This window comes from Chiloscyllium plagiosum, unplaced genomic scaffold, assembly GCF_037043375.1.
Source record: "Chiloscyllium plagiosum isolate Xiang-an unplaced genomic scaffold, Cpla_swu_hap1 HiC_scaffold_49, whole genome shotgun sequence".
Classification (NCBI taxonomy): Eukaryota; Metazoa; Chordata; class Chondrichthyes; order Orectolobiformes; family Hemiscylliidae; genus Chiloscyllium; species Chiloscyllium plagiosum.
The window spans coordinates 12357263-12483144 of NW_028270187.1; the positions used below are offsets into that span (position 1 = coordinate 12357263).

At 43.5% G+C, this 125882-nt stretch overlaps 3 protein-coding genes and 2 long non-coding RNA genes across 14 annotated transcripts; 3 read left to right on the forward strand and 2 right to left on the reverse strand.

The window, feature by feature from the left end:
* The first annotated feature begins 15166 nt into the window (after positions 1 to 15166).
* On the forward strand, positions 15167 to 16492 carry LOC148135588 (histone H2B 1.2-like). The gene has a single exon (XM_087984901.1). The coding sequence runs from the start codon at positions 15191 to 15193 to the stop codon at positions 15566 to 15568; it is 378 nt and encodes a 125-aa protein (XP_087841027.1). The 5' UTR covers positions 15167 to 15190; the 3' UTR covers positions 15569 to 16492.
* Positions 16493 to 16662: 170 nt separating this feature from the next.
* LOC148135589 (histone H2A-like) lies at positions 16663 to 17625 on the forward strand. The gene has a single exon (XM_087984802.1). The coding sequence runs from the start codon at positions 16663 to 16665 to the stop codon at positions 17101 to 17103; it is 441 nt and encodes a 146-aa protein (XP_087840928.1). The 3' UTR covers positions 17104 to 17625.
* Positions 17626 to 23631: 6006 nt separating this feature from the next.
* Positions 23632 to 45430, forward strand: LOC148135590 (uncharacterized). 6 transcript variants are annotated; one of them, XR_015755258.1, is made up of 6 exons: positions 23632 to 23789; positions 24387 to 24468; positions 26614 to 26695; positions 33910 to 34011; positions 42578 to 42659; positions 44578 to 45430. XR_015755258.1 is itself a non-coding variant. In XM_087984876.1 (6 exons), the coding sequence occupies exons 3-6, from the start codon at positions 26625 to 26627 to the stop codon at positions 39215 to 39217; spliced, it is 363 nt and encodes a 120-aa protein (XP_087841002.1). In that variant the 5' UTR covers positions 23632 to 23789; positions 24387 to 24468; positions 26614 to 26624; the 3' UTR covers positions 39218 to 39854. The 6 variants fall into 6 exon arrangements, 1 of the variants encoding a protein (XP_087841002.1); XR_015755257.1 differs by having other exon boundaries at positions 33936 to 34011; XR_015755259.1 differs by lacking the exons at positions 42578 to 42659; positions 44578 to 45430 and adding exons at positions 37751 to 37863; positions 39141 to 39854 and having other exon boundaries at positions 33936 to 34011.
* LOC122544646 (uncharacterized) lies at positions 27636 to 85416 on the reverse strand. 4 transcript variants are annotated; one of them, XR_015755265.1, is made up of 7 exons: positions 82762 to 83177; positions 77705 to 77797; positions 65811 to 68715; positions 63789 to 63957; positions 40858 to 40939; positions 29350 to 29478; positions 27636 to 27768 (listed from the first exon to the last, which is right to left on the reverse strand). It is a non-coding gene; the product is annotated as an uncharacterized LOC122544646 (long non-coding RNA). The 4 variants fall into 4 exon arrangements; XR_015755264.1 differs by lacking the exon at positions 27636 to 27768 and adding an exon at positions 29008 to 29079 and having other exon boundaries at positions 82762 to 83176; XR_015755263.1 differs by lacking the exons at positions 27636 to 27768; positions 29350 to 29478; positions 40858 to 40939 and adding an exon at positions 85245 to 85416 and having other exon boundaries at positions 63343 to 63957; positions 82762 to 82880.
* An 11556-nt stretch (positions 85417 to 96972) lies between these two features.
* On the reverse strand, positions 96973 to 116271 carry LOC148135591 (uncharacterized). 2 transcript variants are annotated; one of them, XR_015754993.1, is made up of 3 exons: positions 116110 to 116271; positions 106886 to 106967; positions 96973 to 97993 (listed from the first exon to the last, which is right to left on the reverse strand). It is a non-coding gene; the product is annotated as an uncharacterized LOC148135591 (long non-coding RNA). The 2 variants fall into 2 exon arrangements; XR_015754994.1 differs by having other exon boundaries at positions 106886 to 106993.
* Between the last annotated feature and the right edge of the window lie 9611 nt (positions 116272 to 125882).

A 125882-nucleotide genomic window follows, 5' to 3' on the forward strand; every position in this document is an offset into this window, starting at 1 on the left:
AACATTAGATTAGATTAGATTAGATTACATTACATTACAGCGTGGAAACAGGCCCTTCGGCCCAACAAGTCCACACCGAACCGCCGAAGCGCAACCTACCCATGCCCCTACATTTAGCCCTTACCTAACACTACGGGCAATTTAGCATGGCCAATTCACCTGACCTGCACATCTTTGGACTGTGGGAGGAAACCGGAGCACCCGGAGGAAACCCACGCAGACACGGGGAGAATGTGCAAACTCCACACAGTCAGTCGCCTGAGGCGGGAATTGAACCTGGATCTCAGGCGCTGTGAGGCAGCAGTGCTAACCACTGTGCCACCGTGCCACCCACATTATAACTATCCTTTTATCCGCCACTTGGTGTGGAAGTTAAATCCATACTTGAACCACTTGCCATGAAAATGTTGCCCATCATTTTGTTTTTAAAAATGTTTTTCCTCTCACCTGAAAAATAAGTCCACTGATCTTGAAGTCCCCCACCCTTGGGGAAAGACACCTGCCATTCACCTCATCTATGCACATCATGATTTCATAAACCTCCATACCCCTCAAACTTCTGTGGTCCAGTTAAAATAGTCCCAGCCAATCTAGGTTCTCTTTATAACTCAATCGTTCCATTCCTAATGACATACTAATTTATCGTTTCAGAACCTTCTCCAGTATAACAATTTCCTTCCCATAACAGGGCAACCAGAACTGGACACAATACACCAGAACAAGCTTCACCAGTGTCCTGTACAACTACAGCATGGTGTTCAAACTCCAACACTCAATGGTGTGAGCAATGAAGGCAAGTGTTCTAAACACCTTCTCAAACACCCTGTTGACCTGTGACACAAACTCTGAAGAATTATATACTGAACCCGTAGGTCTCGCTGCTGTACAAAACTACCAATCTTACAGACCTCTATCATGACCCGTCCACCATCAACCTTCTCTGTTGTTCAGGAAACAACCCAAACTTCCTTCCAACGCTTCCAGAGATTTGTTTTTGTTGATCTTCCCAATCAGATGAATACCAGCATGAACACTGACCAAGACATGATGATGTAGGATCAGCAGCTCACAGATTCACATTCAGCATTCAATAGATTTGACCTGATCTCTGCATATTCGAAATTTCTTGCAGGTCTGTCCTCATCGTGCCCTCAGCTCGACTTCCCATCACCTCCTTTGGAATGAAATATTTCCAGACCATTACCCAACTGAGTCCCAATCCCACTCGTGACAACAATTTGCTGCTGTTTGTGTGCAAAAATCCCTGGCAACAAGGTCACTGAGCCAAGGTCCCAAGAAATGACCTCCTGGAATTGTCCGGAATCTGGTTCAGAACTTCTATGTTTCATTGAATCATAAACTTCTACTGTATGGAAGGAGGCCATTCGTGTCTGTGCCAGCTCCTGAATGAGCTACCCAGGTAGTCCCACTCTCCAGCCCTATCTCTGTCGCCCTCTAACGTCATCCCTTTCAAATTTATATCCAGCTCTCTTTTCGAACCTCCTATGGAATCTGCCTCCTAACCCAATAGGTTTCTCCTCATCTCACTTTCTCACTGACCATCTTAAAATTCTTTCCAGCCAGTTACTAATAAACCAATGAATGGGAAACAATAACTTGCTTTCCCATCCGAATTGTTCAAATTTTCAACACCTCAATAAAGTCACCAATTTATCTTCTCTGCTCGAAAGAGAATAAGCTCAATCTCCTGAACCTTGCCCTGTACCTAAAATCCCTCATCGTTGGTATCATTCTCGTACATCTCCTTCACAGTGTCTTGCAGGGTCTGAACAGTCTTCCTTAAATAAGGTGTCCAGAACAGAATGAAACCAGCCTGAGTAATGGAGTGCCAACTCCCTTTGTCAAATGTATTTCTAAATTCAGCTTCTGTTGCCTGTGACGGTAAGGTGTTATACACTTACAAAGAAATACCCAACAGAGCAAAGGTTTATCTCCAACATGATCTACTATTCTCCATTCAATACTTGTGCTGTCACCGGAATTAATTTCTTTTCTGCCCTCTGCTTTTTGTTGGGTTAGCTCATTTGGCTGGATGTCTGTTTTGAAATGTGGAGAAAGATTGACAGAGTGGGTTTAAATCTCTCACTGTCTGAGGTTACCATGAAGGACTATCCTTCTCCATCTCTTTGCCTCATATGAGGCATGCTAACCCTCAGGTTAAACCACCGCCTATCAGTCATCACTCTCTCATCTCTCTCTCTCTCTCTCTCTCTGACACTCCAGCTGAGGTCCACCAGTGTCTTGTACAAATTCAACATCACCTCCTTGTTCTTGGTCTCTATGTCCCTATTACTAAAGCCGAGGATGCTGTGTATTTTATTAACTGCTCTCCCCCTGTTATGCCACCTTGACTGATCTGTGGACGTATACCCCCAGGTTCCCTCTGCTCCTGCACCCGCTTTAGTCCTCGGGGTGAGGGGAGTGATCACACAGATTTACAACCCCTTCCTCATTTGAAATAATTCATTCCTCCTTATCTCTGTTTTCAATCTGCCCAGCCCCTTATCCTGAACCGATAAACTCTCGTTCTAAATTCTCCCACATGAGCAAACATCCTCTCTTCATCTCCTTTGTCAATACCCCCTTTAGCATCTTATAGCCCTCAGTTAGTTTTCCTCTCTTCCAAACTCCAGAGAAACTGCTCAATCTTTCATCTAAGGCAAACCCTTCATCGCTGGAAATGACTGGGTGAATCTCTTCTGAACTGTCTCTGTCCTCAAGTAAAGAGATCAAAATTGTACCAGTCTGTTCTCATACGACTAACCTTTCACCTTGGCAACCAATTCAGTGATCTCCTTTGAACTCCCTCCAACTCAACTACATCCCTCCTCAAGGAAGGGGACCAAAACTGTCTGCAGTACTCCGGATGTGGAAACCCCAATCCCTTGTACAGTTGCAGCAACAATTACCTAATTCCATACTCCATTCCTTTTTGCACTAAAAGCCTTCCTTGTGACCTGCTGTAGCCTGTACACTACTTTAAGATTCATGCACACGGACATCCTGATCCCTTTGCACTGACATTTTGAACTTTGTCTCCTATTGAAATGATAACTTGCCTTTTTCAATTCTTCCAACTGCAATGGATAACCTCACCACTGATGGGACTGACCAACGCTCAGTTCAGTGTCTAATGGAAATTGAGAGCGTGTCCTCGATTTGAACTGTTGTGCTTTAGATTTGCAAACGAGTCAGACACCACGATCCATTTGCTCCAATTTGTCTAATAAATGTACAATTGCTGGGTTTGGACCCCAGAGTGATTTTTCAGCCCATTCGGACGGTGTTTGAATGCTGTTACAAGTTGCTAACCACCTCACTAACTTACTTGTGCCGCTGGGAACAGCTGGAAGAATCAGCTGGAGAAAATGAGAGAGAAAGAATATGTTTTGACTGTAAATATTCAGCTTCAGCTGCTAGCAAATGAATCTGGATTCCTTGACTGATGCACAATCAACAATTATTCAAATTTTAATCTTTAGTTTATAATTAGATTAGATTAGATTACTTACATGATTAGATTACTTATAGTGTGGAAACAGGCCCTTCGGCCCAACAAGTCCACACCGACCCGCCGAAGCGTAACCCACCCGTACCCCTAGACCCACCCCTTACCTAACACTACGGGCAATTTAGCATGGCCAATTCACCTGACCTGCACATCTTTGGACTGTAGGAGGAAACCGGAGCACCCGGAGGAAACCCACGCAGACACGGGGAGAACGTGCAAACTCCACACAGTCAGTCGCCTGAGGCGGGAATTGAACCCGGGTCTTTGGCGCTGTGAGGCAGCAGTGCTAACCACTGTGCCACCATGCCGCCCAATTGTGCTGACCATTCCTCTGAACACAACACATTACTTTGTATGTCTCCCCAAGTAATTTCATCTGCCACTTGTTCAGCCTGCCCATATTCTCACAAAGTATGTTCCCACACTTTTTTTTCAATTCACTGGTGGGTTGCGGAAATCACTGGCTTGGCTGTCAATTTATTATCCATCCCTCATTGGCCCCTTGAGGAGGAGGTAGTGAGCTGCCTTCTTGAACCACTGCAGTTCCTGTGCTATAGGTAGACCCAAGATACCATTAGAGAGGGAATTCTAGGGTATTGACCAAGCAACACTAAATGAACAGCAGATATATTTCCAAGTTGGGATGGTGAGTGGCTCAGGGGCAAACTTGCAGAAGGTGGTATTCTCATGTACCTGCTGTCCTTGAACTTCTAGATGGAAGTGGTTGTGGGTTTGGATGGTGCTGCCTAAGGAACTTTGGTGAATTTCTGCAGTGCATCTCACAGATGGTATACACTGCTACTGAGCATGGGTGGAGAGAGTGGATGTTTGTGGATGTGGTGCAAATCAAGCAGGGGCTGTGTTGTCTCTGGATGGTGTTCAGCTTCTCAAGTGTTGTGTACAAGGTGCACTGCAGAAGTGAGTGAGTGTTTATGTGCGTGCACATGAATGTGTGTGTGTGTGTGTCAGTCAATGAGAATGTCTGTGTTTCTCTTTCACACACATGCACACCTTCATACTCTCACTCAAACGCACTCGCACTCATGCTCTTTCATACACACATCCTCATACACTGTCTGTGAGCAATATTAGTTGAAACCCACGTTGAGTCTCAACTGGAAACGATCACCAGTGTTACCTGCTGGAGTGTCTCACCCACATTGTTTCCTGTTCCGGAGTTTAATGGGAAGCAACATGATAAGAGAAAGGATCAGAAACAGTGGGACAATGAGTACTGCTATCTCAACGCTGTGTTCCTGTGCTGGATTCAGAGAGGGATTTCCTGTCAATAACATCGTTGCTTCAGCAAACACTAATCCCAGTGTTTCCGTTCCCTGTTGCCCTTACCCCCTGCCAACACCCGTCCATTTGGAGGGAAACCCCTGTATCTGTGAAATTTACTCCATATCCTCACCATTGCAGTGACATCACTGTTTCTGGGCAGCCTGTCTCATTAACAACATCCCACCAATCCAACCTAGACGATTCAATACTAAACTCACAAGATCACTCTGCACTCACATCTCTCGAAATTGTCGAATAGAAATTACTGTCCCTCATTTGCACAGCCTACATATATCGAGGCGAAACTTCCCTTTGTCCTCCACCTGTCAGCAGCAATTGGGCCATTCACAGAGAAACATCGAAAATATGATCGTGAGGAGGCCTTTTGGCCCCTCCAGCCTGCTCCGCCCATTCAATGAGATCATGGCTGATTACCCAACTTGATCCTGTATCCCCCTGCGCTATCCCTTAAGCCCCTAAGAACTCTATCAACTCCTTCCTGAATAACATGCAGTATTCTGGCCCTGACTGCTTTCTGTGGCAGAGAATTCCACAGGCTCTCCACTCTCTGCATGAAGAAATTTCTCCCCATCTCAGTCCTGCCCAGTTTCCTTTAGACTGTGACCCCCTCGTTCTGGACTCTCTACCCGGTCACTGGGAACACCCTTCCTGTGTTCACTCTGTCTCGTCCTTGTTCAAATTGAGAGGTTTCTATGGGATTTCTCCTTAATTCTTCCAAACTCCAGTGAATATCATCATAACCAATCCAGTCTCTCTCCATCCGTCAGACCTGCCATCCCAGGAATCACCCATGGAAACCTTTGCTGTACATCCTCATAACTGCGCACACAGTTTGGGATCCAGGGTGTGGTCTAATTGTAGCCCACCACCCCTGTTCCTGGACTTCAATCCTCTTGCTATGAAGGCCTCCCTTATCTGAGAAAGGATGTTACTCTCTCTCTCTCTCTCTCTCTCTCTCCCCCGCCCCATCCCACATAGCTGCTGCCATACATTCTGGGTTTTTCCAGCACTTTGTGTTTATAACCTGTAACATTAACTCTCTCTCTCTCTCTCTCTCTCTCCACAGATGCTGCAGACCTGCTGAGTTTCTGAAGCAAGTTTTTAAAGAGTGTTTATGTCATGTTTTCAGCCGGACCCCAGTGAAGAACGAGTACTGATCACGGATGAAGAATGGATTACCTGGCACTGTGTGGTCGGAATTACAGGTCACATTAAGTATTGTTCCTCTGGGACTCCTGTTGATCACAAGAGACTGGTATCGGCCTTGATGCTGGGACTGGAAAAATTCAGTGGCCAGCTCTGTCCTGTCCTGAGCTAGAGTTGTAATTCCCACTGGCATTGTTTAAGGCTTTCTGTTGAAAGTAGGGTCCAGTACCTCCGCTCATTACACACTCTGGAACGAGACAACTCCCAATCAGAACCTCCGTTTTAGTGGCTCTGGGGGTGAGGAAAACCCCAGCAACAGGAACTGGAACAAAATAAGACAAAGAGAAAATAAAAGATTGGATGTTGAAATTGTCTTTTTTTTCATGGATGTTATCATCGATGACAAGATGATAATTGGTGGAAAGAAGACATAAAACATGCGAGATTTCACAACATTGCAAAGTCTCCCTGTGTTGTTAAATCTACACTTCGAAAGATTTGTGTAAACTATGGATGGCCAAATGGTACATCAGGGAGAAAGTGAGGGCTGCAGATGCTGGAGATCAGAGCTGAAAATGTGTTGCTGGAAAAGCGCAGCTGGTCAGGCAGCATCCAAGGAACAGGAGAATCGACGTTTCGGGCATAAGCCCTTCTTCAGGAAGCTTCTTCGGGCTTATGCCCGAAACGTCGATTCTCCTGCTCCTTGGATGCTGCCTGACCTGCTGCGCTTTTCCAGCAACACATTTCCAGCTCTGATCTCCAGCATCTGCAGCCCTCACTTTCTCCTCGAAAATTTTAACCTATTGCGAATCCTCTTACAAGGATGCCTTCCTTGAAGAAGCTCTCTTCCTCCCTCTACAAGTTCCTGAAGAAGGGCTTATGCCTGAAACGTCGATTCTCCTGTTCCTTGGATGCTGCCTGACCTGCTGCGCTTTTCCAGCAACACATTTTCAGCAAATGGTACATCATCCAACCATTGCCTCTTCATGCTCAATTGTGTTACCATCACTGTCCCCACCACGCTGCACAATCAACATCCTTGGGGGTTACTGTCACTGCCCACACCCCAGCCTACTATCAACATACTGGGGGCTATCGACACTGTCCCCACCCCCATTATCAACATCCTAAGGGTTACTGTCACTCTTCCCACTCCCATCCCTCTATCAATATCCTGGGGGTTACCATCACTGGCCAACCCCACCCGAGTTATGAACATCTTTGATATTAAAGTTCAGCCTCCTCCAGCTCGTATTGTCTCAGCTTCTACCTTTCTCTGATGGATTGCTTAACAAGGAATTGTAGAGTCAGAGATCGACAGCACAGAAACGGGACCTTCGGCCGACTGAAACTATGTCAGTCAAAAGCAGCCAACTCTCTATTCTCTAATACCATTTTCCCAGTCATAGGGTCACACAGCATGGAAATAGGCCTGTCGGCCCAACACGTCCATGCTGACCAGGTCTCACTCACGAAAATAGTCCCATTTGTTTGCATTTGGCCCATATCTGTCGAAATCTTTCCAAATCTCTTTTAGAGGTTGTTATTGTACCCACTTCCACCACTTCCTCTGGCAGCTTATTCCAAATATAAGGCTCTGGTCAGACCATATTTGGAACATTGTGAACAGTTTTGAGCCCCCTATCTAAGGAAGGATGTGCTGAACTTGGAAGGGGTCCAGAGGGGGTTTACAAGAAAGATCCCAGGGATGAAGAACTTGTTATATGAGGAGACATTGAGGATTCTGCTTCTTAATTAGAAGGGTGAGGGATAATCTGTTTGAAAGTTACAGCATATTGAGAGGCCTAGATAGAGTGGACATGAAGAAGATGATTCTATGAGTAGGAGAGATGAGGACCCAAAGGCACAGCTTCAGAGTGAAGGGATGTCCCTTTAGAACTTGAAAATGTTCAGCAAACTTGTACAAGGATGTTGGCAGGGTTGGAGAATTTGGGATCTATAGAGAGGTTGAATTGGCTGGGGCTGTTTCCCCTGGAGCATCAGAGGCTGAGGGGTGACCTTATAGAAGTTTATAAAATCTTGAGGGGCATGGAATTATAAACAGACAAAGTCTTTTCTCTGGGGTGGGGGAGTCCAGAACTAGAGGGCATAAGTTTCGGGTGACAGGGGAAAGATATAAAAGAGACCTTAAGGGGCAACCTTTTCACTCAGAGGGTGGTATGTGTATGGAATAAGCTGCCAGAGGAAGTGGTGGAAGCTAGTACAATTGCAATACTTAAAAGGGTATCCGAATGGGTAAATGAATTGGAAGAGTTTGGAGGGATATGGGCCGGGTGTTGGCAGGTGGGACCAGATTGGGTTGTGATATCTGATCGGCACAGACGAGTTGGACTGACGGGTCTATTGCCATGCTGTACATTTCTATGACTCTATAACAGCTACTCTGTGCTCGTGGTAAGTATGTAACTGTCAGGCAGGCAGGAAGTTGTTGAGTGCAGGAGCCATGGTTTACTGAGGAAGTTAAATCGCTTGTCAAGAGGAAGAAGTATGCTTATGTTATGATGAGATGGGAAGGCTCAGTTAGGGCAAATTGAAAGTTACAAGGTAGCCAGGAAAGACCGAAAGAGAGATAAGATGATTGAGGAGGGGGCATGAGAAATTGGTGGATAGGATCAGGAAAAGCCCTAAAGCCTTCTATAGGTATACAAGGGATAAAAGAATGACTTGAGTAAGATTAGTGTCAATCAAGGACAGTAGTGGGAAGTTGTGCGTGGAGTCAGAGGAGATAGAAGTAGCGCTAAATAAATATTTTTCATCAGTATTCACACTGGAAAAAGACAACGTTGTCAAGGAGAATACTGAGAAACAGGCTACGAGACTAGTTGGGATTGATGTTTCCAAGAAGGTGTTAGATATTCTGGAAAGTGTGAAAATAGCTAAATCCCCTGAGCCAGGTGGGATTCATCCCAAAATTCTCTTGGAAGCCATGGAGGAGACTGCAGAGACCTTGGCTTTTATCTTTGTCATCATTGTCTACAGGAATGGTAGGGGTAAACTGGAACTAGCAAATGGTGTTACCTTGTACAAGAAGAGGAGTAGAAACAACCCTGGTAATTATAGACAAGATATCTCTCGTCTTCCTCAAGGCAAATGTTTGATGAACTATGAAAATGTAATATTTTGTCTGTACGAAGCCAAGTGTGACAAGCAACAGGTATGCTACTGCTGTCAGTGGAGAACATCATTTCCGTAATTATACTGCCTTCGTTGCAATACAGAAAAGGAAGGAATCAGGATGTAGTTTGTCAAGGAGTACGTGGAATCGGATCGTTACTGTTTAAAACAGTGCAGAATGAAAGAAAAAGCCAAAATTGGTAGGTTTGTCAAGCTCCTCATTATTTTTTCCCCAACAAGAGTTGATAGTTCAATAAATTGAATTTGATAATTTAAATATGCTGCACTGAATGGTGGAAATAGAAGTCTTTTTTGCTTTCCCCCTCCTTACCATAGAGCAACATAAGAGGCTTGCACCAGATCCTGTCCAAATTGGTAAATAAAATAGAATTGGCCAATTCTCTTTCCTGTACAAGGAACACTGTGATCAGTCAACTGCAATGCAGTTGATGTGTTCACTTACTTGCAAATGGGTTCAGTTAATACTGATTATTAATTCATTGGTAAAATATATCACTATGCAAAAATTGATAGCATCCTGAAAACCAGACCTTGATATGCCCATTGTTCCTGGTTAGACTCTGCACTATAGGGGTTATCTAAAGTCCATTGACTTTCTCTCCTTGATTCTAAAGAAAAACACAGATGCTTTTCTGCTGCAATGAGTTCGATGTTCACCTGTCCATGGACCCTATAGGCACTAAAATTAAAGAACCTAGGCTGTGGATGTTATCCAACTTCATGAACCGTCCCAGAGATTGTATATCTATTAAACACATTCACTTTTACTGACAGGAGCTGACTCCAGTGGCAATGGATAATACCTCATTCATGTCAAGTAGCAGAAGTTTGACAATGAAGTACACTTGCAATTACTAAAAGTGACGTGTTTCAATCTAGATGACACTGAACCACTGTAAAACACATTAACCGAGAATAAGGAGCACATTGATATCTAGTATCATAGAGTGAATGAATCCCATTCTCACTCTCAGCTTTGTGCTGATGAAAACACATCTTATTCACACTCACATTCTGGTTGAGGGCCTGAGTAATGCAGAAGCATTTCCATGCATGAACAAAATATGGAATACTGATTTATGAAATGTTAAACCCATTAGCAAGGTTTGAGAAGATTTGTAGCTCAGGTTGAGGTTCTGGGTGTAAGTTTGCTCGCTGGAAGGTACATTTCCAGGTGTTTCATCAGCCTACTAGGTAACATCTTCAGTGGGCCTCCAGGAGAAGCACTGCTCCTGATTCCTGCTTTCTATTTATATGTTTGGGTTTCTTTGGGCTGGTGTTGTCATTTCCTGTGGTGATGTCATTTCCTGTTCTTTTTCTCAGGGGGTGGTAGGTGGGGTCTAACTCAATGTGTTTGTTGATAGAGTTTCGATTGGAATGCCATGCTTCTAGGTGTTTTCTTGTGTGTCTCTTTTTGGCTTGTCCTTGGATGGATGTGTTGTCCCTGTCGAAGTGGTGTCCTTCCTTATCTGTATGTACAGATACTCATGACAGAGGGTAATGTCGTTTTGTGGCTATTTGCCGTTCATGTATCCTAGTTTTTTGCCTGTTTGCCCAATGTAGTGCCGATTACAGTCCTTGCATGGTATTTTGTAAATGACATTAGTTTTGCTTGTTGTCTGTATAGGGTCTTTCAAATTCATTAGCTGCTGTTTTAGTATGTTGGTGAGTTTGTGGGCAGGGGTCTGAGTAATCTGGCAGTTATTTCTGAGATGTCTTTGATGTAGGGGAGAGTGGCTAGGGTTTTTGGATGTGTTTTGTCTTCTTGTTTGGGTTTGTTGCTGAGAAATCGGCAGTGCTTCACCTGGAGGCCCACTGAAAATGTCCAGCAGCAACTGAAAAGAGTTGATAAAGTTCAGAATCCCAATAGTTAATGGAAACTAGTATGGAGAACAGGTGAAGAACTGAATGTCCCAGTCTGGACACAATGGGCTGAATGGCTGTACCAATTCTGTGACTCTGTCATAAGTCATAAAATGCAGAAGAGATTAAGTCCCAATTACAACCCCCTAAAAGCTACTATCACAGAATGAATCACAGTCACATGTTCATAAAAGAATAACTGTCAGGCAAACAGTGATGAATACACTCACATTCACATTACAGAGCCTGACAGGGAAGGATTCTTAACTAAACGTTCACAAAGCAAAACTGACAGTGACTGTTAAAAACTAAATTCTCACATTCACATAGCAGAAACTGACAGGCTTGTATTGACAATTACCCAAGCACATTCACCATGCAGGTTTCCCCAGGAGGCTAAGTAAATCCAGCATGTCCATAAAGACACTTGCATTTTTATGGATGCACCATAGTTAGCATCCTATTTGGATGTGTCACAGCGTGATAGGGCTACTGTTCTGCCCTAGAACGCAAGAAACTACAGAAAGTTGTGAATACAGCCCAGTCTATCACTGAAACCAGCCTTCCATCCAAAGGCTCCATTTACACTTCCCCATCTCAGGAAAGCAACCAACAACATCAAAGACCCATCCGACCCTGGTAATACTCTCCTCCACCTGGTCTGTCAGGTAGAAAATATAGATTTTTGAACACACTTTCCAACAGATTCAAGAAAAGGTTTTATGCTGTTATCAGAATTTTTAATGAACCTCCCAAATTTTAATGTTAATCTCGCTCTCTCTGCAATGGCTCTGCAGCTTTTACACTGTATTCCAAATTCTGTTCTGTTACCCTGATGGACTCTGTAGGATATGATCTGTCTGTAAAGCACACAAAACAATACTTTTCATTGGATCTCGGTACATGTAATAACATGTAATAACATGGTGGGCGGCACGGTGGCACAGTGGTTAGCACTGCTGCTTCACAGCGCCAGAGACCCGGGTTCAATTCTCGACTCAGGCTCTGACTGTGTGGAGTTTGCACGTTCTCCCCGTGTCTGCGTAGGTTTCCTCCGGGTGCTCCGGTTTCCTCCCACAGTCCAGCTAAATTGTCCATAGTGTTAGGTAAGGGGTAAATGTAGGGGTATGGGTGGGTTGCGCTTTGGCGGGTCGGTGTGGACTTGTTGGGCCGAAGGGCTTGTTTCCACACTGTAAGTAATCTAAATACTTCATGTTTGAGAAGAAGACCTTGCATCTATTGTTTTTGGAGAAATTTTAAGAACAAAAATTACAGACTGTTTAGATGAAGCTTATTATTGCAGCCATTCACTTGGTAAATTACATATATGGCGGGATGACAGAACCTCATTGCCAAGGTGTCGCCACGACTTTGATGAAAAAAGATGGAAGCATTTCTTTGCAGGAAAAAGTGGACTGCCACAGTGAGTGTTTGCATGCTTCCAGTCAATGAAATGTAAATGTATTGTTTACTAATAGTGTAAAATATTTTTTTAAAATTAGGCCATCTCTGTATATTGATGGATTATTTTTAAGAGGGATGGAAGGTTTGATGATATTGTGGCTTTAAGATGTTTATTATGTCCTTTCTTTCTTGTTGAAGAGAGGTTTTATGGCAGAAGTGTCGAGAAGTCTACCAGAGCAGCGAGAGTAAACAGTTTAAGGCTTTTTTATAGTTGGAACAATAGAGGCAGCCTGAGTTAGTGTGGTCAAGCTGTCACAGAACAACATTTTTAGTTTTGGCTTTCAGCAAAACTGTTGGCATCCTGAAGACGGGAAAGCTAGTTGTCCCCTCTCGGTTACAGTCAGAAGCTGCAGATTCTCCTTCTGCTACTGGAGTTGGATGCTTGACTATCTATTTTATTGAATTTGTCTTTTGCCAAGAATGTTTGTGGGATATTACTGCATTGGAACAGGTAATTCGGAAGAGTTAGTGTATCCATTATTCTTTTAAGTAATCCAACAAAGTTAAGATTTTCCAATTCCTTCTTTATTGTGTTGTATGTTAACTACTGTGGACAGGACAATGTACACCTTTTTAAAGCCACACAATCATTCTAACTGATAACTGCCCTCATATTCACATAATAGAAACAGATTGGTACAGATCAATGACTACATTGCCATATCCACGCCAGAGAAACAGTCAGGAACAGATTAAGCCAAATTCAGGAATTTACAAAGCAGAAGCGGACTGACACAGATGGATAAGCAAACTCTTATATTCACAAACCAGAAAACATCAGGTGAAGGTTAATGACCATATTTACAACACAGAAACTGACAAGTTGAAACTGATAAAAGCATTCACACAGACACATAGCAGAAACTGATAGGGGAGACTGATAATTACACAGACATATTCATTGAGCAGAAACTGACAGGTGCAGATTGATTATGCTAGTCAAACATTAACATAGCAGAAACAAACAGCAAAACTCTCATTTGCATGGCAGAAACTGTCAGGGACCAATTAGTAAATTCACAGAGCAAGTCACATTCACAGAGCAAACGCTGACAGGGACAGATTGATAACTACAATTACACATTCTTACAGCAGAGACCTTGAGGATAGACTGATAATTACACAAACAAAATGACTGTGGAAGGACAGAGGTACAGATTGATGACTAGGCTGCAATATTCGCACATCACAACCTCTGAGGAATAGTTTAAATAAACTGATATATTCACAAAGCAGAAGCTGACAGGAACAGGTTGATAACTACATTGACATATTCCCAACACAGAAACTGACATGGTAGTACTGATAAAAGCACTCCTACATTTTCATAGCAGAGACTGATATGGGTAGACTGATAATTACAGACAAATTAAATGAGCATAGAGTCATAGAGATGTACAGCAAACATTCTCATAGGAAAGACTGATAGGCACTGCAGTAGTAATGACTTACACATTCTCACAACAGCGACCTTTTGGGATTGAGCGATAATTGTACGAATGTAATCACTGACAGTTACAGGCTGTTTACTACAGTCACACGTTGAGATAGCAGAAACTGACAAGGACAGATTGTGAGAGAGTAATAATCATTCACCTCCTGAAAGCTCACATGGGCAGATCAAAAACTGCATTCCCGTTTTACACAGCCACTAACGAGAGGTAAACTAACTCTTAACCAACCTGAAATTCTGAACAAAATATCATTCACCGTGTAATCAGAGAATAATAGTGATAAAACAAATAAGATGAGATTGTAACAATTAAAATTCGCACAAGTACCATGTTCAAAATAATCCTTAAATAGCAGTGACCAGTTCAGAATGAGAACAAATGACTTGTGACCAAATAAAATTCAGAGAAAATCCACATAGCAAAGTTTATAATGAAAAAAAATCCTGCTAGAAACTGAAATGCACTGAATAATATCTATTCTAATGTAGTGCAAAGTAAGATTTCAGAAACTGAAATTTTGGCTGGAGACTGCTGACATTGATTGAGGAGCTGAACAGACAGAGAGTAAAATTCATGTTGCCAGCAGAAAGCAAAAGGCACAGGTCACAGTACGTCAGTTCCCTTTAGTCGTTGAGGTAATCAAATTAGAACTGGCAATGATACACACGCTGGCAGCTATTCTGAGTAATGTATGAATACTTTGGCTGATACCCATTGGAGATTTGAAGAAGAATTGGCGAATAGATAAGTGAGGGAGTTTACAGAGTAGATGATGGTAGGATGTCCTTGATTTTCAGAGAGTGTGGAGCAAGAAACACAAGCAAAAGAGAACATTCCTTAACTCCCATTTTCCTCCAACACAATGCAATTGTCAAGTAGTTCCATAATTTCCAGGAGTAAAACACGCACCCTGTCAGATTGCAGGCATTTTCTCACTTGACAACAAATGTGATGCAATTTAAAATGGAAGAGAAAAGAAAACCATTATCTAAAGATGCAGAATGCCTTACAATTAGAATCTCACATTTTAGAGTGAGCTCGAATTTGATCCCTTCACAAAATTTTGGTTTAAGTTTCCGATAATATTGTGGATCTGTCAGGATGAGTCCCAAATTAACCAATCAGAGTGAATTTACCATGCCTATACAATAGCCAATCAGTAACCAGGCTTTCCCCCATCCCTCATTAGCATTGATGACGCCGTCAGTCTATAAAGAGCGAGCTCCGGGCCCGTTTTCCCTTATTCTTGTGTCTAACAGTGAACGGCGCTATGGCTGAGGAAAAGAAGGGTCAAGTTGCCAAGAAGGGCGCGAAGAAAGTGGTGAAGAGGGCGCCAGCAAAGGGCGGCAAGAAGAGGAGGCGGTCCAGGAAAGAAAGTTACGCCATCTACATCTACAAAGTAATGAAGCAGGTTCACCCCGACACCGGCATCTCCTCCAAGGCCATGAGCATCATGAACTCGTTCGTCGGCGATATTTTTGAGCGCATCGCGGGGGAGGCTTCCCGCCTGGCCCATTACAACAAGCGCAGCACCATCAGCTCCCGGGAGATCCAGACCGCCGTGCGGCTGCTGCTGCCCGGGGAGCTGGCCAAGCACGCCGTGTCGGAGGGTACAAAGGCGGTGACCAAGTACACCAGCTCCAAGTGAAGGACCGCATTGCTCTGAAACAAACACATCCACAACCCAAAGGCTCTTTTAAGAGCCACCCACAACTTCCCAGAGACAGCTGAATCATTGTTTTTTAAATTAATATAACTACGAGATTTGTGTATTATGAACTTTCTGTCAAGTATTGAGCGATCGATGACCCGGTCCGCGCCTTATTCTCGGATACGTTGATGTATATCTTATAGCCCCTGCCTGGGGAGAGAGATCATGTTAAACGTCACTGTCATTTTTCAGCTGATTGTATGTATCCTTGTTACTCTGTTATGCGATCAGTTCTGGAGCTACAAACCCCGGTGGGGCATGAACCCTGAGTTTCATCCCCATCAAACCAAGTGTCCCCAGCGCCCACCGGCAAGCAAAAAAAAAGTTTCCCTCTGAGTCCGATTTTACTTTATTTATTTTTAATTTCCAAATCTCCGCACGGTTATTTTCCGGATGCAGAGCTTGGAAAATGCACCGAAATAAAACTAGAACAGCTGCAGAAGTGGCAGAGGGAATGTGGAGCTTTTAGCGATCTATGATCCTGTCCAGCAAGGAGGGCAACTTGACAATATTCTCGAACGATCGTGTTCACTATTAATGCGCTTACTCGGGAGGACGTAATCTCATGTTGTACCAGTATATCGGGGTGCTGTTGAAATGTGAAGTAAATGATTAGTTGCAGAGTGCAGGGTTTGGCGCCTTTTGTTTTGGGGTCCGCTTATGTTTCACGTTTGGAAAATCCCAATTCAAGATCAGAAATGGGCAGGTTCTAGTAGGCTAGGGAATGAGGTCGAGAGTTAATGTAAAGGGCCCACTTTTCATGTAGAAGTAAATTATCTCGAGTATTCGTGCATTCTTCTGTGTTTAAACTGCCTACTTTTCGGTATATATTGGCGGGCTTTTCAAATTGTAAAAAAAGCGGTTGATGATTTGGCGCCGGTACTTTCCGCCCTCCTCCCCGTGCCCTCTCCGGATTGGGGAATGAGGCAGATATCTGATTGGGAATTGAAACAACATTAGGCGGGGCTGGACAATGGGACCAATCAGAAACGGCCGTCCCACCATTCCTCCCGAAGGTATAAGAGGCCGCAATGTGGGCGGAGTGCAGCATTCTCTGTGAAAGTGATTGTGAGTTTGTGACCATGTCCGGAAGAGGAAAGGGCGGTGGGAAAGCTCGCGCCAAGGCGAAGTCTCGTTCGTCCCGGGCTGGCCTGCAGTTCCCGGTGGGCCGTGTTCACAGGCTTTTGAGAAAGGGTAACTATGCTGAGCGTGTGGGTGCCGGAGCGCCGGTCTATCTGGCTGCGGTGCTGGAGTATCTGACGGCTGAGATCCTGGAGCTGGCCGGCAACGCGGCCCGGGACAACAAGAAGACCCGCATCATCCCCAGGCACCTGCAGCTGGCCGTGCGCAACGACGAGGAGCTCAACAAGCTGCTGGGAGGGGTGACCATCGCTCAGGGCGGGGTGCTGCCTAATATCCAGGCCGTGCTGCTGCCCAAGAAAACCGCCGCTGCTGGATCTGCTAAAAAGTGAAGAGACCATCCTTAAATCTGACAACCCAAAGGCTCTTTTAAGAGCCACTCACAGCATTTGTGAAAGGAGCTAAACACACATCTGTCGGATTGAATTACCTTCATTTAATTGGTATTGGTGTCAGTCCCTCCCTTATTCGATACTGTACTGTCACTGTGTATGATCTAAAATGAAACCTTTCCTCATGGCCGTTCACCGTTTAGCAACAGGAGCGTGAAAAGTTTATCATGGACTATTGATACAACGTTATCTTAACAGTGCTCGGAGTACATTATTTTATTGCTTGTAGATGTCTGTGGTCTCGTCTCTTTAATTATCGTCTTATTCTCGCATGAGTTCCAGTGTAGGGTCCTTTCCCTGGCCGTAGACAGGGATGATAATGGAGGCAACAGTCACTTTTCAGCTTTTTCGAGTTGGTCAAGTTGCTGTTTAATACGGGACCATTTCGGGAGCTACCCGCCCCCGTGGGGTATGACCCTGATTTTGATTTCTGTCAAACAAAAGAAGTGAGTCAACATTAGAGTGGTGCTGGAAAAGCACAGCAGGTCAGGCAGCATCCGAGGAGCAGGAAAATCGAGATTTTGGGCAAAAGCCCTTCATCAGGAAAGGTTTTTGCCCGAAACATCGATTTTCCTGCTTCTCGGATGCTGCCTGAACTGCTGTACTTTTCAAGCACCACTCTGATCTCCAGCATCTGTAATACCCACCTCTGCCAAACAGAAGTGCCCTATCTTTGAATTCCACAGATAGATTCATTTTACAGTTAAATTTCCATACACCAAGGGTGTTGTTTGACTGCACAGTGTGCTGAATTAGACTTTCTGCTGTCGTTTAGAAGCTTTCAAAATGAACTGAGATCAAACCAGGACAATTGCCTCACTACAAGGGTCAGTCAAATAGCACAGAAACAGATCCTTCTGTCCAACCAGTCCATACCCAATATAATCTCAAACTAGATGAGTCCCACTTGCCTGTTCTTGGCCCATAACCCTCCAAAATCACAACAATGATATACTTATCCAAATGTCTTATCAACATTGTGACTGTGTCCATATGCATCACCCTCTTTCGAAGTTAATTCCACACAATCTATGATTTGGAGATGCCAGTGTTGGACTGGGGTGTACAAAGTTAAAAATCACACAACACCAGGTTATAGTCCAACAGGTTTAATTGGAAGCACACTAGCTTAGTGTGCTTCCAATTAAACCTGTTGGATTATAATTTGGTGTTGTGATTTTTAACTTTCCACACAATCTATACTGTTTAAAAAAAATCTTACTTTTAAAATATTTTTCCTTTTACCTTAACAATGTGTCTCATAGTCTTACAGTCTCTTACCATAGAAAAAGATACCTACCATTCCCTTTACCTTTAGCCCCCATGATTGTCAAAACTCTATCACTCATCAAGATTTTAGGCTCTAGAGAACAGAAGTCCCAGCCTATTCTTACAATGGAATCTTCCATTCCCATCAATATCCGAGCAAATCTTTTCTGAACCTTTTCCAGCTCAGTAGCATACTTTTGATAACAGGGTGACCAGAACTTGATATGGTAATCCAGAAGAGGACTCATCAACATCCTTAACAACCTCAATACAACCTTACAACTCCTGTACTCCAAGGTCTGAGCAATGAAGGCAAGCATGCTAGATGTTTTTTTCACCACATTGTCTACATGTGAAGCAAACTTCAAAAATATGCAGCTGGCCAACTAGGTCTCTCTGTTCAGCAGCACTACCCAAGGCCCTACTTGTAATTGTATAAGTCCTACCCTTTGTTTTGTAAATATGCAATGCCTCAATAACTCCATCTGCCATTCCTCACGTCATTGACTGATTTAATCAAGATTTGTTTCTAATCTGAGATAGAATTCACTGTCCACTATCCCACCAATTTTGATGACATCTGGAAAATTACTAACCACACCTTCTGTATTCTCATCTAAATCATTTACATAAAAAACAAACAAAAGTGGACCCAGCACCGATTGGGGTGGAACATCATTGGTAACTTGCATCCAGTCTAATAAGCAACTGTTCACCTCCTCTCCATCTCCTGCTGTTATGCCAATTTTATATTCAATTGGCACACTCAACCTGAATCCCATGTAATCTAACCTTGCTATTTAGTCTACTATGCAGAAACTTGTAAAAGGCTTTACCAAACTTCAAGTCAATAATGTTTACCAATGTGCCCTCAATCTTCTCGGATACTCCCTCAACAATCTCAATCAACTTTGGGAAACATAATTTCCTTCTACAAAACAATCCTGACAATTCCTAATTATTCCTTGCCCTCTCCTACCACTCCTCACCAAACCGTACATTTGAATCCTATCTTTCGGAATTACCTCTAATAATGTACCCATCACACAAGTCAGACTCATGGGTCTATACTTCCCAGGCTTCTCCTTACATCCCTTCTTAAAGTAATGGCAAAATATTACCCAATATCCGATCATCCAGCATCTCACCATAGTTACAGATGATACAAATATTTCTGCAAGGGGCACCACAATATCCTCCTTAACTTCCCACAATGTCCTGGGATACACGAGATCAGGTGTCTGAGATTATCCAACTTTGTGTTCAAAGACCTCCAGCATTTCCTCTTCTGTAACGTGAACTCTTTTCAAAACATCAATATTCATTTTCCTGAGTTTGCCTTCTTCCCAGTAAAAAACTGATGTGAAAATTCATTTTCTGCCTCTCGCATCTTCTGAAATTCAAACAGAACTGCAGAGGTGAACTGGATCTGCTGGTAACAAAATGGCCCATGTCTGCTCCCACAAAATGGCTGACAAATGTCTACCCTTAGTACATTGTCATGAATGGCTGTGAGTAATCTATTTTGTCCAGGGCAAATGAGGGTACTTCTGAAAACTTACTAACTTTCGCACATAGGCATAAACGTTTTGGTTCCATGTATCTATGCTGGAAGTCTTTGAAAACAGACCTAAACCTAACTAACCAGAACAGAAAGCATTCTTACAAATCTTATAGCAACTAAATGTCTTTGGTATTTTTAACACACATAATTAGAACAATGGGAAATATGAGAAGAAAAACAGAATTTCATAAAGGAAGTACATGAGATACAATGAATAACAGAACTCAAACTGACTCACAGATAAAGCCAACCCGAGAGGCCTGAAGGAGTCTCGCAATTAACTTTGGAATGTGAATGAGGAGGACACATAGAAAGATGGCAAGGATGAGTGATTAAAGTGTCTGTTCAATGCCATGAGGTCATGGGAAGCTGAGGCCTGTTAAAGGAATGCCTGTCATTGATTCGGTGTTTTATAAGATTGGGATTCCGAAATATGAGGGAGGATCAAAGTGACCACGTTGTATGCGATTGTTATCAGCAAATTTATGAAAGTACTGCTTTATGTTATAAATTCAGAGTGTGTCATGATCTCTCTTTCAGGGCTGGTCTCTGGAGAGAATCCTTTGTCCCTGCTTTAACTGGGTTTTGCATGAATAAACCTCCATTTGCCTGAGTTCTGCCTGCCTCCTGAGTTTGCATTCCTTTTCAGGGGAAAAGGCTCCAACAACAACATCAACTACCTCTTTGATCTTTAAGGTATCCTACTCTCTTTCTCTCCTTCATGGTTAACTTGCTTTGAATGAACTTGTAGAATTTCTTTGAATTATGCTTAACCTTATCTGCCAAGACTATCTCATATCCCCCTCTTTGATTTCCTAATCTCCCTCTCAAGAATGCCCTTACTATTTGCATACTGTTCATGAGATGCATTTCACCCCAGTTGTCTATGTCTAATATATGATTTATTTGTACTTGCAAATAAAACATTGACTTTGCTGCTCCTCTGATGCTGTGCTTTTCCAGTTTCATTTTTATCAACTCTGACTGTGCTTACTACAAACCTTACATTTATCCATGTTATATTGCTTTTGCCCATTGACTTCTCCTCAACACAATCACAATGCATCTTCTTTCACAGCTCACCATAGGGCAGCACGTTCGCTCAGTGGTTAGCACTGGTGCCTCACAGCACCAGGGTCCGAGGTTCAATCCCATCCTTGGGCAACTGTCTGTGCTCTGGGTTCCTCCCATGTTCCAAAGATGTGCAGGTCAGGTGCATTGGACATGGTAAATTGCCCATAGTGCATTAGTCAGAGGGAAACTGATCTGGATGGGTTACTCTTCAGAGGGTCAGTGTGGACTGGTTGGGCTGAACTCCAGCTGATTTACAAGCTGAGAACATAGAACATTATGACACAGGAACAGGCATTTCGAATCCATGCTGACTTTGTTTGGACCCAATCTTTTTTTTTCGCAGACACTCTGCAAGTTTTTTTTTCTTGCAAGCTGAGTGGCCTATAATACCCAGAGTATCTCTAACTTGCTTTTCAAATAGATTGGTTACATTAGCTAACCCACAATCTGTGGAAATATTGCAATGTCTCTGGTATCTTGGAACATGACCATTTACTATTTCTGTGACCACTATGTTAAGTACTCTGGGATGTGAATGACCAGACCCTGCTGTTTCTCAGCTTCAATAATATCCATTGTCCCAACACAATTTTCCAAACAATACTGATTTGTTTCAGTTTTTCCCTCTCACTGAACTCTTTGTTCCCCAAACTTCCTGGTGCATCATCAGTGTCATCCTTTGTGATCAGAGAACAACAGTTACGTATTTGGGTGAATAGCCATTTTTGCTCCAGATTATGGATTGCCTCTTTTTGATCGTAAGTGACCCATCTTTGTGTTCACCAACCCATGTTTTCTTCCATTTCCTCATTACACATTTATCAATACTTTAACAGTTAGTTTCTTTTTCAAAACTGCAATCTTACTCCTGTCCTCATTTTCTCTTTCTTAATCAATGCCCCTTATCGCATCGTTTGCTGAATTTTAAATTGTGGCAAAAGTGAGGACTGCAGATGGTGGAGATCTGAGTCAAGATTAGAGTGGTGCTGGAAAAGCACAGCAGGTCAGGCAGCATCTGAGAAACAGGAAAATCAACGTTTTGGGCAAAAGCCCTTCATCAGGAATGAGGCTGGGAGCCTCCATGGTGGAGAGATAAATGGGAGCGAGGTGGGGCTGGGGAGAAGGTAGCTAAGAGTGTAATAGGTGGACGGAGGTGGGGATGAAGGTGATAAGTCAGAGAAGAGGGTGGAGCGGATAGATGTGAAGGAAGATTGGCAGGTAGGACAGGTCATGAGGATGCTGCTGTCAGGTTGGAACTGGTGTAAGGTGGGGGGAGGGGAATGAGGAAGCATGTGAAGTCTACAAAGTTGATTTTAACCTTACTGCGAATCCTATTGTAAGGATGCCTACCTTGAAGAAGTTCTCCTCCTTTCTCCACAAAGATCTCAGTGAGTTCCTCTCACTGCAACCCCCAGGTCATCTCCTCTACCCTGAATTCTGAACTATTCCCAGGCTTTAGGTCTGTCTGTTTATTTTCTTCCCAATTTGTATGCCTGTTCTTGGCATCAAATAATATCTCACAGAACCCTAAAGTTTTGTTAAGTTTACAAATGTAATACTAAAGTTTTGTAAATTGTAAACCTTTCCAAAATCAGGGCAACCTCCATCTGAAAAGTTAAATGCAGTTGATGTAGGGAGACATCAGCTTGACAGAGGGCAAGTTTGTCTCTGAGCCACACACCATAATAACTTGGAAATATATCCCCTTTCCTTCACTGTCGCTGGATCAAGGTGCTGGAATTCCCTTTTCATGGCATTGTGGGCAAGACATGGACAAAGGCTGTTCCAGAAGGTGGATCACTCCCACCTTCTCAAAGGGGAATAAATGCTAGGCTTAGCCAGCGACGTCCACATCCCCAGAGTGAATAAGCAAAAGCATACAATACATCACAAGGTTTCTGTCTGCAGCGTACCTCACACTGACATCTGTTGTCCACTATACACTCAATGGAGGCCCAGAGACGTTATTGCACACCCCTGCTCCAGGTCTGATTTTTGCACACGCCTCCTGAACCAGAAACAGGGACTAACACTGTGATGCAAGACTCTCTCCAACAGTTACATTCTGCCTTAGTAAGAGTGTTCCACTTATTTCATTTGTGTTACTATTTTCCAGTTATGTTACTTTCTTAAAGGAATTAACATTTGTGGATGAGGGTCAGCAGGATTACATACCACAGTTAACATAAGATCGGACGTGATGTTATCAAATGGGGGAAGCACAGGGGATGGGCCGAGTGGCCGCCAGTTTCTCCGCCCCCTGATCAGATTGTGAGAGAGCCGGAGGGAGGAGTTATTAACATGACCCGGGAATGAGCTCCATTAGAGCTTCATAAAGGGACAATGTCCCAGCTTGAAACCTTCTCTGCCCTTTCCCCCACAGCCCCAATTCCTTTGGTCAAACTGGGAGAGAAGGGAATTGGGGAAATGACCAATTGGTGTTTGTTTCTGTGAAGCATTGGGAAAAGCAACGCATGCGCAATGTAGTCCCTCCGCCAATGCTGATTGATCCTGCCGAGAGGAGCGCATGCGTGAGGCCCTCCCCCAGCGCTGCCATTGAGGAGCATTTACTCAGTGAGTGCAAGAGGTTTGTTTGAAACAGACCGCAATGGAGAGATCAGCGCCCAGGGAAGCGAGGGAACAGCAGGTTCCTTCCAGCAGCTCATCGGGATGGGAGCCTGGGATACAGAGGGGGCTCCGAGACCGGGATTGATTCGGGGTGAGTTCAGGGAGAACCGGGGGCTGTTTGTAAGAGGCCGAGTGGAGCAGGAACTGGTCCCGGAACTTGGAGTGAGCGGGCTGGGGGGACGAGAGAGGCCTTTCTCGGGCTGTGTGTGGGCCTGCTGTGGGAGGCAGAACGGGAAGAAGCTGCTGTGGGACATTCTTGGGGTTTACAATCCTCTGAACTCTGTTGAGATATCATTGTTTTTTGAGATTGTGCAGTCAATATCAGAATCGCAGACCGACCATAGGAATGGGATACTCCTGTAAAAGGAGTGGGTCTTGGGAAAAAAAGATATAGCACCGTTTATTCTCTCTCCAACAGGTAGTTTATTGGGAGTTGCATATTGAACTGTGTGAGCATTCCGGTGGTGAGTAGTCCCATTCACGGAGTTGGGCAGTTGTTGCTCAGTTTCTCCATCTCACTCAATTGGTATTGAAACATATGAAAAACAAACACAATCTCCAGACAGAGGTTCAGCGCAACAATGGAATCAGATCCGTGGTTCTGGTTAAGTTGCTGGCTTATCCTAATGAATATGCAATGGGACTAGCTTCACATTGATTAACGGGTGGTGTCTCTCTCTTCCTCCAGACAAATACCTGAGAGACTAAGACACTGTGATACTTCCTCGGTTCAAAGGGAAGTGTGACCAGCTGCCTCGAGCAAACAGCAGGTATGTAGCCCATTGACATTTACACCAGTTTTGAAGATAGATAAACTGAATCCTCATCCAAAGTAGACACTCAGGAACAGCATTAAAATCTGCATTTTAATAACATTTTTTACAATGTAGATAAACAAATAGATCATTCTGTTACATAGTCTCAACAACCATCCATGAGGTAGCTACTAAGTACAGAGATGGAGGGAAACTGCTCATCAACGGTTTCTCTCTCTCCATTCTCAGTGCATGTCACCCCATTTCCAATAAGTGTCATTATTCACAGCCATCAAGTCACAGAGATGTACAGCACGGAAAAAGACCCTTCGGTCCAAATTGTCCATGCCAGTCAGATATTCCAAACTAAATTTAGTCCCATTTGCCAGCACATGGCCCATATCCCTCTAAACCCTTCCTATTCACATACCCATTCAGGTGCCTTTTAAATATTGTAATTGTACCAGCCTCCACCACTTATCCATGCCATTCATGATTTTATGAGCCTCGATAAAGGTCCCTCTCCAGGGAAAACAGCTCCAGCCTATTCAGCCTCTACCGCTAACTCAAAACCTCCAACCCAGATGAAGCACATTTACATGGAGTTTATCTGTGACTGAGAAGGACAGCATTAATCTTTTACTGAATAGTCATCACAGACAGAGATGACAATTAAATAATGTGATTTCCAAACAATGTCTGCAAAAGTATGAGTTTTTCTTACACCTAAATGACCTCCTAGTGGTCGCCCATGCGCTACTCACAACACCTCCCTTCTATAACCAACTGGCAATACAACTTCATACAGTTCTGCCCATTTCTCATCAGCCTGAATGTGTGATGGTCTCCATTTCCTCATTAAGACATCATTATTAAGATAATAATATGCAGGGATATATTCAGATTCTTTTTCTGTGTTGGCTTTTTGGTACAATTGCTTTAAATTTTCATCTTTCTTCTGTAACTTGGTTAATTTATCTCAGCTAAAGATGTCTGCTTTGTTATCTATCTCTTCCCGGTTTGTCTCAACCATCTGATCAAACAAGGTCTCTGCTAATTTCACTTCAACTTTCTTATCAGTACTCTTTGATCTCTCCTGCTTCAGCTGGTGACTTTGTCACCACACAGTCAGGAAAATTCCCAGGATATATGTCCAGCAATAATTCAGTTGCCTGAGTTTTCACTGGCTTTTCAACCACAGTAGGCAGCACTCCTACCAGTGAATCAACAATATCATTAGCAAGGACACATTGTATTCCCGGAGCTGAGAGTTTGTCCAATACTCCTACCACAACTTCTCCACTCTTCACTGGAAACTGAGTGACAGAGCAGGGAAATGGCTTTGATCATCCAGCTCACTCCAGCCCCAACTGTATCTGGCACTGAACTTTTTCTCCCCAAAGCTGACTGTTCCTGTCCAGAGGAGCGCATGCGTGAGGCCCTCCCCCAGCGCTGCCATTGAGGAGCATTTACTTAGTGAGTGTAAGAGGTTTGTTTGAAACAGCAGGCTCCTTCCAGCAGCACATCGGGATGTGAGCCTGGGATACAGAGGGGGCTCTGACACTGGGCTTGATTCGGGGTGAGTTTAGGGAGAACCGGGGGCTGTTTGTAAGAGGCCGAGCGGAGCAGGAACTGGGCCCAGAACTTGGAGTGAGCGGGCTGGGGGGAAAAGAGAGACCTTTCTCGGGCTGTGTGTGGGCCTGCTGAGGGGGGCAGAGCGGGAAGAAGCTGCTGTGGGACATTCTTGTGGTTTTTAATCCCCTAAACACTGATGGGAAGTCTTTGTTTGGCTTCTATTTCCTGCTGTTTGTTGCGAATAGACATTGAAATGTTGGGAAGTAAAGGGCAGTGATCTAAATGTGATAAAAGTGCCCGTTGTTCTTCCTTCAACAGTTAGTGTTTTTTTTGGGAGCTGAATATTGAACCGTGCAATCATTCTATTTTTGGAGCTGTGCATATGTTGGTTAGTTTTCTTTCATCTGAGTAAATTGTTTCAGAATTTTGCAAACAGGAAAAGACTGGGAGGAGCTCAGTGTTGCTTTGTAACCAGACCTTGCTCTGTTTAAAAACAGAAGTATCATTGTCATGATCTGAATGTTGCATTGATCGGTTGATGTCTTTCTACTCAGAAATGATGATATCTCTCTTTTCTTCCTCCAGGCAAATGTTTGATGGACCAAGATAATGTAATATTTCCTCAGTACAAAGCCAAGTGTGACCAGCTGCTTCTACCAACCAGCAGGTATGTTACAGTTGTCAGATTGGAGAACATCCTTTCCACAGTCACAGAATGGATTGAGTCAGATACATATTGAGCTCAATTTCCAGAAGGATGCATTCAATCCAAGAGTCAGACACTGACGAAATATTTTTTTAAAATTTCTCTTTATACTCCATGTACAACAGCTCAGTTCCACTAACTTCCATTATGCATAGCGAGTTATCATTTGCAACCTCAGAGGGTTAGACTGTATCCTCATATGAAATATACATTCAGGAATTACATTAATCCACATGTAGTAAAGGCAATTTTAAAGTTGCAATCAAGGTGAACAAACAAGTCATGCTGTTAGATTGTTACAACAAGGATATATGAAGAAGATATTGGGTGCAGATGCAGAAGGAAACTTTGATATTTTCAGTAACTGAGAAAGTCAAAATTACATTTTTGATAAATCATTGTCCTGGAAAAGACACAACAATTAAACTATGTAAATTCCAAATGAATCTCTGGGCCAAAGACTGATGTTGAGAGAGTGCTCATAGAGTGTGTACACATGCACAACCACCATCTCCATCCCACCCCAATCTGCGTGCTTGCGCGCATACACCATTCTATCTCACACAAAGCTACTGACTGATTTACAATAGTTGCAAATTGGTACACCATCCTGAAATACACATTACAACATCTAACAGTGATGAAGATCCATATACACCGCAACTAGCAGAAAATATTTCATCAAACTGATTTCTACTCTCAGATCTCAAGTCAAAGAGATTGACAGCACAGAATATGTCTGTTCAAATTATTAAGTCTGCACTGATCAAAAACTGTCTATAACAATACAGTTGATTGAAAGGGATTAGAATTGTTAACTCAATGAGTATTCCATTTCCATAGATTTATTCATGGCAGCAGAGAAGTTGTCATCCCCATCTGTGTCACAACGCCATCCTCCATTTCACCATTTTGTCGGAGTTTTTTTTCAGTCCAGGAAGAAAGTTTTTCTTATTATTCTGTGTGTCTTTCAAAATTTGTTTCAAAAAATCTATGAAGAACCCTGCATTCATCTTGACTATCTCTTCATTAAACTACAAAATAAAATCAAAGAATCCGGATATAGTTTGGTCAAGGACTCAATGGAATCAGATCATTACTATTTAAAGCAGTGCAGAAAGAAAGAGAAAGCTAAAGTTGATAGGTTTGTCAAGCTGCTCCTTTCTTTTAACCAACAAGAGTTGATTGTTCAATAAGTTGAATTTGACTGTTTAAATATTCTTCACTACCAATTGAAAATAAAAGAACTTTTGTTTCCTCCCCCCCCTCCCCCCACCAGAGAGCAACACAAGAATACTGCTAATGGTTTGCACCAGATCCTGCCCAGATTGGTAAATAAAATAGAATTGGCCAATTCTCTTTTCTGCACAAGGAGCATTGTCTTCAGTCAGCTGCGATGCAGTTGAAGTGTTCACTTAGTTGCAAATTGATTCTGTTAATACACCATTAATTCATTGGTTAAAGTATGTCACAATGCAAAAATTGATAGCATCCTGAAAACCAGACCTTGATATCTCCATTGTTCCTGGTTAGACTCTGCACTATAGGACTTAAAAAATTCTCTTGCTTTTCTCCCCTTGCTTTTCTGCTGTAATGTGTTGCATGTTCACCTGTCCATGGACTTTACGGGCTCTAGAACTAAAGAATGTAGGCTGTGGACATTATTTAACTACATGTAGGAGGCCAAAGATTAGCATATATAGAAACACATCCACTTTCGCTGATGGGAGCTGATTCCAGTGGCAATGGATACAACCTCATTCATGTCAAGTAGCAGAAGTTTAAACAATTAATTGTGCTTGCAGTTACTAAAAGTGACATGTTTCAACTTAGACGACACTGAACCACTGTGAAATACAATAACCAAGATTAAGGACCACATTGGTATCAAGTATCAGAGGTTGATCGATTGAATTCAGTTCTCACTCTTGGCCTGGTGCTGATACAAAGACACTTTATCTACACTCACATTCTGGTTGAGGGCCTGAGTAATGCAGAAACATTTCTATACATTTTAATGAATGAAACACTGATTTATAAGGAATTAAACCTTCCTCAGTGTATCAGATCATGACATGCAGAACTGGAAACATGAGGAGATAGACAGACAGAAACTGTCAGTGTGGTATAGGCCAGTACCGCTCCTTCAAAGTGATTCAGATTGGCAGCACAACAGAAAACTCACTCTCTCAGACAGTTAATGGAGAAAGGGAAAAAAGAATGAAATTTAGGCCCAGGTATTTCCAAATATGCACAGTTATAAATTGACTCACCAAACCATTGATCGCTTCAGTTAGTGTTAGATATTACATTTTACAGTGTCCAGCAGCAACTGATAAAGACTCCTACTTACACACAATGTTTTAAAAAAAAAGTCTGAAAACAATAACATTCAGATTCATGGCAAAAGTAAACATTGAACCAACATTAATCCCTCGCTTACAAAGTGTTAGTGAATATTGATCAAGTTTATCCAACACTCAGACCAAACAAATACAACTCATGCTGTAAGGAGAAAGAGATTTCCACCAGATGCTGTTGCATACAAAACCAAACTGGCACTATAGTTATTCAATGGCAGAATACTGCAGAACTAATCTCACGTTAGCATTTACCTTGAGATACTGGCAGTGAGTGGATGAAGTTCAGACGCCCAACAGTGAGTTGAAATTAGTATGGAGAACAGATGAACAACAGCCCAGTGCAGACACAATGGGCTGACTAGCTGTATCAATTCTGTGACTCTGTCATAAATCACAAAATGCAGAAGAGTTTAAGGCCCAATCACAACACCTTTAAAAACTACTATCACAGAATGAATCTCAGTCACAGAGAATTATTTTTCCTAAATTCATTCATGGGATGAGGGCATCACTGGTTAGGCCAGTATTTATTGCCCATCCCTAACTGCTCAGGGGGTAGTTATGAGTCAACCACATTACTGTGGGTCTGGAGACACAAGGATGGCAGTTTCCTTACAGGACATTAGTGAACCAGATGGGTTTTCCTGAAAATCAACCATAGGTTCCTGGTGATGATTGGACTCTCGGAATATTATTGGCTGCCAGAGATTTAAGCAACTTTCATACATAAAAGAGTTGAAAGTAGTTGGTACTGATTGAGTACTTGACTCTCTCAGTCACACAGCAGAAACTGTCAAGTGTAGATCAATTCCAAAACACTCCTACGGGCATAACAGAAACTGACAGGTGTAATTGATAGCTGCTCTCTCATATTCATTCTGCAGAAACTGAAAGGGAGAGAATGATACATAAATATACACGCGCACACACACACACAGGCAACTAAACTAACACATTCACTGAGCAAACACTGGCAGCTACAGTCTGGTTAATGCATTTGCACATTTATAAATAAGATGCTGACAGATACAGATTCATAACTCCATCCTGAGATACCCAGAGCAGAATATAACAGGGACAGATTGGTCAATCGTACACATGTGCACATGGCAGGACATTTCAGAGGAAGACTGATAACTACATTCTCATCACCAAAACTTATTGGAACAGATTATTAACACTCTCTGTTTCAAATTGCATAAATTGACATGTACAGTTTGATAATGACACTCATGTTTACAGCACAGAAACTGACAGGTAGAAATTAATAACAAAAATTGCTGGAAAATCCACAGGTTTGGCAGCTTTGGTGGCGGGAAATCAGACTTAACATTTGAGGTCTAGTGACCCCTCCTCAGAACTGATTGTGTGCATTTTCCTAGCTACCATTTGGTCTTCTCTATGCTGGGGAAACTTGAGAGTAGATTTGGGTGTCCACTGTGCAGAACACTTACATTCTGTCCAGAAAAAATGTCCCTGAGCTTCTAGTAGCGTGCCACTTCAACACACCACCCTGTACCCTGGCCAACATCTGTGTCTCAGGCTTGCTGCAGTGCTCCAGCAAAGTTCATTGCAACCTGGAAGAACAGCACCTCATTTTCTGCTTGAGAACTCACAGTCTTTTGGACTCAATATTGAATTCTACAACTTTAGAACTAGAGCTCTCCCATATCATTACCCAAAACCTCACTCACCACGCAGTGTTATCACAGGGTCTTCTATTGTACACCAAAACTCGCTAACAATCTCTATTAATAGCTATTACCATCCTCGTCTGACTGTGATCCACTAGTTTGTCTGTCCAAATGTTCTTCCCTCTCTTTGGATTCTATATCCATCCACCATTTACTCCCTTACCCTTCAACACACCCTATCTTCTGCAGAAAATCTAATATTTTCCTGGCTACCATCTCTTCACAGGAAGGTTTACTGGACTGGAAATTTTAACTCTGATTTCTGTCCTCAGACTCTGTCAAACCTGCCGAGCTTTTCCAGCAATTTGTTTTAGTTTCTGTTTTAGTTGGAATATTGCATGCAATTTTGGTCTCCTTCCTTTAGGAATGATATTGTGAATCTTGAAAGGGTTCAGAAAAGATTTACAAGGATGTTGCCAGGTTTGGAGGATTTGAGCTATCGGTAGAGGTTGAATAAGCTAGGGCTGTTTTCCCAGGAGCATCGGAGGCCGAGGGGTGACATTATAGAGGTTTATAAAATCATGAGGGGCAGGAATAGGATAAATAGACAAAGTCTTTTCCCTGGGGTGAGGGAGTCCAGAACTAGAGGGCATAGGTTTAGGGTGAGAGGGGAAAGATATAAAAGAGACCTAAGGGGCATGTTTTCATGCAGAGTGTGGTACTTGTATGGAATGGCCTGTCAGGAGGAAGTGGTGGAGGCTGGTACAATTGCAGCATTTAAAAGGCATTGAGATGGGTATATGAATAGGAAGTATTTGGCGGGATATGGGCCGGATGCTGGCAGGTGGGACTGGATTGGGTTGCGATATCTAGTTGGCATCGACAAGTTGGACTGAAGGGTCTGTTTCCGTGCTGTACATCTCTATGACAATGACTCTATGACATTCACCAAGCAGACTTCCTCAGATGGCTAAGGGAATTCAGCATGTCCATAAAGACTCTATTCTGCCATTGAATAACTATAGTGCCAGTTTGGTTTTGTATGCAACAGCATCTGGTGGAGTGTGTAAATCTCATTCTCCTTACAGCATGAGTTGTATTTGTTTGGTCTGAGTGTTGGATAAACTTGATCAATATTCACTAACACTTTGTAAGCGAGGGATTAATGTTGGTTCAATGTTTACTTTTGCCATGAATCTGAATGTTATAGATGCATCACAGAAAGCATCCTATTTGGAGGTGTCACAGCGTAGTATGGCTTCTGTTCTGCCCAAGACCACAAGAAACTACAAAGAGTTGTGATTCAGCCAAGCCCATCACTGAAAGCAGCCTTCCATCCAAAGGCTCAATTTCCACTTCCCCCTGTCTCGGGAAAGCAACGAACAACATGAAAAACCCATCCGACCCCTGTTATACGCTCCTCCACCCAGTTCTGTCAGGTGGAAAATACAGAAGTTTGAATACACCATCGAACAGATTCAAGAACAGCTTCTCCGCTATTATTCGACTTTTGAACGGACCTCTAAATTTTGATGCTAATCTCTGTCTGCACATTCTCTGCAGCTTTAACACTGTATTCCGGATTCTGTTCTAATTACCTTGATGAACTTTGAATGAGATGATCTCCCTGTAAGGTGCACAAAACAATACTTTTCAATTTATCTCAGGACATGTGATAACAATGATCAAATTAAATGAATAACTGCAGTCTTATGTTCATATAGCAGAATCTGAGGGGTACAGGCTGACAACTACAGTCACACAAACTGATAGGAAAAGATGAATAAATCCACTCAAAACACTGGAATTACAGAGCCTGACAGGGTAATATTGATAACTAAACTCTCACATTCACAAAGCAGGAGCTGATAGCAACAGATGAAAACTCAGCTCACACATTCACATAGCAGGGATAGATTGACAATTATGTAAACATATTCACCAAGCAGAAACTGACAGCTACAGATTGATAACTATATTTTTGTATTCACACAGCAGAGTCTGAAAGGTACAGATTGAGTTACACTCACTTTGACAAAGAAGAAATTGACAGGTAGCGAATGATAACTGTACTCCCACATTCACATCGCTGAAATTGACCACTACACTTTGATTAATACACCCATATTCACAGCAGAATCTGATGGGTACTGATCAATAACTGTATTCACATATTGACAGGAAATAAACTGACAGGGACAGGTTGGTATCGACTCTCTCAAATTGATGTAGTAGAAACAGATTGACAATGACACTCTGGTGTCAAATAGCAAAACCTGACAGGTACTGTTTGATAATTGCATTCACACATTGGTATAGCTAAAGCAGACAAATAGAGATCAATATCTACATTCACATAAAGAAACTGATGGGTACAATTTGATGATTGCATTTAATATTCATACAGCAGAAACTGACGGGTAGATACTGATAATGACACTCGCGTTCTGATAGCTGAAACTGACAGGTTCAGGTTGATAACTACACTCTCAGATACACAATAGAAACTGTTCAGGACAGATTGGTATGTAAACTCACATTCACAGGGAAAAAACTGACAGGTACATATTGATGACTAAACTCTCACATCCCCATCAGTGAAACACACAGGGACTGATCTTATTTATATAAAATGTATTTAACAACAGTCCCTGCAAATTTATTCTGTGTGGATATATGAGTTTAGTTCTCAATCTATACCTGTCAGTTTATGCTATGTGAATGTGTGAGTGTATTTATTAATCTGTCTCTGTCAGTCTCTGCAATGCCAAAATGTAAATATTTTACCAGAGTGCAACAGGGACAGATTGATAAAACATTCACTCACACATTTGCACAGCTTATATTAACAGGGACAGTTTGACAGCTGTACTCCCACATTCACCTCGCAGGAACTGACAGGTATGGATTGATAAGGAAACTCTCAGATCCAGAAACGCACTTGTATTGGGTAGCCCTATTGTGGAGCTGTTGAGGTGTTGGTTAGTATCTGGTTCTCAGTGAATTGGTATAGATATTTTTATTACAATCACCAGACAAAGAGCAGCTCAGGCCAAGAATAGAATCAGACCTGTAGTTCTGTTGGACTTGCCGGTTTGAAAGAAAAACAGCCTAATGATTATTAAATGAATGTTACATTCAAAGGTTTGATACTGTCAAACTTAATGTTGATTTACAGGAGATGTCTCTTCTGTCTTCCTCCAGACAAATACTTGAAGGACCAAGACACATTCCCTCGGGGCGAAGCCAAGTGTGATCAGTTCCTTCTAACAAACAGCAGGTATGTTACCGTTGTCAGACTAAAGAACGTCCTTTCCACAGTCACAGAGCAGTTTGAATTAGACTCACATTGAGCTCAATTTCCAGAAGGAACGTTTCAAAGAAAGAGTCAAATACCACCAAGGAATTACAATTTTTTATCTCTCTCTATTCTCCATGCACATCTCCCCATTTCCAATAAATGTTATTATTCACAGTCATATAGTGATAGGTTTATACAGCACTGAAACAGACACTTCAGCTGCACTCATCCATGCCAACCAGATATCCTGAAGTAATCCAGTCTCATTTGCCAGCAAATGGTCCATATCCCTCTACACCCTTCCTGTTCTTGTATCCTTTTCAATGGTGTAATTGTACCAGTCTCCACCAATTTCTCTGGCAGCTCATTCTATACACACACTACGTCACATAGAAAAAATTGCCCTCCAGATCCCTTTTAAATCTTCCCCTCTAACCTTAAGCCTATGTCCTCTTGCTCTGGACTCCCATACCCCAGGGAATAAATGTTGTTCATTTATCCTATCCATAGCTCTCATGATTTTATAAACCTCTATTAGGTTCCCCCTCTGAAAACAGCCTTAAGCGTATTCAACCTCTCCCGATACCTCAAATACTCCAACCCTGGCAACATCCTTATATTTCTTTTCTGAACCCCTTCAAGTTTCACAATATCTTTCCTATAGGTAGGAGACCAGAATTGCATGCAATATTCCAACAGTGGCCTAACCAATGTCCTGTACAGCTGCAACATGATTTCTCAACTCCTATAATCAATTCACTGACCAATAAAGGAAAGCATACCAAACGCCGCCTTCACTATCCTATCCACCTGCAACTCCACTTTCAAGGAGTTATGAACCTGCACTCCAAGGTCTCTTTGTTCAGCAACACTCCCTAGGATCTTATCATTAAGTGTATAAGTCTTGCTAAGATTTGCTTTCCTAAAATGCAGTAACTCACGTTTATCTAAATTAAACTCCATCTGCCACTTTTCAGCCCACTGGCCCATCTGATCAAGATCCTGTTGTAATTTGAGGTAATCTTCTTCGCTGTCCATTACACCTCCTATTTTGGTGTCATGTGCATACTTACTAACTATACCTCTTGTCAGGTGGGTCAGTGGGCTGAGGAGTGGCAGTTGTAGTTTAGTTTACATACATTTTGAGAAGGCAAACCAAGACACGAATTCCACGCTTAATGGTAGGGCACTGGGGAGTGTTGCTGAACGAAGAAACCTCAGTGTGCCGGTGAAGATTTCCTTGAATATACTTCAACAGGTTTATTTGGAAGCACTAGCTTTCAAAACATTATTCCTTCTTCAACCACCTGATGAAGGTACAGTGCTTCAAAAGCTAGTGTTTCCAAATAAACCTGTTGGACGAAGACCTGGTGTTGTGTCATTTTTCACTTTGTCCACCCGAGTTCAACACTGGCACCTCCAAGTCCATGAAAGTAGTTGCACATCGGCAGGATGGTGAAAAAGACATTTGACATGCTTGCCTTTATTGTTCAGAATACTGAGTGTAGGAGTTGGGAGGTCATCTGGTGGCTGTGCTGGACATTGGTGAATCCAAGTTTTGGGAGATTGTGTACAATTTTCACCAACCTGCTACAGGAAGGATGTTGTTAAATTTGAGGTGGTACAGTAAAGATTTACAAGGACGTTATAGAGATATAGAGTTGTACAGCATAGATACAGACCCTTTGGCCCACCATGTCCATGATGTTCAACAAGCACCAAACTGCATTCGTCCCATTTACCTGCACTTGGCCCACAGCTGACTCTACCCTGGATTTTTAAAGGCACGTCCAGATGCTGCTTAAATGCTGTACAAATACCCAACCACCCTCTCAGGCAGAACGTTCCAAATTTTACCCATCCTCTGGGTCAAAATATTTTTTTCACATTTCCTCTAAGCTGTTTTCTCCTCAACTTCAACTTGTGCCCTCTGGACTTAGACACATCGGCCACGGAGAGAAAGATTCTCTCAACCTACTCTGCCTACATTTCTGGTAATCTGGTATTCTTCAGTCAGATCCTCCCTCAGCCTCCTCTGCTCCAAGGAAACAAAACTCAGCCTGTCCAGTCTTGCCTCATAACGGAGACTTTCCAACCCACTGCACCCTCTCCAGTATAATCACATCCTTCTGATAGGGTGGCAGCCTGACCTGCACATAATATTCAATCTGTGGCCTAATCAATGTTCTATAAAGTTGCCGTAAGAGTGCCTTGCTTTTCAATTGTATAGCTCAGGTAATAAAGACCAGCATTGTGTATGCCTTCTTCAGCAGCCTGTCTGCCTGTGCTGTTTCCTTCTGGGATCTATAGACTTGTATACCAAGGTCCCTTTGTTCCTCAGTACTCCCTCGGGACTTACCCTTCATTTTGTAATTCTTTCCCTTGTTAGACCTCCTAACATGCATTATCTCACACTTATCACAAATATCAGAGCCATTGTTCTGCCGTGGTACTCATACTGTAGTCTGAGACCATCCCCCTCACTGTCAGCAGTGCTGCCAATTTTCATGTCGAAGAAGAAAGAACAGTACAGCACAGTCACATGCCCTTTGTCCTCCAAGCCTGCACCAACACATTTTGCACTTCCACACTAAAATCTCATCCAGAAACATAGTAATTGTACCTTCTACATTCACATCCAAGTCGTTAATGTACATAACAGCAAGTGTCCCAGCACTGATCCCTGTGGGACACCGCTGGTCACAGGCTTCCAATCACAAATACAACCCATCACAATCACACTTTGTATCCTGTCTGCAACTAATTTCATTGATTAGGTGTCTCCAAGGACAGGGTATACAAAGTAAGAGGGAGGAACATATTAATCACATTGTATGTGATTGTTCACAGAAAGTGTACAAAAGATACTTTTTTTATTGTAAAATCAGAGTGTGCCATGGATCTCTCCTCCCAGGCACTTTTCCCATCAGTATATTTCGTTGCCAGGACAAGAGGATTTGAGTTATGGGAAAAGGCCAAATAGGCTGTTGTTTTTTTCCCCCTGGACTGTCTGAGGCTGAGGTATGACCTTATTGAGGTTAGTAAAATCATGAGTGACATTGAGAGGGTGAATACGCAAGGTCTTTTTTCTAATGTTGGGGAGACCAAAAATAGAGGGCATAGGTTTAAGGTGAGAGGGAAAAGATTTAAAAAGCACTTGTGGGGTTACTTTATCATTGCAGAGGTTAGTGCTTGTAGGGAATGAGCTACCAGAGGAAGTGGAGGTGGTGGGTACAATTACAACCTTATGTAGGCACCTGGATCAGTACATGAATAGGAAGAGTTTAGAGGGAGACAGACCAAATGCTGGCAAATGGGACTTGGTCAGATTAGGATCTTTGGTCAGCACTAACAGCATGGACCAAAGGACCTGTTTCTGTGCTGTTCAACTGTATGACACTCTGGCTGGGAGACAGGTACAGCGGGCTGGGAGACGGTACATCGGGCTGGGAGAGAGGTACACCGGGCTGGGAGTCAGGTACACCGGCTGGGAGACAGATATACCAGGTTGGGAGACAGGTACACCAGGCTGGTAGATATCACTACTCCCAGTTAGATTCCGCACTATGAGAATTGCAAAAGTCCATTGCTTTTCCCACCTTGACTTTTACGATCAGCACAGACTTGTTTCTGTGGCAATGTGTTACAGTTTTACTTGTTTGTGAATCCTACAGATACAAACAATTACAGAAAATAAGATCTTTCCCATTCACTTCAGGAAACGTGAACTGAGAACTCTCTCCTGTCCCACTCGACTAACTGGCTGTCCACTTTACAGCAAACATTTAAACTGTTCAGTAACACAATGCAGGAAGACTGAAGCAGGGTCAAGTGAGTATGGGCATCCTCCCTGTGTCATAACTGTTTCTTTCAAAACTCTTTTTTTATATATAAAACCTGTGTAAACACACAATGGAGAACAGCCTGAGTAGTCAACATTAAATTTTAGTTTCTAAGTTCTTTACGAGACAATGTGGCTCTACTCTGTGGCGGCCTGTCACATCTGAGCAGAGTTTTGAAGGACCAGTCCCATTGAATAGCACAGACTGACAGGTAGATAGTAATTCCCAAGTACACAAGCCGTACAAGTGAATGGAAGGGCAGAGCAAACAGTTGCTGACTGTGCCAGTTATTGTCCTTATTCATGTAATGAAGGGTGTGAAGGAAACTGATTTCTGGACTCAACAAAGAATGATATAGTACCAATACACATTGGGTATAGAATAACTTGCAAAGCCATTCCTGATGAAGGGCTTTTGCCTGAAATGTCGATTTCGCTGCACTTTGGTTGCTGCGTGAACTGCTGTGCTCTTCCAGCACCACTGATCCAGAAGCACATAAATACTGTCAGGTTAGTTGGTCCACCGGCAAAAATAGAAAAATCATGCCCACAAGGATCACATGGTTGGGAGAGCTAGCATTTCATTAATGAAGTTAAATAGGACAGAGTAAGAGTGAAATATGTCAATCCCAGTGTACAAATGAACTTCCAATTGAATTTAAATGCATGGCATCATATTGGTCAAAAAGTAAACTCCACTTGTTTATTCAGAAATACTGAACCCCCTATTGCATGTTCACAATATATTCCAGTTAAATGTGGAAAGAAGTAAATAAACATTTAGGTTAATTATTCCTCCAATTATCTTACCATGGTTTAAACTTGCTGTCTGACTCTATGACTGTATGTAATTCATGTATCAATTCTGTTTGTCCAAACTGGAGTAATTAGATAGCAGGCCAAGTGTCAGATTGAAACAGATATTGCAATTTAATTCATTTCCACAAAGTGAAAACAGAACACATCTCTTACAAAATGACTGAATAAATACTTTGTTCGTTTTCAAGTGGTCCAAAGGGAAATTAAATATTGACATGAAAAGGTACACATTCAGACAGATTCCCAGAGGTTATTGGACACAGAATGAAAAAGCTCTTATAAAGTGTTCTTGTTATAAACATGTGAACAATAAATTCAAAATGCACATTCAGAATATAACTTACAATCATAAACCATACCATAGAATAAAAGTTGTGGAAATTGTCTAAACTGCTCTAGACTGTCAGAGACTGACAATGGTACTAAAAAGTCTCACTTTCATTTACAGAATTTCTCCAGTGCAGATATGTCATTTGGCCCATCCCTCTACAACAACTCTCCAAAGCGGATCCCACCCAGATGTAGACCCCACCCAATCCTCATAACTCCACGTTTACCATAGTTAACTCACTGACACTGCACATCCTTGAAGACTATAGGACGATTGACCATGGCTAATCCAGCAAACCTGCACATGTTTGGACCATGCAGAAAAACAAGAGCACCCAGAGGAAATCCATGGAGACACGGGCAGAACGTGCAAACTACACAGAGATAATGAAGCATGGTTGGAATTAAATCTGTTTCCCTGGTGCCACTGTGCCAACATGCCATCCTGATATGGATGGCAATCGATGAAATCTTATTCATGTTGAGCAACAGAGATTTGAAGTAAATAGAACTCCTGCAGTTTTGGCAAGTGTCATGTTAAATAGAGACAAGTGTGTCAGTACACTCACTTATTCACAGAATACAAACTGACAGGTACAGATACTTTCAGGTACAGATGCACTCATCCATTCATATGGTTGAAGCTGTCAGGGATAGACTGATGATTGCACAAACACATTCACATTGCAGAAACAGACTGGTACATTTTGATAATATACTCACATAATCCCAGAGGAAAATCTGACAGGTATATATTGATAACTACATTTTTACATTCACCGAGAACCGAATGAGGCAGATTGATAACTAACATCACATTGACATAGCAAAAGCTGACAGGTAGAGACTGATAATGACACTCATATTCACATAGCAGAATCTGACATGGGTAGATAGATTATTGGACCGTCATCTTCACATCACAGAAACTGACAGGGAGAGATAGATAACTAGACAGTCATATTCAAGTTGGAGAAACTGATGGACAGATCAATAACTACACTTCCATATTCACAGATCAGAAACTGACAGGTACAGATGGATAGGTGAAAGTGATGCTGGAGATTAGAGTCAGGAGTGTGGTGCTGGAAAAGCACAGCAGGTCAGGAAGCATCCAAGGAGCAGAAGAATTGAGGTTTGGGCTAAAAGCCCTTCATCAGTACAGATGGATAACTAAACCATACAGTGACATAGCAGAAACTGACAGGGAAAGAATGACAACCACACCCATGCATTCATGCCCCAGAAAGCAAAAGGTACACTTCAATATAGACCCCCACATGTACACTTGGCAGAAGATGGCAGGTAGATATTGATAACAATGTTCAAATTTTAACAATGCTGAAACTGACATGGACAGATTGATAATTAAACAAGCACATTCACAGAGCAAAAACTGTCATATTCACATAGCAGAAACCAGTAGGCATGGGGTGATAACTTCACTCAAGTATGCATATACGAGAATCTTATTGGGAGAGAGTAATACCTCTACTCATATATTCAGTGAGTGGAAACCAACAAGTACAGGCAGATAACTTCACTCAAGTATGCACATTGCAGAAACTGACGGAGAGAGTGACAATTGTACTCACATATTCACGTGTCAGAATCTGCAAGTTGCAGATTGATATATAGGCTCTCATTGTAAGTATAAAATGGTTGAGCATATTCTTACTGGAGATCCCACCCCTGCTATTGGGGCAGCACAGTGGCTCAGTGGTTAGCACTGCCTCACGCACCAGAGTCCCTGGTTTGATTCCAGCCTTGGGTGACTGTCTGTGTGCAGAAGTTGATATTCATAGGGTATGGGAGTGGAGCGTAGTGAGTCTTACCTGAGTCTGTCCAAAGTGGTATCTGGTACATTCAAACTTGTAGGTACTACATGAAACACATTCTTATGTCAATGGATGACACCTACAGAGTAAAACAAATTACACTTCAGAAGATTTGAGTTACAGTCCAGTAACATACTGACATGTAAAGATTGTGAAATAGGATTTACAAAAATGCTTTTCATCCCAGAAACAGACAGCGCAGATTGGTGTTGAGAGAGTGGTGCTGGAAAAGCACAGCAGGTCAGACAGCATCCGAGGAGCAGGAGAATCAATGTATCGGGCATAAGAGCCCATCATCTCGACTTTTCAGGCATAAGCCCTCTGATCCTCAGCATCTGCAGAACTCACCTTTCCTCAGGGCACAGATTGCAGGAATATTTCTAAGTGGCTGGCAAATAGTGTAACGTTTTACTGCTTAGATCAGTGCTTGATGGATACAGAATAGTGTATTGAAGTAACACTAATTGACTATTACACAAAGGAACAAAGTCTGAATGAACAGTTGTTGAGTTAATGCCAAATGTGTAAATAAGGACAAGACAGATACAAAGTTAAAATGACACATATATAGCATTGTCACAGTTGCTTGTTAACAGGCATTCGCATAACACTGAGAAATGCTATAAATCCCTATATGAAGCTGCACGGTACCTAAGCAGTTATTGATAGGTCTCTGGGCCCACAGTTATCAATCAAGTTCTCAGAAATATATTAATCCCACACTCAAGACGTGATTCAACTCTTGACTCAAGAAAAGTATGACATAGAAATTTCTTCTTTCCATTTCTCTTTAACTCGGTCCAATTGAGAATGAGTTGCCTCAACTCCAAGCGTAGAAAACACTCACGGTCAGGTTCCAGCGGATTGTGTAACTTGATGACGAATGTAACCACAATTTCAAATGGATGAGTTTTTTTTTCACACAGTGATAAATTCTGTGTTAATTCAGAGGAATTGACAGACAGAGCAGGGCAATGTCTTTGATCATCCAGCTCCGCCTCCAGCTCACTCCAGCCCCAACTGTATCTGGGACTGAACATTTTCTCCCCAAAGCTGACAGTTCCTGAGTAGAGGAGCGCATGCGTGAGGCCCTCCCCCAGCGCTGCCATTGAGGAGCATTTACTCAGTGAGTGCCAGAGGTTTGTTTGAAACAGACCGCAATGGAGAGATCAGCACCCAGGGAAGTGAGGGAACAGCAGGCTCCTTCCAGCAATACATCGGGATGGGAGCCTGGGACACAGGGGGCTCCGAGACCGGGATTGATTCGGGGTGAGTTCAGAGAATTCAGAATTTCCCCCTGTTTGTTGAGATTGTGCAGTCAATATCGGAATCGCAGACCGACTGTAGGAATGGGATACTCCTGTAAAAGTGTGTCTTGGGAAAAAAAGATATAGCGCCGTTTTTTTCTCTCTCCAACAGGTAGTGTATTGGGAGTTGCATATTGAACTGTGTGAGCATTCCAGTGGTGAGTAGTCCCATTCACGGAGCTGTGCAGTTGTTGCTCAGTTTCTCCATCTCACTCAATTGGTATTGAAACACATGAAAAACAAACACAATCTCCAGACAAAAGTAGCTCATGCAGCAATGGAATCCGATCCGTGGTTCTGTTTAAGTTGCTGGCTTATCCTAACGAATATGCAATGAATGTGACATTGATCAATATTGCCAGACTCGCCTCATGTTGGTTAACAGGGGGTGTCTCTCTATCTTCCTCCAGACAAATACCTGAGGGACTAAGACACTGTGATACTTCCTCAGTTCAAAGGGAAGTGTGACCAGCTGCCTCGAGCAAACAGCAGGTATGTAGCCCATTGACATTTACACCAGTTTTGAAGATAGATAAACTGAATCCTTATCCCAAATAGACACTCAGGAATAAGATTAAAATCTGAATTTAATAAGAACATTTTCTACAATGTAGATAAACAAATAGATCATACTGTTACATAATTTCAACAACCATCCGTGAGGTAGCTGCTAAATACAGAGATAGAGGGAAACTGTGCTCATCAACAGTTTCTCTCTCTCTTTTCTCAGTGCACATCACCCCATTTCCAATGAGTGTTATTATTCACAACCATCGAGTCATAGAGATGTACAGCACAGAAACAGACCCTTCGGTCCAATTCGTCCATGCCGATCAGATATCCCAAACTAATCAAGTCCCATTTGCCAGCAGATGGCCCATATCCCTCTAAACCCTACCTATTCACATACCCATTCAGGTGCCTTTTAAATATTGTAATTGTGCCAGCCTCCACCACTTATCCATGCTGCTCATGATTTTAAGAACCTCGATAAAGGGTTGTGAAGAAGGCACGTGGAATGCTCTCCTTCATGGGCAGAGGGATGGAATTCAAAAGTAGGGATATAACAATGAAACCGTATAAGGCACTGGTGAGGTTACAACTGGAGTATTGTGTGCAGTCGGGTCACCACATCACAGGAAGGACATCATTGCTGTGGAGAGAGTGCAGAGGAGATTTACTGGAATGTTGCCAGTGCTGGTGAATTGTAGCTATCGGGAGAGATTGGAGAGGTTGGGGTTATATTCTTTGGAACAGAGGTGCCATGATTAAGGAATATTAAATAGTGAATAGACTGGATTACATTACAGTGTGGAAACAGGCCCTTCGGCCTAACAAGTCCACACCGACCCGCCGAAGCGCAACCCACCCCTACCCCTACATTTACCCCTTACCTAACACTACGGGCAATTTCGCATGGCCAATTCACCTGACCTGCACATCTTTGAACTGTGGGAGGAAACCGGAGCACCCGGAGGAAACCCACGCCAACACGGGGAGAACGTGCAAACTCCACACAGTCAGCTCAATACTAAACAGTGAGCTACGAATGAAGGAGCAGAACTCCGAAAGCTCGTGCTTCCAAATATGCCTGTTAAATTATACCCTGGTGTTGTGTGATTTTTCACAAAATAGTCAGAGGGAGAGATTAGAGTACACAGGAGGAACCTGTTTCCTTTGGCAGAGAGTTCAAACACCAGGCATCATTGATTCAAACGAAGTGGTGTCGGATTACATGATATGTGAGGAAAATGTTTTTTATGCATAGAGTCGTGGGTATCTGGAATTCATTGCCTGATTTGGTGGTGTAGGCAGAGACCCTAAACTCTTTTAAACAAAAATCCCTGGAACTGCACCTCAAGTTCCGTTAACTGCAAGGCTATGGGCTACGGCGAGAAGATGGGATGAGAAAGGGCCTCTGGGGGTCTTTGGATTGGCATGGACAAGATGGGCTGAATAGCTCCCTCTGTGCTGTATTATTTTTATGATTCAGTAGGTATCAATTGGACCTTGCCAGACTTTGCAGAATGAATATGTAAATATATTGACCATATAATGAATGTTACAGTTTGATAACTACACTCACACATTCACCAAGCAGGAACTGACAGGTATAGATCAATAACCAAACTCACATATCCAAATACCCACTTGTATCTGGTAAGCCCCATTTATGGAGCTGTTTGGGTGTTGTTTCATTTCTGGAACTCATTCCTTTGGGCTTAGAATTTTAAGAAAAATTGGACAAGGAACAGCTCAGGGTAGGAGTGGAATCAGACCCGTGGTTCTGTTTAAATTGCTGGCTTTAAATTAAAAAAAACCTGAATGATGAGGAACTGAATGTTACATTGATGTTGCCAATCACAATTGATGTTGATGTACAGGAGGTATCCCTTCTGTCTTCCTCCAGGCAAGTACTCAAAGGACAAAGACAATGTAATATTCCCTCGGTACAGAGCCAAGTGTGACCAGCTGCTTTGAACAACCAGCAGGTATGTTACCACTATCAGAGTGAAGAACATCCTTTCCACAGTCACAGAGTGGATGGAGTCAGGATCACATTGAGCTCCATTCCCAGAGAGATGTGTTCAAAACAAGAGTCAAACACCACCGAGGAAATGGAAGTTTATATTTTTAAATCTATATTCTAAATGCATCCTACCCAGTTTCAATCAACTTGAATGAATTCTCATCCAAAATATACACTGCATTAAAATCTGAACATCGAACAGTACAGGACAAGAACGGGTCCTTCAGCCCACCATGTTGTGCCGAACATGCCGCCAAAATGCAATTAATCTCTCCTGCCTGGCCTTGGTCCATAACCCTCCATTTTTTACATATTCATTTGCTTATCTAAAAGTCCTTTCTATACTCTTATTGTAACTTCCTCCATCTCCACCCCTGGCAGTGTGTTTCACTGCTACCACTCTCTTTGTTTAAAAATAAAACTGCCCCTTATATCTCAGAGTCATAGAGATATACAGCATGGAAACAGACCCTTTGCTCCAACCAGTCCATGCCGACCAGCTATCCCAATCCAATCTAGTCCCACCTGCCAGCACCGGCCCATATCCCTCCAAACCCTTCCTAATCATATACCAATCCAAACACCTCTTAAATATTCCAATTGTACTAGCCTCCACCACTTCATCTGGCAGCTCATTCCATACCCGTACCACCCTCTGTGTGAAAAAGGTGTCCCTTAGGTCTCTTTTAAATCTTTCCCTCTTAAGTATACTCATACTTCCTTTATACTCTAAGGATTCCTACTGTTTTTATACTCCCGAACGATTCACTTGATCTATCCTGTCTATACCTGACATATGGTTCCTTCTTTTTCTTAACCATACACTCAATTTCTTTCGTCATCCAGCATTCCCTATGCCTACCAGCTTTTCCTTTTATCCTGACAGGAATGTACTCTCTCTGGATTCTTGTTATCTCAGTTCTGAAGGCTTCCCATTTTCCAGCCGGCCCTTTAGCTGCGAACATCTGCCTCCAATCAGCTTTCGAAAGTTCTTACCCAATACCGTCAAAATTGGTCTTTCTCCAATTTAGAACTTCAACTTTTAGATCTCGTCTATCCTTTTCCATCACTATTTTAAATTGAATAGAATTATGGTCGCTGGCCCAAAGTGCTCCTCCACTGACACCTCAGTCAGCTGCCCTGCCTTATTTCCCAAGAGTAGGTCAAGTTTTGCACCTTCTCTAGTAGGTACATTCACATACTGAATCAGAAAATTGTCTTGTAAGCACTCAACAACTTGCTCTCCATCTAAACCCTTAACACTATGGCAGTCCCAGTCGATGTTTGAAAAGTTAAAATCCCCTACCATAACCACCCTATTATTCTTACAGATAGCTGAGATCTCCTTACATGTTTGTTTCTCAATTTCCCTCTGACTATTCGGGGGTCTATAATACAATCACAATAAGGTGATTATCTCTTTCTTATTTCTCAGTTCCACCCAAATAACTTCCCTGGATGTTTTTTCAGGAATATCCTCCCTCAGCACCGCTGTAATGCTATCCCTTATCATAAATGCCACTACCCCTCCTCTCTTGCCGATCTTTCTATCCTTCCTGTAGCATTTGTATCCTGGAACATTAAGCTGCCAGTCCTGCCCATCCCTGAGCCATGTTTCAGTAATTGCTATGATATCCCAGTCCCATGTTCCTAACCATGCTCTAATTTCATCTGCTTTCCCTGTTAGGCCCCTTGCTTTGAAGTAAATGCAGTTTAATTTATTAGTCCTAATTTGTCCCTGCTTGCCCTAAGTGTTTGACTCGCTTCTGTTCTCAACTGTACCAGTCTCAGACTTATCTCTTTCCTCACTACTTCCATGGTTCCACCCCCCATTTTCTCCCCCACAGTTAACCACAGTTAACCCACTGACACTGCACATCCTTGAAGACTACAGGACAATTTACAATGGCTAATCCTGCAACCCTGCACATCTTTGGACCATGCAAAGAAACTAGAGGACTCAGAGGAAATTCATGGAAACACGGGCGGAATGTGCAAACTGCACACAGATAATGAACCAAGGCTGGAATTGAATCTGTGTCCCTAGCACCACTGTGTCACCATGCCGCCCTGACATGGATGGCAATAGATAAAATCTTATTCATGTTGAGCAACAGAGAGTTGAAGTAAATAGAGCTCCTGCAGTTTCTGCAAGTGTCATGTTTAACAGAGACAAATGTGTAAGTACACTCACTTATTCACAGAACACAAACTGACAGGTACAGATACTTTCAGGTACAAATGCACTCATCCATACATATAGTTGAAGCTGTCAGGAATAGACTGATGGTTGCAGAAACTGTCAGGTACAGATTGAAATCTGCACTCAAACATTCACATTGCAGAAACCGACAGGTACATTTTGATAACACACCCACATTCCCAGAGCAGAATCTCACAGGTATATATTGATAACTACATTTTTACATTCACCTAGAACCTAATGAGGCAGATTGATAACTAAAATCACATTGACATAGCAAAAGCTGACAGGTAGGGACTGGTAATGACATTCTCATATTCACATAGCAGAATCTGACAGGGGCAGATAGATAATTGGACTGTCATCTTCACATCACAGAAACTGACAGGGAGAGATAGATAACTAGACAGTCATATTCAAATTACAGAAACTGATGGACAGATCAATAACTACACTTCCATATTCACAGATCAGAAACTGACAGGTACAAATGGATAGGCAAAGGTGAGGACTGCAGATACTGGAGATTAGAGTCGGGAGTGTGGTGCTGGAAAAGCACAGCAGGTGAGGAAGCATCCAAGGAGCAGGAGAATCGACGTTTTCTTTAAAAGCCCTTCATCAGTACAGATGGATAACTACACCAATACATTCACATCGAAGAAACTGACAGGAAAAGAATGATAACTAAACTCATGCATTCCTGTCGCTGAAAGCAACAGGTACATTTCAATATGGACCCCCACATGTTCACTTCGCAGAAGATGGCAGGTTGACATTGATAACTACGTTCACATTTTAACAATGCAGAAACTGACAGAGACGATTGATTAAACTATCCCATTTACAGACTAGAAACTGTCATATTCACACAGTAGAAACCAACAGGTATAGGGTGAAAACTTCACTCAAGTATGCACATAGCAGAATCTTACTGGGTGAGGGTGATACCTGTACTCACATATTCAAATAGCTACAGATTGATACATAGGCTCTTATTGTACGTATAAAATGGTTGGGTATATTCTCATTGGAGTTTTGAAGAACAATGTATCACCTTTAGAGCAAAAATAAAAGATCTGAAGGGAGTTGACAGAGTTGATGCTGGGAGTATGTCACTGCTCATGAGAGAATCCCGAGTAAGGGACACAGTTTTGAACAGGAAGCCTTCTGTCTAAGAAAGCAATGCAGAACATTGTCCCCTTATTCTGTTCCACAGAAAGCAGTTAGCGTTGAGTTATCAGCTTAATTTATGCTAATGTAGCCATATATCTTTTTTTGATACATAAGGGAGTCTTTGGTTATGGGCACTATAACAGCGTGGACACAGCCTTAGAATTAGAGGGGGTCAATTCAGAACAGAAATGCGGAGACATTTCTTCAGCCAGAGAGTGGTGGGCCTGTGGAATTCATTGCCACAGAGTGCAGTGGAGGCCGGGACGCTAAATGTCTTCAAGGCAGAGATTGATAGGTTCTTGATGTCATAAGGAATTAAGGGCTACGGGGAGAATGCTGGTAAGTGGAGTTGAAATGCCCATCAGCCATGATTGAATGGTGGAGTGGACTCGATGGGCCGAATGGCCTTACTTCCACTCCTATGTCTTATGGTCTTACCAGGGTTTGATGGTTACAGAATAAAACCGGTCTTGAAATAACATTGACTATTAGATGGAGGACCAAAGCCTCAGTGGACAGATGTTGAGTTAATGCAAAATGTGTAAATTAGGACATGACAGATATAAAGTTAAAGTGACGCATATATATATAGCATGCTAACAGTTGCTGGTGAACAGGCATTCGCGTAAGACTGAGAAATGTTGTAAATCCTTGCATGAAACTGCAAAACGCCTAATTGAAAAGTGCAGCAATGTGGTTCAGTTACACTGCACGTACTTTCAAAGCACATAGTTATCGATACGTGTCTGGGCCCACAGTTATCAGTCAAGGTCTCAGAAATATATTCATCCCACAGTCAAGACGTGACTCAACTCGTGATTCAAGAAAACCTTTTTCTTATCATTTCTCTTCAACTTCGTGCAATTGAGAACGAGTTGCATCAACCCCAAGTGTAGAAAACATTCACAGTCAGGTTCCAGTAGTTTGTGTAACTTGAAACAATTGTAATCGCAGTTTCGAATGGATGAGAGCTTTTTTTTCTACATAGTGACAAGTTCTGTGTTAATTCCAGCCTATACAGAGGAACAGAAACAGACATGCGGAGCGAGAAACACATCATCACAACAACGAGCAAAAGGAAACCGAGCGAATACCACAGTCACTTTCTGAATCACAGACACAAAACAAATCTCCCTCAGTCAGACTGACGGGAACAGAATCACTATCCACTTCATATTTCGTTGCGGATCTCACACTAACCAGAGAGACTCAATGTTTGGGAATGACTGTGTAAACTACCCAATCAGGAGCCAGGCTTTTCCCCCATCCCTCATTAGCATTGCTGACGCGTCAATCAAAAAAAAAGAGGGAACTTTGAGCCCGCTTTCCCTTATTCGGTTTCTGAAAGTGAGCGGGACGATGGCTAATGTGGGCGGCACGGTGGCAGAGTGGTTAGCACTGCTGCCTCACAGCGCCAGAGACCCGGGTTCAATTCCTGCCTCAGGCGACTGACTGTGTGGAGTTTGCACATTCTCCCCGTGTCTGCGTGGGTTTCCTCCGGGTGCTCCGGTTTCCTCCCACAGTCCAAAAATGTGCAGGTCAGGTGAATTGGCCATGCTAATGTGGGCGGCACGGTGGCAGAGTGGTTGTATTGTATGGTGGATGTGCAGGTAAAACTTTGATGGATGTTTCCATCCATCGTGACTACCTGGTCAGGTCCATGCACCCCTACAAATCACCTTCCCCTGCCACCACAGGAATTGCAAAACCTGTGCCTCACACCACCTCCCTCACCTCCATCCAAGGCCAGAAAGGAGCCTTCCACATCCATCAAAGCCTGTACATTAACCAATATTATTTATTGTATCCGTTGCTCCCGAGATGGTCTCCTCTACATTGGGGAGACTGGACGCCTCTTAGCAGAGCGCTTTAGGGAACATCTCTGGGACACCCGCACCAATCAACCACACCGCCCTGTGGCCCAACATTTCAATTCCCCCTCCCACTCTGCCGAGGACATGGAGGTCCTGGGTCTCCTTCACTGCCGCTTCCTCACCACCAGACGCCTGGAGGAAGAACGCCTCATCTTCCGCCTTGGAACACTTCAACCCCAGGACAGTTTCCTCATTTCCCCTTCCCCCACCTCATCCCAGTTCCAAACTTCCAGCTCAGCACTGTCCCCATGACTTGTCCTACCTGCCTATCTTCTTTTCCACCTATCCACTCCACCATCCCCCTGACCTATCACCTTCATCCGCTCCCCCATCACCTATTGTACTCTATGCTACTTTCTCCCCACCCCCACCCTCCTCTCATTTATCTCTCCACCCTTCAAGCTCTCTGCCTGTATTCCTGATGAAGGGCTTTTGCCCGAAACATCAATTTTATTGCTCCTCGGATGCTGTCTGAACTGCTGTGCTTTTCCAGCACCACTAATCCAGAAATGTTCTTAATTGCTTTAGAGCATCCTGTTATCACTTGGTGAGAACAAATGTTTTTTATCTTCTGCACATCCTAGGTTCCCCCTTTTGTGGCTTGATGCCTCCCTGCCTGCCTTGTTTATTTTCTCGTGTTCTATAATTCAACATTTCATTTAGTCTAAGTATTTAAGGACAAGTTTTAAGGCTTTCTCATTATACTCACGCCTTTTAAATGTTATAATTGTACCAGGCTCCACTACTTCTCCATGCGCCTTATGATTTTATAAACTTCTATAAGGTCACTCTCCAGGGAAAACAGTTCCAGCCTGTTCAGCCTCTACCTGCAGCTCAAATTCTCCAACCGGGATGAAGCACATTTACACAGAGTTTATGTGTGACTGAGAAGGACATCATTAATCCTTTACTGAATATTTAATTGCCATCTCGATATGTGACAACTAATGTGAATTTCAAACGGACAATCTATCCAGGTAGCTCATGTGCTAATCTTGCAACATGTCCTTTCTATAACCCACAGGCAATACAACTCGATAAACTTCTGCCCATTTCTCATCTGCCTGAATGTGATGTTTTCCATTTCCTCATTAAGACATCATTTTTAGGATAATAACAATGAGGGATACATTTGGATTCGTTTTGTGTATGCCTTTTGATACAATTGCTTTAAATTTTCATCTTTTTGCTGTAACTCAGTTAAATTACCTGAGCTAAAGATGTCTGCTTTGTCATCTCTGTTCCTGGTTTGTCTCAACTATCTGATCAAACAGGGTCTCTGCTAATATCCCTTCAACTTCCTTATCTGTACTCTTTGATCTTTCCTGTTTCAACTGGTGACTTTGTGACCTCGTTACCACACAGTCAGGAAACATCCCAGGATGCGTGTTCCTGCAATAGTTCAGTTGCCTGAATTTCCATTGGCTCTTCAACCACAATCGGCACTCCCACCAGTGAATCAGCAACATCATTAGCAAAGACAAATTGTATTCCTGAGCTGAAAGTTTGTCCAGTACTCCTACCATGACTTCTCCCCTCTTCACGAGACACTGTAACCTCACTTCTTACAATTGAGCATTTCTTATTTCAATGTGAATTCCTGTTACTCATGCCTTTTCTGGCAATAGTCCTTTAGAGGTACACATATCCTCATCTTTTAGCATCACAGATTGAGCGGATCCTTGTACCTCTGAATATTGCTACCTCTTTACCTGCTGCTCCTGGCCTATGCGAGTAAACTTTACCTTCATGGTGTATGGTTTAAGAAGCTATGGCACTTCCTCCATAAACAACCTCCAACCAGCTTGTACATTCTGGTGCAGCTTTCTAGTCTCCACAGTGCTCTCTGTTACCACTCCAACAAAATTCACTGGCTTATCCTGTTTTCCTACATCTGATTTCTCAGTGCTTTTCCTAACCAGCTAATACTGATTCCATGGCCTACTTTATTGAAAACACCAGAGCTTTTTCACATGTCTTTCCCCTTCAAGGGTTTCCTTTTTACCCTGTGGTAAATTATCCTTGTGATCTTCACAGAGATCTAATTTTTACTTTCCATGTGAGAATTTCTCTTATCCACAATTATTATCCCTCGTGGATTGATATTGATTTTGGCAGCCCAATTTTGACTTATTGATCAACTCAATCATCAGCCATTTCTGATGCCAGTCTTACTGTTTTAACTGTCTGCTCTTACATGTGAGTTCTCATTACATCAGGAAGTGAATGTTTGAACTCCTGTCGAAGTGTCAATTACCAAAGTTCAAACTCCCTCTTTATTCCTTTCCTCTCTCTCCTTTTCTCTCTTCTCCCTCTCTTCTGTTTTTAATCGTAATTCAAACTGTTTCGTTTCTGTTGCCCTTTCCTTGACTTTTGCCTCTGACTTGAGTTGTTTCATTACCAATTGAATGTTAGCCATCCGTAAAGATTCTGAAGGCATTTCCAACAGATTTAAGTGGTGAGTTATGATGTAATTATCGCCCTTCTCCTCATGGAAGGAGGCAGTTGACCTCCAGTTTGTCTGCTAATTCCAGCAGCTTGGTATTATTCACTTTCTGCAAAAATCTGAAGCCACTTCTTCCACCCCCAGAAAACTCTTGATGACTCAAAGAGCCATTGCTATCCCAAACACTGTTTCCTGATGAAGGGCTGATGCCCAAAACATGATTCTCCCACTCCCCAGATGTTGCCTGATCTGCTTGGTTTTCCAGTAACACACACTCGTCTCTGATCTCCAGCATCTGCAGTCCTCACTTTGTTCAAGCACTGTTTAAACCAATGGAATTCAACACCCGGAACAAAAGACGCTAAGACTTACCACTTGCTGCCTTCGAATCCAACAAATCAAATCCCAAATCAGAAATACAGAATAAATTCTGCAAACAGCCCCCAATCTGTTATGGAAAAGGCCAGACCCCCTCCAAACATTTCAAGAAAGTAACCCAGACCCTAACTTTGCTAATTGTTTTAAACGGATGTCACAAAGATATTCCAGGAGGGATGCAGCTGGTCAAACTAGTAGTTTTAAACAAAACAGTTTGATTTACACATTTACAGAATGATACACAAACAAAAGAGAGCAGAATACTAAATAACTTAAAAATCTGAAAACCCAACAGATTATACCAACTTTATGATGGTGTTCCCAACATTTACAACAATCCCCATAAATATCCCTTGGCACAAAAGGTAAAGTCAAACACAGGGTCTTACAGGAGAGATGTCAGAGAGAGAGTACCATCATGGACCTGCTTCTTTGGGTTCAGCAACCTTTTCAACTGCCAGACTGCTTTCAGTCAATAGCCAGACAGCCAAAAACCAAATCAAGCCAGAGAAAAGCTGAGCTGGGAAAATTGGGCCACTTCCCTCTCATTGTACAAGTTCTTCTTAAAAATGTGGAAGCCTTTTGACTGAGGCATTACCTGTTAGCTATAATCAAAATGGCCCTAAAACCCATCAACTCCGACTTTTCGGTACTTGTGTCTTTTACAAGCTCGTTAAAGGAGCAGCAGCAGCATCACAGCAGACTGCTCCAAGAAGTAATATCCCAAGGGCGGCACGGTGGCACAGTGGTTAGCACTGCTGCCTCACAGCACCAGAGACCCAGGTTCAATTCCCGATTCAGGCGACTGACTGTGTGGAGTTTGCATGTTCTCCCCGTGTCTGCGTGGGTTTCCTCCGGGTGCTCCGGTTTCCTCCCACAGTCCAAAATTGTGCAGGTCAGGTGAATTGGCCATGCTAACTTGCCCGTAGTGTTAGGTAAAGGGGTAAATGTAGGGGAATGGGTGGGTTGCGCTTCGGCGGGTCGGTGTGGACTTGTTGGGCCGAAGGGCCTGTTTCCACATTGTAAGTAATCTAATCTAATCTAATCAAAAGGGATACAGGGTCATGTGTTGAATTGGATCCAAAGTTGGCTCAGTCACAGGAAAGAAAGGATAATGGTCAATGGTGGCCCTTGTGAACGGAAAGCTGTTACAAGTGGTGCTCTGCATAGCTCAGTGTTGGGCCCTCTGCTGTTTGTTTTATCCATTAATAATTTGGAGTTGCGTATGTTGTGAAATTTGCAGATGACACAAAAATTGGCCGTGCAGTGGATAGTGTGGAGGATAGCTGTATGCTCCAAAACTATACAGATGTTTTGGTGGAGTGGGCAGGAACGTGGCAGATGGAGTTCACTCTGATAAGTGTCAGGGGATGCATTTTGGGAAGTCAGACTGTAAGTGGGAATCGACAATAAATTGGAATATACTGAGGGGGACAGGTGAAGTGAGAGATCTTAGTGTGCAAATGCTCAGGTCCCTAAAGATAGAAGGGGCTGTAAAGAAGGCACATGGAATGCTCTCCTTTATTGGCAGAGGGTTGAATACAAAAATAAGAAAATAACAATGAAACTGTGTGAGGCACTGGTGGCTACAACAGGAATATTGTGTGCAGTCGGATCACCACATTACAGGAAGGATGTCATTGTGTGGAGAGTGCAGAGGAGATTTACGAGAATGTTGCCGGGGCTGGTGAATTGTAGCTATCAGGAGAGATTGGAGAGATTAGGGTTGTATTCCTTGGAACAGTGGTGCCATGATTAAGGAATACAGGGCGACATTCGTATCCGTGGGTCCAGTTATCGTGGTTTCACTTAACCGTGGTTTACAATGGCCAGAGTATATAAAAGGGAATGTTTCAGAACCAGGGGACCAGGTGACTGCCGTGAAGGTGTATTTCCCATTTAAATTAATGGTTTTGCACCTATTTGCAGTTTTGTGTTTCCGCTGTAGGTCCTGGAAGATATACCCCACGGGTACTGGGGTCTACAGTACTAAATAGTCAGCTACCTGATGAAGAAGCAGCAGTCTGAAATTGTGCACTTCCATATAAACCTGTTGAACTATAACCTGGTGTTGTGTGATTTTTAACTAACTAGTGAGAGGGAGACATTAGGCAGGAGGAACCTGTTTCCTTTAGCAGAGAGTTCAAAAACCAGGGATCACAGATTCAAATAAAGTGGCTGTAGGATTAGAATTTATGAGGAAAAATGTTTTTTTTATGCAGAGAGTGGTGGGTATCTGGAATTCGCTGCCTGATTTGGTGGTGCAAGCAGAGACCTTACATATTTTTAGACAAAAATTCCCTGGAACTGCACCTCAAGTGTTGTAAACTGCAAGTTTACAGGCTCTGGCAGGAAGGTGGGATGAGAAAGGGCATGTAGGCATGGACAAGATGGGCTGAATGACGCACCACCCCCCGCCCCCCCACCCCCACCCCGAAGCTGTATTATTTTTATGATTCTCCAGTTATCAATGAGACCAGACCAGTCAATGCTGTGTGAATATGTAAATAGATTTACCATATACCAAAAGTTACAGTTTGCTAACTACACCTACACATTCACCAAGCAGGAACGGACAGGTATAGATCAATAAGTAAACTCACATACTAACTTGCATCAGGTGGCCCCATTCATGGAGCTGTATGGGTATTGTTTAGTTTCGGAATCTCACTCATCTGGTATTTGAATTTTAAGAAAAAATGGACAAGGAGCAGCTCAGAGCAGGAGTGGAATCAGACCTGTGGTTCTGTTTAAATTGCTGGTTTTAAACAAAAAAATCCTCATGATGACTAACTAAATGTTACATTGATGTTGCCAGTCACAACTGATGTTGATTTACAGGAGGTATCTCCTCTGTCTTCCTCCATGCAAGTACTCAAAGGACCAAGACAATGTAATATTCCCTCGGTACAGAGCCAAGTGTGACCAGCTGCTTCGAACAAACAGCAGGTATGTTACTGCTGTCAGAGAGAAGAACATCCTTTCAATAGACAATAGGTGCAGGATTGGCCATTCTGCCCTTCGAGTCAGCACCACGATTCATTATGATCATGGCTGATCATCCTCAATCAGTATCCTGTTCCTGCCTTATCCCCATAACCCTTGATTCCACTATCCTTAAGAGCTCTATCCAACTCTTTCTTGAAAGTATCCAGAGACTTGGCCTCCACAGCCTTCTGGGGCAGAGGATTCCATACACCCACCACTCTCTGGATGAAGAGGTTTCTCCTCAACTCTGTTCTAAGTGGACTACCCCTTATTTTTATACTGTGTCCTCTGGTTCGGGACTCACCCATCAGCGGAAACATGCTTCCTGCCTCCAATCCTTTAATAATCTTATACATTTCGATCAGATCCCCTCTCAGCATTCTAAACTCAAGTGTATACAAGCCCAGTCATATAGTTATAGAGATGTACAGCATGGAAACAGACCCATCGGTCCAATCCGTCCATGCCAACCAGATATCCCAACTCAATCTAGTCCCACCTGCCAGCATCCGGCCCATATCCCTCCAAATCCTTCCTATTCATATACCCATCCAAATGCCTCTTAAATGTTGCAATTGTACTAGCCTCCACCACTTCCTTTGGCAGCTCATTCCACACCCGTACCACCATCTGCGTGAAAAAGTTGCCCCTTAGGTCTCTTTTATATCTTTCCCCTCTCACCCTAAACCTATGCCCTCTAGTTCTGGACTCCCAGATCCCAGGGAAAAGACTTTGCCTATTTATCCTATCCATGCCCCTCATAATTTTGTAAACCTCTGTAAGATCACCCCTCAGCCTCCGACGCTCTAGGGAAAACAGCCCCAGCCTGTTCAGCTTCTCCCTATAGCACAGATCCTCCAACCCTGACAACATCCTTGTAAATCTTTTCTGAACCCTTTCAAGTTTCACAGCATTTTTCCGATAGGTGGAAGACCAGAATTGCATGCAATATTCCAACAGTGGCCTAACCAATGTCCTGTACAGCCGCAACATGACCTCCCAACTCCTGTACACAATACTCTGACCAATAAAGGAAAGCATACCAAACGCCTTCTTCACTATCCTATCTACTTTCAGGAGCTATGAACCTGCACTCCATGGTCACTTTGTTCAGCAACATGCCCTAGGACCTTACCATTAAGTGTATAAGTCTGCGAAGATTTGCTTTCCCAAAATGCAGCACCTTGCATTTATCTGAATTAAACTCTATCTGCCACTTCTCAGCCCATTGGCCCATCTGGTCCAGATCCTGTTGTAATCTGAGGTAACTTTCTTCGCTGTCCATTACACCTCCAATTTTGGTGTCATTTGCAAACTTGCTAACTGTATCTCTTATGCTCACATCCAAATCATTTATGTAAATGACAAAAGGTAGAGGGCCCAGCACCGATCCTTGTGGCACTCCACTGGTCACAGGCCTCCAGTCTGAAAACCAACCCTCCACCATCACCCTCTGTCTTCTACCTTTGAGCCAGTTCTGTGTCCAAATGGCTAGTTCTCCCTGTATTCCACAAGATCTAACCTTGCTAAGCAGTCCTCATGGGGAACCTCGTAAAACGCCTTACTGAAGTCCATATAAATCACATCTACTGCTCTGCCCTCATTGCTCCAAACTTTCAGCGTAAGATAGTCCAGCCATTCCGGGAATTGACCTTGTGAACCTACGCTGCACTCCCTCAATAGCCAGAATGTCTTTTCTTCAAAGTTGGAGACCAAAATTGCACACAATATTCCAGGTGCGGTCTCACCAGGGCCCTGTACAGCTGCAGAAGGACCTCTTTGCTTCTGTACCCAATTCCTCTTGTTATGAAGGCCAGCATGCTATTAGCATTCTTCACTGCCTACTGTAACTGCATGCTTGCTTTCATTGACTGATGTACAAGAACATCTAGATCTCGTTGTACTGCCCCTTTCCCTAACTTGAATCCATTTAGGTAGTCATCTCCCTTCCTGTTCTTGCCACCAAAGTGGATAACCACACATTTATCCACATTAAACTGCATCGGCCATGCATCCGTCCACTCACCTAGCCTGTCCAGGTCACCCTGAATTCTCCTAACATCTTCTTCACATTTCACCCTGCCACCCAGCTTTGTGTCATCAGCAAATTTGCTAATATTACTTTTAATACCTTCATCTATATCATTAATGTACATTGAAAAAGCTGCGGTTCCAGCACTGATCCCTTCGGCACACCACTGGTCACCGCCTGCCATTCTGAAAGGGAGCCGTTTATCACTACTCTTGGTTTCCTGTCAGCCAACCAATTTTCAATCCATGTCAGTATTTTGCCCCTAATACCATGTGCCCTAATTTTGCTCATTAACCTCCTATGTGGGACTTCATCAAAGGCTTTCTGAAAGTCCAGGTATACTACAGCCACTGGATCTCCCTTGTCCATCTTCAGAGTTACATCCTCAAAAAATTCCATAAGATTAGTCAAGCAAGATTTCCCCTTCATAAATCCAGGCTGACTCTGACCTATCCTGTCACTGTATCATAATTTAGCCCTTTATAATTGACTCCAGCATTTTTCCCACCACTGAGGTCAGACTAACTGGTCTATAATTCTCTGTTTTCTCTCTCCCTCCTTTCTTAAAAAGTGGCACAACATTAGCCACCCTCCAATCCACAGGAACTCATCCTGAATCTATAGAACATTGGAAAATGATCACCAATCCCTCCACGATTTCTAGAGCCTCCTCCTTCAGTATCCTGGGATGCAGGTCCCGGGGACTTATCAGCCTTCAGACCTAACAGTCTCTCCAACACCATTTCCTGCCTAATATAAATTCCCTTCAGTTCAGGTGCTTCATCCACTATTACATCTGGGAGATTGCTCGTGTTTTCCCCAGTGAAGACAGATCTAAAGTACCAATTCAACTCTTCTGCCATTTCTTTGTTCCCTATAATAAATTCACCTGTTTCTGTCTTCAAGGGCCCAATTTTAGTCTTAACCAATTTTTTCCTTTTCACGTACCTAGAAAAGCCTTTACTATCCTCCTTTATATTTTTGGCCAGTTTACCTTCGTACCTTATTTTTCCTTTGCATATTACCTTTTTAGTTATCCTCTGTTGTTCTTTAAAAGCTTCCCAGTCCTCCAATTTCCCACGCATCTTTGCTATGTTATACTTTTTCCCTTTTGTCTTTACATGGTCCTTAACTTCCCTCGTCAGCCACGGCCACCCCTGCCTCCACTTAGGATCTTTCTTGTTTTTTGGAATGAACTGATCCTGCACCTTCTGCATTATACTCAGAAATACCTGCCATTGTTGTTCCACTGCCGTCCTTGCTAGGGTATTGCACCATTGAACTTTGGCCAGCTCCTCCCTCATAGCTCCATTGTTCCCCTTATTCAACTGAAATATTGTCACTTCCGATTCTACCCTCTCCCTTTCAAACTGCAGATTAAAGCTTATTGTATTGTGGTCACTACCTCCTAATGGGTCCTTTACTTCGAGGTCCCGAATCAAATCCAGTTCATTGCACAACAGCAGATCTAGAATTGCTTTCTCCCTGCTAGGCTCCAGCACAAGTTGTTCTAAGAATCCATCTTGGAGGCACTCCACAAACTCCCTTTCTTGGGGTCCAGTACCATCCTGATTCTCCCAGTCTACCTGCATGTTGAAATCCCCCATAACAACTGCAGTGATATCTTTGCGACAAGCTAATTTCAGCTCCTTATTCAACTTACACACTACATCCAGGCTACTATTTGGGGGCCTGTAGATAATTCACATTAGGGTCTTTCTACCCTTAGAATTTCTCAGCTCTATCTATACTGACTCTACATTCCCTGATTCTAGGTCCCCCGCGCAAGGGACTGAATATCATTCCTTACCAACAGGGCCACACCACCACCTCTGCCAGTCAGTCTCTCCTTACGATAGCACGTATAGCCTTGAATATTCATTTCCCAGGCACTTGAACCACGTCTCAGTTATCCCCACAACATCGGAACTGCCAATTTCCAAATGAGCCTCAAGCTCATCCATCTTATTTTTAATGCTTCGTGCATTCATATATAATATTTTTAATTTGTTACTCCCCTCACCCTTCCTATCAATCCTATTTCACTTGACCTTACGGCATGATCCTTTTCTGAGTTTTCTGCTCCATTGATTCCGTTGTCTTTCTTGACTTCTCTTGTTCTAACTTTTCCTTTAACTTCCTTCTTAAACTTTCAGTTTGTCCCCTCCCCCCGCTATTTAGTTTAAATGCAGCTGTGTTGCAGTGGCAAACTTGCCTGCCAGAATGCTGGTCCCCCACCTATTAAGGTTCAACCTGTCCCTCTCGTATAATTTATCCTTACCGCTAAACATACCCCAGTGATCCAAGAATTTAAATCCTTGCTTCCTGCACCAGTTCCCCAGCCACACATTCAAGTCCATTATCTCCCTGTTCCTGTCCCCTCCAGCTCGAGGAACTGGAAGCAAACCGGAGATAACCACCCTGGATGTCCTGCTTTTCAGCCTTCTTCCGAGTTCTCCGAAGTCCTGCTGTAGAATGTCTCTCCTCTTCTTTCCAGTCACAGAGTGGATTGAGTCAGGTTCATATTGAGCTCCATTTCCAGGGAGATATGTTCAAACCAAGAGTTCAAACCTTTATCGTGGCTGACTCCATCATCACCCCTTGCAGTGCATGCCACTCCTACCACTCACTACATTAAAAAAAAACTACACCTTAGGTCTCCTTTGAACTTTCCCCTTATATGCATGCCTCTTAGTTTTAGACATTTAAACTCTTGGAAAAAGATTCTGACCATCAGCTTTAACCATGCATCTTATAATTTTATAGACTTCTGGATATAGGTTTGCTCGCTGAGCTGGAAGGTTTGTTTTCAGACATTTTGTCACCATACTAGGTAACATCATCAGTGAGCCTCAGGATGAAGCACTGGTGGTAGTTATGTGTTTAGATTTCCTTGGGTTGGTGATGTCATTTAGTGTCTGTTTTCTCTGGGGTGGTAAATGGAATTCAAGTCAACGTGTTTGTTTTTAGAGTTCCGTTTGGAATACCATGCTTCTCTGTTTGGCCTTTCTTAGGATGGATGTGTTGTCCTAATTGAAGTGGTGTCCTTCCTCATCTGTATAAGGATACTAGTGAGAGTGGATCATGTCATTTTGTGGCTAGTTGATGTTAATGTATCCCAGTGCCTACTTTTCTGCCTGTTTGTCCAAATAGAAAGCGGGCCATTACCACCAGTGCTTCATCCGGACGTTCACTGACGATGGTATCTAGTATGGTGACAAAACATCTGAAAAAGAACCATCCAGCTCAGCGAGCAAAGCTAGATCTAGAACCTCAACCTGAGCTACAACTCTTCTCAAAATGTTATAGACTTTTATTAAGTCTGCCCTCAGTCTCTGCTGCTCAGAAGAAAACTATTTGGGTTTTTCTAGCTTCTCTTTATAGCTCATACCAGCTAGACAACATTCTGGCAAACTTCTTCTGCACCCTCTCTAAATCCTCCACGTCCTTCCTGTAATGTGCTGACCATAACTGAAAAATCACGCAACACCAGATTATAGTCCAGCAGGTTCATTTGGAAGTACTAGCTTTCAGATCGCTGCTCCTTCATCAGGTAGCCGTGAAACAGGATCATGAGACATAGAATCTATCATAAAAGATTATAGTGTCATGCAACTGAAATGATATTTTGAAGAAATCTAGATTGCTGTTCAGTGTTTCATCTTTTAGAATGGGTTGCAGGTTTCGGTTCATTAATATGTACATCCCAAAACATCTTTTAAGTCACATTCCAAAGATGACTTCAGATTTTATTTAAAAAAGGGTGACATCTCAACTCAAACAATGTATTAAAGGTGTGAGGTTAGAGTCTGTCTGTATCCCAATCTTGAGTCAGACTGGTTCTATTGCCAAAGTAGGAATATATAAAATATTACATGGATTGACTGCCTGCAGATTGTGCTCTTTTTGAGCAACATAGAATGTATCCGCAAATATAATTCTGCAAATGCAAATTCACCCCAGAGACTTGCATATGTGTGTGCGTGCGTAAGAGAGAGGGAGCAGAGTATATGCTTGGTAAAGTGTGTGTATGAGTGTGATAGAGTATAAGCCTGTGAGAGGGTGTGTGCATGGGGAGATGCATGTATGAGGGAAAGCATGTGGATGAGAGAGGGTCTGCATGAGTGTGAGTGTGTAGTGTGACAGGAACCCAAGGTCCCGATTGAGGTTGTCCTCACAGGTTTTGAATTTTAGTCAGGATACTTTTAACGTAACAATCGAGGTGAACAAATAGATGATGCTGTTAGTTTGTAGTTATATGTGAGGTAGATAGTGAGCACATTGAAGGAAACATTTCATCTATCAGTAACTGAGAAGGACAGAATTAATCTTTTGACACAAAACTCTAATTATGGCCCAAGGAAAGTCAACCAATAAGGCAAGCACGCCATACGCTGCCTTCTAGATACCACCCTATCTACTTGCATGGCCACTTTCAGGGAGCTATAGACTTGAACCCCAATGTTGTTCAGAGTCCAGCCATTAACTGTATACCTTTCCTTAACAATTGATCTCCCAAAGTCCAGCATCTTACACCTGCTGAATTAAACTCAATCTGTCATTTCTCCACCCATATCTGAAAGTGATCTATATCCTGCTGTATCCTTTGACAAACTTCTACCCTCCCCACAAGTTCACCAATCTTTATATTGTCTGCATTTAGTAACGATAATTTTAATGTTACAATCAAGGTGAATAAATAGCTGATGCAATTACTTTGAGCAACCATATGTAAAGTACATATTGAGCCCAAATTGAATTGAAGGATACATTTCAGCTATCAGTAATTGTGAAGGACAATTAATCTTTTGTCACTTACATAGACACAGCAATCAAATAATATGAATTCCAAATGCATAATCTGTGTCAAAGTCTAACATAGAATGATTAATGTGTAGGTACGTAACCAAATGTTTTCCCCCACCCCCCTCCCCAAAACACACACACACACTGTCTGTGTGTCTCTCTCTCTCACTTGCTCTCTGAGTTATGATGAGTTTCAAAAACATACACCATCCTGACACACAATACAATATCTAACAGCCGTACAGTTCCATTGACATTGCAAGTAACAGAAAATGTTATGTTCAAAATTATTTCTACCCACAGATCCTTTGTCAGAGAGGCCTATGGCACAGAATCAGGCCCTTTGAAACTTTTGAGTCTGCACTGATCAGAAACAACCAGCTAACAATTTTCATCCTGATCAGCCAGCATCTATTTGCATAAATGGATCATGGAAGCAGAGGAGCTTATCATCCCCATCTTTCTCACAACATCATTCTGCATTTCTTCATATTGCAGTAGAAGACTTTGTTTTGTCTGTTTCAGTCCATCCAGAAACTTTTTTTAAAGATATTTATGTACTTCTTTCAAAATTGTTGCAATTTTCTACAAAGAGCTCTGCACTCCCCCTTCCCCCTCCCTCGGGATGTATCACCAAAAAAGCATGAAATCTGGCTGCAATTTTCACAATATATCAGTGGAATCCAATAACCACCCTTCAAAGCAGTGGAGAAAAGGGGGAAAAAAAACAACAAAATTGGTAGAATTGCACATTTTATTTTCAAACAGAGTTGAACAGTGTTGACTATTCCATAAATTGAATTTGACAGTTTACATATTCTGCACTGCATGACAAAAAAAAAAGTCCTTTTCCTTTCCTCCTCACTATCGAGCAACATATGACTACTGCTAATGGTGCATCATCACACTACAGAGCAGGGTAATGTTCTGTCTACATCAGAAAATAGAAGTAAATTAGCCAATTGTCTTTTCCGTACAAGGTCAGTCAGCTCCAATGCAGTTGAATTGTTTGTCACTTAGTTGCAAATGGATTCAGTTTACACTGATTTTTACTTCACCAGTATTCATAAAAGAACATCACTATGCACTGAAACAAAAACTGGTGGCTTTCTGGAGACCAACATTTTATATCAATACTGTCTATTAGATTCCGCACTATACAAGATACAAAAGGTCCATTGTGTTTCCTACCTTGACTCTTAAGAACAGCACAGAAAGTGTTACATTTCACTTGCACGTAATTCCTACAGGCACTAACCATTAAAGAACTTCGGCTGTTTCCCATTCACCACAGGAGACATGAACGGAGAAACAAAGTGGCAGCACAAGAGCAAACTCCCTCTCACTCAGCCGCTGGATGCTGAAAGGAAAAGAATAAAATTTGGCCTCAATTATTGCCAGATATGAATTGACTCTCAACATCACATATCACAGCTGAGGGCCTCACACAATGTAAAAATAAACAGACTGAAATGCAATATAATTAAGCATCATTGAAGAGTTTCTGCTACACTCAGACAAAACCACAACTGAACATAGATGAATGAGATCCAGTAAATCTCCAATGACCCCTCTCCAGAGCTTGAGGATCATTCCTTAAATAAGTTGCCCAGAATTGAACACAAACGTGATCTGACCAACAAAGGACGACAGTTATTAAAAGTCAGCTGTCTACAGAACTGATGTCAAATTGTTCTTTCCATATGGACACTGACAATGTGTGGACGAAGTTCACATTCCCAACAATTATTGCAGAACTGATGCATAGGAGAATGTCCTAGTACAGGCACAATGGGCTGAATGGTCTGCTTCTGTGCTGTACCATATCAGTGATTCTGATTTTGGTGAGAAAGGAGATGACATCCTGTTGTGTTGCATATTGGTATAAAAAATATCATTCACATATTGACACAGGAGAAAATGACAAAGACAGATTAATATCGACATTCTCAAATCACAGTAGGGACAGACCAATAAATACACTCACACATTCACACAGGAAACGGACAAATACAGGTCAACATTGACAGTCTCAATTCACAGAGCAGGAACAGACTAGTAAATACATTCACATATTCACAGAGGGGAAAACGGACAGGTAGAATTGATAGTTACGTGCACATAGAAGAAACTGACACGTACACATTGATAACTACATGGTTCTATAAATGATTCAGAGTTGGGTGTTGAGGACATAATCTCTAAATTCGCAGTTGACACTAACCCAGGGAAAGAAGTGAATTGTGAGGATGATGCTGAGTGACTTCACAGGGAGATTGACAAGTTGGCCAAATGGGTAGAAATTTGGCAGATGAATTCAAATGCAGAGAAATAAAATGAAATGCATTTTGCTAACAGAAACACACGGCAACAATGCAGGATCAAAGGTACATCTTTGAGGGGAGCACTGGAGCAAAGGGACCTCTGGGTTCACGTATATCATTCTCTGAAGGTGGACAGGCAGGTTGAAACTGTTGTGAAGAAGGTTTATAGGATCCTTATGGTTATAAATAAAGGCATTGAGTATAAAACTAAGGAAGTGATGCGATACCTCTACAAGTCATTGGTCAGGCCACATTTGTGTTCAGTTCTATTTAAGGAAGGATCTTCAACCTCTGGAGAGGGTCCACTGGAGATTTACGAGAATGAGAGCAGGAATGAAGGATTTTACATACAAGGAAGGATTAGTGACACCAGGCTTCTTCTCCTTGAAGCAGAGAAGATTAAGAGGAGGAATTTATGGAGGTATTCAAAAATATGAAGAATTTTGACAGTGGAAAGAAGAACATTTTGTTACTATTACTTGGTATGTTGGTAACTAAGGGTCACAATTTCAACACTGTCAGCAAGAGAGCTAGGTGTGAGATGAAGAGAAATGTCTTTACTCAGAGTTGTTAGGATTTGGATTGTGCACTTGGGATAGTGGTGGAGGTGGAATCCATTTGAGGTATGAAAATAAAGCTGGATGTGTATATAAAGTGAAGTTGGAGGGCAACGAAGATAGGGCTGGCGAATGATCCTGTCTTAAATTATTTCCAGCTCACTACAAAATCAGTAAATGATGCACAGAGTACATTCAATTCATTATCTAGTCTGCCTCAACCCATTCCCCAGGAAATCAGTTGGATGCTCAAGTTAGGGAAAGACACCATAAAATCTCAAATCTTGTCCATCAACAGATAGATCATGCTACAGAGGTATAAATTGACCCACCGAGAGTTCTGGGAGAGACCATATTTCAGATGATTTCTCAAAACAAATCCATCTTTCGAACTGATATCTCGTTGAGTGAATTGAGACAAAACTTAGCCAAGTCGCAGAAACGTGACAGTGCGACGCCTTCTCTTCCTTGTCCTCCTTATTTGCTGGAAGATAGATTTGCTGTTGATCGATTTGTGAAGGTTCACAGGCTTTCTTCTGCACTGTCTCACAATGTCTATGGAAGGCTAACATAAACGTTTCCCTCTTAGTCTTGACCTGGTTCCTCATCCCCTCCTGTATCTGTGTGCCTCAGGGTGGCGTATGTGATGCAGGGTGGTTGCTGTTCCGCTTGGTCAACCTGAAAACAGATCAACAAGAAATGTAGTAGGAGCAGGACCAAAATTTGTGGCATTTTGGACAGAGGAGAAGGTTATCTAAGAGGGCAATGGAAATTTGATCAACTGGGCCAGTGGATCAGGGAATGGCAGATGAAGTTTAATTTAGATAAATGCGAGGTGTTGCATTTTGGTAAGGCAAACAAGGGCAGAACCTATACTGTTAATAGTACAAGTCTGGGGAGTGTTTCGAACAAACAAACCTAGGGGTGCAGGAAGACAGTTCCTTAAATTTGGCACTGCAGCAAGACACTGTGAAGTAAGCGTTTGGCTTGCTTCCCTTCACTGGTCAGAGCATTGACAACAGGAGTTGGGGCATCATGTTGCAGCTGTACAGGATATTGGTGAGGCCACTTTTAGAATACAGTGTACAGTTCTGGTCAACCTGCTGTAGAAAGGATGTTGTTAAGCTGGAAAGGTTACAAAGACATTACCAAGATTGCAGGGTTTGTGTTATAAGGGAATGCTTCTTAAGCTGGGAGCTTTTCTCCCCCGTAGCGTTGGAGGCTGAGGGGTGACCTTACAGAGGTTATAAAATCATGAGGGGCACAGAAAAGGGTATGGTCTTTAACCCAGGGTAGGGGTGTATAAAACTAATGAGCATAGGATGAAGGTGAGAAGGGAAAGATTAAAACAGGACCTGAGAGACAAATTTATCACACAGAAGGCAGTAAGCACATGGAATGAGCTGCAAGAGGAAGTGGTAGAGGCAGGTACAATTACAACATTTCAAAGACATTTGGAAAGGTACATGGATAAGAAAGGTTTAGAGCGATATGGGCCAAATGCAGATAAATGGGACTAGTTGAGTTTGGGAAACCTTGTCAGCATGGGTGAGTTGGGCTGAAGGGCCTGTTTCCGTGCTGTATGACTTGGTGAACTCGGATGAGAATAACAGACTTTGCCTGAAAGACAATCAGAATGTACAGGAGGAGCTGTGAATATGTGGGGTCATTATACAGACCAATTTCTCTTGGCAAAGCACATGATTGGGACAAGCCTAAAACTGACCCTGACAAATGTTATTTCTCTGTCCTCTGAACAGGATGTGGTCATCTCTGTCAAGGTGGAAAGTGGATGCGATTCCGAAATGACCTTGAACCAATCGACTTGCTCAGCCAGAAGGCAGTGAATAGTTTGCAAAGGGTTAGGAGTCAAGTGCAGAACAGAGAGGGTAAGGAGGGCAGGTTTCATTCCCTTAAGGACCATCACAGACAGGAACAGGAGAAGGCCATTCGACCCCTCAAGCCTGCTCAGCTATTCAATCACACAGTGGCTGATGCCCCATTCCTCTGTAACCCTCAATTCCCCGACTGATCAGGAACCTACCTACTCCAGCCTTAAACATGTTCCCTGTCCCCCCACACAGCTCTCTGTGGCAAGGAGTTCCAAAGACACTCAACCCTCAGAAGAAACTCCTCCTCACCTCAGTCTTCAATTCTGAACCAGATGGTTGTTTGTTCCTGACAACAGTCATCATTAGAGTCTTAACTCCAGATCTGTTTTGTTTAAAATTTAATTCCAAACTCACCACCTGCTACAGCAAGATTCAAATTCACATCTGCAGGGCATTCCCTGGGAAGCTGAAAACAGGTTTTTGTTTCCCCATTATTTCAGAAACTGAAAGTGAATCTCCTCAAAATTGATGATCAGAATAAATTGCTCCACACCATTGAGCTAAACATTGATGTCCCCAGAATCCATACAGTGTGGAAAGAGACCATTCAGTCTGTCCCATACCAGTGAAGAGGATCCCACCCAGACCCCAACCCTACCTCTACCCCGCATTAACCATGGCCAATCCCCCGAACCTGCACATCATAGAATCCTACAGCGTGGAAGCAGACCTTTCAGTCCATCGGGTCCATATATTGACCCTCTGAATAGCTTCCAACCCCAGCCCAACACCCTCTCTAATCCCTGTAACCTAGCATTTCCCATGGCTAATCCTCCTAGCTTGCATAACTCTCACACTATGGGCAACTTAGTATAACCAATCCATCTAAACTCCAAATCTTTGGACTGTGGGGGGGAACTGGAGCACCCGGAGAAAACTCAAGCAGAGAAGGGGAGAATGTGCAAACTCCCAATAGAAAGTCACCCGAGGCTGGAATTGTTCCTGGGTCCCTGGCGCTTTGAGGCAGCAATGCTAACCACTGAGCCACTGTGCCACCCATTGATTTTACCACTGGCCATGTAGGGGTTGGTTAGCTCAGTTGATTCTGTAGTTGGCTTACAATATATAGTCACGCTGACAGCATGCAGTTCAATTGCTGCTCTGGTTGAGATTGCTGTGAGTGATCATTCCCTGTGCCTTAGATGTGGTGACCCTCAGGTTAAACCATAAAACAGTTGTTGCTTTTTCTCCCCCACAATTCTTTCTCCGTCTTTCTAATGAGACAATGGTGAACTTACATTAACCGCCTGCTAAAAACATAACTTTGCTGATTAAAAATTAACTGCCCTTTTTTTCACTGCAAAATAACTTGCGTGTTTCCTTCCTGCTGCACCATGAGAGTGACCTGTAAATGAAAGAAAATACATTTTACCAATGGCACGAATAGAACATAGAAAAGTACAGCACAGAGCAGGCCCTTTGGCCCACGTTGTTGTGCCGGGATTTAAACCTAATGTAAAATATAGTATGTTAACCTACGCACCCTTAACTCACAGCTATCCATGTGCATGTCCAGCAGTCAATTAAATGTCCCTAATGATTCTGCTTGCACCACCACAGCTGGCAACGCATTCCATGCATTCACAACTCTCTGCGTAAAGAGCCTACCTCTGACGTCTCCTTTATACCTTCCACCTAATATCTTCAAACTATGACTTCTCATACCAGTCATTCCTGCACTGGGGAAAAGTCTCTGAATATTGACTCTATCTATTCCTCTCATTATTTTGTACACCTCGATCAGGTCTCCTCTCTTCCTCCTTCTCTTCAGAGAGAAAAGTCCCAGCTTATTCAATCTTTCTTCAGAAGGCAAGCGGTCCAGTCCAGGCAGCATCCTGGTAAACCTTCTTTGCACCCTCTCCAAAGCCTCTGTATCTTTCCGATAGTAGGGTGACCAGAACTGGACACAATATTTCAAGTATGGGCTCACCAGGGACTTGTGGAGCTGCAGGAAAACCTCGCGGCTCTTAAAATCGATCCCTCTGTTAATGAAAGCCAAAACACCATATGCTTTCTTGACAACCCTATCTATTGGGTGACAACTTTGAGAGATCTATGCACTTGCACACCCAGATCCCTCTGTTCCTCCTCACTGCCAAGAATCCTGTCTTTAATCCTATATTCAGCATTCAAGTTTGACCTTCCAAAATGCATCACTTCGTATTTATCCAGGTTGAACTTCATCTGCCATTTCTCAGCACAGGTTTGCATCCTGTCTATGTCGCGCTGCAGCCTGCATTAGCCCTCTATACTATCGATGACACCTCCAACCTTTGTGTCATCTGCAAATTTACTAACCCACCCCTCAACCTCCTCATCCAAGTCATTTATAAAAACTACAAAGAGCAGAAGGTATCCCAATGGTCTAGGTATCTGAAGCCCTCCCTCCTGCACCAGCCTCACAGCCACGTGTTAAGCTGCATTCGTTGACTGTTCCTCATCTCACTATCGCGTGGAATCTAAATGAATTGTGAGAGGATGCACAAGGAGATTTACCAGCATATTGCCTTGGGGGCTGGAGAGTTTCAATGATTGAGAGAGGTTGGACAGAATAGTGTTGTTGTCTTTACAGCAGAGTGGATTGAAAGAGAGGGATATATAAAATGATGAGGGGTGAAGATAGGGGAGGCAGGAAGAAATTTTCCCCCCTTGACGGAGGTGGGGGGAGGGGTATAGATTGAAGGTAAGGGCCAGGAGATTGAGGGGATATGAGGAAGATCTTGTTCACCCAGAGGGTAGTGGTGAATCTGGAAGTCACAGCCTGTAAGGGTGGGAGAGGCAGAAACAGTCATCAGGTGGATTTAGATTTGCACTTGTGACGCCAAGGCTATGGGGCCAAGTACTGAGGAAAAGGGATTAGAGAATAGTGAGGTGGTTGTTTCTGACCAGCACAGACTCGATCTGCCTTTTTTCTGGGCTGCAGACCTCTCGGAAACTATGACTAACTCACTTTGAGAAGTGCATTCTACATTCAAGATACTATCTAACGTGATTTTGTACATTTCGTGTTCAGAGGTGAGGGATTTGTCTCAAAGAGAGATTGAGCAGTTAAGGCCAATATGCTCTGGAGTTTAGAGGAATGAGGGGAGTTCCAACGAGGGATATAGGGTGGTTAAAGGGGGTGGGATTGACAAAGGAGACAGTAAGAGGATGTTTCCTCACGTGTGACAATTTAGAACGAGAGGGTCATTGTTTCACGAGAAGGAGTTTAGAAGGGTGATGGAGAACCTGATTGAAAAGTGAGATGTTGAGAAATGGCTTCTCTCAAATGGAGAGGAGGTGGGAATATCTGGGAATTCATGAATGTGTGTTTGGGGGGGGGAGGGTGGGGGCATGTCGGGACACTAATAAATTGAAGGAAGGGACAAACAGATTGTCAATCGGTGTGTGGCTAAAGGGAATGGGAGCAGGAAATTGTATTTGAGGCTGGGATGAGATCAGTCACAGCCACAAAGAACGAGGGAAGCTGGCTCCCGAGGGCTCTGAGCCCGTATGTTCTATTGGTCGTCCAGCTGCCTGCACACCTTTTAGTGTGGGTGGCTCATAGCACATGCTCAGAAAGCTCTGAATCTGAGGGCCGAAACTGTGTGATGCATCACAAGCCATTAGTCGCTTAGTAGCCAAGACCATAAGATAAAGCGATGGAAATGTGTTGCTGGAAAAGCGCAGCAGGTCAGGCAGCATCTAGGGAACAGGAGAATCGACGTTTCGGGCATTAGCCCTTCTTCAGGAATGAGGAAAGTTGGTCCAGCAGGCTAAGATAAAAGATAGGGAGGAGGGACTTGGGGGAGGGGCGTCGGAAATGTGATAGGTGGAAAGAGGTCAAGGTGAGGGTGATAGGTCAGACTGGGCTGGGGACGGAGAGGTCGGGAAGAAGATTGCAGGTTAGGAAGGCGGTGCTGAATTTGATGGATTTGACTGAGACAGGCTGGGGGGAGGGGAAATGAGGAAACTGGTGAAATCCGAGTTCATCCCTTGTGGTTGGAGGGTTCCGAGCCGGAAGATGAGTCGTTCTTCCTCCAACCGTCGTTTCGCTGTGGTCTGACGATGGAGGAGTCCAAAGACCTGCATATCCTTGGTGGAATGGGAGGGGGAATTGAAATGTTGAGCTACAGGGTGGTTGGGTTGGTTGGTTCGGGTGTCCCAGAGGTGTTCCCTGAAACGCTCCGCAAGTAGGCTGCCCGTCTCCCCAATATAGAGGAGGCCACATCGGGTGCAAAGGATGCAATAGATGATATGTGTGGAGGTACAGGTGAATCTGTGGCGGATATGGAAGTTTCCTTTGGGGCCTTGGAGGGAGGTGAGGGGGGAGGTGTGGGCGCAAGTCTTGCACCTCCTGCGGTTGCAGGGGAAGGTGCCGGGAGTGGATGTTGGGTTGGTGGGGGGTGTGGATCTGACGAGGGAGTCACGGAGGGAGTGGTCTTTACGGAATGCTGATAGGGGAGGGGAGGGAAATATATCCTTGGTGGTGGGGTCCGTTTGGAGGTGGCGGAAATGGCGGCGGATGATGCGCTGTACATGGAGGTTAGTGGGGTGGTAGGTGAGGACCAGTGGGGTTCTGTCCTGGTGGCGGTTGGAGGGGCGGGGTTCAAGGGCGGAGGATCGGGAAGTGGAAGAGATGCGGTGGAGGGCATCGTCGACCACGTCGAGGGGGAAATTGCGGTCCTTGAAGAAGGAGGCCATCCGGGATGTGCGTTTTTGGAACTGGTCCTCCTGGGAGCAGATGCGGCGGAGTCGAAGGAATTGGGAGAATGGGATGGCGTTTTTACAGGGGGCAGGATGGGAGGAGGTGTAGTCCAGGTAGCTGTGGGAGTCGGTTGGTTTGTAGTAGATGTCCGTGTTGATTCGGTCGCCTGAGATAGAAATAGAAAGGTCGAGGAAGGGGAGGGAGGAATCTGAGACTGTCCAGGTGAATTTGAGGTCGGGGTGGAAGGTGTTGGTGAAGTGGATGAACTGTTCAACCTCCTCGTGGGAGCACGAGGCGGCGCCGATACAGTCATCGATGTAGCGGAGGAAAAGGTGGGGGGTGGGGCCAGTGTGAGATAAAGCAGCCATTCAGCCCATCAAGTCTGCTCCGCCATTCTGTCATGGCTGATATGTTTGTTAACACTATTCTCCTGCCTTCTCTCTATAACGGTTGATCCTCCTCCTGATCAAGAACCTATCCATCTCTGTCTTAAAGACATAATGACAGCCATCTGCAGTAATGAGTTCCACAGATTCCCCACTGTCTGGCTGAAGAAATTCCTGCTCATCTGAGTTCTAAAGGGAGTTCCCTTCGCTCTGACTCTGTGCCTTTGGGTCCTAGTCTCTGCTACTCATGGAAACATCTTCTCCATGTCCACTCTATCCGGGCCTGTCAGAATTCTCCAAATTTCAATCAGGTTCTCCATCGCCCTTCTAAACTCCATTGAGTTGAGACTCAGAGACCTCAACCTCTCCTCATATGATAAGTTCTTCATCCCTGGGATCTTTCTTGTAAACCCCCTCTGGAAACCTTGCAAGTTCAGCACATCCTTCCTTAGATAGGGGGCCCAAAATTGCTCAGAATGTTCCAAATGTGGTCTGATCAGAGCCTTATACAGCCTCAGCATTACGTCCCTGCTCTTGTATTCTACACCTTCTAAAATGAATGCTAACATTACATTTGCCTTCCTAACTGCCAACTGAACCTGCCTGTTAACCTGAAGTGAATCTTGAACTCGGACTCCCAAGTCCCTTCCTGCCTCTGATTTCCGAAACCTTTCCCATTTAGGAAACAGTCTCTGTTTTTCGTACTAAAGTACATAACTTCTCACTTTCCCACATTGTATTCCATCTACCATTTCATTGTCCACTCCACACTTCCTCAACACTACCTGTCCTTCCACCTATCTTTGGGTCATCAAAGAAACACTCAGGGCAATGAAATAGCAATGCTCTTTATGTGAATGATGCTAGACCCAGAGCGAATGTCTCATTGCCCCAATGATGAAGGCCAAAAGGGGCCACTCTCAGACATTAAGCTCTTGAATCGGTCTATTTATCCTACCCATGCCCCTCATCATTTTATAAACCTCTATCAGGTCACCCCTCAGCCTCCAACGCTCCAGAGAAAACAGCCCAACCCAATCAAACTCTCCCTATAGCTCAAATCCTCCAACCCTGGCAAAATCCTTGAAAAATCTTTTCTAAACCCTTTCAAGTTTTACAACATCTTTCCGATAGGAAGGAGATCAGAATTGCACGCAATATTCCAAAAGTGGCCTGTACAGCCGCAACATGACATCCCAACTCCTGTACTCAATTTTCTGACCAGGAAAAGAAAGCATACCAAACAACTTTTCCACTATCCTATCGACCTGCGACTCCACTTTCAAGGAGCTATAAACCTGCACTCCAAGGTCTCTTTGTTCAGCAACACTCCCTAGGACCTTATACACTTAATGGTAAGTCTTGCTAAGATTTGCTTTCCCAAAACGCAACACCTCACATTTATCTTTCTCAGCCCATTGGTCCATCTGATTAAGATCCCGTTGTCATCAGAGGTAACCTTCTTCGCTGTCCACCTTCATTTCCATTATATAAATGATGAAAAGTCATGTACCTAGCACCAATCGTTGTGGCACTCCACTAGTCACAGGCCTCCAGTCTGAAAAACAACCCTCCACCACCACCCTATGTCTTCCACCTTTGAGCCAGGTCTGTGTCCAAATGGCTAGTTCTCCCTGCACTCCATTGCTAACCAGTCCCCCATGGGGGAACCTTGTTGAATGCCTGACTGAAGTCCATATAGATCACATCTGCCACTCTGCCCTCATCAATCCTCTTTGTTACTTCTTCAAAAAACTCAATCAAGTTTGTGAGACATGATTTCCCACACACAAAGCCATGTTGACTATCCCTAATCAGTCCTTGCCTTTCCAAATACATGTACATCCTATCCCTCAGGATTCCCTCCAACAACTTGCCCACCATCGATGTCAGGCTCACTGGTCTATTATTACCTCGCTTGTCCTTAACACCCTTCTTAAATAGTGGCACCACCTTAGCCAACCTCCAGTCTTCCAGCACCTCATCTGTGACTATCAATGATCAAATATTTCAGCAAGAGACCCAGCAATCACTTCTCTAGCTTCCCACAGAGTTCTTGGGTACACCTGATCAGGTCCTGGGGATTTATCCACTTTTATGCATTTCAAGACATCCACAACTTCCTTCTCTGTAATATGGACATTTTTCAGGATGTCACCATCTGTTTCCCTATATTTGATACCTTCCATGTCCTTTTCCATAGTAAATACTGATGCAAAATCCTCGTTTAGTATTTCCCCATCTCTTGCGGCTCCACACAAAGGCCACCTTGCTGATCTTTGAGGGGCCCGAGTTACCCTTTTGCCCTTAATGTATTTGTAAAAATCCTTTGGATTCTCCTTAACTCTATTTGCCAAAGCTATCTCATGTCCCCTTTTTGCCCTCCTGATTCCTCTCAAATGTATTCCTACTGTTTTTATACTCCCGAACGATTCACTTGATCTCTCCGGTCTATACCTGACATATGCTTCCTTCTTTTTCTTAAGCGAAATCTCAATTTCTTTAGTCATCCAGCATTCCCTGCACCTACCAGCCTTTCCTTTCACCCTAACAGGAATATACTTTCTCTGGACTCTCGTTATCTCATTTCTAAAGGCTTTCTATTTTCCAGCCGTCCCTTTACCTGCGAACATCTGCGCCCAGTCACCTTTTCAAAGTTCTTGCCTAATACCGTCAAAATTGGCCTTTCTCACTAGCGATGTTTAAAAGTGGCTGGGCTTTAGAGGGTTAAGATAAACTAGAGAAAATCTCCACTTTCACTGAACCAAAAATGTTAGGAAAGTATATATATAAAATATATCTACACACTGTATCTTTTACCAGCATTTCTTATTTTTGAAATGGTGAAAACTGAGTACACCAAACTGCTATCGGTTTTGGAGTCATCTATAATCAAGAAACAATAATGCAAAGTGAACCGAAAGGTTCGAGATCAGAATGTTAAACCAACAGCAAACAATGCCTCAAACTGATAATTAAGGTCACAACCCCAACTCAGCAGGAATATAAACTAAAGCTCTTGGCGATATATCGACCTTTCCAAAGCAGTTCACAAACCAGGTGACTCAATAACATTGAATGTGTATTTTGCATCAACATTCACTACAAAGTTTGTGCCTACCCTCCCAGAACAAGCTCACATAGGAAGGTAGAGGCCCTGGGGTCATTTACAATATTTTTTGTTACTATTATTCGCTCATGGCACATGGGCATCACCTACTGGGCCCAGCAATTATTGCCCAACGCATCCCTAGTTGCCCCCTTGAGAAGGTAGGCATGAGCTACTTTCTTGAACTGCTGCAGTCCATGTTCTGTAGATAGACACACATTGCCCTGAGGGAGGGAATTCCAGGATTTTGAAACAATGACACTGAAGGAACAGTGTTATATTTCCATGTCAGGACACTGAGGGTGTAGAGGGTGGGTGTTCCCATGAATCTGCTGTACTTGTCCTTCTAGATGGAAGTGGTTGTGAGTTTTGAAGGTGCTGCCTGAGAATCTTTGGTGTACTTCTGCAGTACATCTTGTAGATGGTACACACTGCTGCTACTGAGCATGGATAGTAGAGGAAGTGGATGCTTGTGGATGTGGTTCCAGCCAAGTGGAGCTGCTTTGTCCCTCGATGATGTCTAGCTTCTCGAGTGTTGTTGGAGCTGCGACTATTCAGGCAAGGGGGGGAGCATTCCATCACCCTCCTGACTGGAGACTGAGATTGTTGGAATGGCTCAATCAGGGAAGATTCTAACCATATATATCCCTCTGAGGAACAAAGGAATGAAATCACGACGAATCAATATTGTTCTGTCTTCCTCAGATGGATCCCAGAGTCTACCCTACAAATTCCAAATTGAGTCATACCCATCCCACACAACCTCCCTCAGATATACGGAAAGCCTTTGATTTTCCTCCATTTAATAATAATTCTCAGAGTACACCCCCTTGTTCGAGAATCTCAAGGTTTGTAAACAAAATGAATAGTTGCCATTGTATGCCTGTGTTCTTTACTGAACAGTACACAGCTCCAGCAAAAATAAAGGATCAGAAGGAAAGTTGAAAAGTTGTCTTACAGTAAACAGTGAGTCCCCAGGTGGCAAATAATATCTGTCCCTGCTGAGTTTCTCCAACAGCTTCGGTGTTTACTTTTATTTCTGTCATTCATTGCCTGAAGAAAGCTAATTGAATGCTGGCCGTTATATTGAGAGATCTGGTGTACAGGGATGCAGAAGGGATGCTGCAGTTATACAAAACCCTGGTCCGACACCACTTGGAGCAGATCTGGGCACCACACCTGAGAAAGGATAGATTGGCCTGGGAGTACAGCGCGAGTTTACAAGAATGATACCTGGACTTCAGGGGTTATGAGGAGAGATTACATAAATTAAGCCTGTTCTGTCCAGAATTTACAGGTTTATGGATGATCTGATCAAAGATATTAACAGGAAAAGACAGGGTATGGAAATTGGAAGTGTTTCCACTGGTCGGGGATCCTAGAACTAGGGAGGGCATAGCCAGAGAATTAGGGCCAGACTGTTCAGGAGAGATGTTAGGAAATACTACTACGCACAAAAGCTGGGAGAGATTTGGAACTCTCTTCCACAAACAGCAGGCATTGGTGGATCAGTTGTTAGTTTTAAATCTGAGAGATAATGTTTTTGTTCAGCAAAGTTATTAAGGGGAATAGAGGCCAAAGGCAGGTCTATGGAGTCATATCAGCCACTGAATGGTGGAGCACGCTGAATGGGTTGAATGGTCTCCTCCTGCTCCTTTACATGAATATTCCACATTAATATATCATGGAACTCCCTGCAGTGACAAAGTGGCATTTCCACACACTGGAGCAATTAGTGATTTCAAATAGAAACTAAAAGTCCAGATATTTTATTTTCACATGTTCCAGATCCCCACCATCCTCTGGGTGAAACAATCCTCAAATCCATCTCTAAACCTCTTACTCTTCAGTTTAAAAATGTTCTAAACACCTTCTCAAACACCCTGTCTACACGTGACACAACCTTCAAAGAATTATGCACCTGAAACCCTCGGGCTCTCTGCTCTACAACACTACCAATCTTACACTCTGCTAACAAGTCCCCCTCACCTACCAACCTTCTCTTTTGTAAAGGAAACAACTCAAACTTCCCTCCCCAACACTTCCAGGAAGAGATTTGTTTTTGTGGATCTTTCCAATCAGACGAATACTAGAATGAACGCTGACCAATACATAACGGTGTAGGATCAGCAGCTCACAGATTCATACTCACCGTTCAATCAACTTGACCCGATCTCTGCGTGTTCGAAATTTCTTGCAGGTGTGTCCTCACTCGTGCCCTCAGCTCGATTTCCCATCGTCTCCCCTGGAATGAAATATTTCCAGACCGTTACCCAACTGACTTCCAATCCCACTTGTGACAACAATTTGCTGCTGTGTGTGTACGAAAACTCCTGGCAACAAGGACACTGAGCCGAAGTCCCATGGAATGACGTCCTGGAATTGTCCGAAACGGGGCTGAGAACTTCTATGTTCAGAGAATCATAAAGTTTTACTCTATGGAAGGAGGCCATTTGAGCTCCTGAATGAGCTACCCAGGTAGTCCCACTCTCCAGCCCTATCTCTGTAGGCCTCTAACATCATCCCTTCCAAATTTATATCCAGCTCTCTTTTCAAACCTCCTATGAAGTCTGCCTCCACCACTCCCCAAAGCAGCACATTCAAAATCCAACAATCCAAATAAGTTTCTCCTCATCTCACTCTCTCACTGACAATCTTGAAATTCTACCAGCCAATTACTAATAGACCAATGAGTGGGAAACAAGAACTTACTTTCCCGTCAGAATTGTTCAAACTTTCAACACCTCAATAAGGTCACCACTTCATCTTCTCTGCTCGAAAGAGAATAAGCTCAATATCCTGAACTTTTCCCTGCATCTAAATTCCCTCATCATTGGTATCATTCTCGTAAATCTCCCTCAATTGTCTCCAGGGTTTGAACATCCTTCCTTTAGTAAGGTGTCCAGAACAGAACAAAACCAGCCTGGGTAATAGAAGGTCAACTTCCTTTGTCAAATGTATTTCTAAATTCAGCTTGTGTTGCCTGTGAAGGTAAGGTGTTACACACATACAAATATCCAACAGATCAAAGGTGCATCTCCAACATGATCTAATATTCTCAATTCAATACTTGAGCTGCCACCTGCATTAATTTATTTTCTGCCCTCTGCTTTGTGTTGGGTTAGGTCGGTTGGCTGGATGGCTGGTTTGAAATATGGTGTAACATCGACTGCATGGGTTTGAATCTCTCACTGACTGAGGTTACCATGAAGGACTATCCTTCTCCATCTCTCCCCTTGTGTGAGGCATGGTAACCCTCAGGTTAAACCACCACCTACCAGTTATCACTCTCTCCCCCTCTCTCTCTCTAACACTCCAGCTGAGGTCCACCAGTGTCTTTTATAACTTCAACATCACCTCCTTGTTCTCGGACTCTATGCCCTTATTAATAAAACCAAGAATGCTGTGTGTTTTATTAACTGCTCTCTCCCTGTTATGCCGCCTTCACTGATCTGTGGACATATACTCCCAGCTCCCTCTGCTCCAAACCTGCTCTAGTTTTTTTTTTACCCCCCTAAATGTATTGTCTTTCCATTTCTTTCAACCAACGCCCTTCACCAAATTTGTGATGAATCATGTTTGTCTTTATTTTCGAATGCTCACGAATTAAAACCTTTTTTGTTAAATCAAACTTCATTTTCTCCCTCCTAGCAGTTTTGCTATTAACTAACAATATAACTCCACAAGAACATCCAGGCTGGCATCAGGTCGAGTCCACTTGGCCCCTCAGGAACCTGCTCTGCTATTCCATACGATCGCAGCTGATCCCATCTCAGCCTCAACTTCACTTTCCTGCAAACACTCCCTTTGACCCATCACTGATTAACAATCTGTCTGTCTCCTCCTCCAATTTATGCAGTGGTGGGGGGTGGTGTTCCCACAGATGTATAAGCCCCTCGTCATTTGAGAGAATTCAATGCTCCTTACCTCTGTTTTCAGTCTGCCCAGCCCCTTATCATGAAATGATAATCTTTTATTCTAGATTCGCCCATGTGAGCAAACATCCTCTCTCCAACTCCTTTGTCAATATGCCCTTTCGCATCTTATAACCTTCAGTTAGATCTCCTCTCTTCCAAGCTCCAGAGAAACTGCTCAATCTCTCGTCTAAGACAAACCCTTCATCTCTGGAAATGATTGAGTGAATCTCCTCTGAACTACTTCCAGTATAAACTGCATCTGTCCTCAAGTAAAGAGATCAAAATTGTACCAGTCTCTTCTCATAAGACTAAACTTTCATCTGGGCAATTAATTTGGTGATCTCCTTTGAACTCCCTCCAATTCAATTACATCCCTTCTCAAGGAATGGGACCAAATCTGTCTGCAGTACTCCAGATGTGGAAACCCCAATCCCTTGTACAGTTGCAGTAACAATTACCTACTTCCAAACTCCATTCCGTTTGCAATAAATGTCTTCCTTGTGACCAGCTGTAGCCTTTGCACTGATGTTTTGAACTTTTTCTCCTATTCCGATGATAAGTTGCCTTTTTCAATTCTTCCAACTGCAATGGATAACCTCACCACTAATGGGACTGACCAACCCTCAGTTCACTGGCTAACGGAAATTGAATGTGTCCTCGATTTGAACTGCTGTGCTTTAGATTTGCAAACAAGTCAGACACAACCGTTCATTTGCTCCAATTTGTCTAACTGATGTAAAATTGCTGGGTTTGCACCCCAGAGTGATTTTCAGACCATTTGGACAGTGTTTGAATGTTGTTCAAAGTTGCTAACCACCTCACTAACTTACCTGTGTTGCCGGGAACATGCTGGAAGAAACAGCTGGAGAAAATAAGAGAGAAAGAACATAGGAAAGTTTTACTGTAAATATTCAGCTTCTCCTGCTAGTAAATGAATCTGGATGCGCAAGAAACAATTATTCCAATTTTAACCTTTAGTTTATATCTGTGCTGACCATTCCTCTGAACACAGCACATTTCTTTATGTGTCTCCCCAAGTAATTTCATCTGCCACTTGTTCAGCCTGCCCACATCCTCATAATGCACATTCCCAAATAGTGCTTTATCTCTTTTTTAACTCACTGGTGGGTTGTGAAAATCACTGGCTGGGCCGAGAATTTATTATCCAAGCCTAGTTGGTCCCTTGAGAAGAAGGTAATGAGCTGCCTTCTTGAACCACTGCAGTCCCTGTGCTGTAGGTAGACCCACGACACCATTAGAGAGGGAACTACAGGATTTTGACCCAGTGACACTAAATGAATGCTGATATATTTCCAAGTTGGGATGGTGAGTGGCTCAGAGGGAAACTTGCGGGAGGTGGTATTCTCACGTATCTGCTGTGCATGTCCTTCTCGATGGATGTGGTTGTGGGTTTGGAAGGTGCTGCCTGAGGATCTTTGGTGAATTTCTGAAGGGCATCTCGTAGCTACTACTGAGCACAGGTGGTAGAGAGAATGGATGTGGTGTCAATTAAGCAGGGGCTGTGTTGTCCCCGGATGGTGTTCGGCTTCTCAAGTGTGGTCTACAAGGTGCACTGCAGAAGTGACTGAGTGAGTGCACACGTGAAAGTATGTGTATGTGTCAATGAGAATGTGTGTGTGTGAGTGTCTCTCTCTCTCTCACAGACATGCACACTTTCACATTCTCACTCAAACGCACTCATACACATACTCTCTCATACGCAGACACTCATACATTATGTGAGCAACGTCAGTTTGAAACCCACATCGAGTGCCAACTGGAGAATGATCGCCAGGGTTACCTGCTGGAGTGTCTCACCCATCTTGTTTTCAATTCTGGAGTTTAATGGGAAGAAATATGAGGAGAGAAAGGATCAGAAACAGGGGACAATGAGTACTGCCATCTCAGTGCTGTTTGCCTGTGCTGGATTCAGAGAGGAATTTCCTGTCAATGACACCATCCCTTCAGCAAACACCAACCCCAGTATTTCCTGTTCCCTGTTGCCCTGACCCCCTGCCAACACGCGTGTCTGTAAAATTCTCTCCAAACCCTCACCATTGCACTAACATCATTGTTTCTGTGCAGCCTCTCTCATTAACAATATCCCACCGATCCAACCCAAACTATTCCATGCTAAACTCAAAAGATCGCTCTGCACCAACTCTCTCTAAATTGTCAACTAGAAATTACTGTCCTCATTTTCACGGCCTGCATATATCGAGGCAAAACTTCCCTTGTCCTCCACCTGTCAGCGGCAATTGGGCCATTCACAGAGAAACATCAAACATATCATTGGGGTAAGGCCATTCAGCTCCTCTAGCCTGCTCCGCCCATTCAAAGGGATCATGGCTGATCACCCAACACAGTCCCTTGTCTCCCGCACTCTCTCTTTACCCCCTAAGAACTCAATCCAACTCCTTCCTGAACAACATTCAGTATTCTGGCGCTGATGCTTTCTGTGGCAGAGAATTCTACAGGCTCCCCACTCTCTGGGTGAAGACATTTCTCCCCATCTCAGTCCCACTCCATTTCTTTTTGACCATGAACCCCTGGTTCTGGACTCTCCGCCCAGTCACCGGGAACACCCTCCCCGTGTTTACTCTGTTTCGTCCTTGTTCAAATTTATAGGTTTCTATGAGATTCCCCCTTAATTCTTCTAAACTCCAGTGAATATCATCCTAACCATTCCAGTCTCTCTCCATCTGTCAGTCCTGCCATCCCAGGAATCATTCTGGGAAACCTTCACTGCACTCTCTCCATAGGCACAATATCCTTCCTCAAATAAGGAAACTTCCCTTGTCCTCCAACTGTCAGCAGCAACTGGGCCATTCACAGAGAAACATCGAAAATATAATCAGGGGAGGCCATTCTGTGCACATGGTTCTCCAGAGTGGGGTCTCACTCTGTTCAATTGTAATGAGACATCCCTGCACATAGACTCAAATCCTCTCACTATGAAGGCCTCCCAAAATCTGAGAAAGGATATTACTCTCTCTCTCCCTTCCCCCCACAGATGCTGCTGACCTGCTGAGTTTCTGAAGTAATTTTTTAGAGTGTTCCCGTCAAGACTTCAGCTAGACTCCAGTGAAGAACGAGTACAGATCAAAGATGAAGAATGGATTACCTGGCTCTGTGAGGTTGATGGAATTCCTGGTCACATTAAATATTGTTCCAATCCCTGGTGATCGCAACAAGGTATCTGCCTTGGTGCTGGGACTGGAAGGATTCAATGGCCAGCTCTCTCCTGTCTGAACTATAGTTGTAATTCCCACTGGCATCCTTTAAGGCTTACCTTTGAAAGTACCATTGAAAGTACGGGCCTGTACCTCGACACACTCAAATAAGACGATTCCTAATCAGAACCTCCATTTTATTGACTCTGGGGGGTGAGGAAAACCCCAGCAACAGGAACTGGAACAAAACAAGACAAAGAGGAAATAAAAGATTGGATGTTGAAATTGTCTTTCTTTTCGCAGATGTTATCTTCTATGACAGGATAATGACTGACAGAAAGGAGAAATAAAACAACTGAGATTTCACATCGTTGCAAATTTTCCATCTGTTGTAAAATCTACACTTCGAAAGATTTGTGTTAACTATGGATGGTCAAATGGTACATCATCCAACCATTGCCCTCTTGATGTTCAATGGTATTACCATCACTGTCCCCAACCCCTGCAGTATCAAATCTTGGGGGTTACAATCACTGTCCCCACTGCCCCACAGTATCAACATCCCAGGAGTTACTGTCACTGTCCCCACCCCCACCACACATTCAACATTCTGGGGGTTACTGTCACTGTTCCCACCCCCAAACCACATTCAACATCCTGGGAGTTACCGTCATTGTCCCCACCCACACCGCACTGTCAATCCTGGAGGTTACTCACAGTCGCCCCCACACCCACACTGTCAACATCCTGGGAGTTACCATCACTGTCCCCACCCCCACCTCCTGGGGTTACCGTTACTGTCCCCATCCCGCACCCCACTTTGAACATCTTCCATGCTAGTTAAAAGCAACCATCTCTCTGTTCTCCAATACCAGACTCCCAGTTGTAAGGTCACAGAACGGAAACAGGCCCTTTGGCCCAACTCGTCCGTGCTCACGAAGTCTCCAAACAGAACTTGCTGCATTTGCTTGTGTTTGGCCCATATCCGTCAAAACTTTTCCTATCCATGTATTTTTCCAAATGTCTCTTAAAGGTTGTTATTGTACCCACTTCTACCACTTCCTCTGGCAGTTCATTCCAAAAAACACACAACTGTCTGTGTGATAAAGTTATCCCTTTTACATCTTTTCCTTCTCGCTTTAAACCAATGTCCTCTAGTTTTGGACTCCCTGCCCTGGGGAAATGACCTTGACTATTCACTTTATCCAAGCCCCTATTTCTGCAGCAATATACATATGAAACATCAAAGACCACTTAATGTGAGTCTAGCCTTAGACTGCAAGTACACATCTAAATCGTTCTCCAATGTGATGAGGATTTCTGCCTCTCACACCCTTACAGGCAGTGAGTTCCAGATTCCCTCCCCCGTTGAGTGAAAATGTTTTCCCTCACATCCCCTTTGAAACCTCCTACCCCTTACCTTAAATCTATGCCCCTCCCCCAGTCATTGATCCCTCCTTTAAGAGGGCAGGGGAGGTTTCTTCCTGTCTACCCTATCTACACCCCTCATCATTTTATACAGCTCAATCATGTCCCACACTCTCAATCTGCTCTGCTTGAAGGAAAACAACCCCAGTCTGTCCAATCTCTCTCCATCACCGAAACCCTCCAGCCCCCAAGACAATAACCTGGTAAATCTCTCTCTGCATGCTTCATCCAGTGCTATCACATTGCTGTGATAATGTTAATTTGTATAGAGTTGCTTAAAAACTCACTGAAATGGTGATAAATTTGCTGTTCAGGAGAGAATCTGCCTGCTGGTTAGAAACAGCACAGTGCTAATTGCCCTTTTGACATTTGCTGATGTTGATGATTGTGTGTACGGTTCTGCAGTGGTTGGAGTACTCCCACTAAATCTCCTCACCATCCTTGTAGAAAATACATTGAATTGGGGTCGAAACGACTGGTTTAACAAGGTGCTGTCTCCCTCCATTACCTCATTTCCCGTGTGGACACTCAGCTCTAGGACTGACACAGGGATGTCTGTGATTAAACCAAACTGTTAGGCACTTTTCTAAGGCAGGAGTTGTTTTCAACAACAAACAGTACTCCCACCATACAGTCAGAGAGAGTTAGAGTCACAGGGTCAGAGAGAATCAGAGGGTCACAGAGAGGCAGGGAGAAACAGAGACATAGACACACAGGGGCATATAGAGTTATATAGAAACATAGTCAGAGTTAGAAAAAGGCACAGGATCACAGCGTCATCGAGATTAATCGACATAGAGTTAAAGCAAGTCATAGACAGTCCAACAGAGAGAGATAGAGACCTCGCGGTCTGTACAATATACCTCACCGGAGGGGGGGGGATCTCTCCTGTGCCCCTCCACCCCCCAATAACCACCATCCTGACCCTCGGGAACGGGACATGTTGACACAGTCCGCTCTCCCTCGGCGCTTTTCCTTCCCGCGTGGCCCCGGCGCCATTTTAGCTTCAGGCCCCGCGCGAGATGGCGGTTAACGGCCGCCTCGTGCCCCAAGTGACCGTTAGCAGCTGCTTCAGGGGAAAGGCTCTTTAAAGGGACAACCCTTTCAGGAGAGAGAAACAACAGGGCCGGCTCCGGGACTCGCCAAACTCAATAATAATGACAAATACACACACAGACAGAGAGGTGGGAGTGAACAAGAAATTGTGCGGCGGCACATCAAGACCAAAGGCCACTCTCCCGAAGGACGGCTGCCCCGGACTCGAAACGTTGACTCCGCTTTCTCTCTGTCTGTCTCTGGACAGATGCTGCCAGGCCTGAAGCACAAACAAGGTCCTCGGGGGTGAGTCCGAGTTCAGGATCCTGTTAAGGTTCGGTTGGCAGATGGATGACAGTGTGGGAGGGTATGCAATGGGATTAGAAAAATAGAGGCGGAGTGTTAGAAACGAAAATCGCTTCTCAATAATCGCTCTAGACAAATTCAGGAAAACAAAGTTTTATTAACAAGTCAAGTCTGCAGAGTCGGGCACCCTTAAAAAAAAAGGCGCGCTGAGGCTTACAAAGTCTCCCATTATATACAGCACAAGTCCCTCCTCTCCTTGGCTCCAACAAGCCATGAGGTTCACATTCTTAAAAACATCATTATTCTTATCACAAAGTCTGCAACAAAAGGCTCCAGAGTCTCCAAAGTCGTTGTTTTTCTCACCCTGTAGTCTTATCAGTCAAAGGCTTTAATCTGTAACAGATGTCTCTCGAGTCGTTCCCCTATCCTGGAGTCTTATCAGTCAAGGACTCATCCTTCCCGCCTGTGTTAATGGTTCCATCAATCAAGGGCCTGTTTGTTTTTACTCTGCTCACAAATTGTCAGCATTCTGCACAATTTAAACTAGCCTGTTTGTTTTTACTCTGCTCACAAATTGTCAGCATTCTGCACAATTTAAACTATTCTACTTTTGAGTATATAAAATGTTCTAGAAAAGAAACAAAAGTTTTGTCTTTTATTATAGACCAGTCTGTGGTCCAGGCACATCTTAAAGTTTAAACCGAAATTACCTCTCACACGGAGACTGTTTCCTAAATGGGGAAAGGTTTCGGAAATCTGAAGCACAAAGGGACTTGGGAGTCCGAGTTCAGGATTCTCTTCAGGTTAACAGGCAGGTTCAGTTGGCGGTGAGGAAGGCAAATGTAATGTCAGCATTAATTTCGGGAGGGTTAGAATACAAGAGCAGGGATGTACAGCTGAGGCTGTATAAGGCTCTGGTCAGACCACATTTGGATCATTGTGAGCAGTTTTGGGCCCCCTATCTAAGGAAGGATGTGCTGAACTTGGAAGGGGTCAGGAGGGGGTTTACAAGAAAAATCCCAGGGATGAAGCACTTCTCATATGAGGAGAGGTTGAGGACTCTGGTTCTTAACTCGATGGAGTTTAGAAAGATGAGAGAGAACCTGATTGAAACTTACAGAATATTGAGAGGTCCATTCATGCATCTGTCTAGATACATCTTTATTGATGCTATCATCTGGGAGAATGTCTCCGAACAAACAGACCGAGGGCGCGCCGGAAGACAGTTCCTTAAATGTGGCATTTCGGCTTGACACTGTGGTGAAGTAAGCATTTGGCATGCTTGCCTTCACTGGTCAGAGCACTGACGACAGGAGTTGGGGCATCATGTTATAGCTGTACAGGATGTTGGTGAGACCATTTTTAGAATACTGTGTACAGTCCTGGCCAACCTGCTGTTGAAAGGATGTCGTTAAGCTTGTAAGGTTATAGAAAAGATTTACAAAGATGTTATCATGGTTGCAGGGTTTGAGTTATAAGCAGAAGCTTCATAAGCTAGGAGCTTTTCTCCCCTGGAGCATTGGAGGCTGAGGGGTGACCTTATAGAGGTTATAAAATCACGAGGGGCACAGAAAAGGTAAATAGGTATAATCTTTTCCCCAATGTAGCGGTGTCCAAAGCTAGTGAGCATAGGTATAAGGTGAGAGGGGAAAGATTAAAAAGGGACCTGAGAGGCAAATTCATCACACAGAGGGCAGTGAATATATGGAATGAGCTGCCAGAGGAAGTGGTAGAGGCAGGTACAATTACATGGAAGAGACATTTGTAAAGGTACATGGATAAGAAAGGTGCAGAGAAATATGCGCCAAATGCAGATAAATGGGACGAGTTGAGTTTGGGCAACCTTGTCAGCATGGGCGAGTTGGGTTGAAGGGCCTGTTTCTGTGCTGCATGACTCTATGAAAATAGATGAGAATAACAAACTTTGCCTGAAAGACAATCAGAATGTACAGGAGGAGCTGTGAATATGTGGGGTCATTATACAGACCAATTTGTCTTGGGACAAGTCAAAAACTGACTCTGACAAATGTTATTTCTCTGTAGTCTGAACAGGATGTGGTCATCTCTGCCAAGATGGGAAGTAGATGCAATTCCAAAATGTCCTTGAACTAATCGATTTGCTCAGTCAGAAGGCAGTGAAGAGTTTGCAAAGGGTTAGGAATCACATGCAGAGCAGAGCGGGTAAGGAGGTCAGATTTCATTCCCTTAAGGACCACCACAGACAGGAACAGAAGAAGGCCATTCGGCCCCTTGAGCCTGCTCATCCATTCAATAGCATTGTGGCTGATGCACCATTCCTCACGCTCACTTTCCTGCACTTAACATGTAACCCTCAATTCCCTGGCTGATCAAGAATCTATCTATCCCACCCTTAAAACTACTCCCTGTCCCCACACACAGCTCTCTGGCAAGGAGTTCCAACGACATGCAACCCTCAGAAGAAACTCCTCCTCACTTCAATCATCAATTTTGAACCAGATGATTGTTTGTTCCTGACAACAGTCATCAACTCCAGATCTGTTTTTGTTTAAAATCGCTTTCCAAATCCACCACCTGCCAAAGCAAGATTCAAATTCACATCTGCAGGGCATATCCCGGGGAGCTGAAAACATATGATTTTGCTTCCCTATTATTTCAGAAACTGAAAGTGAATCTCATCAAAATTGAGACCGGAATAAATTGCCCCACAGCATTGAGCTAAACATTGATGTCGACAGAATCCATATAGTGTGGAAAGAGACCATTCAACCCATCCAATCTGTCCCAAGCCAGTGAAGAGGATCCCACTCAGTCCTGACCCTACCCCCCGTAACCCTGCATTAACCATGGCCAATCCCCCTAAGCTGTACATCATAGTATCCTACAGCGTGGAAGCAGGCCTTTTGGCCCATCAGCTGCATATATTGACCCTCTGAATAGCAACCAACCCAGACCCACCACCTCTCCAATCCCTGTAACACTGCATTTCCCATGACTAATCCTCCTATCGTGCATAACTCTCACACTATGGGCAACTTAGCAAGGCCACTCCATCTGAACTGCACAGCTTTGGACTGTGGGAGGAAACTAGAGCACCCGGAGAAAACCAATGCAGAGAAGGGGAGAATGTGCAAACTCCCAATAAACAGTTACCCAAGGCTAGAATTGTTCCTGGGTCCCTGGCGCTGTGAGGCGGCAATGGTAACCACTGTGCCACCCAATGTTTTTGCCAGTGGCCATGCCGGTGTTGGTTAGCTCAGTTGATTCTATAGTAGGCTTACAATGTACCGTCACATTAACAGCATGCGTTCAGTTGCTGCTCTGGTTGAGATTACTGTGAGTGATCATTCCCTGTGCTTTAGATGTGGTGTCCCTCAGGTTAAACCAAAAAACAGTTGTTTGCTTTTTCTCCCCCACACCTTTCTCTCTCTGTCTAATGAGACAATGGTGACTTTACATTAACCACTTGCTAAAACATAACTCTGCTGATTAAAAATTAACTGCCCTCTTTTTCACTGCAAAATAACTTGTATGTTTCCTTCCTGATGCACTATTGGAGTGAGCTGTAAATAAAAGAAAAGACACTTTGCCAACGGTACATATCTAAACGAAGTGGGAGAGGGTGCACAGGGAGAATGAGTGGGCGGCACGGTGGCACAGTGGTTAGCACTGCTGCCTCACAGCGCCGGAGACCTTTGTTCAATTCCTGCCTCAGGCGACTGACTGTGTGGAGTTTGCACGTTCTCCCTGTGTCTGCGTGGGTTTCCTCCGGGTGCTCTGGTTTCCTCCCACAGGAACAAAGATGTGCAGGTCAGGTGAATTGGCCATGCTAAATTGCCCGTAGTGTTAGGTAAGGAGTAAATGTAGGGGTATGGCTGGGTTACGCTTCGGCGGGTCGGTGTGGACTTGTTGGGCTGAAGAGCCTGTTTCCACGCTGTAATGTAATGTAATCTAAGCTAAACTTGTGGGAAACGTAAAATATGATCATAAAAGTTTACATTGATACTTGAAGAGAAAAAAATTTATGGGCGGCACGATGGCACAGTGGTTAGCACTGCTGCCTCACAGCGCCTGAGACCCGGGTTCAATTCCCGCCTCAGGCGACTGACTGTGTGGAGTTTGCACGTTCTCCCCGTGTCTGCATGGGTTTCCTCCGGGTGCTCCGGTTTCCTCCCACAGTCCAAAGATGTGCAGGTCAGGTGAATTGGCCATGCTAAATTGCCCGTAGTGTTAGGTAAGGAGTAAAGGTAGGGGTATGGGTGGGTTGCGCTTCGGCGGGTCGGTGTGGACTTGTTGGGCCGAAGGGCCTGTTTCCACACTGCAATGTAATGTAATGTAATGTAATCTAATCTAATCTAATCTAATTTCCAGCATATTGCCTTGGGCGCTGGAGAATTTCAGTGATTGAGAGGGGTTGGACAGGCTAGAGTTGTCCTTACAGCAGAGTAGATTGAAAGAGAGGGATGTATAAAATGATGAGGGATGAAGATGGGTGAGGCAGGAAGAAACTTCCCTGCTTGATGGAAGTGGGGAAAGGGTATAGATTGAAGGTAAGGGGCAGGAAGTTTTGAAGGGATGTGAGGAAAATCTTGTTCACCCAGAGGTGGTGTGCAATCTGGAAGTCACTGCCTGTAAGGGTGGGAGAGGCAGCAACTCTCATCACATTGAAGGAGGATTTAAATGTGCACTTGTGACACCAAGACGATGGAGCCAAATGCTGGGGAAATGGGATAAGAGAGTATCGAGGTGGTTGTTTGTGACCAGCACAGACTCTGGATGCAGACTTCTCGGAAATTATGACTAACTCACTTTGAGATGTGTAAACTACATTCAAGATACCATCTAGCGTGACTTTGTACTTTTCATGTTCAGAGATGAGAGGTTTGTCATCGAAAGAGAGATTCAGCAATTAAGGCCAATATGCTGTGAAGTTTAGAGGAGTAAGGGAGATCCAACTGAGGGATATAGGGTGGTAAAGGAGGTGGGATTGACAAAGGAGACAGAGGATGTTTCCTCAGGTGTGACAATTTAGAACGAGAGGGTCATTGTTTCAGGAGAAGGGGGTGGAACAGATTGAATCAAGAGATGTTGAGAAATGGATTCTCTCCAAGGCAGAGGGGGTGGAAATCTCTGGGAATTCACTTCCCAGTATGTGGGTGCATGTTGGGACACTGAATAAATTGAAGGGGGGGGACAGACAGATTGTTAATCAGTCCTTCCAACGCTTCCAGAGATTTGTTTTTGTGGATCTTCCCAATCAGATGAGTACCAGCATGAATGCTGACCAGTACGTGATGATGAAGGATTAGCAGCTCACAGATTCACATTCACCATTCAATAGACTTGACCCGATCTCTGCATATTCGAAATTTCTTGCAGGTCTGTCCTCACTCATACCCTCAGCTCGATTTCTCATCACCTCACTTGGAATGAAATATTTCTAGACCATTACCCAACCAGGTTCCAATCCCGCTTGTGACAACAATTTGCTACTGTTCGCGTGCAAAAATCCCTGACAATGAGGTCACTGAGCCAAGGTCCCAAGGAATTACCTCCTGGAATTGTCTGGAATCTGGTTCAGAACTTTTATGTTCATAGAATCATAAACTTTTATTGTATGGAAGGAGGTCACTCGTGTCTGTACCAGCTCCTGAAAGCTAGTCCCACTCTCCAGCCTTATCTCTGTAGCCCACTCGCATTATCCCTTTCAAATTTATATCCAGCTCTCATTTCGATCCTCCTATGGAATCTGCCTCCCAAGCAGCACATTCCAAACTCAACAACCCAATAAGTTTCTCCTCATCTCAGTGTCTTACTGACAATCTTGAAATTCGTTTTAGCCAGTTACTAATAAACCAATGAATGGGAAGCAATAACTTGCTTTCCTGTCCGAATTGTTCAAATTTTCAACACCTCAATAAGGTCACCACTTCATCTTCTCTGCTCGAAAGAGAATAAGCTGAATCTCCTGAACCTTTCCCTGTATCTAAAATCCCTCATCGTTGGTATCATTCCCATACACCTCCTTCACGCTGTCTGCAGGATCTGAATAGCCTTCCTTAAATAAGGTGTCCAGAACAGAACAAAACCAGCCTGGGTAATAGAGTGTCAATTCCCTTTGTCAAATGTATTTCTAAATTCAGCTTCTGTTGCTGGTGATGGTAAGGTGTTATACACTTGCAAAGAAATACCCAACAAATCAAAGGTTTATCTCCAATATGATCTCCGATTCTCCATTCAAGACTTGTGCTGTCACCGGAATTAATTTCTTTTCTGCCCTCTGCTTTGAGTTGGGTCAGCTCATTTGGCTGGATGGCTGGTTTGAAATGTGGATAAAGATTGGCAGCATGGGTTTGAATCTCTCACTGGCTGACGTTATCATGAAGGACTCTCCTTCATCTGTTCGCCTTGTGTGAGGCATGGCAACCCTCAGGTTAAACCACCACCTATCAGTCATCACTCTCTCCTCTCGCTTTCTCTCTCTGACACTCCACCTGAGATCCACCAGTGTCTTGTACAACTTCAACATCACTCCCTTGTTCTTGGTCTCTGTGCCCCTATTAATAAAGCCGAGGATGCTGTGTGTTTTATTAACTGCTCTCGTCCTGTTATGCCACCTTCACTGATCTTTGGACGTATATCCCCAGGCTCTCTCTGCTCCTGCACCCGCTTTAGTTTTTTTTACCCCCCTAAATGTATTATCTTTTTTTTTCAACCAACTTCATTCGCCAAATTTGTGTTGAATCAATTTTGTTTTTATTTTTGAATGTTCATAAATTAAAACCTATTTTGTTAAATCAAACTTCATTTTCTCCATCCTAGTTGTTTTGCTACTAACAATATAGCTCCACAAGAACATACAGTCTAGGATCAGGTTGAGTCCATTTAACCCCTTAGGAACCTGCTCTGCGATCCCATCTCAGCCTCAACTCCACATTCCTGCAAACACTCGCTTTGACCCATCCCTGATTAACAATCTGTCTGTCTCCTCCAATTTATGCAGTGTCCTGGGTGGTGAGTGGTGGGGGTAGTGATCCCACAGATTTACAACCCCTTCCTCATTTGAGAGAATTCATTCCTCCTTATCTCTGTTTTCAATCTGCCCAGCTCCTTATCCTGAACCGATAACCTCTCGTTCTAGATTCTCCCACAAGAGCAAACATCCTCTCTTCATCTCCTTTAGCATCTGATAGCCCTCAGTTAGTTTTCCTCTCTTCCAAACTCCAGAGAAACCGCTCAGTCTCTTGTCTAAGGCAAATCCTTCATTGCTGGTAATGATTGGGTGAATCTCTTCTGAACTGCCTCTGGCCTCAAGAGATCAAAATTGTACCAGTCTCTTCTCATAAGACTAACCTTTTCATCTTGGCAATCAATTCAGTGATTTCCTTTGAACTCTCTTGAACTCAACTACATCCCTCCTCAAGGAATGGGACCAAAACTGTCCACAGTAGTCTGGATTTGGAAACCTCAATCCCTTTTACAGATGTAGCAACAATTACCTACTTCCCTACTCAATTCCTTTCGCAATAAATGCCTTCCTTGTGCCCTGCTGTAGCTTTTGCACTGATATTTTGAACTTTCTCTCCTATTCAAATGATAACTTGCCTTTTTCAATTCTTCCAACTTCCTATTACTCCACTTTGACAGAACTGTGAACTTGAACTCCAAGTTCCCTCTATTCCACTACACTCCTTAAGGCTTTATAATTCACCATGAAACTTCTACCTTGATTTGTCTTTCCAAAATACAAGACCTCACACACTCAAAGCTATGCTGACCATTCCATATCAAACCTGATCTTTCCAAATGCATGTAAATCATATCTCAGAATCTTCAAGTGATTTACCTAAGATAGATTAAGGCTTAATGGTCTATAGTTCCCAAGTTTTTCTTTGTAACCATTCTTGAATAATGATACGTTTGCCACCCTCCACTCTTCTGTGACCTCACCTGTGGCTAAATATCAGTCAGGACCCCTGCAATTTCTTCTCCAGCCTGTTGCAGTGAGGACCTAGAAATTGGACAAACTAACGGATATAAGGGCAGACCAGTTTTCTGGCCCTAACGGATTGCATCTGAGGGGACTAAAAGAGATGGCGCTCTTGGTAATTTTGTAAACTAAGCTGGACTCTGGGGCAGTTCCAGCAGATTGGAAAACAGCAAATGTGATGCCACTGTTTAAGAAGCGAGGTAGAGAAAACAAATGGGGAATTATAGACCAGTTAGCTTAACATATGTAGTGGCAAGATGCTCGAGTCTATTATCAAGGAAGTAATAGCAAGGCATCTCGATAGAAATTGTCCTAATCGCCAGGCACAGCAGATTATGCTTAATTAATCTTCTCGAATACTATGAAGACTTTATAAGTACGCTGAACAATGGACCAAGTGGATGTGATATATCTAGATCTCCATAAGGCATTCTACAAGGTGCTGTGCAAAAGGCTGCTGCATTAGATGAAGGTGCACGGCGTTACAGGCAATCCATTAGCATGTACAGAGAGTTGGTTAACTAACAGGAAGCAAAGAGTGGAGAAATTTGAATGCTTTTCTGGTTGGCAATCAAGGACTAGTGGTGTGCATCAGGGATCAGTGTTAGGACTGCAATTGTTTACGATTTATACCGATGGTGTGGAGTTGGGGATCACATGTAGTGTGTTAAAGTTTGCAGATGACAAACGTTTAGAGGCATATGTTCAAGTTTGTGGGTGAAGGTCTGGCAGATGGAGTAGAATGTTGGTAAATGTGAAGTCATCCATTTTAGTGGCAATAATAGTAAAAAGGACTAATATTTGAACAGTAAAAATTTGCAGTAAGCTACTGTGCAGTGGGACTTGGGGTTTCCTTGAGCATAAATCGCAGAAGGCTGGTCTGCGGATGCAACAGGTAAATACTAAGGCAAATGGAATATTGTCCTTTATTGGTGGAGGGATTGAGTTTAAAAGCAGGGTGGATATGTTGTGGCTGTATAAGGTGTTGGTGAGTCACATCTAGAGTACTGTGTGCAGTTTTGGTCTCCTTACTTGAGAAAGGAGGTACTGGCACTAAAGGGGGTGCAGAGGAGGCTCACTAGGTTCTTGAGTTGAGGGGGTTGCTTTAAGAGGAGAGACTGAGTCGGCTGGGATTATAATCATTGGAATTTAGAAGGTTGGTGGGGGACGAATCTTACAGAAACATATAAAATTATGAAGGGAATAGATGAGATTGAAGCAGAATGAAAGTTGCCACTGGCGGGTGAACCTAGAACAAGAGGGCATTGACTCAAAATTAGGGGCAGCAGATTTAGGACTGAATTGAAAAGGAATTTCTTCACCCAGAGGGTTGTGAATTTGTAGAATTCCCTGCCCAGTGAAGAAGTTGAGGTTTCCTCATTGAATGTTTTTAAAGCTAAGATAATGTTTTGAAGAGTAAAGGAATTCAGGGTTATGGTGAGAGGCTGGGTAAGTAGAGCTGAGGCTGGTAAAAGATCAGCCATGACCTTATTGAATGGCAGAGCAGGTTCAAAGGGCCAGATTCCAACTCTTACTCCGGGTTCTTATGTTTGTAATTCTTAGTGGTCAATCATCCCAAACCTAGAACATCACTGCAGGAGTTTCTCAGGTTAGTACCCTTGGCCCAATCGCTCTGAGCTGCCTCGATGACTTTACGTTTGAATGAAAGTCCAAGTTGGTACTCTGATTACACAATATGTAGCACCATTTGAGACACCTCAGGCACACGAGCAATCTCTGGCCTAACATTGTAAAAGAAGATCAGTCACATGGAACATGTTTTATGTAACAGAACATCTCAACATCCTTCAGGAGAGTTTGCAAAATAAACATTGGGCACTGACACATTGAATGGTATTCCCTTGAATGACAAAGTTTGATTGCAGGACAAGTTTTGAACAAATATTAACAAGGAGAGAGGCAGACTGGTTAAGGGATGGAATATCAGAACGTCCTGCTCAGGCAAGGCTATAATGGAGTAATGACAGTCAGAGATGCTAAAGTTGACAGAATGAGTGGAATGCAGCTATCTCAGTGAGGAAGTGCAGGTAACAGAGGCAGGGAGCAACACAGCCCAATACGCAGATATCACAGAGTTACGGACTAGATATTACAATGATCAAGAGGGATTTTGCAATTTTTAACTGGAGCAAATTTCTGCTCATAGAAGCAGTAGCTTACTGGATTATTGGCAGACTATTAAACTGGGGATCTAGGTAATGTTTGGGGGATCTGGTTTTGATATCCACTATGACAGATGATGGAATTTGAATTCAATGAAAATCTGGAATTAAAAAAATAATGATGACCTGGTTGATTGTTGGAAAATCCCACTTGGTACACTGAAGTCCTTTAAAGGAAGGAAATCCTGTCCATACCCAGTCTGCTGTATGTGATTTGAGATCCACAGCAATGTGGTTGGCTCTTAACTGCCTTGGATGAGCGAGTGATGCCCACATCCTGTGACTCAATAAATCAATAAAACATCCAGTGCTGTAGAATACACTGTCTGATAATTTAGCAACAGTGGAATAACGGAGACATTGGGTAATGTCAGCGGATGTGTGAAAACTAATGCCATGTCTTTGGATGAGCTCACCTCATGGTTTTGTGTGGTTGAGAATAGCAGGAGCTAGGGATAGGCTCCTCTCTTGGGGGTTACCAAGTTCGAGGTTTTTGGAAAGGAAAGGGAGTTTGGAAATGAGGCCACGTTGGTTTTTACTGGATGGATGATAATGGTGGAATTAAAGTGACAGGGACCTTACCAGACAAGAGCAAGAACTGTTACCAATATCAGTGAATGGGAGGAGGCTGGATGCTTGACAATTGAGTGGGAAAATGGTCAAGAGACGAGAAGTTGGTTCTGATGGACAAGAGGAGCTCCCAAGGTAGGAGAGGAGCTGGAGGAAGTTGAGTATTCAGGACTCTGACAAAGTGGAACTTCAGAGACAGTTTCAGGGAAAGGAGGGACATGGAAGAGACAGCTGCTCAGATGATCTCAATCTGAATGACAAAGCAATTGCATGAGCTCCTTTATAAGATGGAGGAGAGAGAAAAGGAAACTTTTCAAAAGCAAGTGCGAAGGACGTTAGAAAGTGTTAGCGAGCTGGGTGTTCACCACAAATTTGATATTTGACTTTTTTTAACACCTGTAACCAAGCTAGAATTTCCACACAGTCAATTGAGAAAGACTACAATGAATCAAATTGGATGCTGGATGTGATCAACAGCAAATTCCAACTCCTTCAGTTATGGAAGTTACTCTGGCAGTTATGTAGTTATCTTAGTGTTGTAATGCATGCCTGGTATCATATTACAGGGCTCCAGTAACAGATAATGATAGTGAATTGTGATAGATTAGCCGAATCGCCGGTACATAAGCTAATGCTGAAGACAGTGAGGTTGTAATGTGATAGGTTAAGTGTGATGGCGGGATCCAGTGTGGCAGACGGTGATTAGTTTAGAAAGGAAACGCAAGTCAGCATTATTGGTTATGCTAATGTTATCCTATAAGCGTGGGAAGAATAACTGTATAAGTTGCAGGAGAACAAAGAGCCTGTGGGGAGCCAGGGAAGACATTTAGCTGGCCTACACAGCTTTGATTTTGCAAGGTTAAAGTTTAATTTTGTGAAGGATTTTCTGTGTCTCCTGGTAATTTTTTATAAAACATTGAGTGATTCTTCCATAACACAGAGGGAGATCACTTCAATGAGCACTTAGAAATTAGAAATAGGTTTGATACAGTGTTTGACACAAAGTGCATTTATTTCACTGTCATCCAGAACAGTCATCCCTTTAACTGAGCTGGAGTTCATTAACTTCAGTAGAAACCTGCCCCAGTGGATATCATTCAGTTATCAATTACAAAAGTAATTAAGTTCTTTGACATAGCTCCATATCAGGTGGGAATTGAAACAAATTCTTCTGGCTGAGACTATGAAGCAGGGAGTTGTTCACAGTAAAAAACCAGGCACGGTCATTTCTCATGAAAACGCTGGTGTTTCAGCAGCTTGGATTTCACAATGAATCTCTTCCCACAGTCAGTACAGCAGAACAGACTCTAACTTCTGAGAGATCGCTGGTGTTTTAACAGGTTGGATTTATGAGAAAATCCTTTCCTGGCGTGTGAGCAGATGTATGGTCTCTCCCCAGTGTGGATCCGCTGGTGTTTAATGAGGTTGGATGATGGCTTGATCCCACACCCACACCGAAAGCACATGAAGGGTCTCTCGTCACTGTGAGGATGTTGTTGGGATATCAGTGCCCCAGAGTTTTTAAAACACCTCCCACATTCTGCGCATTTCAAAGGTCTGTTCTGTGTGAACTTGCTCAGGTTTCAGCAAGGTGGATGATTGAGTGAATCCTTTCCCACCCTTGGAACAGATGAAAGGCCTTTCCCCAGTGTGGCTGTATTTATATCGTGACGGGCAGTGATCTGCTGAAGACTTTTCCACATGTACAACACACGTTTGGTTTCTCCCCCACTGCGAACGCTGCTTTTTTTTACTTCAAAACCCAATGATATTCCGGCGGCAATAAACTCGGCAGCTTGGTCAGATTGGGAAGTGATGCCTGGTTTTAAGTCTCCTCATTGCAAATTGTCTTCTAATTCCCTGTGAAGTTCAATGAAAACAAAAACCAAAACAAGTGAGAACCCAAAAACGAAGATGTTTTAAACCATCAGATGTAAGAGCAGAAGAAGGTAACTCAACCCAGCAAGTCTGCTGTCACCATTCAGTGAAATCAGAGCTGATCCAAGAATCCTCAGCTCTATTTTCCTGCCTTATGCCCTCACCCTTGAATCCCTTACTAATTAAAAATCTATTTATCTCAGCCTTGGACACACTGAGCAGTACAGCCTGCACAGGCCATTGCAGTATTCTTTACTCTAACAGCAGGAATTCCTCCACATCCATTTTAAACAGGTGATTCCTTACTCTGAGATTATGTCCTCAACTCTCAAACAAGTAATAACAATCTTCCTGAATCTACAAAGTCAAGCCCCTCAGAATCTTTCCATAAGGTCTTGTCTCATTCTTCTGAACTCCAATGAGTACAGAAGCAGTCTGCTCAAACTCATTTCCTGAGAAATTCTACCCACATCCAGGATCAATCTCCTGAATACTCTATGGACTGCCTTTCCCAAAACAAGGGACAAAAGCAACTCGCAGTATTCCAAGTGTGATCTGACTCATGTCTTGAACAGTTTTAGCAAAACTTCCATTTTTTTCTCCCCATTCCCTTTAAATAAAAGCCAACTGACCATTTCCTTTCCTGAATACCCACTGAACCTGGATGCTAGTTTTTCATCTTTCAAGCAGAAGGACCCAAAATTCTCTGTGCTGCAGTTTTCTGCAGAGGTTTTCCTTCGTTAAATAATATTCACCTCTCCTAGTCTTCCTGCCGAAATGCATATTAGATTAGATTCCCTACAGTGTGCAAACAGGCCATTCAGCCCAACCAGTCCACACTGACCCTCTGAAGAGTAACCACCCAGACCCATTTCCCTGACGAATGCACCTAACACTACGGGCAATTTACCATGGCCAATTCACCTGACCTGCACATCTTTGGACTGTGGGAGAAAACCAGAGCACAATGTGCAAAATCCACACAGACAGTGACCCGAGGCTGGAATCGAACTTGGGACCCTGGTGCTGTGAGGCAGCAGTGCTAACCACTGATTTACCGTGCCGCCTGATATATTTTCCCACGTTATACTCCACAGTGCTGGAAGGAGAATGAGAGGGGTTTTATCGACCAATTGCTCAACCATACCTTGAGCATAACCTCCCAAAACAGCTACTACCCCCATCACGAAGGACCGCAAGGCAGGCGTTTGTGACCAACACTCCCTTGAAGCTCCCTCCAACTCCTACAACGTCCCAACATTCAGTGCTGAATGAATAGAAACTTTCTCCAATTTAATCAAGAACGTGAGAGCAGAGTCTTTCGAGGGAGATGTGAGGAATGACTTCAATATGAAAAGGGTGGAAAAGGTTGTTAGTTTCCAATCTGAGACAGATAAACTTTTGTTCAATAAAGGTATTCAGGGATAAGGGGCCAAAGGCTGAACTCCACACAGCAGCCATGGAGTTCATTCAAGAGTGGAACAGCTGAAAGGCCTACTCCTGATCCTTTGTTCACTGAAGACTGCTGGCTTCAGTCCCCGTTACAAAAGTTCTTAACTCCACCTGCATCGCTCCCTCTGGTAACTGTCTGAACTAGTCTCTTTACAACATTAACAGAATATTGCATTTGGAGATTAGCTTTGAACCACAAACCCACATCCTCACTGTGACATTCTATTTCAATTTCAGTAACGTAGCCTGACTCCAACACAGTCTCAGCTCCAGGTGCTGAAATCTCATCCAGTCCTTTGTAACCGCAAGACTGAATGACCCTAACACACTGTTGATCCACCTCCCACTTTCAACCTCTCTGTAATCTTCAGCTCATCCAACACCCTGCTGCCCATGTGCACACTCACTGAGTTTTGTTCTCCTCACCCTGAGCTCATTGACCTGAAGAGGTCGCAAATTGAGGAAAAGCAACATTTTAACAAATTTCTTGTTGTTCTTTTTAAATCACTCTATGACAGTGATCATTCCCACATCTAATCTCTGCCAGCCACACAGTCTTTCAAGATATCTGCACTTACTTAATTTTGGCCTCTTGAGCATGGTCAATTAATCTCCCCAAACAACAGTGGATGTTCTTTCAGTATGAAATGTTTCAAAAATCAAATTAAGCACCAAGTCATTAAAATGGAGGGGCCAGAGCAGGCGAGGTCTTAACTGCATGATGTTCAGAGCTTGTGGACCCCATAGTGGTTCATAGCTACTACAATCATAACAAATGTTGGTTGAGGGATTCCAGTTCAGATCGTTGAGCTGAAGTCTGAGCTCCGAACATTGCCATATATCAGGGAGGGGCAGGAGTTACCTGGATGCTCTGTTTCAGGAGGCAGTCACACCCCTTGGATTAACTACCTCAAATTGATCAGCGGTCAAGGATAGAAGGGTGTGACAATGAGTGAGGCAGGTAGACGAAACCAGAGTGTAGTGCTGAATGAGCCTCAGCCCTTCAGCTTGTCAAACAGGTTTGAGATTCTTGCTCCCTGTGTGGATAAGTGTGGGGTCTGTCGGGAGGATGAGCAAACTGACCAAAGCACTGTGGGAGAGGGAGCCATTCAAGAGGAAGGAGAAAAGAGAAATGCAAGTGTAATCGGAAACCGTGTAGTCAGGGGAATAGTCAGTGTAGTCAGACTCTTCCCTGTTGCCAGAATCGAGAGTCCCGAAGGCAGATTTGCCTGCCTGGTGCCTGGCTTCACGAAAGGCACCTGGGTTGCAGAGGAACGATCCAGTTGTCGATATAAACAAATAGAGAGAAGAAGTTCTGCTGAAGGAATATGTGCAGCTCAGGGATAAATTAAAAAAAAAAGAATCAAAGGTAATAATCTCTAGATTACTACCTGAGCCATAAAGTCAGCAAGATTATAACAGTAAGATGTGTGTGGCTGAGAGATTGGTGTGGGACAAGCAGGAGGTTTGAATTCACTGGACACTGGAGTCAGTACTGGGGGAGGATGGAACTGTTCTGATGGGACAGGCTACACGTGAATGACGCTGGGATCGGAGTCCTGGAGAATTGTATAACCAGGGCCTATATATTGGACTTTAAATTTAAACATGGGGATTGTTTTTCAGCTGCATGCAAAATTATGGAGAAGTCAAAATGGGGAAGTGCTCAGCACAGGTTAAAGCTTTCACAACATGTTGCAAGACAGAAAGTATGGAAAGGATCAGGAATCTAACTTTAAGCACAGCAGATAAGGAGACAAATATGAGAAGAGGGAAAATTAACACAGGGCTGAGGGACTTGTAACTAAATACACATGGTCTACAGAACAAGGTAAATCAGCTGCTACGCCAGAGTAAACTTGGCATTCACAATGTTGTAGGTATCAGAGAAAAGGCTGCAGGGGGTTCAGGACTAGTAACTAATTATCCAAGCTATCGAAAAGGCAATGGCAGAGTCAGAGGGGTTGCCTTGTTTGCAAGAAATAAAATAAAATTGACAGCAAGAAGCGAAATAGAGTCAGAAGGTGTCGAATTCGTGAGGGTAGAGATCAGGAACCACAAAGGGAAAAAGACCCCGAAGGAACTTGTGTACAAGCCATTAGCCATTGTCAGGATGTGGGGGAGAAAATACATCAGGAGATTATAAAAGCATGTAAGGAACTGTTGCAATAATCATTGGGGACTTCAATATGCAGGTGGACTGGGAAAAACAGGTTTGTAGCGGTTCTCAAGCAAACGTGGAATTATCTGAAAGATTTTTTGTTTGGAGCAGTTTGTGGTAGAGCCCACTCAGGAACAGGCAATTCTGGATTTAGTGATTTGTCACGAGGGAGCTCAAAGTGAAGGAACTCCTAGGATGCAGTGGCCATAACATATTAGAGTTCACCCTGCAGCTCAAGAGGGAGAAGATTGAATCAGATGTAACTGGATGACAATTGGGTAAAGGTAACTACAAAGACATGTGGGTGGGGATGGACAGAGTTGATTGGAAGGGAGAGCCGACCAGCGAAGACAGTGAAGCAGCGATGGCAGGTGTTTCTGGGTTAATTCAGGAGACATTGCAGAAATTCATCCCAAGGAAGAAGAAAAATACTAAGGGGAGGATGAGACAACCCTGGTTGACAGGGGAAGTCCGGGAGAGCATAAAGGCAACACAAGCAGCATATAGTGTGGTAAAGATTAGTGGAAGCCAGAAGATTGGGAAGTCTTTAAAAAAACAGAAATAACTTTAAGAAAAGGTGGGGACGGGGAAAGAGGTGAAATGAGAGTAAGTGCGCTACTAATAAGAAGAGGGCTGCAGGCAATTTTCTTGGATATCTAAACGGTTACAAAGATACACGAGTGGACATTGGACAGCTTGAAAACAATGCTGGAAAAGTAGTAATGGTGAACCACAGCATTGCAGAGGATCTGAAGAGGTACTTTCCATCAGTTTTTAACAGTGGAAGACACCAGCAACCGACCAGAACTTCAAGGGAAACTTGGGGACAGAAGTGAGTGCCTTGGCCATTGGTATGGGGAAGGTGCTGGGAAGCTGGAGTGGATAAATCACCAAGACCGGATGGACTACACTCCAGATAACTGAAGGAGACAGCGGAGTAGATTGGAGAGGCATTGATGATGATCTTTCAGAAAGCACTAGAGTCAGGTAGGGTCCCAGATGACTGGAAAATGGCTAATACAACACATGTTTAAGAAAGGGAGGCAGAGGCAGGAAACTATAGGCTACGTAGCTAGAACGTCGTCATTTCTAAGGTTTGAGAATCCCTTGTTTAGAATGAGGCTGCAGAGTACTTGAAAGTGCATGGTAAAATAGGGGAGAGTCAGCACGGCTTTGTTAAGGAGAGATCTTCCCTGACAAATCTGTTCAAATTCTTTGAGGAAGTAACAAGCAAGTTAGACAACACAGAGCCAGTGGATGTAATCGATTTGCATTTCCAGAAGGCCTTTGATAAGGTACCACACAGCAGGCTGCTAAACAAGGTAAAGGCAGAGAATTGGCTGCTTGGCAGAAGGCAGAGAGTCAGGATAAAAAGGTATTTTACAGAATGTCAGCCGGTGACTCATGGACTTCCACAGGGGTTAGTGTTGGGACCACAACTATTCATGTTATGCCTTAATGATCTGGACAAAGGAACTGAGGGTATTCTTACACGTTTGCACATGGGATAGATGTCGGTGGAGGGGCAAATAGTGCTGAAGAGGTGCAGAGGGTGTAGAAGGATTTGGACAGGCTGCAAGAGTGGACGAAAAAGTGACAGATGGAATACAATGTGGGTAATTGTGAGGTTATGCACTCTGGTAGAAGGAATAAAGATGTTGATAATTTTCTGAACAGGGAAAGTCTTCAGAAATTCAAAGGCAAGGGACCTTGGGAGTCCTAGTTCAGGAATTCTCTTAAGGTTAACTGGCAGGTTCAGTTGTCAGTTTGGAAGGCAAATGCCATTTTAACATTTATTTCAAGGAGGCTACAATACAAGAGCAGAGATGTACTGCTGAGGCTCTATCAGCTCTGGTCAGACTGCATTTGGAATAGTGAGCAGCTTTGGGCCCATTATCTCGGGAAGGATGTACTTGTGTTGGAGGGAGCCCAGAGTATATTTACAAGAATGACCCCAAGATGAAGGACTTGTTAGAAAAACAGCAATTGAGGATAACTCTGAGTCTGTATTCAATAGATTATAGAAGTACGAGGGGGATATAGGAAGGATAGAAGGCAAGTAAAAGAGAAGGCGGAGTGGTGTTTTTGATTAAGGAAAACATTGCTGCTCTAACGAGAGAAAATATTGCTGAGAAAGACCATCCAGTGAAAATATCTGGGTTAAAATAAGAAAGAGATAATCACCATGATGGGACTGTATTATAGGCCCAACAGTCAGAAGGAAACTGAGGAACAAATATACACAGATTTCAGATATATGTAAGAATATAAAGGCTGTAATAGTAGGTTTTTACAAACATTGTCTGGAAGTACTATTGTGTTAAAGGCTTGGATGGAGAAGAGACTTTTAAAATTCGAAGAAAATTTCTTAATCAACATGTAAATGTTCCAAGAGAAGGAGCTTCATGTTCCAGGATACAAATGCTACAGGAAGCTTAGAAAGTGGGGGCAAGAGAGGAAGGGAGTGTCAGTTTTGATTAGGGATAGCATTACTACTGTACTTGGGGACGATATTCCTGGGAATATATCCAGGAAGTTATTTGGATGGTACTGAGAAATAAGAAAGAGATGCTCATCTTATTGGGACGATATTATACACTCCCTGATAGTCAGCAAGAAGTTCAGAAACAAAATTGTAAGGAGATTTCAGTTCTCTATAAGAATAATACAGTGGATACAGCAGGGGATTTTAACATTCCAAATGCAGACAGGGACTGCCGTAGTGTTAAGGGTTTAAAAGGAGAGGAATTTAAGTGTGTACAAGGAAAGTTTCCGATTTAGTACGTGGATGTTCCTACTGGAGAAGATGCAAAATTTGACCTCGTCCTGGGAAATAACGCAGGGCAGGTGTCTGAGGTGTCAGTGGGGGAGCAGTTTGGAGCCAGCAACCATAAATCTGTTTGTTTTTAAATAGTGATGGAAAAGGATAGACCGGATCTAAAAGCTGAAGTTAGAAATTGGAGAGAGGCTAATTTTGACAGAATTAGGCAAGAACTTTCAAAAGCTGATTGGGGGCAGATGTTTGGAGGTAAAGTGAAGGCTGGGAAATGGGAAGCCTTCAAAATGCGATAACAAGAGTCGAGAGTTAGTATATTCCTGTTTGGGTGAAAGGAAAGTCTGGTAGGTGGTGGGAATGTGGGATGACGAGAGAAATTGAGGTTTTGATTCAGAAAAAATAAAGCATATGTCAGGCATAGACAGAAGAAATTGAGTGAATCCTTAGAGTGTAAAGGTCGTAGGAGTATCCTTAAGAGAGAAATCCTGAGGGCAAAAAGGGAACATGAGATAGCTTTGGCAAATAGAAGTATGGAGAATGCAAAGAGTTTTTAGAAATAGATTGAGGAACAAAAGATAACTAGGGAGAGAATAGGGCCTCTCAAAGATCAGCAAGGCACCTGATGCGTGGAGCCATGGGAGATGGGGAAGATACTAAATGAGCATTTTGCACCAGTGTTCACTGTGAAGGAGGACATGGAAGATAATAAAATGTGGGAAAATAGATAGCGACATCTTGAAAAATGTCCATATTACAGAGGAGAAAGTGCTGGATGCCTTGAAATGCATAAAAGTGGATAAATCCCCAAGACCTGATCAGGTGCACCCTCGGATTCTGTAGGAAGGTAGGGAAGTGATTGCTGGGCACCTTGCTGAGATATTTTTATCATTGATAGTCGCAGGTGAGGCGCTGGATGACTGGAAGATTGTTAACGTGGTGTCACTATTTAAGAAAGGTGGTAAGGAAAAGTCAGGGAACTATGGACCGGTGAGTCTGATATCAGTGGTGGGCAAGATGTTGGAGGGAATCCTGAGAGAAAAGATTGACATGCATTTGGTAAGACAAGGACTGATTAGGGATAGTCAGCATGGCTTTGTGCGTGGGAAAACGTGTCATGAACTTGAATGAGTTGTTTTGAAGAAGTAACAAAGAGAATTGATGAGGTCAGAGTGGTGGATGTGGTCTCTATGGTAAGGCGTTCCATGAAGAACCTCGTCGGAGATTGGTTAGCAAAGTTAGATCTCATGGAATACAGGGAAGGTAGCCAATTGGATACAGAACTTGCTCGATGGTACAAGACTGGGGTGGTGGTGGAGGAGAGCTGCTTTTCAGACTGGAGGCTTATGACCAGTGGTGTGTTGGATCCACTGCTCTTCATCATTTATGTGAATGATTTGGATTTGAACATAGCTGTATAGTTAATAAGTTTGCAGATGACTCCAAAATTGGACAGCAAAGAAGAATCCTTCAAAGTACTACAGAGTCTTGATCAGATGGGCCAATGGGCTGAGGAGTAGCAGATGGAGTTGTATTCAGATAAATCTGCGGTGCTACATTTTGGAAAGGCAAATCAGGGCAGGACTTGTACACTTAATGGTAAGATCATGGGGAGTGTTGCTGAACAAAGAGACCTTGGAATGCAAGTTCATAGCTCCTTGAAAGTGGTGTTGCAAGTAGATAGAACAGTGAGGAAGGCATTTGGTATGTTTTCTTCATTGGTCAGTGCATCGAGTATAGGAGTTGGGAGGTCATGTTGTGGCTGTGCAGGTCATTGGTGAGGCCAGTTTTGGAATCGTGCATGCAATACTGGTCTCCTTCGTATTGGAAGGATATGGTGAAATGTTGAAGGGTTCAGGAAAGATTTACAAGAAATTTGTCAGGGTTGGAGGATTTGAGCTATAGAGAGAGGCTGAACAGGCTAGGGCTGACCACATAGAGGTTTATAAAATCATGAGGGACAATGTCTCTCTTCCCTAAGGTGGGGGAGTACAAAACTAGAGGCATAGGTTTAAGGTAAACGGAGGAAAAATTTTAAATTGACCTAAGCGGCAACTTTTAAACGCATAAGATGGTACGAGTAAGGAATGAGCTGCCAGAGGAAGTGGAGGAGGCTGGTACAATTACAACACTTAAAAGGCATCTGAATGAGTCCATGAATAGGAAGGGTTCAAAGGGATACGGATCAAATGCTGGCAAATGGGAATGGATTAGTTTCTGACATCTGTTTGGCACGGATGAGTAGGACCAAAGAGTCTGCTTCAGTGTTGTACATCTTGATGACTCAATGGCTGTGAATGATAACATTTATTGGAAATCGGGTGATGTGAATTGAGAATGGAGAGGGATAAAAGAAGTTATAATTGCTTGGTGGTATTTGACTATTCTTGTGAAAACTTCTCTCTAGAAATTGAGTTCCATGTGTATCGAATTCAACTGCTCTGTGACTGTGGAAAGTATGTTTTTCAGTCTGACAGTGATAACACACTTGCTGTTTGTTAGAAGGAACTGATCACACTTGGCTTCGTATCGAGAGAATGTTACATTGTCTTGCTCCTTCATGTAATTGTCTGGAAGAAGAGAGAAGAGACATCCCCTGTAAATCAACGTTAAGTGAGTTTGACATATCAAACCTTTCAATGTAATATTCATTTTATAATCGTGAAGCTGTTTCTTTCAAGCCAGCATTTCAGACAGAACTACAGGTCTGACTACATTCTTGGCCTGAGTTGCTCTTTGTCTCATGATTGTAACAAAAGAAATCTATACCAATTCACTGAGAACCAGATACTAACCAACACTTCTACAGCTCCACAATGGGGCTACCCAATACAAGTTTGTATCTGGATCTGAGAGTTTCCTTATCAATCCATACCTATCAGTTCCTGTGAGGTGAATGTGGGAGTACAGCTGTCGACCTGTACCTGTCAGTATAGGCCGTGCAAATGTGAGAATTAATATAGTTATCCATTTGTCCCTGTCACTCTCTGCAATGTCCAAAATGTATTTATGAGAGAGTGACAGGGACAGATTGATAACTACATTCACATAGTATAAACTGACAGGTATAGATTGATAACTGAACTCCTATCCACATAGTAGAAACTGGCAGAGACCGATTGATAAATACATTTTAAATAAGTAGGACCAGTTCCTATGCGTTACACTGATGGGGATGTGAGAGTTTAGTTATCAATATATACCTGTCAGTTTCTGCCGTTGTGAATGTGTGAATTTACTTAACAATCTTTCCCTAACAGTTTCTGCTGTGTATCTGACAGTGCAGTTATCAACCTGAACCTGTCAGTTTCAGCTTTGAGAACGGGTGTGTCATTCTCAGTATCTCCCTGCCAGTTTCTGCTGTATAAATATTAAATGCAGTCATCAATTTGTACCTGTCAGTATCTTCTGTGTGAATGTAGATATCGATCTCTACCTGGTAAAAACAATGACTGCAGATGCTGGAAACCAGATTCTGGATTAGTGGTGCTGGAAGAGCACAGCAGTTCAGGCAGCATCCAAGGAGCTTTGAAATCGACGTTTCGGGCAAAAGCCCTTCATCAGGAATTCCTGATGAAGGGCTTTTGCCCGAAACGTCGATTTCAAAGCTCCTTGGATGCTGCCTGAACTGCTGTGCTCTTCCAGCACCACTAATCCAGAAATTGATCTCTACCTGTCAGTTTTAACTCTAATCAATTTCTCAGTGAAATTATCAAACAGTACCTGTCAGGTTTTGCTATTTGACACCAGAGTGTCATTGTCAATCTGTTTCTACTACATCAATTTGAGAGTCAATACCAATCTGTCCCTGTCAATATGTGAATAGTACAGTTATCATTCTCTACCTGTCAGTTTCTTCTTTGTCAAAGTGAGAGTGTAATTGCCAATCTGTACCTTTCAGACTCTGCTGTGTGAATACATAAATATAGTTATCAATCTATAGCTGTCAGTTTCTGCTTGGTGAATATGTCTGTGTAATTGTCAATTCCTACCAGTTTTTGCTATGTAAATGTGTGAGCTGAACTTTCATCTGTCACTCTCAATTTCTGCTTTGTGAAGAAGAGAGTTTAGTTATCAATCCTTCCTGTCAGGTGCTGTAATGTCAGGGTTTGAATGTATTTATTCATCTTTTCCTGTCAGGTTGTGTGACTGTAGCTATCAACCTGAACCTCTCAGATTCTGCGACATGTGTGTGTAGTTATCCACTTGATTTGATCTGATTTATTACTGTCACATGTACAGAGATACAATGAAAAGTATTGTTTTGAGTGCCTTACAGGCAGATCATATCATACAAAGTGCATTAGGGCAATAGAACAGAATCTGGAATACAGTGTTAATGGTGCAGAGAAGGTGCAGAGCGAGAGAATAACATTAAAATTTGAGAGGTCCATTCAAAAGCCTAATAATAGCACAAAATCAGTTCTTGAATCTGTTGGACGGTATATTCAAACTTCTGTATTTTCTACCTGACAGATCAGGGTGGAGGAGCACAGAACCGGGGTCAGATGGGTCTTTGATTATGTTGGTTGCTTTCCCAACACAGGAGGAAGTATAAATGGAGCCTTTGGATGGAAGGCTGCTTTCAGTGATGGATTGGGCTTTGTTCACAACGGACTGTAATTCTTTGTGCTCTTGGGCAGAACAGCAGCCATACCACACTGTGACACATCCAGATAAGTGGTGCATTGATAAAAATTTGTAGCAGTCTTTCCAGACACGGTGAATTTCCTTAGCCTCCTGAGGATATTTGTTTGGGGAATATGTTTGGGTAATTGTCAATCTAAGCCTGCCAGTTTCTGCTATGTGAATAGGACAAGTTAGTTTTTAACAGTCCGTCAGGTTTTGCTTTGTGAAGGTTTAGTTAAGAATCCTTCCCAACCAGGGTCCGAATTGTAAAGGTGAGTGTATTTATCAATGTTTGCCTGACAAATTTCTTTTGTGAACATGTGAATGTAGTTATCAATTTTCCGTGGTAGTTTCTGCTCTGTGAATATGAAAATGTAGTTATTGATCTCTAAGTGAAAACAAAAAGAACTGCAGATGCTGGAAATCAGAAACAAAATCAAATTGCTGGAAAAGCTCAGCAGGTCTGAGAGTCAGTGGACAGAAATCAGAGTTAAAATTTCCAGTCCAGTAACCCTTCCTGAGAATTGATGGTAGCCAGGAAATGATTTGTTTTTCTGCAGAAGGTAGGGTATGTTGAAGGGTCAGGAGTAACTGGTAGATGGATATAGAATCCAAAGATCATGGTCAGATGAGGAAGGTGACTCACTATTAACAGCGACTGTTAGTGACTTGGTGCATAATAGCAGACCTTGTGATAACAAGGCCGGTGTGAGAGGTTCTAGGTAATGACACGGGAAAGCTCCAGCCCCAGTTGCAGAACTAAGTATTAGGTCCAGAAGGCTGTTGTGTTCCCAACCAGAAAATGAGGTACTATTCTTCCAGCTTGCACTGAGCTTTAGCTGGAGCTCTGCAGCAAGCCTGAGGCAGAGATGTTCATCAGGGAACTGGGTGGTGTGTCGAAGTGGCAGGCAAGTGGAAGCTCAGGGTCTTGTTTTCTGGACAGAATGTCGGTGTTTGGCAAAGTGGACACCCAATCTACACTCAGTTTCCCCAGAATAGAGAAGACCATGTAGCAGCTAGGAAAATGCACACACTCAGTTCTAAGGAACGGTTACTCGACCTCAAATGTAACTCTGACTTATTCTGTTATCAATCTCTACCTGTCAGTTTCTCCTGTGAATATGAGAAAGTCTATTATCAAACCGTACATGTCAATTTAAGTAATTTGAAACAGAGTGTTATCAATCTGTTCCAGTAAGTTTTTGCTTTGTGAATGCGAATGTCTTCCTCTGAAATGCCCTGCCATGTGCATTTGAATGTGATTGACCAATCTGTCCCTGTTCTATTCTGCTCTGTGTAATTCAGGATGTAGCTGTGAATCTGTATTTGTCAATGTCTAGTTTATAAATATGCAAATGCATTTATCAGATTGTACCTGCCAGTGTTTTTGAAGTGTGTGTGGGGGTTTGGGGGTGTGTGTTTAAGTATCATGCTCTCCCTTTCAGTTTCTGCAGAGTGAATGTGTGAGAGGAGCCATCAATCTCCGCCTGTCAGTTTTTGTTGTGTCCACATGAGAGTTCACGAATTGAGCTAACCTTGTCAGTTTGTGCTGTGTGACCGAACATCAAGTGCTCAATCAGTACCAGTCACTTTCAACCCTCATGCATCAAAAGTTGCTTAAGTCGCTGACAACCAATAATATTCTATGAGTCCAATGATGACAAGGAATCTATTCTTGCTTGCCATCTGGTTCACAAATGTCCTCCTAAGGAAGGAAGCTGCCATCCTTACCTGGTCTGGCCTACATGTGTCTCCAGACCCACAGCAATGTGGCTGACACATAACTACCTCCTGGGCAGTTAGGGATGGCCAATAAATGCTGGCCTCACCAGTGATTCTCTCATCCCGTCAATGAATTTAGGAAAAAGAATTCTCTGTGACTGTGATTGATTCTGTGATAGTAGATTTTAGGGTGTTGTGATTGGGACTTAATCTCCTTCTGCATTATGTCATTTATGGTAGAGTCACAGAATTGGTACAGCCATTCAGCCAATTTGTGTGACTGGGACATTCTGTTCTTCACCTGTTCTCCATACTAATTTCCATCAACTGTTGGGATTCTGAACTTTATCCACTCACTGCCAGTATCTCTATCTAAATGCCAATTTGAGATTATTTCTGCAGTTATCTGTCTTTGATAATTATAGTGCCAGTTTTGTTTTGTGGGCAATAGCATCAGGTAGAGTATGTGAATCTCATTGTCTTTCCATGTTCAGTTGTGTTTTTTTTGGTCTGAGTGTAGGATAAACTTGATCAACATTCACTAACCTTTTTGTGATTGAGGAATTAATGTTATCTTTGCCATGAATCTGAATTTAATTGCATTCAGACTTTTTAAAAAATATTTTATGTATGCAGTAATCTTTATCAGTTGCTGCTGGACAATAAGATATAACATCTGACACTAACTGAAACGATTAATGGTTTGGTGAAACAATTTATAACTGTCCATATTTAGAAATACCCGGGCCTAAATTTCATTTTTTTTCCCCTTTCAGCATTAACTGGCTGTGTGTGTGAGTTTTCTGTTGTGCTGCCAATCTGTATCACTTGAAAGGAGTGGCACTGGTCTATTATCACACTGACACTTTTTTTTTAATGTTGCCTTGTGTTTCCCATTCTGCATGTCCAAGATCTGATACACCTTATGAGGTGAGTTTAATGCCTTATACCCAGCCCTGCCGTGTTTTCACAATCCCTCTCGAACTCAGTCCTCGGCAGAGGCCTCACCTTCATTCCCCTATGCTCTCGGATTAATGAATTCAACAATGAGACATCGAACAATTCTTCCGCCGCCTTCGCCTCCGCGCCTACTTCTTCAACCAGGATTCTCACCCACCCTCTGACGACTCCTTCTCCCGCCTCCAACACACCCCATCCACCTGGACACCCCGGGCTGGCCTCTTACTTGCCCTCGATCTCTTCATAGCCAACTGCCACCGCGACATTAACCGCCTCAACCTCTCCACCCCTCTCCAACCTCTCATCCTCAGAATGTGCAGCCCTCCACTCCCTCTGTTCCAACCCCAACCTCACTATCAAACCGGCAGACAAGGGATGCGCGGTAGTAGTTTGGCGCACCGACCTTTACACCGCTGAGGCTAAATGCCAGCTCGCGGACACCTCCTCCTACTGCCCCCTTGACTATGACCCCACCTCCCACCACCAAACTATCATCTCCCAGACCATCCATAACCTCATCACCTCGGAGGATCTCCCATCCACCGCCTCCAACCTCATAGTCCCACAACCCCACACTGCCGTTTCGACCTCCTGCCCAAAATCCACAAACCTGACTGCCCCGGTTGACGCATTGTCTCAGCCTGCTCCTGCCCTACCGAACCCATCTCTGCCTACCTCGACACGGTCCTGTCCCCTTTAGTCCAAGAACTCCCCACCTACGTTTGGGATACCACCCACACCCTCCACCACCTCCATGATTTTCACTTCCACGGTCTCCAACGCCTTATCTTCACCATGGACATCCAGTCCATGTACACCTCCATCCCCCATCACAAAGGACTCAAAGCCTTCCGCTTCTTCCTTTCCCGCTGTACCAACCAGTACCCTTCCACTGACACCCTCCGACTGACTGAACTGGTCCTCACTCTGAACAACTTCTCTTTCCAATCTTGCCACTTCCTCCAAACCAAAGGAGTAGCCGTGGGCACCCGCATGGGCCCCAGCTATGACCTGCCTCTTCATAGGATATGTGGGACAGTCCATCTTCCGCAGCTACACTGGCACCACCCCCCACCTTTTCCTCTACTACATCGATGACTGTATCGGCGCTGCCTCGTGCTCCCACGAGGAGGATGAACAGTTCATCCACTTTACCAACACCTTCCACCCCGACCGGCAGTAGGAGGAGGTGTCCGCGACCGTCTCAGACTCCTCCCTCCCCTTCCTAGACCTCTCCATTTCTATCTCGGGCGACCGAATCAACACGGACACTTACTATAAACCGACCAACTCCAACAGCTACCTAGACTACACCTCCTCCCACCCTGCCCCCTGTAAAAACGCCATCCCATATTCCCAATTCCTTCGTCTCCGCCGCATCTGCTCCAAGGAGGACCAGTTCCAATACCGTACAACCCAGATGGCCTCCTTCTTCAAAGACCACAATTTCCCGCCAGACGTGATCAGCGATGCTCTCCACCACATCTTCTCCACTTCCCGCTCCTCCAATCACCACCAGGACAGAACCCCACTGGTCCTCACCGACCACCCCATCAACCTCCATATACATCGTAGCATCTGTCGTCATTTCTGCCACCTCCAAACGGACCCCACCACCAGGCATATATATTTCCCTCCCCTATCAGCGTTCCGAAAAGACCACTCCCTCCGTGACTCCCTCGTCAGGTCCACACCCCCCACCAACCCAACCTCCACTCCCGGCACCTTCCCCTGCAACCTCAAGAAATGCAAGAATTGCACCCACACCTCCCCCCTTACTTCCTTCCAAGGCCCCAAGGGATCCTTCCATATCCGCCACAAATTCAACTGCACCTCCACACACATCATTTGCTGCATCCGATGTGGCCTTCTCTATATTGGGGAGACAGGCAGTCTACTTGCGGAACGTTTCAGAGAACACCTCTGGGACACCTGGACCAACCAACCCAACCACCCTGTGGCTCAACACTTCAACTCCCCCTCCCACTCCACCAAAGACATGCAGGTCCTTCGACTCCAGACCATAGCAACATGATGGCTGGAGGAAGTGCAGCTCATCTTCTGCCTAGGAACCCTCCTACCACAAGGGATGAACTGACTTCTCCAGTTTCCTCATTTCCCCTCCCCCCACCTTGTGTCAATCCCAAACCTCGAACTCAGCACCACCTTCCTAACCTGCAATCTTCTTCCTGACCTCTCTGCCCCCACCCCCACTCCGGCCTATCACCCTCACCTTAACCTCCTTCCATCTATCGCATTTCCAATGCCCCTCCCCCAAGTCCCTCCTCCCTACCTTTTATCTAAGCCCACTTGGCAAACTTTCCTCATTCCTGAAGAAGGGCTCATGCCCGAAACGTCGATTCTCCTGTTCCTTGGATGCAGCCTGACCTGCGCTTTTCCAGCAACACATTTCAGCTCTGATCTCCAGCATCTGCAGTCCTCACTTTCTCCTTAATGCCTTATAAATCAGTGTTTCATATATAAAAAAGTATGGAAATGCTTCTGCATTACTCAGGCCCTCAACCAGAATGTGAATGTGGAGAAAGTGTGTGTTCATCAGCACCATTCACTCTCTGATACTAGATATCAATGTGCTCCTTATTCTTGGTTATTGTGTTTGACAGTGCTTCAGTGTCATCCAAATTGCAACATATAACTTTTAGTAACTGCTACTGTACTTCAGTGTTCAAACTTCTGCTACTTGACATGAAAGAGGTACTATCCATTGCCACTGGATAGCTCCTGTCTGTGAAAGTGGATGTGTTTGTATTTCTTTTAATCTCTGGCACTGCACATGTAGTTCAATAATGTCCACAGCCAATGTTCTTTAGCTTTCGTGCCTTAGGATCCATGGACGACTGAACATGCAACACATTGCAGCAGAAAAGCATCTGTGCTTTTCTTCAGAATCAAGGGGAGAAAAGCAATGGACTTTTGTAATTCCTGTAGTGCAGAGTCTAACGGGAACAATGGGGATATCAAGGTCTGGTTTTCAGAATGCTATCGATTTTAGCATGGTGACATGTTTTAACCAATGAATTAATGATCAGTATTAACCGAACCCATTTGCAACTAAGTGAACACTTCAACTGCATTGCAGTTGACTGACCACAGTGTTGCTTGTACAGGAAAGAGAATTGGCCAATTCTATTTTATTTACCAATGTGGACAGGATCTGGTGCAAGCTGTTAGCAGACTCTTGTGTTGCTCTATGGTAGGTAGGAGTTTAAATATCAACTCATGTTGGAAAAAAAAAATGAGCAACTTGACAAACCGACCAATTTTGGCTTTCTCTTTCATTCTGCAAGGCTTTAAATAGTAATGATCTGATTCCAATGACTCCTTCAGAAAACTATATCATGATTCCTTGCTTTTTTTTGTACTACAATGAAGGGAGGGTCAACAGGAATGCAGGGCTCTTCATAGAAAATCAAAACAAATTTTGAAATACATATAGAATAATTTTTAAAAAACTTTGTTGCTGGACAGAATAATAAAATAACTACGAAATGGAGAATGAGGTTACGATACAGATGGAGATGACAGCTTTTCTGCTGCCATGATAGTTTTATGAAAATGGAATGCTTAGAATTGTTAGCTCAGTCAACTGTTATGTTGTGATAGACTGTCTTTGATCAGTTAGACTTAATAATTTGAAGAGACTTAATCTGTGCTGTAAATTTCTTTTGACTTGAGATCTGAGAGTAGAAATCAGTTTGAAATATTTTCCGTTAGTTGCGGTGTATATAGATTTTCATTACTTTTTGATATTGGAATGAGTATTTCAGGATGGCATACAAGTTTGCAACAATTATAAATCAGTCAGTAGCTGTCTGTGAGAGAATGGTGCATGTGCATATGTATGCAAGCACCCATAAGAGGATGGGTTGGAGATGGTGATTGTGTGTAGGTCAGGCTATGGCTCACAGGTTCATTTGAAATTTACACTGTTCAGTTGTGCCTTTCACATAAGACTTCTATTTATCAAAACATTAGTTTTGTCCTTCTCAGGTACTGATAATGCCAAAGTTTCCTTCTATATCTTCAGAAATCCTTGCTGTAACAATGTAACAGAATGATCTGTTTGTTCGCCTTTAAAATTGCCTTCATTACATGTGGAGTTAATACAGTTCCTGAATGTTTATTTCATAAGAGGATACAGTCTATCCCTCTTCTGATGCTGCAAATGATAATTGACTAAGCATCATGGCATTTATTGGAACTGAGCTGTTGTGCATTGAGTAGAGGGAGAAATCAAAAAATATATTGCATCAGTTGTGTTCGACTCTTGGCTTGAATGTATACTTCTTCCCGCTGTCTCCCTCAGCAGACCCCCACACAGCCCGAGAAAGGCCTCTCCCCCCGCCCTTACAAACAGCCCCCGGTTCTCCCTGAACTCACCCCGAATCAATCCCGGTCTCGGAGCCCCCTCTGTGTCCCAGACTCCCATCCCGATGTGCTGCTGGAAGGAGCCTGCTGTTCCCTCACTTCCCTGGGCGCTGATCTCTCCATTGCGGTCTGTTTCAAACAAACCTCTTGCACTCACTGAGTAAATGCTCCTCAATGGCAGCGCTGGGGGGAGGGCCTCACGCATGCGCTCTTCTACTCAGGAACATTTCTGTTTTGGAGGAAGAGTAGCATCGCGCATGCGCCTAAGGATGCAGGAATAAATTATTCACATTAAACTGTGACAGCAGCGGTGATAAATCCAGCGCAATATTGGGGATTGGGATTAAAGCACAAATATTACTTCCAAAAAAAGAAATGTCTTCTCTAGAGCAGAGATGACTGCGGTGGGAACACATGATTGAAGTATAAGCGATTTATGAGGCGTGTGGGACAGGGTGAATAGAGAGAAGCTGTTTCCCTTGTTTGAACGAGCAATCACAAGTGGTGCTTAGGTAATGATATGGTGAGGGTAAGGATTCTCGCTATAGTGAAGGGTTAGATGTAAAGATATTGAGGGAATTTCAGAAAAATCTTTTCACTCAGCAAGTGGTGGAAATCTGGACGACACTGCATGCGAAGGTAGTGGAAGCCAGAAACCTTAACCTTTTTAAAAAGTATTTGGATGAGCACTTCAAATGTCAGTTCCGGAGCGACCATTCACGGTGGGATATGAACGGTGAATATCTCCCCAGGCAAACCAAAAAGAAACGTGTCTCCGTCTTTGAGTACTAGGAGCAGATACATCTTGCGATTGGTGGTCCTTTAGTTCTATGCTGAGTAGACTCGAACCTGGGTCTCTGGCGTTGTTTTCTCCGATTCCAGATTCCAGTAAATGAGGCTTTCTGCTGTCGGTGAGAGATTATCAAAATGAACGGAGATCAAACCAGAGCAGTTGCAGGACTGGGATGGCAAATGTGGAGCTTTTGCTGATGTCAGAACTAGTGCAAAAAGGCTGGGCGACATTAAAATATTGTCGAAACACGATTAATGAGCTCAGCCGGAAGAACGTTCTGTAATGTTTAATCAACATATTGGAGTGTTTTCGATATGTGAAATGAAGAGATTAATTGCAGATTGCAGTTCTTGGCGCATGCTTTTGTTTCTGCCAGTCCTTCAGGTCCAGAAAAGAGAAAAAAGTAGAAAGAGATAGGTGCAGTTAGGCAAATGGATGAGCGAGAGAGATTGTCTGAAGTATATATTTATAACCTAATGAACAAGTATTGATGAATTCCCCTCTGAACAAGGTTCTTTTTTTTATACATAATTTTTCTCTGTAAAACATACTTCGTTATATGTGAAATGGCGGGCTTTTCAAATTGGAAGGAAAGGTGTTGATGATTTGGCGCTGGCATCAAGAGTAGAGAATGTGCCCTCTCTTCTCCTTGCCTCTCGGGAGCATATTGAACACCAGTGAATCTTTTTTTTTTAAATTTCTGGTGCTATTTGCTCAAGTCACTCTCTAATATTTGATTATTCCGGGAGCGACAAGCCCCGTTTGGGGTGTGATCCCTGAGTGTCACCACTGGGAAACAAAAGAAGTGCTCCCTTTCTTACAGACCCACGGGTAGGTGCATTACACGTTTTTTTTTATTTCCAAAACTCCGCGCGGGTTCTGTTGCAGAATAGTGTAAATGGGGCTTTCTGCTGTCGATTAGAAGCTTTCAAAACGAACCGAGATCAAACCAGAACAGTCGCCGGCCTGGAATTGTTAATGTGGAGCTTTTGCTATAAGGGAGCACGGTATTAAAATAATACCTAACGGCGGCGTTCGTTATTAATGCGTTCACGCCGAAGAACGGTCATGAAATCCTCACAGGGCTGAGGATTCCCTCCGAAGGCAATCTCGAATCCTTCAAATAGCTTCATTACCCGAAAGAAAAATTGCAAATTAATGACTAAATACGAATGCATTGTTTTCCGTAAAGCTCCCTTCTCTGATCTACATTTCAGCAGGATTTTCAAATTTGAAAGAAAATAGTTGATTTGGCGCAATGTTTTCCCGCCAGCTTCCTCAGCAATGATCATACTAGCTGTAACTAGTGGGAACAGCAAGGGAGACAGTGAGGAGAGAGAGGATTTAATCCGGAATTAATACTGCACTACTATAATGAAGCATGTGAAAATTACATAACATTCACAGCAGCGTATATTCTAGGCACTGCTGCTTGTGCGATCTCTGTCTTCAACCAACTGCCCTGAAATGTATTACTGACGTCACGCCCCCCTTAATATTATTCAAAGCCATGTTCCAACGTCTGCGATCGCTTCCCGCTCTTTCTGGGTGGTTTAATGGCTCTGAAAAGAGCCGTTGTGTTTTTCTCTCTCTCACTCTCGGGGTGAGTGTGCAGGGCCGGCCAGGCTCCGTTTAGGCGCACTCCCCGCGGATCCGGCGGGCCAGTTGGATGTCTTTGGGCATGATGGTGACCCGCTTGGCGTGGATGGCACACAGGTTGGTGTCCTCAAACAGTCCCACCAGGTAAGCCTCGCTGGCCTCCTGCAGGACCATCACCGCCGAGCTCTGGAAGCGCAGGTCGGTCTTGAAGTCCTGAGCGATCTCTCACACCAGGCGCTGGAAGGGCAGTTTGCGGATTAGCAGCTCGGTGGATTTCTGGTAACGGCGGATCTCCCGCAGAGCCACCGTGCCGGGCCTGTAGCGATGAGATTTCTTCACTCTTATCCGTGGCCGGACCGGTTCTGGCCATTCTCTACAACTCTCTGCAACACACACACAGGCTGCAGCTGTCAATGCTGAGGGTGCTGCGGTGCTCCCTGTTTAAGGGAGCTGGAATTGGATACAGCCCTGTCCCTCAACCCACAGAGAAGCAGCTCCGGACGGGACAGAAAAGGCAGGAAAAGAATTGTTGGAGTCTGATTGGTTCACTGGCAATGACAGTTGGTCAATTTCAAATTGCCCGCTGAATTCACCCTCTCAAACCTTTGAGATTAAAGTAACCTTAAAATGCAAAACGCCATCCGTCTGCAACTAAGATAAAATTTAATATTTTATAGTAACTCATAAAACCTAGTTAGCAGTCAGCGCGGACAGGAGGCGGGATTATTGCCTGATCTGTCTATCAGGCAGGAGGAAAGGTGGGGTTTAAAACAGCCCAGAGCTGAAAAATGTGTTGCTGGGAAAGCGCATCCAAGGAGCAGGAGAATCGACGTTTCGGGTATAAACCCTTTTTCAGGAATGAGGACGGTGTACCAAGCAGGATAAGATAAAAGGTAGGGAGGAGGGACTTGGGGGAGGGGCGTTGGGAATGCGACAGGCGGAAGGAGGTTATGGAGAGGAGGTGGGGCCGGAGAGGTCGGGAAGAAGACTGCAGGTCAAGAAGGCAGTGCTGAGTCCAAAGGTTGGGACTGGGATAAGGTGGGGGGAGGGGAAAAGAGAAAGCTGGAGAAATCTGCATTCATCCCTTGTGGTTGGAGGGTTCCAGCCCAGGCAAACTGAACAACCGAACGTTTACCCGCCGTGAATCAATCGAAACAACCCCGCCAATTTAAACATCTTAAAAGCTAATTCAGTGAACACGAATAAAAGTACAGAACCTCACTTTATGATTAAATTTCCTACAGCGTGGAGACAGGCCCTTCGGCCCAACAAGTCCACACCGACCCTCCGAAGAGCAACCCCACCCAGACCAATTCCCCTACATTTCCACCTCACACTACGGGCAATTTAGCACAGCCAATTCACCTAACGTGCTCATCTTTGGACTGTGGGAGGAAACCGGAGCACCCAGAGGAAACCCATGCAGACACGGGGAGAATGAGCGAACTCCACACAGACGTCCCTGGCGCTGTATGGCGGCAGTGCTAACAACTGAGCCCCTGGGATTTTTTATTACCCCCAGATTGTAATTAGCCCGAAGACAATGTGGAATTGCTGCCTGAACTGTCTGTAACAGGCAGATGGAAGGAACACACCATGAAAACATCCGCAGGCTCTCAGAATCAAAACTGAACAAAGTAACATTCCTGAACGGGTCAATGAAATAAAAATACCACAATGTGTCACATTCGTGACTCGGTGGAGTTAAAAGTCGCGAAGCGAAATAACCAGATGGAGATCAATAAACCTTCCCTTTGTGATACATTTGCCATTCACCGGTCTCCGCTCTCGTAAACCATGGCACGAGTGTGTATTTGAGTTATTCAGATCAAATAATATCTAAGGTAGGTTTGCGCTCGGTACCGGGACGGGGAACATTTGATCCGGGCTCAGCTCTTTCCTGAGAGATGTGGGTGGCTCTGATAAGAGCCTTTGGGTTCAGACGGTTACATATTACACTGACGGGTTCATTCTTTTGCTGCTGTCTTGGTCACTTTTGCTTTGGGCTTGGCCTTGCTTTTAGCCGGTTTGCTGAGGGGTTTGGGGGCTTTAGGGCCCTTGGTCTTTTTCACCTTCTTCACGGGAGTCCGTTTCTTTGACGCTGCTTTGCTCACCGCTTTCTTTGGCGGTGCCGTCTTCTTGCCGCTCGCTTTCTTGGCTAGGGACTTCTTGGTTGTCGCTTTCTTGGCTGGGGATTTCTTGACTGTCGCTTTCTTGGCCTGAGATTTCTTCGCTGTCGCCTTCTTGGCCGGTGATATCTTCACGGCCGGTTTCTTGGCAGCCGCTGATGTTCCCGCCTTCTTTCCCGCTTTTGCCTTGACTGGATTCTTAGGGGTGAAAATGTGTCGCTGGAAAAGCGCAGCAGGTCAGGCAGCATCCAGGGAACAGGAGAATCGACGTTTCGGGCATAAGCCCTTCTTCAGGAAGGATTCTTAGGGAGTTTGAAGGAGCCGGAGACGCCTTGGCCTTTGACCAGAACAAGGGAGCCGTTCGCCAGGCACCTCCTGATATTCATCCTGATCTGTGCCTTTCGCTTTCCCACATCGATCCCGTTTCTCTCCAGCGCCTTCTTTACAGCGGACAGTGACGTCCCTTTGCGATCCTTGCTATCCCCGACAACCTTCAGAATCAGCTCGCCCAACTGGTGATCGACTGCTGTTTTCCTGGGAGCCGTCGCCTTTTTCTTGGGAGCTTTGACTTTGGTGGGAGCGGCGGCTGGAGGAGCCGTTTCGGTGGCTGCACTGTTGCTCATATCGAGGACTCTGCGCTGAATCTCTCTCTGGGACAGTCTAAACTGGGTCAGCAATGAAGCTGCTGGGGGCGGCACTGAGCAACTTCAACGCAGCGACCAGACGGTGCAGGAACAACCTGCCGTCAGCTCCCCTGTTTAACTCTCCGATTCCTCTGAAATTCCGCATCTCTAGAGAGCCAGGCTCGATCGCTCCTGACCCTGACACGGTAAAGTTTGCGACTGAAAAGTTTTCACTCGAATAGAGGGCTCCGCTGTCGAGTTAAACTCATTTTGCTGCCGCACAGATCGAGCTTTTTGAACTGAGCGCTGCCATTGTAGGTACTTTTAGACTGAAATCTTGAAATACATTTGTCTTAAATTCTATCTTTGTGGTCTAATGGGGGAGCCGGGGAATAAGTTGAATTGAAAATGTTTTTGATTTTCAGAAGAGAGACCCAGAAATATAATATTCGCGGTCACACAAGCACAATTACGTTCGACTAACCGTCCGCCCTTTTCGAACAGCCTCTCTGACACAGTATTCACATTCACACAGTCACACGCCAGAAATATCATCAAATGTAAGTGTGGAAGGATAGAATGTCTCCTCCTTTTTGCCTTTGCGGTGTCCAGGGAGTTAGTTGTAGTTTTTCTCCTCAGTAGCTGTTACACTCTCATCAGCTCTATTGTTTACATCCTCAAAGATGGCCAGTCGGTTTGCCAAGCTCAGAAGACAGAACAGTGTGCACTGGAACAGGCCCTTCATGTTCATGCTGATTCTAGCAGATCCTGAATACTGTTTTGTCAAATGCTTCGCAATTGAAGCTTTCATTTCGATTTTTTTTTCCCTGAGGCTGACTGGTCTATAGTTCACAATTTTATATCTACCTCCCTTTTCGATTGGATTGCTTACACTAGCTAGCCTCCAATCTGTGTAAATATCGCAGAGCTTATAGAATCTTGGAACATGGCCATCATTGCATCCAGTATTACTGAGCCCACTACATTAAATACTCTGGGACATAGGTGATCGAGATCTGGTGTTTCCCAACCTTCAATCCAATCCATTGTCCCAACATCATATCCCAAATAAAATTGATTTGGTTCAGTTCTTCCCTCTCACTAAACTCACCAATATCACTGCTGTGTTAGTTGTGTGAACATTTGTGAACAGAGAACAAATAATATGTTAGCGATTTTTGAGACCTTTTCGTTCCCCATTTTGAACTCCCCTCTTTAATGTTGTAAGTGGCATGTGGTACTCTTTGCCAACCTACTTATGTTAATTTCTCTCTTTACACATTTATTAGTGTTTTAGCTGTTTTTTAAATGGTTTCCACAATATTACTCTTTTCTTCATTTGTTCTTTGTTAGTTAAATCCCTTTTTGCAGTCATTTGCTGAATCTGGATCTGTTTGCAGCCTTCCCGTCTCGCTATATTTCTTCCCAAATTGTAGGCCTTTCCTTTGCACCAAAAACTATCTTAAATAGTCATTTCAAGTTTCACAACATTCTTTTTATAGGAGAGAGACCAGAATTGCACATAATATTCCAAAAGTGGCATTACCAATGTTCTGTACACCCATAACATGTTCTTCTAAGTCACATACTCAAAGCTCTAACCACTAAAGGAAAACATATCAAATGCCTTCTTTGCTAACTCCACTTCCAAGGAATAATGAACTTGCATTCAAAGGTCTCTTTGTTCAGCAACACTCCACAGGACCTTAATATTAAAGTGTGTAAGTCCTGCCCTGATTTGCCTTTCCAAATTGCAGCACCTCATTTTGATTTAAATTGAACTCAATATGCCACTCCTGGGTCCAGTGGCCCATCTGATCGAGATCCTGCTGTATTCTGAGGTAGGCTTCTTTGCTGTTTAGTACACCTACAATTTTTGTGTAATCTGCAAGCTTACTATCAATACCTGCAACCTCACATCCAAATCATCATAATAATGTGGAGGTGCCGGTGCTGGACTGGGGTGTACAAAGTTAAAAATGATACTCCACCAGGTTATAGTCCAACAGGTTTATTTGGAAGTATAAGCCTTCTAAATACAGACACCTGATGGAGGAGCAGCACTTTGAAAGTTTGTACTTCTAAATAAATCTGTTGGAATATAACCTGGTGTCCTGGTCATTTTTTAACTAAAATCATTTATATAAATGATGAAAAGCAGTGGACTCAGCAGTGATCCTTATAGCACATCACTTATCACAGGCCTCCAGTCTGAAAAGCATCCCTCCACCACCACCCTCTGGCTAGTTCTCCCTGTATTCCATGTGATCCAATCTTGCTAACCAATTTCCCACGGGGAACTTTGTCTAACGCCTTACTGAAGGCCTTATAGATCACATCCACCACTTTGCCCTCATCAGTCCTCTTCCTTACCAATTTAAAAAAAAACTCAGTCGAGTTAGTGATAAATGACTTCCCACGCAGAAAGCCATGTTGACTACCCCTCATCAATCCTGGCCTTTCAAAAAGATGTAATCCTGTCTGTCACAATCCCCTCAACTGCTTGCCTACTGTTGATGTTATGCTCACTGTTCAATAGTTCCCTGGCTTTTCCTTACCACCTTTCTTAAATAGTGGAAAATGGAAAACTTTCAAAAATGAGGGTACAGAGACAGTATGTTCTTGTTTGGGTGAAAGGCATGACTGGTAGATGTAGGAAGTGCTGCATGAGAAAAGAAATTGAGGTTTTGGTCCAAATAAGGAAGCATATGTTAGTTAAATACAGGAAAGGTTGAGTGAATCCTTTGAAGAGTATAAAGGCAGTTGGGATATTCTTAAGAAGGACATGAGGAGGGCAAAAAAGGGACATAACATAGCTTTGGCAAATAGTGTTAAGGAGAATTCAAATAGATTTTATAAATACGTGAAGGTCAAAGGGTAACCAGGGTAACAAGGTTAGCCAGCCTCCAGTCTTTTTGCACTTCACCTGTGACTATGGATGATACAAATCTCTCAGCAAGGGGCCCAACAATCACTTCCCTAGCTTATCATCATGTTCCACGTCCACCTGATCGGTTGCTCTTGCCTTATTCACCTTTTCTGTTTGAAATCATCCAGCAGCACTTCCTCTGTATTATGGACATTTTTTAAGATGTCACTATTTGTTTCCCCACGTTCTATATCTTCCATTTCCTTCTCCTCAGTAAGCACTCGCTTAGTATCTCCCACTTTTCCTTTTCTTCCACACATAGGCTGCCTTGCTAATCTTTGCTGGGCCCTCTTCTTTCCCTGGTTACCCTTTTGACCTTCACGTATTTATAAAATCTATTTGAATTCTCCTTAACACTATTTGCCAAAGCTATGTTATGTCCCTTTTTTGTCCTCCTCATTTCCTTCTTAAGTATATCCCTACTGCCTTTATACTCTTCGAAGGATTCACTCAACCTCTGCTGTATTTAACTAACATATGCTTTCTTCTTATTTGGACCAAAACCTCAATTTCTTTTCTCATGCAGCACTTCTGACACCTACTAGTCATGCTTTTCACCCAAACAGGAACATATTGTCTCTGTATCCTAATTTTCTCATTTTTTAAGGTTTTCAATTTTTTAGCTCTCACTTTGCCTGTGAACCTCTGCCCTCAGTCAACTTTTGAAAGTTTTTGCACAATACTCTCAAAATGGGCCTTCCTCCAAACTAGAAATTTAACTTTTAGATCTGGTCTATCATTTTCCATTAGTGTTTTAAAACTAATAAATTATGGTCGTTGGCCCCAAAGTGCTCCCCCACTGACACATCATTATATCACAAGAGTAGGTCAAGATTTGCACCTTGTCTAGAAGATACATTCACATACTGAATCAGAAACTTTTCTTGTACACACTTCAGAAATTCCTTTCTGTCTAAACCATTAATAATATGGCAGCCATAATCTGTTTGGAATGTTAAAATCCCTCACCACAACCACACCATTATTCCTGCAGATTTAAGATCTCCTGACAAATTTGTTTCTCAATTTCCTGCTGACTGTTTGGGTGACTACAGTCCAATCCCAATAAGGTTATCAAACCCTTTCTTATTTCTCATTTCCACCCAAATAATATCCATGGATCTAAGCCCAGGAATATCCTCCCTCAATAAAGGTGTGATCTTATCTCTTACCAAACATGTCACTCCCCATTTTCTCTTGCTGACCCCTCCCCCCATCCTTCCTATAACATGAGATTCCTGGAACATTAAGCTGTCAGTTGTGTCATCCCCAAACCATGTCTCTGTAATTGCTATGATATCCCAATTCCAATCCCATTTTCCTAACCATGTCCTGAGATCATCCTCCTTCCCTGTTCGGCTCTTGCATTGAAATAAATGCAGTTTAAGTTATCAATCCAATCTCATTCTCTGCTATGTTCCTATCTGCCCTGGGTGTTTGACTTACCGACAACCAGCCTCAGATTGATATCTTTGTTCACTATCTCCCCGTTCCCACTGACCTCACCCCACACCCACACCTTACTAGTTTAACCCTTCCCCAGTAGCTCAAGGAAATGTCCCTGCCAATATAGTAGATCCCTTCCAGTTCAGGTGTATTCCATCCTTTTTCTCCAAGTCACATCTTCTCCAGAAGAGATTCCAATGATCCAAAAATGTGAACACCTCTCCCCCGCACCAGCTCCTGAGTTGGGCATTGCTCTGCTCTATCAT

What these genes read in the sequence shown, in the direction of transcription:
- LOC148135588 (XM_087984901.1), top strand. Translation starts at nt 15,191, where the DNA reads ATGGCTGAGGAAAAGAAGGGTCAAGTTGCCAAGAAGGGCGCGAAGAAA.
- LOC148135589 (XM_087984802.1), top strand. Translation starts at nt 16,663, where the DNA reads ATGTGGGCGGAGTGCAGCATTCTCTGTGAAAGTGATTGTGAGTTTGTG.
- LOC148135590 (XM_087984876.1), top strand. Translation starts at nt 26,625, where the DNA reads ATGGACCAAGATAATGTAATATTTCCTCAGTACAAAGCCAAGTGTGAC. An exon ending in TTCCTTCTAACAAACAGCAG is followed by an intron (nt 34,012 to 37,750) that starts GTATGTTACCGT and finishes CATTCACTTCAG; the next exon opens with GAAACGTGAACTGAGAACTC. An exon ending in GAAGACTGAAGCAGGGTCAA is followed by an intron (nt 37,864 to 39,140) that starts GTGAGTATGGGC and finishes TTTCATTTACAG; the next exon opens with AATTTCTCCAGTGCAGATAT.